This window comes from Sminthopsis crassicaudata, chromosome 2 (assembly GCF_048593235.1).
Source record: "Sminthopsis crassicaudata isolate SCR6 chromosome 2, ASM4859323v1, whole genome shotgun sequence".
NCBI lineage: Eukaryota > Metazoa > Chordata > Mammalia > Dasyuromorphia > Dasyuridae > Sminthopsis > Sminthopsis crassicaudata.
In genome coordinates, this window is record NC_133618.1 from 542,094,175 (window position 1) to 542,238,353 (window position 144,179).

At 38.1% G+C, this 144,179-nt stretch overlaps 4 protein-coding genes and 1 long non-coding RNA gene across 6 annotated transcripts in view; 2 read left to right on the top strand and 3 right to left on the bottom strand.

Moving 5' to 3' along the window:
- SNX22 (sorting nexin 22) overlaps positions 1–4,052 on the bottom strand; it is a 4,912-nt gene extending 860 nt beyond the window's left edge. The window contains exons 1-5 of one of the 2 annotated variants that reach the window (XM_074294857.1): positions 3,904–4,051; positions 3,050–3,133; positions 2,503–2,607; positions 1,956–2,050; positions 658–725 (exon numbers count right to left, since the gene is read on the bottom strand). In XM_074294857.1, the coding sequence (XP_074150958.1) occupies positions 658–725; positions 1,956–2,050; positions 2,503–2,607; positions 3,050–3,133; positions 3,904–3,978 (427 nt within the window). In that variant the 5' untranslated portion in view covers positions 3,979–4,051. Of the gene's footprint in view, positions 1–657; positions 726–1,955; positions 2,051–2,502; positions 2,608–3,049; positions 3,134–3,903 lie in introns of both variants that reach the window. The other variant, XM_074294858.1, reaches the window with a different exon arrangement.
- A 34,318-nt stretch (positions 4,053–38,370) lies between these two features.
- Positions 38,371–38,982, bottom strand: LOC141558125 (uncharacterized). Its single transcript, XR_012486967.1, has 2 exons — positions 38,920–38,982; positions 38,371–38,554 (listed from the first exon to the last, which is right to left on the bottom strand). It is a non-coding gene; the product is annotated as an uncharacterized LOC141558125 (long non-coding RNA).
- Positions 38,983–39,139: 157 nt separating this feature from the next.
- On the bottom strand, positions 39,140–92,980 carry SNX1 (sorting nexin 1). The gene is made up of 15 exons (XM_074294859.1): positions 92,643–92,980; positions 68,298–68,406; positions 62,639–62,772; positions 61,989–62,055; positions 58,639–58,682; positions 57,270–57,411; positions 56,455–56,533; positions 55,712–55,787; positions 54,141–54,254; positions 52,708–52,801; positions 51,130–51,335; positions 41,603–41,746; positions 40,713–40,793; positions 40,265–40,336; positions 39,140–39,581 (listed from the first exon to the last, which is right to left on the bottom strand). The coding sequence occupies exons 1-15, from the start codon at positions 92,808–92,810 to the stop codon at positions 39,531–39,533; spliced, it is 1,581 nt and encodes a 526-aa protein (XP_074150960.1). The 5' UTR covers positions 92,811–92,980; the 3' UTR covers positions 39,140–39,530.
- Positions 92,981–95,698: 2,718 nt separating this feature from the next.
- Positions 95,699–116,872, top strand: CIAO2A (cytosolic iron-sulfur assembly component 2A). Its single transcript, XM_074294860.1, has 5 exons — positions 95,699–96,033; positions 106,102–106,266; positions 113,643–113,692; positions 114,523–114,568; positions 116,385–116,872. Exons 1-5 carry the CDS (start codon positions 95,910–95,912, stop codon positions 116,480–116,482), a joined length of 483 nt encoding a protein of 160 aa, XP_074150961.1. The 5' UTR covers positions 95,699–95,909; the 3' UTR covers positions 116,483–116,872.
- Positions 116,873–130,599: 13,727 nt separating this feature from the next.
- DAPK2 (death associated protein kinase 2) overlaps positions 130,600–144,179 on the top strand; it is a 190,114-nt gene continuing 176,534 nt past the window's right edge. Inside the window, exon 1 of the mRNA XM_074294862.1 lies at positions 130,600–130,723. The gene's annotated coding sequence lies outside the window, so the exon portion shown is untranslated. The remainder of the gene's footprint in view (positions 130,724–144,179) is intronic.

Below are 144,179 nucleotides of genomic sequence, written 5' to 3' on the forward strand. Positions count from 1 at the left end.
AGGCTGAGTAGGAGACCGAAGATAGTTCTATTGTGTGAATGTGCTTACACCACTTATCTGTGTTGTCCTCCCAGAAGGTACTTTTGTTAGCTCTAAGTGAAAGGGTGCAAACAAGACTCATAAGCTGCCTTCTCCAGACACAGCTAACAAGGATCACCAGGAGGAAGTAAGTTAGACTTGGCTATCTATGTCCTGACCCTTAAACTAGTCCTCTTATTTACTACTCAAGCCTGTTCCTTTTTGGGGTGAGTGGAAAGGACAGCTTCTAAACCAGAGCGTGATCATTAGCCAGGCTCCTGATAACAGAAACCAAGTAGCAATGTGTCCTGCCAGGTGTGGGCAGCTACAACAGAACACCTTTTTTTTTTTTTCTCTCCTTAATGATGTTCTGCTATCCAGATACTGTCAACAGTTTAAGAATGGAAGTGAGACATGTGGCAACCCCAGCAACTTTGGGGAGTGGGACCAGACTACCCATCTGACACATTCACTTAAGATGAGCTTGGTTTAGGACTGCTCAGTGCTGCCAGAGCTTCCTCCATTTGGGCCAAATGCTAGAGAAGTTGCAGAGATGTCCCCCATCCCTGCTCAATGCCAACACAGACAGCACAGGCTTCCAAACTGCTGCATCTTGATAGCTCTCGACATTTTACTTACCTAGAGAAGGGCTTTGAACGTATGGATCCCGCTGGAAGTTCACGACTGGTCGGTGAGGGAGCTGAGTACTAGAGGAAAAAAAAAAAAAGGTTGGTCAGTTTTAACACAAAGCCCCGAATACCCGGGATTTGGGATCTCTCGAACAGAGTGCTGACTCATGCAAGTGGAATAAGATGAAGGGATCAGGGCCACCTAGCAAGGCGCTATAGGGACTTTGCATTCTTATACACAGTCACTCCAGAAACTATATGAGAGCCCTAGTGGCACATGGGAAAAATTGTTGGCTCTGTCCCCTTTGTCACTAGACAAATTACTTCCCTTTGGGTCTTGACCTAAAGAAGGTCCCTTCACAAGCTCTAAACCAGGGGTTCTCAAACTACTGACTGCAGGCCAGATGCTGCAGGCTGAGAACGTTTATGCAGCCCGCTAGGTTATGGCAAATGGGCTGAGGGGCAGAGACAGAGTGAGTTTTTGTTTTTACTATAGTCTGAACCTCCCACAGTCTGAGGGACAGTGAACTGGCCCCCTATTTAAAAAGTTTGAGGACCACTGCCCTAAATCTTATGCTAAGATAGAGGTTTCCATCTGTGCCATCCATGGATAGGCCACATTGACAGAAGTGACCATGAGGGGGCAGCATACGCTTCAGCCAGACCCAAGTCCCTGGCCAGAGAAGTAAAACAAGAGCTAAGAGGACTGGGCTGAGCACTTCACCTTGCCTGCTGTTGCTGGGCATGAGCTCACCCAGGGAGCTGAAAGGGAGAAGAGGCACATGAACGACTGCCGCCAGTCCCTCTGAGCGGCCCCTAAACCAGGAAAGCCCCAGCAGCCCTTCAGGGAAGAGGTAGCACAAAGCCTCTAGGGAGCTCTGCTTCTAATTAAAGCCTACCTATTTACTAGTTAGGCTGTTGACTAGCTTAAAAGAGTGAATAGGAGGAGGGCAGCTAGATGAAGCATTTAATAGAGCACTATCCCTGGAGTCAGGAGAACCTGAGGTCAAATCCAGCCTAGCTGTGCAAATCACAACTCCAATTGCCTCAAAAAAAAAAAAAAAAAAAGTGGACTGGGTAAGTTCCAAGGCAAAGAATCCATCTGAAAGAATACTAAGTTATGTGACAGAATATTATTTGATACGTATTAGAGGAAGAAGGGCAGCAAAAGCCATGCAAAAGAAACCCACAAATTTTTTTACCTGTCTTCTCAAGGCCAGTTCTCCACTGGTGTTCTTAAAGAGCTGGCTGAAGACAAACTAGAGGCCCCTTCTCAATTCCCACCCTTATGTTTCTAGTTCCACTCACTCCATGCTGCTGGTCTTAGAGTCTGAAGGGAAATGTCGAAGTTTTAGAAATTCCAGCATCTCCTTGGGGACTTCCTGATTGAGATACAGCACACCCTGAGGAACAAAATCAACAAACACATTAAATACTTCCATTTGCTGAACACTGTGATAGGAACTAAGAGTGAAACAATCCCTCACCTCAAGGACTCATGAAAGACAAAGGTATAAAATTTTACAAATAAAGAATAGTGATTATGTGAGAGCAGATATAACCAAGATGATAGGGTCAGGAAAGACTTCTTGTAGAAGGAGGCACTTGAAGTGAAAAATGAAAGAAACTTGGAATCTCAAGAGAAGTGGGCAAGGAATGGATTCTAGGCATGGTGTGGGCAGGAAGGGCAATGAAACATACACAGATCCACATGCAATCTTGTGCTACTAACATTACAAGTAGGAGCTCAACAGATACACATCCCTGCAGTGAAAGACACCTCCAAAAAAGATTTCCTATTGAGCCCTGAAGTTAGTGTCTAGGAAGAAAAGAAGCCCAGCTCTGCCCTTCTCACCTGAATATAAGCTTCTAACCCCTGTCGACGCTGCTCCAGAACCTTGGGCCTCCAGTTAGGCACTCGTTTGGGGGGAAAGTCAGGCACTTTGCAAGACTTCTTAATCTGTCCGAAACCGTAAGAAACCCGCTCAGAGGTCCCGATTCCCAGGAACTGGGGCCCCAAGTAGAACATTCTAGTTCCAAATTCCTATGCTTTATCCCCACCTCCGATACGGTCCCTCTTCTGGGTAGATCCCGATACCGGAGAGGTAAATTCAGACTTCGCCTTAAGCTAAGCACCCTGCATTCTGAAAGTCAGGCATCAAATCATCTCAAAAAGCCAACTCTTCCCATATTCTCCAGTACACTTGTCACTCCACTGGTGTTCTCTCATTGTTCTCCCCCTCCCTCCGTCCCCTTTTCAAGCCGCGGGAGGGACCAGTAATTTGAAGGAAAGATGGATCTCAAAGGAGGGCTGGCTTTTGCCCGGGGTAGAACAGAACTAGGTCTCCCGGGTCATTCAGTTCTCCGAAGCCCAAGGACCAGGCGCTCTCCCTGCTTCTCACCTGCTTGTGCAGGGCATGGAATTCGCTGTAGCGCCGGTGAATGGTGTGCCTTCTCCCATTGCAGAGGACTTCCACCCTGAACACCTAAAGGGAGGGGGAAGCAGGAGAGTATGAGCGAGCCCCTCCACCCCTCCCGGACCGGCAGAGTCAGGACAGAACTGAGAAGGGCCAGGTAGAACTCCAGTTCCCCTCTTCTCTTTCCACCCCAGAACAGCCAAGAGAAGACCGGGCACCAGCCCTCTCCTGCAGCCAGTTTCAGCGGCTGAGCATCCCTCCGCACAAAGGCCCTTTCAAAAGAGCCCCTGCTCCAGGGGACCTCCGGGCACACTAAGCCAGGACGGCTCACCTCTCCTTCCCCTCTACCCCCTCCCACTCCCCCAGCAATCTAGATCGACCGAAGGGGGATGGTGGTGAAGGAGGCAGGTCAATCCCCTCTGCCCTCCAGCGCAAAGTTTACCAATTACAAGGGTCGAAGACTTCCTCCCCTCCCCATTTCCCTCAGTCCGCTGGGATGTAGCTGAGTGCCACTAACCGCGCTGGGGGCGGGGAAAATCTCTGCTTTTTGACACCCCCCCCCACCTCCCCGCCTCCCAATTAACATGTAGGAGAAAGATGGGAGGGGATGAAGTCCTCAGGCTCTCGAGCAGGAGGGAGGAGAGTAACTCGGGGTGATTCGAAAGCCTCCCTACGGCTCCTGCCCAGGTCTCTCCTTCCCGTAGCAGCCCAAGCCCCCACCTAAGGTTTCCTCCCGTCCCGGGGCAGCGAACGCTGCCCGCCAGACGCTTTGAAATCCCCCGCTGGACGAACTCCAAGACCCGTTTGATTCCCAATGGGAGCACTGCCCGAACACTCACCATGTGTCCTCTCTCCAGGCTCCTTTCGGGCTGCGCAGCCTCCGGCCCCACGGAAGGAATGTGTACTTGGAGCATCCCCGACCCAAAGCCGCCTTCGGCCCCAGCAACTGGCGAACCCGGACTCCGGCCGAGACCCAGCGCCGCTCCCTCCCGAGCTGGCTCCGCCCCGCCAGGCCCCGCCCCCACCTGGGCTCCGCCCCCGCCCCTGCAGGGTCCGGAGGTCCCCCTCGCTCGCCCTCTCGGGATGAGAACAAAGTGGAGCTGGCCGAACCTAAGCTACCCCGGCCGGAGTCGGCTCCAGAGGAGCCCGGCGGCAGAGAGAAAGAAGTTTCAGTCTTTAGTCTGTTTGCTGGGAACCCAGGCAGGTGTACCCGCCCGCTTTCTCCAAGCTGCGTTCTCAGGGAGCGCCCAAACTAAAAGAGCAACCGGGATGGGACCGAGGGGACTCCCAGGGCGCTGACATTCAGAGGAGGATGACCCCTCAGTACCGAGAGAAGTAGCGGACGGAGGCTCCGGAGCCAGAGGCTCTGCCTTCAGATCCTCGGTAAGCCACTCGCTGTGACTGCGGGCGAATCACCTCACTTTAGTTTTAAAGTGGGCACCCTCCTGTCCAACCAAAGCCTACCCAGTCCCAAATCAACACGGGTAACGACAGGAAGGCACGACGCCTCGAGGGGCTTCAATTACCCCTGGGAGCATTGGCGCTCCGGGGTCTTTCGCTGCCCCACAAGCTGATTTGAGGGTATTTTTAGTGATGTTTATTCCAGGCAGGAAAAACGCTAGTCCTGGCTTTATCCGTGTTCCTGGAGAATCTTTTCTTTCCGCTCCTTCCCCTTGGTCTTAAATGTGAGTGTGTGTATGTGTAATTTATGTAAATCAGGTAATATTGATCCTACAGCAACTGAGAGATAGATAGCCTTTGTTTTTACATAATCTTTTATTTCCTAGAGCATTCCTCCCTCCATCCCCAAAAAAAGGATCTCTTAGAATAAAGTTTAAAGAAAAGAAAAATGTCCAGGAAACTTAACAGTGTATCAGAAAAGTATGACTTTATTTGTGGAATCCCTCACTTCTTCAAAGGGGAGGGATGTCTTATCATTTTCTTTATTCCATAACATTTAGTTTTTATTGTTTTTTGTTGTTTCCATTGAAGTCATTGTAGTTGTTTGACACATTCATTTTCTGGTTCTGCTTATTCATTGTTTCAGTTCCGATAAGTCTTTCACTCTTTTTCTGTGTTCATTTCTTTTGGCCCTGTAGAATTCTATTCATTCATGAGCCACAACTTCTTTAGCCCTTGCCCAATTCTCGGACATCTCCTTTTGTTTCCCACTTCTGTGTTAAACACAAAAGATGCTGCTATAAAATATTTTGTCGCTGACCTTTTTAGGGAATACGTTTCTCAAACTCTGCACTTCAGCATTCCCACGACCCCTGCCTGTTTCCTAAAATCTGCCTCAAAAGAATGTTCGACATTCCAACTTTGTTGTGTGCAGGTTGTGAGAAGGGAAAAGCCCACAGACACCTGCTTGTTCCAGGACTGGGGGTAAAAGGTAAGAAAGGAAACAAAAGAAAAGAAAGGCTAGGATTATGTCTGGAAATTTGCATTCCCACATATCCAGTGACTCACCAAATATAGTCCTTTCTCCCTCCACAGCATCTCTCACAATTTTTCCCTTACTCTCTTTTCTTACAGGGCCAACATCCTGATTCTATCCCATATCACCTCTCACCTAGAGCATTGAAGGAGCCTCCTAATTAGTCTCTCAGCCTCAAGTCTCTCCTGTTTCCGATTCATCCTCTATGAAGCTGTCAAGGTGATTTTCCTAAATAAAACATCTGTCACTGCCCTCCTCAAACCCCGAGGCTCTCTTTTACTCTAGGAATATAAACTCCTTTATTTGTCATTTAAAGCCTTAACCTGAATGCAATCAACCTTTTCAATCTATGACTGCCTTTTCCATATTCTGTGGTCCAACAAAACTGGCCTTCTTGTTCTTTCTCATACATGGCACTCGTTTCCCCTGATGTTTTTGTGAGAGAGGAGCTGTTAGATAATGGCGATACACCCCTGCCCCCTGTCCCTGCCCCTGGGAGACACGGAGGCAGTGGATTGTTTGAGCCCAGAAGCCCTACTCTGTGGCAGGGCCCAAATTGGTTGGAATCTGTACCAAACCTCGGGATCAGTCTGCATTAAGCATGCTTTTTGTGCCAGGCACTGAGCACTCGGGGTAGAATAGGAGGAAAAACCCAGTCCCTGCCCTCACAACCCGGTGGGGAAGAGTCTAGAGCCAGTTTGAAGAGGCCCTGGGAGACGGGCGCAGGGAGAAGTTACCCTGATGAGCTCAGGAATAGTCCTTTACTTCCATTCTGGGCAAGATAGAGAGACCAAGTCTCAAAAGTGCAGAAACGGGAGCAGCCGGGCGCTGCAGAGGACAAAGCACTGGCCCTGAGTCAGGAGGGCCCCGGGTTCAAATCCAGCCTCAGTTACTTATTAGCTATGTGACCCTGGGAGGCTCACTTAACGTTGCTTACCTCAAAGAGAGAGACAGAGACAGATACGAGAAATGCAGAGAGAGAGGGAGAGACAGAGGGAATGAATATGAATGTGATAACGTGCAGGATTTGGAGTCAAGGAAATTCTGCTGCATCCATTTTCTGTGATAGAGTCATGCCACCTTTCTGATCTTCAGTTCCCTCATCTTTCAGGAGAGTGTGCTTCACCTGTAATAAGCAGGTCACAGGGTTGTGGTGAGGCTCAAACTTGTATATACCTTGTTATAGCAGCATCAGCTTTTGATTATTGTTATCATTGTGTTGATTTTGGTGCTGATTGCGTCCCGTTCTGGCACAGTGTAGGCACAAGCCAGCTAGGCCCTGTCCAGAAATTTAAAAACTTGGGCCCTTGTGATCCGTGTTCCACAAATCTGGTCTCTTTTCCTACCTTTTCCCTATAACCCTAAATGCCTATTAATTTCCCTCTTCCTCTCTGATCTCTGCCCTTAACCTCCCAAAACCTGGCCCAGCAGCCCTTGGGCTCTGTTCTATGGAAGAAAATTACCCTGGAGCCTCTGTGTGCTCAGGACTCTGGGAGCAGCCTTTCTCCCCAACACCCTTAACAGAAACTTTTACTCAGACTGCTGGGAGAGAGCATCAATTCCAGAGCATTTCCGCCAACCCGAGGCATGGAACCAGTATACTGGGATGGGGGCTAACGGAGAGCAAAAATGGGCACGAGCCAGGGGTGGGGTCAGAGAAATGCACATGGAAGGGACACAGCGGAGGCCCCAGAGCCCAGAGCTGCGCGGTTTCCGTGTCTGCTGTAGTCTGGCTGGTAGATGGGTGTGGTGGCCATGAGGAGAAAGGAGCTGCTCTGTTCTGTGGGGCCAGCCCTCCTGGGGTGTGGGGAAGGGACCGCCAGGCTGGCCTGGGGCCAGGAGAGCTGGGGGCCCTACCCTGGCTCCTGCCCAGGGCTGCTCTGGCTGGGGGAGGCGGACAGTGGGGGTCACTGCCCCTGGGCGTCCACTTGACAACACGCTTGGGAGCATGCACACAGACAGACACATAGACACACACAGACACAAAGACAGAGACACAGACACACACATATACACACATAGACACACACATGCATGCACCCATTTCCAAACATGTAACAGAACCCAAAAATTGGATTTGTTGGGAAAATGGAGACTCAGTAGCTTTAAAAATATAGGATGAATTTTACATGTTACTTTTTTAAACTGTGCTGCCTGTCTAGCCACATTCTGAACTTCCTGCTGTTCTATACATTAAAAAACATTTCAGTGTCCTTTTAAGGCATCACTATAGCTAATGTCTCTCCCTTCCATCATCTGCCCTGAATTAAAAACTGAGAAAAAGAGAAGAAAAACCTTGAAACAAGTAAATATAGTTAGGCAAAGGAGTCATGTCTCTTTTAGTACCTTGAGACTGTTAGAAATACACTCTTGACACTGAAAATCAGATATCAAGGAAAATTTATTAAAGAAGAATCTTAAAGAATCCTCTTACTAAAGATCCAACTCACTTCCAGTTGATCAATGATGGACAGAAATAACTACACCCAGAGAAGGAACACTGGGAAGTGAATGTAAACTGTTAGCACTACTGTCTATCTACCCAGGCTACTTATACCTTCGGAATCTAATACTTAATGTGCAACAAGAAAATGGTATTTACACACATATATTGTATCTAGGTTTTATTGTAACACATGTAAAATGTATGGGATTTCCTGTCATTGGGGGGAGGGAGTGGAGGGAGGGGGGGATAATTTGGAAAAATGAATACAAGGGATAATGTTATAAAAAAAATTCTAAATAAATAAAAGTATATGTAAAAAAAAAAAAAAAAAAGAATCCTCTTACTGTTTCTGGCCAGAAGTGGGTCCCAGAAGTGGAGGAACCTTTATATTTGCTAGTGTGGCGCAGCCCCTCCCTCCATTTCATTCAGGTTACAGTCTTTCTGATCCATCCACTACATGTTTCCCCTTAATATATATATATATATATATATATATATATATATATATATATATATATATATATATATATAAAACATGTTCTCCCCTCCTCATACATCCCATGTTCAAAAATGGCAGGAAAACTCCTCCTAGGGGTGTGTTGTTTAATATTCAATTAGCCTATTATGCAGGCACAGTAGTGATTTGATCAAGTCCTGTCATTGACTAGTTTGGGCTGGATGGACTATTTTCTCAAAATCACAAGACTTTCTGTTTGGCTGAATCCACCTGTGCCTTCCTAGCCCCCCTTGTTTGCTCAAAGCTATTCTGTGAACCCTAACCTTCCTTAATGCTCTCACATTCTGAAAACTTCTTGGTCAGTGGTACCCACTATCCAACACTATCTCAAAGCTTGCAACACTGTGGAAATGCAACTTTTCAGCATTTCTCACAATTTCCCCATTTCCTTTTTAATAAGGATTTTGTTTCCACATTTTTTTTCTGTTGCCCCTTCTCCAAACCTTTTAACATCATTTTACATTCCTCATCTATATTTTGATCTTCCTTAAAGATCTCAAAGAACTTCCATTTAAATTTAACATTTCTCTTTAAACTAAAAACTTGTAGCCTGAAAGGAATAAGACTAACAAAGGAATACAACAAACTTGGCCCAAACAAGATAAAACAATAATATGTTCCACAATCCTTAAATAGGTACGTGGTTCTGAGTAGATTCTCAACTTGAACCCATCATCCCCCTTCTGTCTTTTGGGGTGATGGAATTCTGGGGACAAGGGATGGAGATCTCAGTCTAACACAGCAATCATGACTACTTCAATGGAAAGGAGCGTAGAGTTGAGAAATTTTATAGGGTAACCTTTAAGGAAACATGTTTTATACAGATTTATGCATCCATCAACAGATAGATTCACTAAGCCAAATAGTCATTTACCTACTTAGTTAGGATACAATGACTATATTTTTCAGATTGAAAACTGCAAGATCTTACATACTTGAATTGTACTCATAATTTCTATTGATCCCTTATTCTGATTAAAGAAGCTTGTCATAAGAGGAAAAAGCTGGGACATGATTAGTATTCTTCAGGCCTATCCTTCAGGCCTCAGTCTGAGAGCACATACAAGATAGGATAAAGCATCCTTTGTTTTATTGGTGATAACCAATTATGCAGTAACAAGTCCACCTCATAGCAGCTCAGGAATAATCAGGTGGGTTTTTATTGAATGGAACTCCCCTAGGAGACTGTCAGAAGGATCCCACCTAAGCAGAGGCCAAGGTTGTCTTCCCAACTTTTGCCCAGATATTAACATCCACCTATAACAATTCAAGATCACCTTCCTCAGAGTAGATAGTGGCACATTTCTCTCCTGGTGAATTACAGCCTTGATGACTTTGTTAGACAATTCAAAACTCTAAACAATATCAGCTCCAGTCCCAAGAGATTTTATCTCAAATAGCAAGCCTCATAAATCAAAGTTTCAGGTGAATTTAGTTCTCAAGGATCACATATCCGAAATAAGTATTGACTACAATCTTACATTAATAATAGTAAGTTCTTGAGTCAGAAGAGTTTTCTGTTTTAAATCTTCCTCCTTAGTTTTACCTGTAGAAGGTTTCCTGGTAGGAATTACCTCCCACTTAGAATTTGTTTGTTTGGCTTCCTCCATTTCTCCCGGTTCAGGAGCAGGTTCCTTAACAACATTTTTTTCCTGAGGCAGTTGGGGTTAAGTGACTTGCCCAGGATCACACAGCCAGGAAGTGTTAAGTGTCTGAGAGCAGATTTGAACTCTGGTCCTCCTGACTACAGTACTCGTGCTCTATCTAGGGGTTCTCAAACTACAGCCCGAGGGCCAGATGCTACCAGCCAGGTTATGGCAAATGGTTGAGGGGCGGAGACAGAGTTTTTGTTTTTACTATAGTCCGGCCCTCCCACAGTCTGAGGGACAGTGAACTGGCCCCCTATTTAAAAAGTCTGAGGACCACTGCCACTGTGCCACCGAGCTGCCCTTGTTCAGCAGTTCATACAGAAGTCTCAGTGATTAGCAGAATCCAGAATGGCCCATCCCAGTTAGAAAGTAACTTTTCTTCTTTTCAAGATTTATCAAACTACCTGGTTTGAATGGATATACAGTGAATTTAGATGGATGCACAGTGAATTCAATTCAAATTTTAAGATTTTTGATGGCAATAGTAAATTCGAGAGTCTGAGGGAGGAGTCCTTTCAATCCAAGTGCTGAAAGACAAGTAGATTCTGCCAGTATATAGTCTCATAACCTATCCTTCCGGTGAAAGGATGGGACCTCTCCTTCCCCACCTGCATAAGGCATTCCATACATTTCAGAGCATGATAATCAATATTCTGCCTAGGGGCATTCAGTGCTAGTGGCAAATTTTTTATCCAGGATAACCTTGATTAAAGATGGGGATCACTTTGGGATGATCTATTGGATGTATTAAAACTAACATGGGGTTTTCTCTGTCACTTAGCCCAGCTCGCCTTGCTTCCTCCTCTGCCAGCCCATTTCCCCTCACTTCTAGGGAGCTTCCCTTTTGGTGACCAAATCCTTTCCCTTACCATTTATGAGGTCCCCGTTCCTCCCAAATTTTTCCCAAAGTATGGACTACCCCACAGGCAGGAGTTCCTTCTTTCCCACTCAGCTTCTTAAGGGCCTGATTTAGAGCATAGGGTTTGCAAGTCTGTGCTGACCAATTCTTTGGCAGGGATCCGGACTCTTGGGCTAACCATTCCTTCTTTTTCCTTCAACACTCATGAAGACCCATCTATAAACAATCATCTCCTGTTTCTTAAGGAAGATCACTCAGATCCGATCTAACTGGCTTTGAAGTCTGTGGGAAGATGGCTGAACTGATACAGTTCTCAGTGCTTAAAAACCAACTCATCTTTTTCCAGCAATGATGATTCATTTTTTAAGATTCTTGAATCACTAAGCCAACGGCTTGCCCTTTGGTTTAAGATGGCCCTAACTTGATATGGGGAGGGGGGGAGGGCTTACTATCAATTCTCCCCAAAGGGAAAAGTTAGAACAAAAGGTTTGGCAATTGTCAATGTTGTAAAATTACCCATGCATATATCTGGTAAATAAAAACTATTAAAATATTAAAAAAATAAAAAATTCTCTCCAAAGTCAATTTTCTACTTTCTGTTATCAACAAGGCAGTTGCAGCTACTGCTTGCATACGCTCAGGCCCCCCTCAAGAGTGGATCAAGTACTTTGGGTAAGAAGGCCACTGGTTGTCTTTCTCCACCTACAACTGAGTTAAACCTTCAAGGCAGTTCCTTTATCTACAGTAACAAACAGATGGAAAGGTTTGTTAAGGGAAGGCAGGACTGGTACTGGGGCTGTAACCAGAGCAGAAATGTATGAGCTATGCTGTAACATTTTGTCAGCCCTGCTGGATATGTGGTATAAATTTTGTGAAATTTGGGCCAAAGTTATTTACAATATTAATCTGAAGGTTTGTTTTGCCTTCTCCCTTTAACAGAGAAATAAAAGCAAGAAAATTTGGCCATAGGGATATTTGTAATTGCAGAGCAAATTATATTAAGTATGTATTGGTAGAAACTAATAATTCTGATAATGAAACAACTATTTGTGTAGAAATAAACAAACTACTGTCACATTTTTATTTGTCCCAGAAGCAGGAATAAATCTGTTGGGAAGAAATTTAATTCTTAAATAGGCTCTAGAGATAAAAGAACTGTCTCTTTTCCTGGGAGTGTTCTCCCTATCCCTTGCCCTGAGGATTCTTCCCCTTTCCCTAGGCCTAGAACCCGTTCTTCCCATCTGCAAGTCCAGCAAGTTTTGGCACAGCCCAAAGCTGCCCACTTCGGCCTTCTACTAGAAAGGAACGCCCCAACTCTTACCTTTGTTTGATATATCCACTTTCATGGTCTGCTGGCTGGCTCCCAAAGAATGGCATTTGACCTCCAGGACCATTGAAATTTAAGGGGAGTGCTCTTCCCTCTAGGTCAGTGGTACCCACTATCCCACTTGCACCACTGTGGAAACACAGCTTTTCAGCATTTCTCACAAGACCATTGCCTCTCAGACGGCCTAGCCTTCCGTCTTCTGGAAACCTGTTGGCTGTTGCACTAATGATGAAAGCTAGAATACAGGTCCTGGAGTCAGGGAGACCTGAGTTCAAATATGGCTTCAGACACTTTCTAGCTGTGTAATCCTGGACGTGTCACTTAATCCTGTTTGCCTCAGTTTCCAAATCTGTAAAATAAGCTGGAGAAGGACCTGGCAAACCATTCCAAGAAAATTCCAAATGGGGTCATGAAGAGTTGGACACAATGCAGTGACTGAGCAGCAAGGACGTGAAGTGCTGTGTAGGTTTGCACTTCGCCTCATTTGATCATCACAATAACCTTTTGAAGTAGATCTATAATTATCTTCATTTTACAGATGAGGAAGTTAAGGCCTTGGTCAGAGTTCTAAAGTCTCTCCAAGTTGTTTTTTTTAAACAGTATTGTTGCCCACGTATAAACTGTTTTCCTGGTGATGTGGGTCGTGTAGGCAGCAGATAATAGCAGCCACTGTGATTGGGGTTTGGTCATGGGAAGAATTCCCACTGGCCATTCTCTTGCCAGAGGTAGATTTATTTAGGGGAACAGGTTGCAGACAAAACGAGGGATACAAGAGATACTGAGAATGGTAAATATGAAATAGAGTGGTAGAGCACAGGAAAGACAAGTTCCTCAGAGGAGCTCACAATGACCCAGTGGAAAGGGAGCCCCCCCATGAGGATGGGGCACTTCCTTATCTGGCAGGCTAAGTCCTGCAAGGGACTGAGCGCTCCAAAGGAGTTAGCTGTGAAGGGCAGAAGTGGGGTCAGGAGACAGCAAAGGAGGGCGGCCAGGGAGCTGGGGCCTGTAACTAGATTTTATAGAGAAAATTTAACCTCAGGGACTTGACTGGGATTTTTGACAGAATGTGGCAAGGTAAGTCTATTGAAGACCCCTTCAGAGGGTGGGTCTCAGAGGTTTGATACAGCTTGCATTTCTGACTGGATTACCTGTCCAGAGGATAGGACCTGGGAGCTAAACTGATCCCTATCCCTACTTGCCTCAAGGGTCAATTCTTTAGTTAGTTTCTGTCCAACTCACCACTCAGGACCTCAATACCAGGTTCTGCTCAGTTTACTCTGTATCAGTTCATAGTGTCCAGGATTCTCTGAAATTGTCTCTTATTTTGAATGGCAAAATAATATTTCACTATATTTATAATGAAATTTGTTCAGCTATTCCCCCAATTGTTTAGGAAACAATCTAAACCCACCCTTAGATTCTAGTTCTCCTTTTCCTTCTTTTTTCCCTTTCCCCCTTCTCTCCTTTCCTGTCTTTCCCTTTCCCCCATCTTTCCCTCCCTCTTATTTTTCTCTTCTTTCCTTCTCTTTTCCTTCCTTTTCACCCTCTTAACTCCCCCCCCCCCCCCACCTCATTCCATCTTTCAGTATCAGGAAATTTTCTTTGCTTGTGACTATTTAACTGTCCTATATTATCCTCCCTCTTACCCTCCTCCCTTCCACTTATCCCAATTTTCTACTTATCCCCATTTATTTCTATATCAAACTAATTGTATGTATATTTAATTCAACTTTATCCATTTAAGATAAAAATGAGATTCTTGTCTAAAGCTTTCTCCTTGTCTCCTTTTCCCTCTTTTCACTGTTTGTATATTATTTTCATGAATACCAGTTAAAAGAAAGAACAGATAGATTATATACTCCCTTCTTTCTCCTTATTATACAAATGTTTTTTCCTTTTTAATCCTCCCTTGAGGAGAACTTCAAGCTCTCAGGAAAAAAGCTGATCACTCTCCAGGATCTCTGATTTTTCTTTTTTCAATTCCCTCCATAGTCTTTTTAGACATTTAGGTTCTAAAAAGACATTTGTTTCTTCTTCCCCTCCTAGAATGTTAGCACTGCATCTTCATATATCTGTTTCTAATTGCTCAAATAATTTTATCCTTACAGATTTTTCTGGACCCTTGTGTTTTTATTCCTGTTTAGCTCTGTTCTTTTAATCAGAAATGTTTGAAAGACCTCTATTATATTAAAAAAAATTTTTACCCCTTTATAATGCTATTGAGCTTTGCAAGATAAATTATTCTTGGTTGCAAGCTTAAGATTTGTTTTTTGGAATAGTGTATTCCAAGATCTCTGGTTTTTAGTGGAGATTAACAGGTTTTGCATGAGTCCTTGTGTACTTGTGATTCCTTGGTACTTGAACTGTTTCTAAATGCTTGAAGAATTTTTTCTTTCATATGGGAGTTCTTGATCTTATCTAATAACTTGAATTAGTAAGACTTCTTTTTGGGATTTTTTTTCAGGAGGAAATCAGGGGATTCTTTTTATCTTTACTTCTTTCCTCTGTGTTTTACTAGATCTGGGCAATCGTCATTTATGATTTCTTGAAATACAAGATTTCTTGAAATACAGTTTTAAACTACTAAAGCTTAAAACTTGCACACCCAAACTATTGGAAAACCACTTATGTTATCCAGACTTTTTTATTGTTTAAAAAAAAAAAAGGTGGTTTTCAAGGACTCCATTGCTTTTTAAAGTATCTCTCCTTGACCTATTTTCAGTCATTTGTTTCTTATATCAAATATCTTACATTTTTTTCAGTCTTTTGATTTAATCCAATATTTCTTGTTGTCTAATGGAGTCACTGACTTTTCTTTATTCTAGTTTTCAGAGAGGCTGTTACATGGGTGAGGTTTTTGTCACTTTCTCTTCTAAGCTATTATCTTCTTTCTGATTATTTTTCTTAGATCCTTTATGTCATTTTTTACCATTTGCTTCATTTCTCCTAGGTATTCATGTAGTCCCTGTGGAAAATCCATCTTGTCCTTTAAGTCTGAACACTAAATAGCTTCTCTGTACAACTTGTAGCAAGTAAAGTGCCAAGCACTAAAGAAAGGCAAAAGACAAGGTCTCCCTTTGAGAAGCTTAAAATCTAATTAGTGAGCCAACCTGCCAATTTTGTACAGACAAGCTACATGGGGATAAATGGGAGATAATCAGAGGCTATTGCAACAGTCCGGGTTTGAGGTCCTGTACCACGTTGGCAACCGTGTCAGCAGAGAGAAGGGGAGTGTTTGAGAGAACACGAAAAGGTAGAAATGATGGAACCTCACCAGTTAGATTGGAGTGGGAAGAGGACAACTGGGTTGTAAGGGGGGGGGGGGGCCTTAAATGGTGTTGTCAGCAAAAATAGGGAAATTCTGAAGCCATGAGGAATTGGGGTGGAGGGTAGCATGTAAGTGTGGGGGAGATAACGAGTTCAGTTTTTAACATGTTGAGTTTAAAATGTCTACCAGAAATCCCATTGGAATTGTTTAATACCATGTGGAGGTCTGAGACTGGACTCTCAGCAGAGAGATGGGTGCTGATGAAATCCCCAAGTGAAATAGCCTAGAAGGGGACCCAGGGCTGAGCCCAGCATGGCAGCAGGAACCAGCAAAGGAACAGCAGAAGCAAGAGAGAATTCTGTCCTGAAAGCTGAGAAAAAAGAGAATTTCAAGAAGAAAATGACCAGCAGGGTCAGAGATTGCAGAGGTCACAAAAAGGCCATTACATATCCATATACATTACATTACTTCTTCAGGAACAGCTATTGGAAGAGTAAATGTGAATGACCGGCTGTTCTGAATATTTCGATCCACTTCTGAGGAGCCATGAAGAGAGATGTTATCTATCTCCAGAGAAAACTGACGTGTGGAGCTGTGCATTGCGTGGTTTCAGTCAGATAAACGCCTTGAGAAAGTCGGTAGAATAGGTACTTCCACTTTCTTATGACTTTCAACCTTATTTTCAATCCAAACAACTCTGCAAAGTTACTAATAATGACTTAATTGCCAAACCTAATGGCCTTTTCTATATCTATCTGTCTATCTTCTATGTGTCAAATGTTGACCTTTTCTCATGCAGGCTTGGAAAAGAGGGAGGGGAATAGCTTAGAATTAAATATAACAATTTTTTGTTTTAAAGAAAAGGACATTCCAAAGAAGACATAGAGTACATTATTGAACACAAAATGGATAATTTTGATTATATTAAGTTAAAAAAATTGTACAAACAAAACTAATGCAGACGAAGATTAGAAGGGAAGCAACAAACTGGGAAAAAAAAATTATATTCAAGGGTTCTGATAAAGACCTCATTTCTTAAATATATAGAGAACTGACTCAAATTTCTAAGAATTCCAGCCATTCTCCAATTGAAAAATGGTCAAAGGACATGAACAGACAATTTTCAGATGATGAAACTGAAACTATTTCTAGTCATATGAAAAGGGGCTGTAAATCATTATTGATCAGAGAATGCAAATTAAGACAACTGAGGTACCACTCCTAGATTGGCTTAGATGACAGGAAAAGATAAGGATGAATGTTGGAGGAATGTGGGAAAACTGGGACATTGATGCATTGTTGGTGGAGTTGTGAACAAACCCAACCATTCTGGAGAGCAATTTGGAACTATGCTCAAAAAGCTATCAAACTGTGCATGCCCTTTGACCCAGCAGTGCTGCTATTGGGCTTATCCCAAAGAGATCTTAAAGAAAGGAAAGGGACCTGTATGTGCAGGAATGTTTGTACCAACCCTTTTGTGGAGCTGGAAACTGAGTGGATGCCCATCAATTGGAGACTGGCTGAATAAATTGTGGTATATGAATATATGGAATATTATTGTTCTGTAAGAAATGACCAACAGGATGATTTCAGAGAGTCCTTGAGAGACTTACATGAACTGATGCTGAGTGAAATGAGCAGGACCAGAGATCATTATACCTGGCAACAACAATACTGTATGATGATCAATTCTGATGGACATGGCTCTCTTCAACAATGAGATGAACCAAATCAGTTCCAATGATCTTGTGATGGAGAGAGCCATCTACACTCAGAGAGGACTGTGGCAACTGAGTGTGGATCACAATATAACATTTTCTCTCTTTTTGTCATTGCATTTTGTCTTCTTTCTCATTTTTTTCCCTTTTGATCTCATTTTTCTTCTGCAGCATAATAATTGTAGAAATATGTATGAAGAACTGCACATATTTAACATATATTGTATTATTTGCCATCTAGGGGAGGGGGGTTGGGGGAGTAAAGAGAGAAAAAAATTTGGAACACAAGGTTTTGCAAGGGTGAATGTTGAAAATTACCCATGCATATGTTTTTAAAATAAAAAAAATAAATAAAATTTCCTAACCCAGGAGGGGTGATGTACCCAGGGGATGAATGGGAAGAAAGAACTGAAACCTGAGGGATTATTTTAGATCTCTTCTTAGACAACTGAGGCAATGAATATAAAGAAATGTTACTGTGATGCAAGAAATGATGAAAGAAATGATTTCAGAGAACCCTGGGGGTTGTGAATCGATGCAGGACCAAATTGTACAAAGATAACAACATTGTAAAGAAAAAAAACTTTGAAAGGGTTAAGAACTCTGATCAATGCCTTTGGAGGACCTGTGACAGGTATATAATTCACCTCTTAATAAAAAGATACAGGGGGGAAAACATATATGGCCACTGTGTGGTTTTGATTTGTTTTGATTTTCATTTGCTTATTTGTTCCGAGAGTGGGAGTCTTTTCCTGTCTTTTTTTTTCAGCTTATTCAAGAGAGGAGAGGAGAATAGCAAAAGTAATGTATTCCTCCCCCAATAAAAAAGAGTATTGTAACATTTTTAAAAATGTACAGAAGTCAATGAAAGACAAGTCAAAAGGAAGCACAGAGCAGTAGGGCAATTTTGAAAGTAATTTGTGATTTTTTTTTTTATTTTTAAAAATTGTTGGGTGAAATGGAGATTCAAGATTTCATATAGAATCCTCTTTTTGTTGTATATAGGGAAATGCTCTTTCTCAGTTTTGTATGTGTAAGTTCAGAATTGAGAAAATAAAATAAAATTTGGGGAAATCCTCTAACTTCCCAGGGCTTGTTTCTTTGTCTGTACAGCCAGGAATTGGTAACTTGTGACCTTGGTCACCATCTTGCTGGACTCAGTTTTTTCTGTAAAGTCTAGGATCCCTTCCTAGGCCTGGTTAGTCTCCTACGCTCAGCTACCGTCACAGATTAGATCTGAGATGATCCTCCCAGCCTCACCTCAGCTTCCTGCTCCAGAAGGTTCAGGGCTGGTACTGTGCCCTCCTGCCCCAGCTTGCCCAGGAGAAGGTGGAGGTGGGCAGTCAGCTTAGACTTAGTCTGTCTCTCTCCCTGCCCGGGCCTAAACCTCTGGCTGAGCAGAGAAAGCCTTCAGAGGAAGAAGAGGTTTAGGCTTGAAGCCATTCCACCCTTCTCTTGCCACCTCCTTTGCTCTGAGAGTGGGGGTGAGAGGCCCCTCTTGCCTGAGGCAGCCTGGGTTTCTGGGACAGCACTTGCTCAAGGCTTGGTCTGTCCCAGGATGAAGGCTCCTCTTCTTCCTCCTCCTCTCACTCCTCCCCTGCATACAAACCCCCCTTTCACTGCAAGGTTTATTTATAATAAATAAATAATTAATTAAATAATTAAAAAATAAGTTTTTTTAAGCACCACCCTTGTGTGCCTGGAACTGGGTTAACCCCCTTAAGAAAACAAACACAACCCTGGGCCCGGAGCCCCAGAGCTGCTGGACACAAAAGCTGTATTCTTCCTGCATTCAATGTTCCAGCTATGTTATCTGCCTCCCGGTCTGCACCTGCTGGGGTTTGGGGTGAGATGGTTCCACGGACCCTGTGACCATTCACAGCTGGAGGTTCCCCCAAAGCCAGCTCCTATCTCAGCTCTGCACTGGGTGGGTCTGGAGGAGATGCACATAAAATGAGCCGGAGGTTGTAACCCTGGATATGGGAGCCCCTGGGACAGCCTGTGGACTGGGTGAAAAGCATCATTCATTCATGATGGGTCTGTACTGGGCCCAGTATCCTTCTAATGGGAGGTCAGGATGTTACAGCATCTAGCACTTGAGGATAATCTCATTATTAATTACAGTACTACTCACATTTGTAGAGCACTTAGGTATTCACAGATGCTTTCATGTTCCTTTTCACATTTGATTCTCATCAGTATATCCTAGACAGATTTTTTTAAACTTCATTTTACATTTATCTTCTTTATATATTTGAAGGCTAAGGCCTGAGAAAATGACTTGTTCAAAAACATATAGCTACTAAGTGAAAGATTCAGGAACTGTCTTTTAAATCCCTGGATTTACACTTAGAATTCAGTGTTCTTTTCCCTATTTTCAGAGCCACTCCCCCTTTTTTCCCTCATGTCATTCATATATTTTATTTTTCAATTAACAACCTTTTTCTTTTCCCTCCAACCCCGGCCACTCTTTTTTTAATATTGAAGTTTATTTTTTAAAATAATAATAGCTTTTTATTTGTCAAAATACACACAAAGATAGTTTTCAACATCCACTCTTGCCAAAGTTTTCTCCCTCTCTCCCCCCGACCCCACTCCTCAAGACAGCAAGTAATCCAATATAGGTTAAACATGTGCAATTCTCCTAAACGTATTTCCACATTTATCATACTGCATAAAAGGGTAAAAAATGAGAAAGAAAAAAAAAGTAAGCAAGCAACAACAAAGTGAAAATACAATATTGTGATCCACAGTCTGTTCTCCCTCTATTGGAATTGCCTTGAATCATCTCATTGTTGAAAAGAGGAACATCACAGTTGATCATCACATAATCTTGTTGTTCCAGCCCACCCATTAAAAAACCAAAAACCCCCAAACCTCCTTGGTAAAAATTATGACTATTCAAGCAAAACAAATTCTACACTGTTCCATCCTCCTCAAGGTTCTTTCCCCCTCATTATGAAACTTCTCCCTGCCTCCCTAATGGCTCTTTCCATGTCCAAAAATGTAACATCTGCACTGAAGTCCATCATTACTCAGGCAGACAGAGGGTAGTATGGTTCATTATCAGTCCTCTGCAAGCATGGATAAGCTACTGCACTGATTGGATTTTGAACTTTTCCATTACTGTTGTTTTTACAATGTTTTTGTTATTGCATAAACTTTTCTCCGGGCTCTGCTCATTTCTTTTTGAAATCATTTCCTATAAGCCTTCTCAGATTTCCCCAAATTCATCCATTTCATCATTTGTTACGGCATAAAAGTACCTAGCTGCCTTTGAAAAGCTAAGGAACAATTCAAGAAAGTAGAACAGTTGCATAGTAAGTGCAGAGACACATATGACTCAGAGACAGGAGGGATTATAAGGCCCAAGGAGGGCTTCGTGGACCAGCTGGGACTTAATCTGAGCTTTAAAGATTGGTTGATTTGTATAGATGGGGAGAAGAGGGCAGGATGGGCAAAGAATGAGCAAGTACAGTTGGCACTGAGAAAATCATAAAGAGTTTGTGAACAGGAGAGGATGTAACATTATAGAATATTAAAGCTGAAAGAATCCAGTTCCTTCATTTTATAGATAAAAATAGTTTTTTTTAATTGATGTCTTTTTTTTTCTTACCTGATTATAGTGATTCTCCATCTCTCCCCCTTTTTCCATATAAAAATGGAATTTTTAAACAGAAAAAAAACCACAAAATGATAAATACATTTAAAAAGTCTGAAAACAAGATGGACCTCCTACCTCCACAAAGTTGGTGTGTTGTGGAGTGAGAGGTGGGATGGGTAAAATTTATAATTTTGTTACATTGTGATTTTTTTTGTTTGTGATTCTTTCCATTTACATTGTAGTTTCCATGTATATTGTTTTCTTGGCTCTGCTCACTTCGTTCTATATTAGTTCATGTATTTCTCTGTATTCATCACCCACATCACTTTTTATAGAACAGTAATATCTTATTACATTCAGGTGCCAAAATTTGTTTAACCATTGTACAATCAGTATCTACTTTGTTTCTAATTCACTGCTGTCATGAAGAGCGTTAGTATACATATTTTGGAATATATGTAGACTTTCTTCTCAATTGTTTCCTTGGATTAATAAGCCCAGTAATAGTCTCTGGTTCAAAGGTATGGACATTTTATTTGCATGATTTCAAATTGCTTTCCAAAATGGGCATGCAATTTCACAGCTCCACCAATGATGTGTTAATTTGTCTGTCATTCCACAATCCCTCCAATATTAACTATTGTGATTTTTTTGGTATTATTTTTGGTAATTTGCTGAATGTGAGGTGAAATCTCAGGGTTGTTTTGCTCTGCATTTCTCTTTATTATTTATTAGTGATTTGTAGCATTCTTTCATGCAATTGTTTGCAGTTCTTATGAGAACTGTTTGTTCATATCTCCTGACCATTCATGTACTGGGGAATAGTTATTAAATACATATACACACATGTATAGGATTTACATTATATATGTATGTGTATATAAAATATATAAATCTTGGATATCAAACTTTACCAAAGAAATTTGACAGGATTTTCCCCTCATTTGACCACTTCCTTTCTTATCCTAAGTACATTAATTTTGTAGATGCAGAAGCTTTTCAGTTTATGGAATCAAAATTATCTATTTTATTTTTATGACTGTCCTTATCTTGTTTGCTTATGAACATATCTCCTATAAATGGCTGAGAAATTATCTCTTAAATTTTTTTTATGATTTTTAATATTAAGAGTAAATATCCATCCGTTTAGAATATGCTGTAGAATATATTATAAAATTGATCTAAGCCCACTTTCTGCCAGATTGCTTCCTATCCTCACTGTTGTTTTTCTTAAAACTTATTTTAATCGTCATGCTAACATTTTTATTGATATGACATGTTTTTATATTTTCCAACATAGATTCCCCCCTTCTCCCTCCCAGAGAGCCATTATGTGTAACAAAGAAGAAAAAAAGAGAGGAAAAAACCCATGTCAGAAAAACAAACACTATCTAAAAAGTCCAATATTTTGTAGTGTCCCACATCCTTAGGATCCCACTCCGGCAAAGAACGGGAGAAGATATCTCTTAATATTTCTGTGTAGACACATCACACTTAATGACAAATTTAGGGTTGACTTCAGGAAAAACTGAAACCATTAGAGCTGTTCCAAAGTGAAGATGTTTCCTTCCGCAAGAGATTTTCAAGTAAAGGCTGGCTAAAAGGTATATTTTTTGCTTGTTTTTTAAAATTAATTTTATAATTATAAATTTTTTTGACAGTACATATGCATGGGTGATTTTTTACAACATTATCCCTTGCATTCCCTTCTGTTCCAAATTTTTCCCTCTAAAAGGTGGATTGTAACAGAGGAATTGATGTCTTTAGTTTTTATATCACATCCATTTCTGAACATGTTCTCTTCCATCCCAGTGCCTGCTGCCCAGAAAGCCTTATCTTATAACCGAGATTATGAAAAAGAAACAAAAATTTAGCGAAACCAAGACACCTATTTAGCAAGTCTGATGGTATACACAATACTTCCCACTCACTGTCTCCCACTTTTGCAGTGAAGACAATATTTTCTCAACTCTTCTCTAAGGCTTCATTCATCATTATAATTTCAGAGTTGTTGCTTTAATTTTATTGTTCTTTCAGATTACACTGATACATAAATGTTGATGTATATCTGTATGTAGATATTCAAGTTTCCTGGTTCTGTTAACTCCATTCTACTGGTTCATCTAAATCTTCTTTGAATTCTTTGTGCTTATCCTTTCTCATAGTGAAGTAATATATTCTAATGTATTACTGTTATAATTCATTTAGCCATTTCATGATCCCTGGGTTTGTTTTCAATTATTTGAAAATTACGCCAAAAAAACCAAACAACCCATGCTACATAAAATATTTTGTGGTATGTAGGACCATTGGGGCTCTTTGCCTATTAATGAGATCTCTAAAACAAAGTGTTTGGACAATGTTAGGTATTTTTAAATTTTTTATTCTGAATTTGAGATACCAGGTAAAATCGACATTTCCATAAACATAGAAGAATAGAAAAAGAGGACTATACATGAAATTATGTCTGAATTATATATAACTTAGTTCTGGTTTTCAAAGCTGCTCTGCTTATCCATCACTGTTTCTTTCTTTTTAAAACTGTTTTCTTTGCATTTTAAAAAATGTCTCAATGCCCCTTTCCTTGTATATGTCTTATCCTACATCTTGAGCTTAGGCACTTTTAAGGAGAATTCCAGAGTGTTTTGCAGAATGGGTGGATTAATTTACTGCTCCACTAATCGTGCCTTACAGTTCCTGTTTTCCTACTCTGACAAAGAGTTACAGTCCAATCCAGTCCAGGATGGACTAGGATAACCTCTGAGGTTTCCAACACCAAGATTATTCCCCGGCTCCTTCCATCTTTGCTGGTTTTGTCAGTTCCCGACTTCTCAAAGTGGGAGGTTCATTCAGAACTCCATAGCTTCAGGACTGGATGGGACCTTCCTGTGGCTGGGTGCTCCATCCTTTGCTTGCAGACCCTCATCAAGGAGGAACATACAGCCTACTTAGGTAGCCATTCCATTTCTGCAAGGATCTTGTAAAACCAAATTTTTCTGCCATCAACCCTCAATTTGGGTCTGGGTCTTCCACTTATAACTCCTAATTATTCCCTCTGGGGACAAATAAACCCTGTGCAAACTCTCTTCTTCAAATACTTGAACATAGCCGTCATTTCATCCCTTAATCTTCTCTTTTTCAGTCTGAAAATGCCCAATTTCTTTTACAAATTCTGGTGTACCAAGGGTCTTCCCCATTTTGGGGGGGCACTTGTCTGGATCTTCTTTAGCTTATCATGACCCATTCATCTATATGGTTACCCAAAATGAACACAAAGCTTCAGAAGTGTTCTGACCTTGAAACTATTGCATTCTTGTTCATGGAAACTCTCTTAATGGAACTCAAGATTATCTTTTTTTTTTTTTTTTGTAAGTCTGTCACATAGGGCTATGAACTCTTTTTTTCCCTTTTTTTTTATTAATTTGATAATTATAAAAAAATTTTTTTGACAGTACATATGCATGAGTAATTTTTTTTATAACATTATCCCCTGTATTCATTTTTCCAAATTTTCCCCTCCCTCCTTCTACTCCCTCTCCTGGATGACAGGCAATCCCATAATATTACATGTGTTACAGTATAAACTAGATACAATATATGTGTGTAAATCCAATTTTCTTGTTGCACTGTAAGAATTGGATTCCGAAGGTATAAGTAACCTGGGTAGAAAGACAGTAGTGCTAACAGTTTACATTCACTTCCCAGTGTTCCTTCTCTGGGTGTAGTTATTTCTGTCCATCATTGATCAACTGGAAGTGAGTTGGATTTTCTTTATGTTGAAGATTTCCACTTCCATCAGAATACATCTTCATACAGTATTGAAGTGTACAGCGACCTTCTGGTTCTATTCATTTCACTCAGCATCAGTTCATGTAAGTCTCTCCAAGCCTCTCTGTATTCCTCCTGTTGGTCATTTCTTACAGAGCAATAATATTCCATAACCTTCATATACCATAATTTACCCAACCATTCTCCAACTGATGGACATCCATTCATTTTCCAGTTTCTAGCTACTACAAAAAGGGCTGCCACAAACATTTTGGCACACACAGGTCCCTTTCCACTCTTTAGTATTTCCTTGGGATATAAGCCCAGTAGTAGCCCTGCGGGATCAAAGGGTATGCACAGTTTGATAACTTTTTGGGCATAGTTCCAAATTGCTCTCCAGAATGGTTGGATTCTTTCACAACTCCACCAACAATGCATCAGTGTCCCAGTTTTCCCACATCCCCTCCAACATTCATCATTATTTGTTCCTGTCATTTTAGCTAATCTGACAGGTGTGTAGTGGTATCTCAGAGTTGTCTTAATTTGCATTTCTCTGATCAGTAGTGATTTGGAACACTCTTTCATATGAGTGGATATAATTTCAATTTCATTATCTGAGAATTGTTTGTTCATATCCTTTGACCATTTATCAATTGGAGAATGGTTTGATTTCTTATAAATTAGGGTCAGTTCTCTATAGATTTTGGAAATGAGACCTTTATTAGAACCTTTAACTGTAAAAATATTTTCCCAATTTGTTACTTCCCTTCTAATCTTGTTTGCATTAGTTTGGTTTGTACAGAAGCTTTTTAGTTTGATGTAATCAAAATTTTCTATTTTGTGATCAATAATGATCTCTAGTTCTCCTCTGGTCATAAATTCCTTCCTCCTCCACAGGTCTGAGAGGTAGACTATCCTCTGTTTCTCTAATCTATTTATGATCTCATTCTTTATGCTTAAATCATGGACCCATTTTGATCTTATCTTGGTATATGGTGTTAAGTGTGGATCCATATCTAATTTCTGCCATACTAATTTCCAGTTTTCCCAACAGTTTCTTCCGAATAATGAATTTTTATCCCTAATGTTGGAATCTTTGGGTTTGTCAAAGATTAGATTACTATAGATGTATCCTTTTTTGTCCTTTGTAACTAATCTGTTCCACTGATCTACCGGTCTATTTCGTAGCCAATACCAAATGGTTTTGGTGACTGCTGCTATATAATATAGCTTTAGATCAGGTACACTTAGACCACCTTCCTCTGAGTTTTTTTTCATTAGTTCGCTTGCAATTCTCGACCTTTTGTGCAAGGGATAAAGAATTTAGGCATAAAGAATGAGATCATAAATAGATTAGAGGAACAGAGAATAGTCTACCTCTCAGACCTGTGGAGGAGGAAGGAATTTATGACCAGAGGAGAACTAGAGATCATTATCGATCACAAAATAGAAGATTTTGATTACATCAAACTAAAAAGTTTCTGTACAAACAATACTAATGCAAACAAGATTAGAAGGGAAGTAACAAATTGGGAAAATATTTTTACAGTTAAAGGTTCTAATAAAGGTCTCATTTCCAAAATCTATAGAGAACTGACCCTAATTTATAAAAAATCAAACCATTCTCCAATTGATAAATGGTCAAGGGATATGAACAGACAATTCTCAGATGATGAAATTGAAACTATATCCACTCATATGAAAGAGTGTTCCAAATCACTACTGATCAGAGAAATGCAAATTAAGACAACTCTGAGATACCACTACACACCTGTCAGATTGGCTAAAATGACAGGAACAAATAATGATGAATGTTGGAGGGGATGTGGGAAAACTGGGACACTGATACATTGTTGGTGGAGTTGTGAAAGAATCCAGCCATTCTGGAGAGCAATTTGGAACTATGCCCAAAAGGTTGTCAAACTGTGCATACCCTTTGACCCAGCATTGCTGTTATTGGGATTATATCCCAAAGAAATACTAAAGAGTGGAAAGGGACCTGTATGTGCCAAAATGTTTGTGGCAGCTCTTTTTGTTGTAGCTAGAAACTGGAAGTTGAATGGATGTCCATCAATTGGAGAATGGTTGGGTAAATTGTGGTATATGAAGGTTATGGAATATTATTGCTCTGTAAGAAATGACCAGCAGGAGGAATACAGAGAGGCTTGGAGAGAATTACATCAACTGTTGCTGAGTGAAATGAGCAGAACCAGAAGATCACTGTACATTTCAACAACAATACTGTGTGAGGATGTATTCTGATGGAAGTGGAAATCTTCAACATAAAGAAGATCCAACTCACTTCCAGTTGATCAATGATGGACAGAGGTAGCTACACCCAGAGAAGGAACACTGGGAAGTGAATGTAAATTGTTAGCACTACTGTCTTTCTACCCAGGTTACTTATACCTTCGGAAGCTAATAATTAATGTGAACAAGAAAATGGTATTTACACACATATATTGTATCTAGGTTATATTGTAACACATGTAAAATGTATGGGATTACCTGCCATCGGGGGGAGGGAGTGAAGGGAGGGAGGGGATAATTTGGAAAAATGAATAAAAAAATAAAATAAAATAAAATTAAATTAAAAAAAATTCTCGACCTTTTGTTCTTCCATATGAATTTTGTTGTTATTTTTTCTAGGTCATTAAAATAGTTTCTTGGGAGTTTGATTGGTATAGCACTAAATAGATTAAGTTTGGGGAGTATTGTCATCTTTATTATATTCGCTCAGCCTATCCACGAGCACTGAATGTCTTTCCAATCATTTAAATCTGACTTTATTTTTGTGGCAAGTGTTTTGTAATTTTGCTCATATAAATCCTGACTATTCTTTGGTAGATGGATTCCCAAATATTTTATACTCTCGACATTTGTTTTGAATGGAATTTCTCTTTGTATCTCTTGCTGTTTCATTTTGTTGGTGATGTATAAAAATGCTGAGGATTTATGTGGATTTATTTTGTATCCTGCAACTTTACTAAAATTCTGAATTATTTCTAATAGCTTTTTATTAGAATCTCTGGGGTTCTCTATACCATCATGTCATCTGCAAAGAGTGGGACTGTGGACTCTTATTAAGGTTGAAGTCCACTAAAATGCCTCCAATTTTTTCTGACAATATCCTCTCTAGCATGCTTCCTGTATCTTATACTTGTCAAGTCAGTTTTTGACCCATGTTTCAAGCTGCAGAAAAGGGAAGAGAGTGGAAATTTGCAAACTATAGACAAGTGAGATAAAAAATCTAGGAAATTATTAAAGAGATAGTTAATGAACATCTAGAAAAAGGAAATGGTGATCATGTTTTCCCTACTGAATCATCTTATTTGATTCAGCAGCTTTCTACTTGCTAAGTAAGACCTTTTTGATGCTTAGCTTTGTCAGCTGCAAATTTGATAAGCGTGTCACTTATATATGTATGAAAGTGACTGATAAAACCATTAAGAAGCAGGGGCTAGTACCAGCCCTTGGACTCCTCCATGAGCAATGTTCTTCCAGGCTGACATCAGACCAATGGAGATTCAATCTTTCAACCAGTTCCAAAACCATTTAATAGTATTACTGTATAATGTTCCTATTTCCATCTTTTCTACAGGACTAATATGAAATACTTTGCTAAAATCAAAGTAAGACAAAGTAGTATTCCCCCTCGCTGCTGGCCTAGTAACTGTCAAAAAAGAAATGAGATTAGGTCTTGCTTAACCTGTTTTTGATGAAGTCATACCGACCTTTGTGATCACCATTTGCTTTTCCAGATGTCCATTAACTATCTCTTTCATGAGTTATTTGCCAGGAATTGAAGTGTAAGTTTGCAGATTCCATTCTTTTACCTTTAAAATTTTTTTTTGAAAACCTAGATATTTGCCCTCCCTCAGTTCTTGTTGTCTACAGTCTTAAAAATTATTGACAGTGGCTCAGTGGCCATATTATTTATTCTTTCTATTTTTGGTGGGTTTTTTTGTTAGTATAATTTATTTAAAAAGTACAAAATATGAAAAGAAAAAAATTTATCCTGCATACAAGAAACCATGTGAGGATTTAATATAAAGCAATAAATTTCCATGTCAAGAAACCCTATGTAATAAATACTACATAGTTTTCATAGCTGTCCACCTTCTTTTCTTTGCTTCCTTGTAGGTTTTCTTTTGTCCTCTTCTGTGCACTTTTTATTGTATTTTCCCCACTTCTCCATCCCCAAAGAAGGTTGTAATTAGATGGATATTTATAGCTATGTACTCATAGATAACACATTATAAACATAAACATATATATCCACATACCCACTCATACTTGTATATGTAAGATTGCACTATGCTTGTTTCCACTTGTCATGTTTTCTCTCAAGATAGATAGCATCATCTTTCATTCATTCAAGTTGTACTGTGTTTTTCTAAATCAACCAGGCCATCATTTTTCCTAGACCACAACAATATTCCAACCCAACCACATTCTATCTGGGATATTGTCCATAAAAGCTTTCCTCCCTTATTTTCTGCATTCCTTTTATTCTTGACTGTATGGTTTTTTTTCTCATAAGAAAAATTTAAAATAAATAAAAATATCCATTTTATATTTCAACAAGACTTTCACCTTATGATATGGATTAAGGCCTGAATACTACTAAATCTACTTCTTTACACCCTTTTCTCCTGGTTTCTTTGAAGTTCTTTACTTTTTGTTCTTCTAATTGAACTTTGTTAATTTTTTTCTAACTCAAAATAATTTTTTAAAATTCAATTGGGATGATTTTATATACTTAGGTAAATTTTTCACTTTGAAAATTATACTGACTTTGCCTATCCATGAACAATAAATATTACTTCAATTGCTTAAATTTAATTTTATTTGTATAAAAAGTTTTATTTATATTTGTATTTTGGTAAATATCCCATTTGTATTCTAAGGTATAATAGCTTCTTATATGTTTACCTTATTTTTTCCTCTCTATCCTTCTTACTCTATTTCTGTCCTTTCTTATTCCTCGGTTTACTTCTATTCTCTACCTTGCCCTTATTCCTTAACCTACCTGCTCCTCCAAGAATCCCACCCTTATCCTCTTGACTTATTTCCTTCAGAATTTAGAAGATTTTTACACCCTTCTATATGTATAGGTTGTTCCCTCTTTAACTGATTCTTGATGAGTAAGGTTTCAACACTACTGGCCTTCCCCCTACTAATTTCTTTTGTATTTAATTTTCCTTCTTTTGGGACAGCTAGGTGGCGCAGTGGATAGAGCACCAGCCCTGAAGTCAGAAGAACCTGAGTTCAAATCCAGCCTCAGACACTTAATACTTCCTAGCTGTGCAGTCCTGGGCAAGTCACTAAACCCCAATTGCCTCAGCCAAAAAAAAAAAAAAAAAAAAAATCCTTTTGCCAAATTTTTTATGAGATAGTTTTTATCTCTTTGGACACATTTTCATTTTTTTGATCACCCCACCTTATTCAGCTCACTCAGCCCAAGCCTTTTCTTTCAAACTACCCAATAAAAATGTTGTAATAAAGGAAATGATATTTTCACATATAAAAAGTAAATGGTGTGACTTTTGAGTCCTGTTTAATTAATCCTTAATGTTTACCTTCATATTTCTTCTGGATGTTCTGTCAAATTTTCCCTTGTTATTTTTGTCTGAAAGCCCTGTCTTTTAAAAAATTCGTTTAGTACCCATTTCTTTTTCATTCTGGATCATACTTAATTTTGCTGGGTAACTTAACTTTGGTCCTAACCCTGGCTTTTTGAAAAACAGTATTTGAAAATCTACATAGTAGCTGCTAGTCTTCTTACTGAAGCTCCACAATATTTAAGTTTTGTTTTTTTCCTTGTTGCTTCCAAAATTTTCTCCTTAACATGGGAGCTTTAAAATTTGGCTGATATTTATTACTGTGTTTTCCTCTTGGAATCTCTTTCAGGTGAGGATTGGTGGATTTTTTTCCTTTCTTTTTCCCCCAATAGTATTTTATTTTCCAAGTACATTTTTTTTGGGGGGGGGTGAGGCAATTAGGGTTAAATGACTTGCCCAGGGTCACACAACCAGGAAGTGTTAAGTGTTTGAGACTGGATTTGAACTCAGATCCTCCTGACTTCAGGGCTGGTACTCTATCTGCTACATCAACTAGCTGCTCCCCCCCAAGTACATTTAAAGATAGTTTTCAACATTTATTTTTTTGTTACATTTTGTGTTCCAAATTTTTTCCCTTCTTCCCTTACCTCTCTCCTACTCAAGAGAGTAAGCAATCTGATATAGGTTAAATATGTGCAATTCTTTTATACTTATTTTCTTTTTTAAAATTTTTATTATTACAGCTTTTTATTTACAAGATATATGCATGGGTAATTTTACAACACTGATATTTGCCAAGCCTTTTGTTCCAATTTTTCCCCTCCTTCCCCCCACCTGCCTCCCCCAGATGGCAGATTGACCAATACAATATATGTATACATGTCCAAACAGTTATTTTGCTGTACAAAAAGAATCAGACTTTGAAATAGTGTACCATTAGTCTGTGAAGGAAATTAAAAATGGAGGCGAAAAAAATAGAGGGATTGGGAATTCTATGTAGTGGTTCATACTCATTTCCCAGAGCTCTTTCTCTGGATGTAGCTGGTTCAGTTCATTACTGCTCTATTGGAACTGATTTGGTTCATCTCATTGTTGAAAATGGCCACATCCATCAGAATCGATCATCATATAATCTTGTTGCTGTGTATAATGATGTCCTGGTTCTGCTCATTTCACTCAGTATCAGTTCATGTAAGTCACTCCAGGCCTTTCTGTAGTCATCCTGCTGGTCATTTCTTACAGAACAATAATATTCCATAACATTCATATACCACAATTTATTCTCCAATTGATGGGCTCAGTTTCCAGTATCTAGCCACTATGAAAAGGGCTGCCACAATCATTTTGGCACATGTAGGTCCCTTTCTCTTCTTTAAGCTCTCTTTGGGATATAAGCCCAGTACTAACACTGCTGGATCAAAGGGTATGCACAGTTTGATAACTTTTTGAGCATAGTTCCAAATTGCTCTCCAGAATGGCCGGATGCATTCACCACAGTCCCACCAACAATGTATCAGTGTCCCAGTTTTCCCACATCCTCTCCAACATTCTGCATTATCTTTCCCTGTCATTCTAGCCAATCTGACAGGTTTTTATACATATTTTCATACTTGTCATGTTGTGCAATAAGAATCAGACCATAAAGAAAAAAAATTAAATTAAATTTTAAAAAATGTGAAAATACTAAACTTTGATGCACATTCATTGTCCATAATTTTCTCTCTGGATATGGATGGCGTTTTCTTTCCTGAGTCTATTCAAATTGCCTTGAATCATCACATTGTTGAAATAAGCCAAGTCCATCGTAGTTGATTACATAGTCTTCTTGTTACCATGTGCAATGTTCTGTTGATTCAGCTTACTTCATTCAGCATCAGCTTATGTAAGTTTTTCGAAGATTTTCTGAAATCATCCTGCTCGTTATTTCTTATAGAATGACAGTATCAGTAGATTTTCCCCCCCCTATTTCTGTTTGACCTTGTTCTAGAACTTCAGGGCATTTTTCTTGTAATATGATTTCAATATTCTTTTTTTTAATCATAATTTCCAGGCAGTCTATTCTTATTTCTCCTAAACCTATTCTTCAGATCAGTTTTTTTTTCTGATGATTTGTTTCACATTCTCTATTTTTTCCATTAAAAAAAAATCATTTCTTTGTGTCTCAGAATGTCATTTATTTCCTTTTGCCCAATTCTAATTTTCAGGGAATTATTTTCTTCTGTAAGTTTTCACTTCCCTATCTGACTTTTAATAATTTTCTTGATCCCCCCTTAATTTTTCCTTGTTGTCTGTGATTTTAAAAAATTTTGCATTCTTCTAAGAAATCTTTTTATGCTTGGTACTATTTGACATTTTTCATCAAAAAAGGGGAGGTTTTTCTAGCTCAATTATCCTCCTGAGTTTCTCTATCACCATAGAAACTGTCTACAGTTGTTCTTTCTCCTTTGCAAGCTCTTCATTTTGCTGCCAGTCTCAGGTCCTTCTTACTGTTATTTTCTGAGGTCTATCCTGGGGCCCAACCTTGGGCTCTTTCCTCCACTCCCAGCCAGGCTGTCCCTTAACTGATCTTACTCCCAGGGTCCCTCTGGTGTTTGCAGACTACTGTTGTGCCCTCTTCCTTGGGACTGAAACCAGGGGTTCTGCTCAGCTGCAGGTGCCGGCAGACAGCTGGGGGGCAGTGCGGGGAAGGCTTGTCCCTCTACCTCTGAATCTCATCGCATGTAAGGAAGCCCCTTCTCCTTGGGGGCACCCTCACCAGAGAAGCCTCTCTGCACTGCTGTACTTGGTCCTACTCCATCCTTGAGATGAGATTTTTCTTTAAAAAATTTTTTTTTATTATTTTATTTGAAAAAACCGAATAAGAAAAAAAGAAAAATTAGGAAAGGAATATAAAACAAACAAAATAAAACAGAACAAAAGAGAACATGATCATGTGCCCAGCAGAACATTAGGGAGGACTCAAAATATATAACAAATTACCAGATCAAGAAAGTACATATATCAGTAGAAGAAATTATATTCATGAATTTCCATTTTTCTTTACTTCCTTGTAAATTGTTCTTTTGTTCTCTGCTATACCCCTTCACCCCAAGCAAGCTGTAGTTAAGACATATATTTATGTATACATATGTAGATATATACAGACATATACACACATCTCTCCTATCCCAATGACTCTTTGCTAATTCTGCTATTATTTTACCTTCTCCCTCCCAAAGGGGATATCCCTCCTTTGAGTTCTTCCCTCATCCTTTGCTTCCCCATCCTCCCATCCCTTCTCCTTATTCTTTATAGATTTTGGAGAATTTTCAGAACTATAATCCTTCTTGTCTCCTCTACTGCTTCTGTGTCTATTCTTCTACTGTACTTCATTTGTATAACATCATTACTATTTTTACCTTAACTCTGCCGGTCTTTCTTTTGAGCTGTCCTATTGTTTTGTTGTTGTTGTTTTGCTGAGGCAATTGGGGTTAAGTGACATGCCCAGGGTCACACAGCTGGAAGTGTTAAGCGTCTGAGACCAAATTTGAACTCAGGCCCTGCTGCCTTCAGGGCTGGTGCTCTATCCACTGCACCACCTAGCTGCTCCTGAGCTGCCCTATTGTTGATGTGAATCTTAAACATATAATGTACATTTTCCATGTAAAACAAAATAAACAACTTATCCATGTTTAAACAGTTTGCATATTGAGTTCCTTGAAAATGATCTTTGATATTGGCTGTTATATTTTGAACTTTCTGTTACACTCAGTTTGGTTGCAAGTTCTGAAAATCTGCAAGGCCATTGATGTCCATTTTTTTCTCATTCAATATCATAGATCATTTTGCAGGATATATTTTTGGCCATAGGCCTACTTTTTTTGATTGTCCATAGATATGATTCCAGGACCTGTGATCGTTTATTGTAGCTGCTGATAAGTACTGTACAATTCCAATTGTAGCTACAGAGTGTTTGCATTTTTTCCCCTTGTTTCTTGCAAACTTTTCTCTTTGATCTAGGGTTTTTGAAATTTAGTAATATCTGCATATGTTTTCCACAAAGAACTTTGTTGAAAAGGTGATAGATGGATTTTTTTTCTCTTTCTACTTTCCCCTCATGGACAATTTTCTTGCATTATTTTCTGCATTATTGTGTCAAGATTCTCTTTTTGGTCACACCTTTCAGGGAGTCCAATTAATTCTTATATTCTCTCTTCTTAATCTGTTTTCCAGATCTGTCATTTTTCTTCTAAAATGTTTCACATTCTATTTTCTTATTCTTTATCATCTGTTTTGTTTTCCTTGATCTCTCATAGCTTCAGAAGTTTCCCCTTATCCAATTCTAATTTTCAAATAATTATTTTCATCATCTTTGAAACTCTGTATCTCCTTTTCTAGTTAACTTATTTTTTTTCATAACCTGGTTTTTCTTGGATGATTTTTATTTTAGTCTTTTTTCAATATCTCTCATTTGACTTTTAGCCTGGCAGTTGAATTGTGGTCAGAATTTCAGTTTCGAGAGCCCCATCTTCCTGGGTTGATTTTCCTTTTTGAAGTATAGCCCACAGCACCCTGTCTTCCCCCAAAGTTCTGTCTTGTTAGCTTTCCTTGTTTTTCTACATTTTCTCCCTTAACTATTTCATTCACTCCTTTGGTTTCAATTAATACCTCTATGTGGATGACTCCCAAATCTGTATCTCTAGTTAAAATTGCATCTCTTTCTATAGGGCGTTTTTACCTGGATGTCTTAAACACAACAATGTTTGGAATTGAGCTTCCTTAACCTGTTTCTCTCTCCACCCTGACCCTTCTAATATTTGAAACCTTGGGATATACCCTCCTCTATATATCTCGCTTTTCAATATTTAGTAAATAGATTTTGTCAATGTCAATTGCTCCTATCAACTTAATCACTCAACAAGCTATTATTATTGTTAGACTCCAACCACATACCTCACACTCTGTTGCAAGGGATACAAAAACAGAAAATAAATGGCCCTTGTCCTTGAAGAGATTCCATCCATTTTGTCAAAGGAAACATGGTGGACATGTATTAGAAACAAACAAACAAATAAACATATAACACTTTGAAATTCGCAAAAAGCAAATATGAAAAATATACTAAGAAATTTGGTGGAGTAGAATGCTAAGCAGCTGGAAGTATCAGGGAAGGTATCATGTTTCATGTTGTATTTGACCTGGGCTTTAAATGTAAGATAGGGGTTCTATGAGGCAGGGGTGAGGAAATAATTTATTACAAGCATAAGGATAGTCTGGGCAAATGCTTAGAGACTGAACAAATTCTGTATGGATTTTCTTAAGAAGGAATGTTGGGCTGTGAGAATGGGCTAGTCCTGCCAAATTGAATGAAAAATAGCAAAGCAAAATGTTTGGAAAGGTGGGCTTCAGCCAGATGTGGAAGGTTTTAGTATTAGAAATAGTTACTATTAGTTATTTAAAACATGTCCAAAACTGAACTCATCCTTCTAGTCTAAGCCCTCCCCTCTAAGAACTTAGGGGTATCACCATCTTCCTAGTCATCTAGGATTACAACCTAGGAATCCTAGGGGTCATCCTTGATTTCTTACTCCATCCAATTAATTGCTTATCCCTGTTAATTCTACAAATCTAATCTCTCACACATACCCCCCTTTCTCCTGACAACTAATTGCTCTAGCTTGTGGTTGGTCTCCCTACCTCAAGTATTTACACACTCCACATGAATTTTCATTGGTCCCTCATGCTTGGGATTCTCTACCACATCTCCACCTCCTGGCTTCCCTTCTAAAATTCTACTTTCTCTGAGAAGTCTTTCCTATTTTCCTTAGTGCTTTATTTCCAATTTATGTGTTGTCCATATTGTCCAATTTATACTGAATATATTATTTGTACAAAGGTTTTTTTTTTAATTAGACTGATTTCCCTAAAAATGGGGACTAACTTTTGGCTGTCTGTGTCTCCATCTCTTTGTAAAGCACCAGAACTGGCTGTTAGGCGATTAATAAATCCAAGTTGATTGAGTGAGTGTTTTAGGAAAATGACCCAGCCCTGGGAGTTGCAAATCTACCTGCTTGCAAGTTAATGCAATTGGGAGCCTAGTTCTGGGCAGATGCTAACTCGGGTTCCAGGACCCACACCTCCAGTCCCTAAAGCTAATCTATCTTGATGATGTCCCAGGCAGCCCTACCCTCCAGCTACATATTTGGCTCCTCTGCAATCTGTATTTGACTCTGGAGCCAGAGATCTTTCCACTGTATCAAGAGATCACTTGCTCTAGCACAAACATGGATGTAAAAAGAACTCCAAACTAGGTTTTAGGAATATGATTCTAGTCTTAATTCCATCTTTAAACCACTGTGTTTCAGCTTGTCAATGCCCTTTCTAAAGTGTAGTGTCTAAAACTGATCCCCCAAATGTGGTCTGCTCAGGGAAGACTGGATCTTGGTCACCATGGTCTTTGTCAGTCTAGATACTGATTCTCAGGGTATATTAACTTTATTTTTCAGCTGCTATTGCATTATATTGGTGATTCATATTGAACTGTGTTCTCATGGTTTTCAGACTTCTATATGTCCATGTTATAAATTTGAAGTTAGGTCTTCTAACTCCAAGAACCATTAGCTCTCTGCTTTATTACCTAGCCTTCAAACTACATGAGGCTGCTGGCCTTTAGTTAACTCCTCCATAAAATGAGGTAGCTATAAAAATAAACAAGGGGATTGGAGTAAACCATTTTTAAGGGCCCCTTTCCTAAATCTAATATTTTGTGAACTGATATGTTATAGGCTCAACAAAGACACAAATGTGCCTTTATTATGTCAAGCAGTGGTCATTCTAGAGCATGAAAATATGGTTTTTGTTCAGTTTGGCAGCAAGACAGTCAATTTTGTTTTTATGTGGAAGAGAATTATAATTCCTCTGCTAAAGTCTCCTTGTCTTCCTTTTGCCATGGAAGTAACTGGGGAATTCCCAAAAGCCATGCCAAGAGAGTGCCTATCTTGGCAAGTCCTATTAAGCTGGAAAAGCTTTGAACTTGGGCCTGGTGAGAGATTTTGTGAAAGCTGCTCAAGGACCAGCCTAAGTTTGAGAGGTGTTTTCATCAGTGGCACCAGGAGAACAACTTTTTTAGTCAGCTTTTTTTTTTTAAACAGATGACATTTCATTTTTCTGATATATATGGAAACTGCTTGGGGCAGGATATTTATTGGTAAAAACATAGCATAATATATGGAATTTATTAGCAGCTAGCATCTAACTCATGTGCTTTTTGAAAAAATGCATTTTATTTTTTGTTTTTACATCACATATTTTCTGATGAATTCTTTTCCCCTCAAGAGCTATCCTTTATAATAAAGAATAAGAAAAAACACAGCTTAGGAAAAACTAATACAATGCAACCTAAAAAGTCTAATATTATTTTAGTGTTCACTATCCAGGCTTCCAAGTCTGAGAAGGGGGACAAAGGACATTGCTTTCTCTCCCTTCTTCCTTGAAGTTGTTTTCTCATTCTCCTCCCCCAAGTATTATTTGAGTTTGAGTTATTCTTTCCATTAATATTGCAATAGTCGTATATAGTTTTTGATTCTGTTTATCTCACTTTGCGTGGGTTCATATAAGTCTTCTTGATAATCATTATTATATTCATTGCTTTTCACAGCATAGTAATAATTTCCAATGAATATCTACTTTGTTTCTACTTCTTTGGTACATAAAAAGAACTGCACAAAAATTCTATTGTCATTGACCTTCTTAGCTTTTAAAAACTATCTACAAAGAGGGGACAGCATCAGTGAATGCCATGAGAATCATAGATTTATCAATTATGGGGAAAAAGTTAATTTTACTTTGAGATTTTTACAGAATCCCATGACCTACCTAAAGACACTCTGGAATATCATAAAACCAAAACTAGGAGTCACTGGGTAAGCAATGAGTAAATTCAGTTAAATGAATCCAGGCAAGTTTCCTGATATACTTAATTTGAAAAAAAGACACAGGCAGTTTCCTATCTGCCTCCAATTAAACAAAATATGGCAAGGAATACCATTTGGATGCAGTTACCAAATCCCTATGAGGAAATCCCTTCCAGACAATTCTGAGTTTACTACCTTGCTCCCTTGAAGGTGATCACTATGTATGGGAAGAAAAAAAAAAAAGAAAAGAAAGAAAATTAGAAAAAGACCATCTTTATTCCCCCTAAAACAATAGTTCAAATTTATGATTGAGGCAATAATTACTGCCCAAGTAACTCCTTTTCCAGCTTGATTCTATGAGCTTCTTCTCTCAACAGGCCAGCAGATCTTCCCTTCAAGGGTACAGTCATCATTTGATACAAATATTCTGAACCTATTTTCCTGTGATAATGTACAGAGCAAGTCAGTCATGAACCTACTCCCTTTAGGGGATAAGAAGGAATAGAGGGAACAAGCAATAAAACACAGAACAAACATGCTAACATCCACAAAATCTGTTTTATACGCAGGGTGGGGAGGACAGAGCACTTATTCTTTTATCTGGTTCACTCAAATCCTGGGAGGGAATTGGCTTGGTGGCTAGGTGAAAGGATAATTAAACCAAAGAACTATTTAGAAAGCACTCACATGCCTAGCAATTGGGAGGACAAAAACCTAGACCAGCCTCTTCCTGCTGAATGAAATGACTTTGACTTCATAAGGATGGGGAACTGACTCGGGAGAAAAACTGAATGCGGGCAACTTACCTTTAACTTGGTCTCAGAGTGCTGTTGAGGGACATGTGTCTGAGTCAGGACTTGTGTTACAGCCCTCTTGATTCCCTCCACTCTCTCTTTAATAAGGAAGGATTATTAAAATTCTTCTTTCCCAAACCAGGCTAATATCCACCCACACTTCACAGTACAGTGCTTGAAAATGGTTACCCCAGCCCAAAGCAAGAAGCACCACAAAGAGGAATCCACAGGACCAGATTTTAAAATATTTTATTACATAATCTTTTCATGGCACCATCAGGAGTAACAGAAAACGTTATTCCCAGTTTCTAAACCACATCCTGAAAAATATACATTTTATTTATATATTTATATTAATGATACCCCACCCCATAATCCCACCACCTAACTGTAGATCTTTCGCTTAAAGCAGGAAACTATTCTCTTCAGTAAGAAAATATATATGGAAGCTAAATGAAAAATACAGTTAGAAGAATTACTGGAGCAGCTTGGTCCTGGGAAGGGGTAAAGGAGTTAAGTCTCTAGGCTCAGCAGGATGTGCAACTGGGATCCATTAAAGGTGGAGAGGTATAATGTATAAAAAGGCAGCGTAAATTCAGGTGGGCTCTGGCTTTCTTGGTCCATTAGGAGATGGCCTTCGCCTCAGGGAGAAAGGCTTCCCAGTACTTCACCAGCTGCAAAGAAGCCAGGGGAGGGGAGAGTGAACAAGCACCCTAGCAGAGCTGTCTCCCTAGCATGTCCCAAGCAGGAAGGAGGATGACCACTGGAACCCGAGAGCTTCCCTTCTACCTGCAGTCTCTTAGTGACTGGTTCACTAAGAAAGGAAGCACAGCAAGAGGAAGGGTACAGAAAACAAGCTGGCCTGACCCTGCCCCAGACACCAAGGCCCCGGCAATCCTCCCGTCCGGGAAGGAGCCTGCTTTTCAGAGGGTTCAGTCCCAGCACCAGCCTGCCATCAGGCTCCCGAGCACCCAGTCTGGTCTTGGGACCCTTCTCCCTGCCTAAGGCAGGGGCCATCTTAGAGCTTCCACGTGACACTGGGCAATACGGATCAGAGAGCGGTGGGAATCAAGGAGCCTTTCAGCACCAATTTGACTAGAAATCTGTTCTCATGAGGAAACGTCCAAGAATGAACACCTTACACTGCAAGGAGCTAAGGGTGGTATAGGAAAGAACCTGGTAAGTGGGGCCTCCTGTCTAGTAAAGGTGTGAGGCTGACAACACAGCTTTTGTAGCTCCCCTCTCCAGGGTCTGAGACAAAACCTGCCCCTTGGGAAGGTCCTGGGAAGAGTCAAATTAAACTCTGAAATGAAGGTGGCAAAAGAACACAAGATACAAGACACAAACATTCACCCACCTGCTGCTGGGAAAACAGAAGGGCTTCAAGGTATTTGATCACATGGTTTCTGAAGTCCTTGGATTTTTCTTTCTGTATGAAACAAGACACTGCCCTGAGGCTCCAGAAGTTCCTCCTCTCCACATGGAAGAGGCTTCCAGAGACCCCAGCCTTAGAAAACAGAACCAGAATGTGGGTTGGTCACATGGTCAGCATGGGGGCTCCTGCGCTAAGTCTTCTAAGAACAGGAGAGCAGCAGGGTCCCCTGGAGAAGGAGGATGATGCTCTTGGGAGGGCCTGAGGAGTCTGGCAAAGAGAACCCCCTGATCACAGCCCTCAGAGTCCCCAAGCTCCCCCTGCACTAGGTTCTAAGGAGGTGAAAGAGGAACATCAGAGAGAAACAAATCAGAGAGGGCAGCAAATCGAACCAGAGAGCAGAAGCGAGAGAGAAGACGGAGTCACATCATACCTCAAACCTAATCACTTCTTTGCGCACCACTGTTGAAATTCGTTCAAAGTCTCTTTCATACTGAGTCACACGAGACTCCCACTGGGCAGAAAAAAGGGAAAAAGTTCCTCTCAGTGTGAGCTGGCCATCTCTCCCACCTCCTTTCTCCCTCCCATGTCATTGTCCATCAGTAAGGAAGCAGGGAAGTGGCTGGCATGGAGTTTACCAAGCGGCGCTGCTGGCCCATCCCCTTTGCCAATGCTTGACTATGGGGCATGACATGGGGCTGTTCAGATCCCACTTATAAAACCAGTCCCAGAGAATACGGGCCAAACTGTCAGGAGGAAAATCTACCCGGGGTGGAAATAACTCCAGTAGGGCCTAGGGAAGGGACTTCTTATTCTCGGGTGGTCCTGTCATTACTACGGAGCCAGACATCCGCTGAAAGAAGATTCAGAAAACAACACAATCATCTTGAGTTGGCAAGCTGTCATTTGGGAGAGACACGCCTTGGATGGTTAGTTTCTTACTTCTCTACCTTAAGCCTGCTTCAGGATAACAATGGAGGAGATTTGCTACAGATTGGATGGTGGTGGCTGGCTGTGACCCCACCTGACAAACACACTGGCCTGGCTTCTCATTCCCTCCACCAGCTCACTTTACAGATGAGATAACCAAGGCAGGCAGGGAGAAGTGACTTGCCTGGGGTCACAGAACAAGTGGGGAGGCTGGGCAACAACACTTCCCGTTAGAAGCTCAGAGAGCACTGACAGGAAACACTAACTCAAAAAACGGGCACTTCCAGCAGCCCTCAGTTGCCCCCATGTTAAAGCCTCAATGAGACCCCTTAGGCCCAAGAGCCCAGCCTGCTGCTGCAGGAATGGAGGACTCCCCTCCCTCCTAGAACTCACTTCTGCAATCTCGTCTTTGGCTTGCTGCAGCTTGTCAGGTTTATTGGCCCACAGCAGCCGGGCCTCGGTTTCCCGTTTCTTCTGTAACATGGTCTGGGCATCCTGCCAGCGCTGCCAGGTCTTCATTCGGTGGTCGAAGGCACCCTACCAACAACAGCGGAAACCAAACAGCCATCTTACCATGAAACACATCTGAAACTGAACTATATTTATGTTGAGAGCAACACCATATTTTCAGTTATTCAGGTTCCCAACTTCAGAGTAATCCTTCCACTTTTCATTGTCCTTCACCCACCATGTCCAATGATTGATCCAATGTCCTATTGATTGTATCACTGTACCTGCTCCTTTCTCTGTACACACAGCTACCATCCCTAGTTCAAACTGATAATACTTGGAAACATTTGCAATAGGAGAAAAGTTTGTGACCAAATATTAGAATGATGTGCTGGTTAATGTTTAAAAATCTACAGATCTTCAGGGGTATACGGAATGCACAATATTTAAATTTAATCTGCATCATCATTTTCTCTACCACTTATGTCTAGACAGTACACAAAACTACATCAAACCCTTATTTGTAGCACTTGTTGACTCTGCAGAATAAACACTCATAATAAAAATTTAACAATCAGTTCCTGCTAGCCAATTTAGAAAAGATAAAATGGAAAGTTTTGATAATTGAATGGGTTTTGCCCAAATAAATCCAATGAACACTAAAGTTAAAAGAACAATTAACTGGGAACAAAATCTTTGAGTCAAGTCTCTCTGATAAAAGATCTCCTTTCCCAAGATAAGGAAGTAATTTATAAGAGTCATTTCCTAAAAGATAAAAGGTATAAAGATATGAATTGGCAGTTCAAGGATAAAAAACCAGGCTACCTATATCCATATGAAAAAATACTCCAAATCACTTAATTAGGAAAACTCAAATTAAAGCAATTATGAAATTTCTCCCCACCCTTAAAGGTGTCAAAGATGACTAAAAAAAGGGAAATGCTAAGTACTGAAAAGACTGGGAAAACAGGCAAACCTAGGCACTATTGGTGGCTACACCACTCTGGAAAGCAATTTGGAATTATAAATAAAAGTGACTAAATAGTAGTATGCCCTTTGACCCAATTGTATAATTAGTAGGCTTATATTTAAAAGAGATAAAAAAAAAATAACAGAGGAAAAGCTCAAATGGCTAAGAATATTATGCTGTAAGAAATGACAATCAGGATTATTTCAGAAAAACCTAGAAAGATTTAGATGAACAGTGAAGTGAACAGAACCAGGAGAACACTGTGAACAGTAACGAGCAATACTGTTCAATGAAGAATTGTGAATGATTTTGCTATTCTCAGCCACAAAAATCTGTCTTAAGACAGAGACATGCTATTTTTCATTTTCTTTCTTTTGTTCAAGTCTTTACAAAATGGCTAACATATAAATGTTTTACATAACTAAATATGTATATCTGATTACTTATCTTCTCAGGGAGAAGGAAGAGAAAGAAGGAACAGATTTGGAGCTTAAAACTTGATTTTCATAGATTAATGAAGAATTAAGGAAAACCATGAGAACAATAATAATCCCACAAAAATAATAATTCGAAAACAGAAAGAATTATGATTATGCAATGACCTTTCATAGTTCCAACTGGTTCATACTCTCCAAGAGAAAGAAATAATGGATTTAAGATACAGGAGGGAAAAACACACACACACACACACACACACACACACACACACACACACACACACACACAGAGCTATTGAGGGAATTTTGCTTTCCTTAGCTATGCTTTTTTTTTTCTAATGAGGTGAGTGAGACTCTACAAGTCTGACTACATCTCCCTGCTCGCAGAGTCCCAGTAGCTCTCTCTTATCTTTGGGACATCATGTTGCTTTTTTTATCTGCCTTCAATTTACCTTTCCAAATGGATTTCACAATTCCCGTCCTTTTGTGCTCTCCTACTGTTCCATGTGTAAGACATTTCATCAGCCATCTTGCCATAGAACAGGCTGTCTTTCCTCCCTCTCTGCTTTTTAGAGTCTTTTATAAAGCCCTCCTAGGCTAGGTTTAAATGTCACTTCCAAAAGAAGTAAGGCTTTTTCTTGTTAAGTAAGGGCTTTTCCTCCCATCCCTTTGCAGCATCATTTAGCATTGTTATTTTCTCCTGATTTCTGGGTACCTTTCCTTCTAGCATAGGGATAGTTTCACTATTCTTTGTGCTTCCAGGGGCCTAGAATGTTTCTGAGGGTAAGAGAGCTCTTTGGGGAAGAAACAAGGCTGACTGACACCACTACAACTGTTCTGTAAGATAACTTAAGAGTTGCCTAGGCCCAGAGAAGGGATGCGATTTGCACAGGGTCAGAGTCAGCGGGAATCCAAGGCAAAACTCAAACTTCAGCCACCTGGACTCTCCATGCTGGCCCACAGTCTCCTGCCTGGCAGCCAGTAGGTACTTTATAACTGTTTGCTGAATGCAATGACTTATCCTCCCCGTGTTTGTATGTGGTCAGTAGTGGAATGAGGGTCTCCATCTCAGCATTTCCTTAGTTCTGGGAATGGCATCCTTGCAGATTTGTCAGCGTCCTATCACCATCTATCTAAGGGGAATGCTACCTCACCTTCGGGGCCTGTGGACAAGCTCTCTTGACATGGCCCACAGGGCTTACTACCCCCAGCCGAGTGTAACTAACTCACCCTCTTTTGTGCTCATTCATTTCGTCGGTAACATCCTTTATATGATTTCACTTCCATAATTCCTTGTTATTAGAGTCTTGCAGCCCATTCTTATCAACTTTCAAACTGTAGCATTCTAGACTCACAACTCTGCAATATCTGTGGAAGACACTGACAACAAAAAAAAACCAACCCTTTTTTCTGGGAGAAGTTTGGAGTCACTAAAAAACCTTACTGATTTCCCAAAAGTAATCTAGCCCTTTCTTCTTTTGTATAAGATTTTAAATCATCTTTTGCAATTTCAGTCCAAGGCACACAGCCTGACAGCCACAGGTTGTCCAGCCTAACAGTTTATCATGATATGGACAAATGAAACTCTTCAGCCAATTTTTTTTTCCTATGTGAAGAGCAGACCAAATTCCTGGGTGAATACAGCCTCTCTTTCAGAGTTCCAGGGCTTGATGCATGACAGCATTGGTAAAAAGGAGCAGCTGCAGGCCCCCACCAGTCATGGGCAATCCTTTTTATCTTCATGCTCTATGCTATATCTCCTCATCACTGATAGTACCTTCTGGAGAGTGTATTTTTCCCTGGTTAATGATTCATAGCATTAATGATCAGAGAGAGGGGCAATGAATAAAGTTTCTTCTCCATGCTTATAATCTGTGGAAGGGCAGAAAACAAACAACCGAATAGGAAACAATCTCTACCATGTACAGCTTGTTGGTTTTCTTGGGATTATATTTAAAACTGAACACCTTAATTCCAATACTATCATGGCAAAAAACTCACAAACTGCTAAGAGACCTTTGTGCTACCTTCTTGGAACAGCTTTTAAGATATGTGCTGAGACAGACAGGAAAAAAGAGAAAGAATAAAAGATTTAGCATTAGATGGGATCTTGGGGGCTATCAAGACCAACTCTTTCATTTTATAAATTATGAAACTCAGGCACAAAAAAAGACTTGCCTGGAAAGGGAAGGATTTTTGACACAGATATGAGGTAAATGGGTATAGACATATAGGTAGCACAAGAGAAAATGGAAAATATATGAAGAGAAGTAGTTAAGGTTGGAAAGACAGGCTGCAACCGGACTGTAGAAGAAACCAAGGAGGAGAGTACAGGATTGCTTATTTTTAAAAATCCAATAAATGATTCCAAGAGGGGCTCAAGGAAGTCAAGGAACTAAGGGTTTCTGAATTGGGGGGCGGGGGGGGAAGGAGTGTGGTTAAAAGACCAAATTGGTGTTGCAGGAATATTATTTGTACAGCAGTATTTAGAATATGTTTGGGAGAAAGATTAGATACTAGATTATTCCAGTTGTCCAGGAGAAATGTGATAAAAGCCTAAACTGAAATTGAATCAAAATTTGATAGGATTTGGCAACTGATGCTTTTCTTGTTTCTGATGTTTTGAATCTAGCTAGAAGGCTAGTAGTAGTTTTAACTAAGTAGGAAAATTAAAAGGGCAGGTTTCTAAATAAATACTTTACTTCCCCTTCCCCTACTTTCTACTTATTCATTGTGGTTTTTCAAATTTTATTTAATATTTTCCCCAGTTACATTTAAAACAATTTTTAACATTTGTTTTAAAAACAAAATGCATAAAATACTTATACTACACCAAGGCACATTTCAAAACACTTTAAAATAATGTATTATTGGAGGAACTGTGAATTGTTTCAATTATTTTGGAAAGTAATTTGGAACTATGAACAAAAAGCCCACTCCTATGGCACAGCAATATCCCAAAGAGATCAAAGAATTCCTGTATACTAAAATATTCTTTGCAATTCTTTTTTTGTAATGACAAAGAACTAGAAACTAAGGGGGTAATTATCAATTGGAGAATGGTAAATTAATCCTATTACTCCATAAGAAATGACCAAAGAGATGAGTTCAAAGAAACCTGGAGACTTGTTTGAATTGATGCAGGGTGAAGTAAACCAGGAAAATTACAACATTGTAAAGACAAAGAGCTTTGTAAAACTTGAGATTCCTAATCAATACAATTATCAACTATGAGTCCAGAAGACTGATGCCAAAGTATAATTTACCTTCTAACAAAGAGGTAAAAGACTTGGGGTATAGAATGAGACACATGTTTTTAAAACATATAGAAATTTGTTTTAATTGGTAATGCATATTTGTTAAAAAAAAAAAAAAATTTCCCAATTACCAGAGGAAAGAGGTAGAAAAGAGAAAAAACAGTTGTTAATTGAAAAAAAAAATTATAAGAATTAAGAATAAGTGAAGTAACTGAACAGATATCCATCATTCATGACTGAGCTGAGACAACATAATAACATACCATGTAAATTAAGTTTTACATTTAATGCCATACCAAACTACCAAAGGGTACTATATGGAATACAACAAAATAATAAAATTCATTAGTAAGAACCTGAGGTTTAGAATCTTAAGGGAGATGTTGAAAAAGATAGGAATAATATTACTAGACTTCAAATTACATTATAAACAGTAATATTAAAACTATTTAGAAATAGTTAAGAAAGATAACAAATCAGTGAAATTCATTAGATAAGGAAAAATTGGAAATAAATTGAACTCAGGAAAACTCAGTGTTTGATAAAACAAGAAAAGAAAAATTATTGGAAAGTAAACTAATAAAAAATTACAGTCAGACCAATACCTTACACTAAATTACCTTACACTACAATAAATTCCAAATGGATATGTGAACTGATATACTAAGGGACACATCAAAAAGTTATTAGAAGAGAAAACTATTAAGTGCTTTCCACAGCAGTGGCTAAGGAGAACAGGTTTTTTAAAAGATTCCCCTCCCCCCCAAATTTAACCCCAGTTGCTTCAGGAAAAAAAAAAAAACAAACAAACCAGAAAAGGAATACAAAGTAAAATGAAATAAAACAAGAGAGAACATTGTCATGTGCCCAGCAGAATATCACAAATATCAGTTCAAGAAAAAAAATATATATTAGAAATTATATTTATGAATGTCCATCTTTACTTTCTTGTAAATTGTTCTTTTGTTCTATGCTGTGCACCATTTTTATTTTATTCTTTTTTTCCCCTTTATCCCCTCCCACTCTCAAGTAGGCTAGACTTATTTATATATAATGTAGACACACACACACACACACACACACACACACACACACACACACACACACACCTCTCTTTCCTATCCCTGCTAAGCCCTGCTAAGAGAACAATTCTTAACTAACAAGGTGATCACAAAGATAAACAAGATAATTTCAAGTGTACTAAACTGAAAAGGTTTTGTAAGGATAAAAATCAATGACTAAGATAAAAAAATAGTCAACCAAGAAAAACATCTGCACCCAATACTTCTAATCTATACTTCAAAACATTTATTTATAGTATCATTTATTATAATAACAAAAATTTGAAACAGATGATTGGGAAACGGCTCAACAAATAATGGTTCAAGAATGTAATGAAATATTACTGTGCCATGACAAGCCATGACAAAAAATATAAATAATATAGAGACGCAGGAAAGACTCATATGACCTAATATAAGCTGAAGCAACAAAACCAGGAATATGCCACATATTCAATGGCTGCAAAACTGTGGAATGAATACTACTTCCAACAAATCAAAATGGAATTTTGTATAATTAAAATGACCACATTTGTCCCTGAAGCAGAAATGAGAATATTTCTGTCTCTCCCCCTGTCTCATTCTCCCTGTCCCCCTTCCCTTCATACTCAAGGAAAGTAAAAGGAGGGTAAAAGCACACCTGGTGACCCTTGATGAATTGTATCCTTTAATATGGAAAGACATGGAAGATGAAGGCAATGGTCCCAAAGAACCACTACGGCTTAATCAAGAACAGGTCATGCCAGAATAGTCTACTTTTTTATAAGAGGATTAAAAAGGAAGATAAAGAAAATGACAAAGACCTAGTTTAACTGCATTTCAGCAAAACAATTGACAAAAAGGCTCACACTGTTCCTGATGGAGAGATAATGACCTTACACTAATACAATTAGATGCATCTGGAACTGAGTAAATTTAGTGTTAACTAACATTTTCTATCAGTGACTTGGATAAAGGCATATTCATGTAGATGTGCAGATGACCTAAAACTGGGAAGGATAGCTAATTATCAATATGACTGCCTTGAGATCTAAAAAGATCTTGACAAGTTAGATCTATATGTAAGTTAATAAAATTCAATAGTAGTCAGTGTAAAGTCTTATACCCATGTTAAAAAAAAATTAACTTCTGGAATATTATATTTAGTTGTAGGTCCCACCATTAAAAGACATTGCTAAGCTAAAGTATCCAGAGAAGAGCAACCAAAACAGTGTCATGGGGAAGTGGAAGGCACTGGGGCTGCTTAGCCTGAATAAGAAAAACCTAAGAGGGGAAGGGCTAAGACTAGTCTTCAAATAGCTGAAGGACTCTGGTATTAAGAGAGATGGGACATCTCTTTGGTGGAACCAGAAGCACCAGGTGGAAGTTGAAAAGGGCTTAATATAAAGAAAACTTCCTAGTGATGGGAGCTATTCAAAAGGGATGTCTTGCCTGGCACAAAGTGACTACTTAATAAATGCCTGCTGAGGTTCCTTCCATCTCAAAGTCTGGGACATAATCTGGAAATGATACTTGAAGCCCAGGCAAAAATATTACAAAGGGAAGAAAATGCAGAGAAAGGAGAAAGGGTAAGGAACTTATCCTTTGGAAACTACAGAGATTTACTGGTTCTACAGCAGGGATGTCAGTCTCACATAGAAACAAATCCCAATCTCATAACCAACATTCAGTGGTCCTAGGGCTCTAAAGAACATGTACAAAAGTTATCATTATAAGCAAGTCCCCCCTCTTTTTTACAATTTTTTACAGACTTCAAACAGCTGCAAGAGATCTCAAGAAGCAGAAATTGGCCTTTTTTGTACCTTATAGGAACAGATCTTTCCTTAATTAATGACAGTCTAAGTCTCTAAGACAGTTCTCCTTATTTCCCAATTCAGAAGTTTGGGGTTTACTTTACTTTGCCTACATGTGGCTCTTGAGGAGATAGGAGGAGAATGGAATCTGCTTTAGTTCCCCTTCCCAAATAACATTATAACCCACCTATATATTTGTTCACATTACTAAGTAAGACAGGAAAAGGTGAATCTTTGGGGATAACTTTATATCCTACCTCATTATAATCAAATAACAAGTATTTATTCAACAGTCACATCCTAAGCAGTGTTCTCAGTCATGGAGATGTGAAGATAAAAAAAGAAACAGTCCTTGCATTAAAGGAAGGGAGGAGCATTCCTACACAACTACAGACTATCACACACAAAATAAGGTACTTGGGAGAGAACTAGAAGTTTGGGGGAGGACAATAAGGAAAAACTGCATATAAGAGGCAGAATTTGAACTGGGCTTCCAAGTAGGACTGCACTCTAGGCACAGGAGGCAACCTGAGCAAAGGCACAGATACGCAAGACAGATGCTCATGTTAGAAGCAGCAAGATAGCCACTTTGAAGGGACCACAGAATGTGCCTGGGTGGACACAGTATAATGAACCTGGGTGGGCTGAAAAGTAATAAAACCATTTCATTGGACATTATTTTTCCAATCATAGCTAGGGCCTAATCCAGTGTGTTTTAGTTGCTGTTATTCTAGGCTCAGAAAAGAAGAAGAAAAAACTACTCTCATTTTCCCAACACACCAACATTGAATGGTAATAGAGCTAGAACCAGAACAGTCTTGCAGGAGAATATCTGTCTAGGAGCAGCAGCAATGTGTTCATGAGACAGATCGTGCTACAGCCCCAGAAGTCATGCTGTGCTTAACTATACTTTGGGAAATATGGATGAGTCTCCTTGGCCAAACCACTAACAAATAAGACTTCCCAGGTTGTAATAGAGCCCAGAAAATGAGTACATAAGAGTATACAAAATGTCCTTTGTGGAGCTCTGCTCAGAAATAGTTCCATTTTCAGACAGCTCCAGGATCAGGACACAAATAGTTCTAGGAATCCACTGGAAGTTAGTTTTAAGCCTCCTAATTTTTATAATACCAGTTGTGGCCAAAAAAAAAAAAAAAAAAGGAATAAAATGTCATGGGGGATGTGAATGAGCACAACTTTAATAAAACAGCCTCACTGTTCTGAACAAAATGTAAACTGGTGACTGTCACTGTCAGCCATGACTTCCTTAGTGACTCTATCTATTGAGGCTTCCATGCATACATATGTCCCTGGCCAGAGGGGGAGATGAAGGCCTGTTCCAAGTCAGGGGTTCACTTCCTTTGACACTGGGCCTAGGCAGCAAATAACTCTAAGGCTACTTTTATGGGATGGACAGGAATGGAAACTTAGCTCAAAATAAATACTTGCTTTTCTGTTTGGAGACACTCTCACCACTTCTTTGTTACCTAGTTATGGGTTTGTACCTGACACGGGCCAGGAGAACGATGTACATTTGAGGGTGGGTACAGCTATTGCCATGGCAGCAGTGCCCCTCACCAGGCCCTTGGACCCCCACTTTCATTCCTCCCCATGATGCTAAGCCTGTTTCTGGGCAGCACTCACATTGGAACCAAAGAAGACAAGAGGAAGATTTTTCCCCACCTAATGATAGAAAAAAATCTACGGAGCAAGTTTCTCTGATAAAAATCTCCTTTTAAATATCTGTCTATTCAATTTATAGTAAGTGGTAATCCCAGCTAATCAAAAAGTAAATGAGGGCTGTTCTCAAGGTGACAGCCCAGCTGTTAATAAGCACCTAGGTCTTCCTGACTTCATGTCTACCACTCCAATCACCTGCATACTGGAGGAAGGAAAAGCAACTTCCTTGGTAAATCCCAGGCAGAGAGAGGGCAACACCAAGAGACACTCACTCTGACTATGGCCAGCAGGCGGATGTAGTCGCTCAGGAGCTCAGCCAAGAGGAAAAAGTCGTTGCTGGCCTGCTCTTGGTGCAGCTGCTCGATCTTCTCCTCCACCTCTGCCAGTTGGGACAGAGCCCGAGACAGGGCCGTGTTGTCCTCCGAGCTCCCAAGCATAGCCAGACTCTTTGCAAACTGGGCTGTGTTTAGTGCTAACTCTGAGAAAAGGAACAAAAAGAGAAACGTTTCTTTTTCTTTTTGCTGAAGCAATTGAGGTTAAGTGACTTGCCCAGGGTTACACAGCCAGGAAATATCTGAGACTAGATTTGAACTCAGGTCCTTCTGATTTAGGGGCTGAAAAAAGGGAAACATTTTTAAAAGAGTAAAAGAAAATCCTTTCCTAATCTTACACTCTTTAATGTTCTGAATCATCCAGGATTTCCCTATTTCCTTGGATAATATAGATTCCAGCTCTTGTGATGGAAGGGATTGCAGAGACCATCTACATCCAACTGGCTCATTTTGTCAATAGTAAAGTGAGTTCCAGGGAGATGGATGACTCCCAGAGTTCCACAGGTAATAAGTGACCATGCCAGACTTTGAACCCATGGTCTCTGACTCCAGAGGTTTTTCCCATTTTACCATACAACATCACTAGATTTTAAAGATGTGCATTTACTATCACAGCCAAAAACAAGATCAGAAAAGCCTTCACTCTCACCGTCTTTGTAGCCAACCTTCGGGTAATGAAGATCTCTTCAGACCAAAGGCTGAAAATTTAAATACATGATACAATTTCTGGAGATTAAAGGGGGAAAACTCCTTCCCCAATTCCTTCTAGAACATATAGCACTTAAGGGCTATGCAACCCAAATGGTAAACAAAACCAACATATATGCTGAAATATGAGAGAGTTGGGGTCGTGCTGTTCAGCAACAAGAGTCAAGCTAATAAATAAGCAAACAGGGCTACTGGTCACTCTAAAACTGATACCCAACAGGCTCAGCTTGGGCAAGCTTCACTAGGTTATTGTGATGATAACTACCATATAAACATGAGGGACCATTATCATCAAGTTTATAACTTCTTCTTGTTACACACTGTTTATTAATATTTTCAGTCAGCAAAGAGAAAAGGACGAGATTAAGTTAGACTAATTTAGCTGGTTCTTAGCCGGTTTTACCTTGAAAAGGTAACAGGATCTAAAGTAAAGTAAAACTAGGATATCTATACTTTCTCCTCCATCCTCTAACACATCTACATTGTAACATCATTAAAATGGCAGAGTAAATAATACTGTTTAAGAGAGAAACCAACAAAACATGTAGTTTATGAAAAAAATATATCCTAGCACAATGCTATGTTTGGGCTCCTTTCCTTAATGCCTTCTCAGTTAGAATATAGGCAACATTCCTATGACTAAAAAGTCATCCTTCTGCCAGGAAATATAGGAGATGTCCTTTAAGATCTAGATGGGATGAGCACTTTAACTTTGTTCTAGGGACCTTAACAACAGCAGCCCTTGTCTCTGGCTCACAGGTGCCAAGCATCAATCTGCTCCAGTTCCAAGTACATTCCAGAAATCATTACCTTTCCTATGGTTGACTAGAGTTTCTACAACAGTATGTAGTTTCCGTAAACGTTGCTCCTCACACTCCACCTCCTGGAGTTTCTCCTCAAACCACTGAAAAGAGAGACAAGCCAAAAACCATAGAGGGTTTTGTTGGGATTTTTTTTTCTTTTTGAAAAGGGAAGAATTTCGTTTTTTAGTTTCCTAGAAATTTATAAGGTAAATACCAAACATTTTCAAAGTTAGCAGTCTTGGATTTTCAGAAAGTCTAAGGACTACTGAGGAACCAACAGCTGAGAGCCTACAAGAAAGGCAGTGGGGTAGAATGCTGGGCCTGATAGCAGGATAAGTTAAGGGTTAAATCCTGCCTCTGACATTTACTAGTTGTATAACCACTGGTTAATCATTTTGCCTCCATATGCCTTAAGTTCCTTATCTGTAAAACATGGATAAAATCTGTTGTTCTTTCTTGATAGAGCTGTTGGAAAGATCCAGTGGAATGATGTATGTAAAAGGGTTGCACAAAATTTAAAGCATTCAAGATGACAGGAAAAGATAATGATGAATGTTGGAGGGGATATGGGAAAACTGGAGCATTGATGCATTGTTGGTGGAGTTTGAAAGAATCTAGCCATTCTGGAGAGCAATCTGGAATTATGCTCAAAAAGTTATCAAACTGTGCATACCCTTTGATCCAGCAGTATTACTACTGGGCTTATATCCCAAAGATATAAGGAGGGAAAGGGACCCACATGTGCAAAAATGTTTGTGGCAGCCCTTTTTGTAGTGGCAAGAAACTGGAAACTGAATGGATGCCCATCAGCTGGAGAATGGCTGAATAAATTGTGGTATATGAATGTTATGGAATATTATTGTTCTGTAAGAAATGACCAGCAGGAGGATTTCAGAGAGGCCTGGAGAGACTTACATGAGAGGGAAATGAGCAGAACCAGGAGGACATCATGGAGAGCAACAAGACAACTATGTGATGATCTACTGTGATGGACTTGGCTTTTTTCAACAATGAAGTGATACAAGATAATTCCAATAGACTTGTGATGGAAAGTGACATCCACATCCAAAGAGAGAACTAAGGAGACTGAATGTGGATCAAAACATAGTATTTTCACTTTTTTTTTGTTGTGCTGGTTTGTATGCTTGGTTTTTTTCCTTATGTTTTTCTCCCTTATGATCTGATTTTATTTATATAGTATGACAAATATGGAAATATGTTTAGAAGAATTGCATGTTTAACCTATGCATGTTGTCTTGAAGAAGGGGGAAGAGAGGGAGAAAAATTTGGAACACAACTCTGCAATGATGAATGTTGAAAATTATCTTTGTATGTATTTGGAAAAATAAAATACTATTAAAAAAATTTAAAGCATTATGTAAAAGCTATTTAGATTACAGACCTCAAAGAAGAGACCCAAAGGACCATGAGGCTACTCACAATGTCAGACTCATTCATCTTGATGGTCATTTTGCTCACTGCATCAGTAGCTTTGTTAAACATCTTGAGAAGACCAGCTCCACTCAATGTTTGTGTACCCACTGCTCGTGGCAACTGTAAGACCAAGTAGACAGAGATGTTAAGTCATACCTAAAAGATAGTAGCCATCAATTCTTATTAGTATAATTAAGTGTCAAACAGATGGCAAACACTCCAGCTCTCAAATGATGACAACTGCCCAAAACCCCTAATTCTCTTTCATAAGTGACCAACTTATGTTAGTTAATTTTATCTCACAGCAACAAAGATTTTCTTTTATAAGTGTTAATAACCTGTAACATACTTAATTCTCCAATGAAACTGTGAGGTAGGGTAAACTAATTACATCTAGTGGATATTTCAGCTTGGGAATGACAAAAAGACTAAGAATCTTAGAATTAGAAAAGGTTCATATCACAAAAAAAGGTGAAGTGCTTTTAAAATAAAAGCACTTAACAGAAAATAATGTGACACACCATGGGTGAATAATAAGCTAGTGATGACTGCCCTCCACTTTTCATCCCTTCAAAAAGGGTTTTAATTCTAGAGACCACTGCAAGAAATTTTTCCTGTATACAAACCATTGAACTCAAACAAAAATCACTACTTTTTTTTGTTTTTTAAGAACGATCAACTGTCAATACAGAGTCAGGATTAATAATTCAGGACCATATGAAATAAATAGAACTAATTCTCTAGCTATTATTATGTGCAGAAGGAAAGTCAATTGTATGTTAAGCAGTCAAGTGACCTTATGTTGAAGTCTCTTATGGTTTTGCTTGAAGTCAAAAGTTCTCTTAGACTAACATCATAAAAAATAGGACTTAACATGTCTTAGCTCTTTAAAAAGTATGCTGTATACTCAAAAAGGACAAAGAAGCAGGGAAGAAAAGCTATAAACAACCGTTAACCCCCGTTAACCTCATTCTGCTTTCATTCAAAGGAAAAATATCATAAGACTAATCTTTAAGGACATAGTTCAGCTTTAAAAGACTAAGACATTCGATATCTAGAACTATTTTAATTATCCTAGGAATTTCATCATTAATTTGCTCTCCAACCATGCTCCTTGATAGGACCAATGGGTGGAAAGCAACCACTTTCTAATGATTTTAAGGTTCTGATAGGAAGAAAGTTAGCTAGTCAGGAGAACACAAATTGCTTATAAAGATTTAACGTATAATTTGCCATCTCACTTATAATTTAGAAGAGTTCTGAAATGATTATCTAGTGTTTAATAAACTCCCCCACCTTTTAGCATACTGTCAAGTGTAGAAAGACAAATGCCTCAATGGATCACTGTCCAAAATCAAAACAGTTATTTTGCTTCTTTATTCAGAAGTAAAATCCTTGACATATGTTGGGATTAGAAGATATATTGGAGTTAGAACAAGACTAAGATATATAGCCTAATATAATGGTATATATGCATATACTAGATGCTCAAAAAAGAAATCTATTGAGTAAGTTAATGAATATGCTCCAGAGGCAGATATCCCACAGAAGTACAGTTTGATCTACCCAATACTTACCTCTTCTTTTTCTAAGAACTCTCTGACATCAGGATCCTGTAACATGGTGGGATGGTTCACAATTCTCTGAAGATACCTAGGAAAAGCAATACATTCCATTAATTTATGGGAATTAAAGGTTTTAGACTAGATATGTAACTTATACCATTCTGGTCCTTGCCACAACCTTTTCCTTCACTTAAAATGTATTCATTCTGATTAAATACTTGGACATGTCTGAGCTAGTAAACACATTCTAGATTACATTATTAACAACCAACTAGGTTAAATATCATTCAAAAAGCAGGATGTGAGTAAACTTTCTGAACTCAGGACAGGCAGAGCAAAACAGTACTTTCCCCTCTTTGATAGATGGAAGAAATGTTTAGAAAAGAACTAAAACAGAAGGGAAAAAAAATCTCATATACTTAGATTGATATATCTATCTCAAGTCATTTAGTTTCCACTTATCTAGGCAAAATGTCAGTGCTAAGAATAGATCTCAATTCTGATTGAAATTTATAAATCATTTCTTTTGAAAATCACAGTTCTTACACCAGGGGTTCTCAAACTATGGCCTGAGGGCCAGATGTGGCCTACCGGATTATGGCAAATGGGCTGACGATTGGAGACAGAGTGAGTTTTTGTTTTCACCATAGTCTGGCCCTCCCACAGTCTGAAGGATAGTGAACTGGCCCCTTATTTAAAAAGTTTGAGGACCACTGCCTTACACCAACCAGGAAGACATCTGCTCTTAATAGTACCTTTCTAGAGCAGCCCTTCTTTTTTCTAGAAATTCTGCAGAAGAAGAATCTTCTTTCCCAACTTTCACTTTAGTCATTCCTGGAGTAGAATGTGAAAAAAACAATAAACAAGCATGCAATAGGATAAGTTAGTGACAAAGCCAATTGGGCAGAACAATAAATAATAATAATAATAATGTAACACTTCAACAAGACATCCCAAAAGCATAACTATGCAATCAAGCATAATTAAAACACCAATTTTTCCTTTAAAGGTTGGATGTTAAAGTGACTCCTTTACTAGGCTGAATACATCAAGAACAAGGACTGACTTTTATGTTCCATAACCTGAACCTTTTAAAAGTAATATTAAGCTACACCAGCTTATCCCACAGGGCAAATGTTAAATATTATCTTTATCTACTTTACTTCAGTCTAGGAGTATGGCAAATTATGCAATTCCTGATCTCTAATGGTATCTAAAAAGCAAAATTCCTGGTTCTCTTCTAGCCTTTGATAATGTCATAGACAAATCCTGGAATTTGAGGTCAAAATCTTCAAACACTCCCAAATAAAAAGAACAAATACATGTTGAATACATTGTTCAAATGATTTCTAAGAAATCACTGAAGACGCCCTTTCACCTAGAAGGAAGCTGTGATGTTGCTAAAAGCAGTATCTGTATACATAAAGTAATTATTTCTTTAAAAATAAAAATAAAATTTCCTCTGAAAAAGGGAGATGATGATAGGCATTATATAAATCTTGTTGTTGAAGTTGTTATATGCATAGGAAAAAAACCAACAAAAGTAGAAGGTCACAGGCTACAAACTCACCTATTAAGCTCTTCTCTGGAGGAGGAGGAACAATAAATCCATTCTGTGAGTGTTTCTCTGAAAGTTTCTCATAGAGTCCCAAAAAATCACTAAATCTTCTTTTCACTGAAAATTGCTTACTTCTAAACATTGGCAAACTGGTCTTGGGGATAAAAACAAGATAAGATGAAAATGAGAAATTAATTATGCAAATTTCCAAATTGCTTATTTTAGAGAAAACCTTTGTCTAAGGAAACAAATGCCCAATTCCAACTTAGAGATCAAATTCAAAGGCCGTCTAATCATACTCATCCATTGTCTCTTGATTAAAAAGATATTAATTCCTAGTGTCAAAGAAGTAATACCAAAGGAAAGAGGGAAAGAGATGAAGAACTTAAAAATATCTAGAAAACGAACACACACACACACACACACACACACACACACACACACACACTCTCTCTCTCTCTCTCTCTCTCTCTCTCTCTCTCTCTCTCTCTCTCTCTCTGCTTCCTCTCTTCCCATCTTGTGGTCTCCCAAACATGCATGAAGTCAGTATGAAGTCAAATTTATATGAAAAGACTAGAGTCCATTGGGATACAAAAGGAAAGATGTCAGTTTCCTCTGTGACATTTGTGACATTAAAATGGGTTGCTGCATTAGTTTGGTAAGGTCCACCCAAAGTCTCAGAAATACTGACACTCTCAAAGAGGCAATTAGGTGGTACAATGGATAAAGTGCCAGGCCTAGATAAGGAAGACATCTTCCTGAACTTAAATCTATCCCCAAACACTTACTATCTGTATGACCCTGAGCAAGTCACTTAATCCTGTTTGCCTCAGTATTCTGATCAGTAAAATGAGTTGGAGAAATAAATGGCAAATAGCTTTAATATCAGCCAAGAAAACACAATATGGAGTCATAAAGAATTGGACACAACTGAAATTAAAGAACAATTCAATTTTTTTTTTTTTTTTTTGGCTGAGGCAATTGGGGTTAAGTGACTTGCCCAGGGTCATAGGAAGTGTTAAGTATCTGAGTTTAGATTTGAACTCAGGTCCTCCTGACTTCAGAGCTGGTGTTCTATCCACTTCGCCATCCAGCTGTTCCCCAGAACAATTCAATTCTAACATTCAAATAAACTTCATTTCAAACTTTGCATTAAGTTCCCAGATCTCAGAGAAAATTTGATAAGGAGTACCTAGGGGAGCTATTGGAGTATAAAAGTTGGCTCCATTTTGTATCAGGGAGAAGAAAAAAACAGTAAGGAAATTAAGGGGTTTCTAAGCAGCCAAATCAACATTTCCATATACAATGGAAATTTCCCAACCACATTTACTATGAGAACATATATCTACTAAAAGTATGAATCAGACTGTCTCAGACTCACCTGTGTTGTAACTTTGTAGGCCACATATGCATTCATCCCATCTCCTACAGAAGAACCACAGAGGAAACCAAAGTCAGTTTTGTGACCAGTCTAACATTTAAAGTGCTCTAGATCTATGTTATTTCAATTTGAAACTGGAAGCCATAGAAGCTTTGTTCTAACAAAGACCTTTGGGGGGAGAGAGAGAGGGAGGGAAATAATGCAGATCTGAAAATAAAAGAGAATTAAACAACAACAACAATAAAAGATACTTCCTATGCTATAAAGTTTAACAAAGCCTCCTAGAAACAGAATTCCATTTTGCCTTAGGACTTGTACACACATGTCATAGCGGATGCTGGGCCTGTTCCAGTTTGATGGAAGACAATAGATTCAGCTTTTTTGTTCTGAATCCAGGCCTTATTTATACTCCAAGATCTGCATTGGACTTTAACAATCAATTGGTTGTTGCCCTGCCAATATTTGGGCTGGTTACACACATCTGCCCAAAATGAAACAATTTGCCGCCTGTATCAAAAATAAGGAGAAGGAAGCAACGGAAGTAAAAGGAAACAAGTGGTTCTACCCTTAGTCCAACTTTATGGAAGGTCTTCTTTTTCAGATATTTGTCTCAGTTCTCTCCATTGATGCTATAATACACTGACCTCTCTGATTTATGAAGTTTGCCCAGAGCAAGAGAAGATTTTTCTGACAGACTAATGTCATACAAATCTCCCTTTAGTAGGGAGACTACTACAAGAAGGGTAGGGGGGAGGGTGTCATTTTTCTCAAAAAGCCTTTGACTGCTGAATGATTTGAGATTCAAGAGACTGGTATTCTCTGAAAAAGAGATCTGACCTGGTTCATTTGGACATATAAAGGAACCATTGACAATGTGAACACAGAAAAAACATATATTAGAATCTAGGCAGACACAGTTCCAGTCCTGAATTGGGTTCTATTTTTATTTATTTATTTATTTTGCCCACCAGAGGTTTTAGTTTCTCTCTCTCCATACCAAAAAGGAAAATCTAGTTAACAAAGAGATACAGTGATCTGAGCTCCTAAATCAATGATGAAAGGGGATGGAGAATGAAACACTTGTCCTAGATAAGAAAGAGGAATTGTCTCAGTTTGATCTCAAAGTAAATGACCAGATGTGACAATTTTTTGTCAAATATACTCAAAAATTAGTGAAGAAAAACAAGTTAGCTTTCTTTTCCCTTTTTTTAACCTTTATAATTCCTTAGAAATAATCTCTATTCCTCACTAATTTTTTCTTTAGGCTAACTGGACAAAGAATTAAGACAAAGTATTCTAATCCTACATCTGCTATCCACAATTTTTGCAGATTGTTATTGAAATCCTAGGCATTTCATTTTATGCATTTTGGAGATGTCGATAGGTTTCATGAAACTTCAAAAAGGGTCCATGCCACAAAAAAATTTAAGATCCCTTCATCTAGGACCCAAAACTAGGTTTTAACTGGTCTAAATCTATACTCCTGTCAAAATGACTACAGGCTATTCATATATATATCCCAAATGACCAAAAATTCTTAGTGTGTCTATACAAATTTCATGAAAACAAAATATTATAGATTATAAAGAGCTGAAGAGAAGTAAAGCTACTAACAGCTTTCTTTGAATTTTGTTTGCTTTATTAGTACACACATAACATGCGAGAAGAAACAGAACATCTCCCAAAAAGGAAGAGGGGGAAACTTTAGGAAATTGCACATCATAAATATTATTTACCTGTGTTGGTTCCCAAATATTTTACAATAATTAAAACAAGATGTCTACAAGGCTGCAGAAGATGAGAGAGGGAATTTTGGGGGAACAATTCTAATTTATTTAGTTATCAAATATGAGAAATGAGAAGCAAAAATTGGATAAACAAACAAAATAAACAGCCTAAGGTGTTCCAGTGAAGATTAGACCTCAGATTCTAAAAAAGTCTTGAGTAGCTGCTTTCTGAGAAATAATAGTACTAGAAATCAAAGACCCACTACATATGAGCTTAATTAGTTGCTAGAAGGAGAGTGATAAAAGGATAAGATCTATTGGATCCTATAGAGCAGTGGTCCTCAAACTTTTTAAATAGGGGGCTAGTTCACTGTCCCTCAGACTGTTGGAGGGCCGGACTATAGTAAAAACAAAACCTCACACTCAGCCCATTTGCCATAACCTGGCGGGCAACATAAACATCCTCAGCGGCTGTATCTGGCCCACAGGCCATAGTTTGAGAACCCATGATATAGAGTATAACACATAACATATCCTAGACTTCAGACTTCTTCCCTAACAGTGTTCTTCCTACTAAACATTTAAAAAAATGCCATTGCCTCTGCCTTTTTAATAATAGTTAATTCACAGTGACCTATAGAGATTGGAAATATGGGTATGCATGTGTCCTTTTTCTTTACAGCTCCCCTTAACTCCTTCAAAACCTGAGTCCAGTACCAATGAGTTCATCTAATTTTCAGTAGTATATATTTTATGTACTTGGGGTAATTTCATTTGAGGACAAAGTAGGATGCTGGACTATCTAACCAAGTGTTAGATTAGAAATGTTTACATGGTTCCATTAGAAATAGGGTTGGCTCAATATTTTTTGTCCACTAATGGTCAGTTTAGCATTTTGAAGAAAAAAAAAAAGCAGAGTGATAGTTAAAATGCTATATATGTGCCCTGTTCTGCTCCCCTGCCCTCAATTAACCCATATTTCTAATCTCTATAAATGTCTGCAGATGTTCAGAGAGGTTAAGTGAAAATTTCTAAAAATTTTAGCAATTGAATACTAGTTTTCTAGGTGTCATTTTATTTTCTCTCTGCCACTCTGTCTCTACCAGTTATTCTTTCAGAGGTTTTATGCTTCTCTGCTGATCACAAACTTAAAGCAATGTGAAAAAAAGAGAAGTATCTACTTTTCCAGTTATGAATGAGCCCTCAAATACTACACCATAGCCAGGGGGAACTTAATTCTGAACAAAATATTATATCTGGCTTTTTCTCCAGGGGACTGAGAAAATCTAACCTGATCACATATCCACCTTGATGCACCTGTTCCTTATTCATAAGATGAAGACATATCCATAGCACAGTAATGGGAGTAAATACTCTACAACAGAAGTGTAAAGCTCAAATAGAATGAGAAAAAGGAGAAGGAACACATTAAACCATGAGGAAAGGGGCCCTTTGAACTGCTCTTCTTAGTTTTAAGTCATCATATTATCTATTTTTTTTTAATTGCATTTTTTTATTTTATTAAATATTTCCCAATTACATTTTAATATGGTTGGGATGCAGTGTAGAGTATTATGGTCTCATGTTTGATACATTTGGTCTACAATATTTGGGGGTACTCACCTATCTTTTCTGGATCTGTTATGCAAATTGTGAGATCAAACTGGTCCTCCTGTTCTTCTTCCTCCAGCTTTTTTGGAAAAAAAAAATCATGAGGGTTAAAATGCAAAAGAATTTTACCTTGTATTTATATTGAGTGCTAAATAGGGGCAGCTAGGTGGTGCAGTGGATAGAGCACCAGCCCTGAAGTCAGGAGGACTTGAGTTCAAATCTGGTCTCAGATACTTTACACTTCCTAGCTGTGTGACCCTAGGCAAGTCACCTAACTTCAATTGTCTCAGCAAAAAAAAAAGAAAGTGCTAAATAGATTTCTCTCATATTATTAAACTGTATCCTTTTTCAAAAATACTTTGATGAAACCAAAAAAGGATTCAAAATAAAACAATTAAAGTGCCTAAATCCCACCTACCAATCCCAGGTGCTAATTATTACTGTGCAAAAAAAAAAAAAAAAAAAAAAAAAAAAAAAAAAAAGCCATTATATTGACACTTGGCAAATATACCTTCTTGCTGAAACTAGAACTTATACTGAACTCTCTTGCTGAACATTAACTATATGAGCCTTCATTAGAGTCACAGAAAATTTGTCAAAAAATCCTCTTGATCTAGATTAATAGCAGCTCATTCTATAATTCAACAAGTCCAAACTCTTACCTCCTCATAGTTCTTTGGCTGTGACTTGCATGAAGAATTTGTGACTTCTTGCGGAGAAAATGAAGGAGGTGCTTTGGCCAACTCATCCTTCTGGTGGTTATGCGTACTATCCAGAGACAGCTCTACCGTGGCATCTACAAATAGATCAATGCATCCAATCACTGCACCCCTCACTGCTAAAGTGACAGATCCAATTCTAAGAGAATTCTATAAGAAAGAATCGCCAGAGCTCTTTACTGCTAATGCTTAGGGATTCTATGTGCTCAAAAAGCTATAGTAGAAAGCAGAAAGTAGGGGTAATAGTCACTCTAGTTATGGCTTCCTGAAGCAATATCACAATATTACAACATTAAGTTGTCATGAAGCAAAAGCTGATCATCTTAGCCACTGAAGATGTCTAAGTCCACAACCATGCTCCAAATCTCATGTGTATATCTCATGTATATCCATAGTCAGGGCCTACACACAGACATACAAACACACTAAGTTAATTACTAGAAGCTTGGTTAAGTGGTCTCTAAACTCATATTTAGCTATTTACAAGCAGACAGATATTGGTAGTGAAACAGAAAAGTATAAAAATGAGATAAGAACTCAAAAAACATAGCAGCCTGGAGCCATTGTATAAAATGACAAATAGCTTCATCCACTTCACAGGTTTTGAGAATATCTTCATAATACTACTTCATAATTCAAAGTATAATCTATTTTAAGAGGCTAGAAATGTAATATATTTTAGGAATATTTCTACCCCAAAAAATAAAAATTAAAGAACTATGAGCTTCCCTTTGTGCTTCAAGGGAAAAAAGCCTTAACTATCAAAATTAATTTACCCACTAACTCTTTATTCCCAATCCCTTTTAATTCTAGTGGCTTCTCTCTGTTAATTCCTATTTATCCTACATATAGCTGTTCATATTTATATATTTTTGTAGCCATTTTACATACATACATACATATACATACATATACATACATATATATACACACATATATACATATATACATATATACATATATATATATATATATACATATATACATATACATATATATATATATATATATATATATATATATATATATATATATATATATATATATATATATATATATATATAAAATATATATATATGTATATATGTGTGTATATATATATGTGTATTTATATGGGGGGAGGCTCAGTGGATAGTGTCAGGTCTGGAGTTAAGATTCATCTTCCTGAAATCAAAATTGGTCTCAGACACTCACTAGCTGTGTGACCCTGCACAAGTCACTGTTTCCCTCAATTCTTCATCAGTAAAATAACCTGGAGAAGGAAACAACAAACCACTTCAGTTATCTTTGCCAAAAAAATCCCAAATGGAACTTGGAATTGAGTGGATGCCCATAAGTTGGGGAATGGCTAGGTAAGTTACAGTATATGAATGAAATGGAACATTATTGCTTTATAAAAATGACAAACAGGATAATTTCAGGAAAGCCTGGAAAGACTGACACAAACTGATGCTAAGTGAAATGAACAGAACCAGGAGAACATCATACACAACAAGATTATGTGATGATCAACTGTGATGGACTTGGTTCTTCTCAACAATGTGGTTATTCAAGGTAATTCCAATAAACTTGAAATGGAAAATGCCATCCACATGGAGACTGAATATGAATCAGAGCATAATATTTTCAACTTTTTTGTTTCTTTCTTTTTCATGTTTTTTCCCCTTTTGGTCTGATTGCATAACATGACAAATGTAGAAAGATATTTACAAGAATTTTGACATTTTTAATCTATATCAGATTGCTTGCTGTCTTAGGGAGAGGGGAAGGGAGGAGAGAAAAATTTGGAACATAAAGTCTTACAAAAATCAATGTTGAAAACTATCTTTACATATATTTTGAAAAAACAAAATTCTATTGGAAATTTAAAAATAGAAAAAAGAAAATTCCAAATTGGGTCATGAAGAATCAGATGCTACTGAAGTAACTAAACAAAAATAATATACTTGTTTGTTGTCTCCCCCCTTAAACTGCAAATTTCATGATGGCAGGGACTGTCTTGAGTCTCTTTTTGTTTCCCCAACACTTAGCACTGTTTCTGGCAAATAGCTGGCTTTTAATAATTTTTTTCCCATTTGATTAATTGATTCTGGATAGCTTAAATATGATATGGAGAGAATCAAATAGAACAAGTCTTGTTTAAGCCCTGCTTTTGATAAATAATGACTGTTATGCATACCCTTTGATCCAAGCAATACTATTACTAAGTCTATATCCTAAAAAAGATTTTAAAAAGAAAAAGAAAAAGGATACATATGTACAAAAAAATTTGCAGCAGTTCTTTTCTGGGGGCAAAGAATTGGAAACTGAGTAATAAACCATGGTTTTGTGTTTATGATGGAATACTGTTGTGCTATAATTAATGATGGGCAGGATGCTTTCAGAAGAACGTGGAAAGACTTCCATAAGCTGATGTAAAGTGAAATGTACTGTGTGCAAAGTAACAGCAATATTGTAAGATGATCAACTGTGAATGACTAACTTCTCTCAGCAATACAATGATCCAAGACAACTCTGAGAAAGAACCAATGGTATCTGAGTTCAGTACTGAAAAAGTACTTTTTTTTTTTTACTTTATTTTTCTTGAGTTTTTTGGGGGAGAGGGCTTATTTTCTTTCACAACATTATTATGGTAATGTTTTGCATGTTTTTGCATGCATGAGAATGCGTGCTTGCATTTTCAATGGGGTTGGGAATGAAGAGGATGGAAGGGAAAGAATCTGAAACTCAAAGTTTTAGAAATGAATGTTAAAAATTGTTTTTAAACATATAATTGGGGAACTAAAATACTAAATAAATAATGGTTGTATGCCATTTCACTTTTTAATGCCTCAAATATCTCTTTAAGATAAATTACAGAGCAATCAACAATCTGCAATAAGAGATCTCACTGGAAGCATTAATAAAATCAAAGATCGAGGATGTATGTGTACACAGACATATGAGAGTATGTATGTATAAATACACACTGTAGGCTCAAACTTAAAGGACTGAGAGTTTTAGGTAACTAAAATGAATCTATTTAGAACTAGAATAAAAGGACTAAAAAATCCAGAATCCAAACAAAGTAAATACTCTGTATATCAACATATCTAGATATTTCCATTAATGACTGTTTAGTCACTTACTTGAGTAGCTGCTATTCTCTTCCAGTCTTTATAAATAAATCAAAGAAAAAGTTCTCTTATGGCCTAGGACAGAACTGCTTTTCAATTGGTGCTAAAAAGAAAGCAGGGTCAGCTAAGTGATCTAGTAGTTAGAGCACCAGCCCTGAAATCAGGAGGATCTGAGTTCAAATCTGGTCTCAGACACTTAACACTTCCTAGCTGTGTGACCTTGGGCAAGTCATTAAACCCCATTGCAAGAGAGAGAGAGAGAGAGAGAGAGAGAGAGAGAGAGAGAGAGAGAGAGAGAGAGAGAGAGAGAGAGAGAGAGAGAGAAAGCACTAGGATACTGTAGTTTTAGTTTTAGCCAGTAGCTCAAATAATAAGATAATAAGCACACAGTATTTAGGCCATTTAATATGGATCATATTTACAAATAAGATTGTAATCTGTGGTGAAAGTTGTTAAAAAAACATCCTTCAGATTCACAAGAAACTAAATCTTATTTGTAAGGGAGGGAAGGAGAAAATATACAAAATAAGTCCCAACAGAATCAACTACTGAGGAAAGAAAAAAAAAAAATTACACAAAGACAGAATAATTTGGGCATTAAAGAATGCCAGGAACAAATAATCTACCTGTAACAAGTTTGGGTCTTTAGTATACTCTGCCTCAGCCTGTTTAAATTCTAACTCAACATATAAATATGAATTTGGAAATACTATTAATTCAACACTTTTAGCTTTTTAGTGCATTGCCCAGAAGCTTTATAATTTGCTATAAATTTCTAGTCTATTTGAAAAACTAGAAACCCAAGAATAATAATAGTTTTCCTTTTTATTAGTTTGAAAAAAAATGCTTATAAAAACCTTCAGAAATCTTTCAGAAATCCTGGCAACAAACACTAAGTGGAAAGAACAGTATCAAAGGATTCACTTACATTTCAAAATTACCATCATAAAATGCTACCTACATCCAAAGAAAAGACTATAGAGTCTGAATGCAGATTGTAGCATATGATGTTCACTCCCCCTCCCTTATGATTTTTTCACTTTTGTTCTGATTCTTCTTTCACAACATGACTAATGTGGAAATATGTTTAATATGATTAAACAATATAAACTAGATCAGACTGCTTGCCATACTGGAGAGGGTGGGGGGAAAAAAGGAAATCAAAATCTTATAAATGTTGAAAATGATCTTTATATGTAATTGGAAAAAATAAAATACTATTACTATTATGAGAAAAAAAACCATCATCATAGATGCTGAAAAAATTAGTAGACTTCTATACTTATATAAACTTTTAGGATTTTACTTTAGGTATTCCCTTTTTTGAGTTTTAAGAATTATTGTCTATTTTAATTTAGCTTATTATATCACAGTCAGTCAAAAGTGTATGTTTAATAAAGGTCTGTCTACACTTCCACACAGATGGAAGTTAATGAATAAAATCCAAAAAGATTCTATGTTTTCTTATACAATAATATCATATAAATAGCTTAGACTCAAAGCCAAGAAAGTTAAGCATTTTTTTCTCCACTGAGTTTCATAGGAAATAATAACAAAAGTTATTAACATTTTTCACTTCTCCCTCAAGAGCATTTTAAGTTCCATAAGGGAAATGATTTAGAGAATTCTTTAAAAATCCGGGTAGAGATTCTAATATAACTTTAAATCTCTGATGATTTTCTTTCCTTCTTCCTATTCATTAAATGTGGGTATTCCCTAAGATTTAGCTCATAGTATTCAGTTCTTTTCTCTCCATATGATCTCTTCCTTAAAGACTTAATAACTTTGCCTCTACTTGGAAGTGATAATACTCACATCAATATCACCTTTCCTGAACTTTTAAAAGTTTTGCTCCCATATTTTTATTGGCTGAACATTTTCTATTTTGATAATTAATCCATTCAATTTCAATTTCTCTCTAAATAGGTGATATACCTAACTCTTCTTCCCTAAATCAGCTTTACCTTCACATGCAATTTCTGGTAAGGGTTTCAGTTTCCCATCCAGGATAAAAATCTTGTTATTTTTCAATCTTTATTCCTCCTAGTCCTTAAGATGCCAGTCACCAAATCTTGTCAATTCTTTCTTATCATTTGTCTTTTTCTTTTATAATAAATATCACTTTCTAACTTAGTTTCATAGTTTACATTTAGACTAATGCAAAAGACTACTTATTAATCTTCCTGCCTTCTAGCCTTTTCCTATCCAATTTATCCTGTATTCCTATCATTTAGCATTTCATATTCTTACATATTGTCCTTATAACATTGTAAGCAATCTGAAAGTATGGAATTTTAAAGTTACTGAACTTACAAATTGCTATGCTCAACAAATAGTGAGGGTACCAAAATGCTTGGTTCAGTTCTGAGCTGATAAGACTTTAAGGACACCGTGTATTGTTTTAATGTAATTCAAGTCAGAAGTTTGTAAGGAAGACAAGGCCAAAATAGCTTTCAGTGTGGTAGCCTGAAAGAGTTCACACTTACCTGCAAAAAGGTCTTGCTGATCCTGGTCTAGCTCTTCATGGACTCCATTCTCTTTGGAGTTGCTAGTGATTGGTGGAGGGGATGCTTTCTTCACTGACAGGGATTTACTCTAAAAGCAAAGAAACAGTTTGAGTAAATATTTCCATTAGGAACAGAACTGATATACTGAGAAGGTAGGATACCCAAATGCTTAAAATAACTTTCCCTAATATCTCTAAGGCTTTTTAGGAGACCAGCTGCATCATCATTAAGATGGCCAAACTTTTTATCTCCAACAAAATAAGCAATTCTTATAAAACAGCCATCACTGTTGCTATATTTGTGGCTCCTAATTTCCTAACACACTCAACTTGAAACTTTCTAACTGTATATGCCAATACAATGGCTTTACCTAGAGATCCTTTTCACAAAAATATCCAGATATATTTCTCGAACTTGGCCTACTGACAGTCTATGAAAGAACACTGGCTCATCTGACTAAGTAGGAATGTTGTAGTTTTATATCCAGCACAGTTTCTATATCTTGGCTTCTCTTCCTAGTGGGCACATTTTTATCCATGGTCTTTATTCAAGAGACAAAGTGACTGGTACAACAAGGCTGTGGTGTATCCTTAAAATACTTTCAAAGTGAACAAAGCTGTATTGTTTAGATGATGAACAGAGAACTAGAAATTTTACTTCAAAAGCTGGCAATACTGTGTTACAAGGCTTTGAAGTTAAACAGTTTGAATCACTGACAAGACTTATTGGGTCATCCATTGTTCAAGAACTCTTTGAAAAAATCTGAGGGAATTTTGTTCTGAAAAGTTAGAATGGTCCACTTTTCAGAGAACAATCACTGGACTTTCTATATTTGGTTTAGAAACACCACATCTTTAATATCACCTAATAGGGACAGACAACTGCATTTATTTAACCTTGCACTACTTTTACATGTTCTATGATAATAAAAAAGGACATTCTAGTCACTTAACTGGTGACTGTGACCAACCAATACACACACAGAAATTTAAAAATTATTTGGCCCCTCCCCTCTAGGAGGGACTGTTGTCCAGAAGGACAATGATGCTAAGAGAGCAGTGTAATAAGGTAGAACACTGAACCTGAGATCAGGAGACTTGAACACCAATCCTTCTGTCACATGTAGCGCACAGATCCTGGGAAAAGTCACAATCTTTGATCCTTAGCTTTCTCAACCTGCCAAATACTGATAATACTTGAACTATTTACCTCACAAGGCGGCTATGAGAAAAGTTCTCTGGAAAATCTCAAAGTACTTTATAAATGTGGGTCACTATTATACAAAAAGATAAAAAAGTCACACAGCAGAACACAGGGAACAAAGCACACTTGGTAAATACTGTAATTAATGACATCTGGAATAAGTTGAGGACTAACTGTATTTTAAAGTAGCAACTGAGGAAGGAAAGATACAGGAAAGAACTAATAATGACATTTTTGGTCTTATTCAATGACAATGACTTCTCCATACATACGGTAAAAGGAGTAACTTTGGAAAAATATAGCCCAAGTAACAATTTTATGAGATCTGGTTAATATATAGTCCACTATTACTAGCTTCCATCTATATAACAAAAGGATAACACAAGATGCATGTTATTATTAAGGAATACAGCACAATAAAAACACCACAAAACAGCAATCTGAGAAAGATTTAGAGAAATAATGGAAGTTTTATGACCAACCTAAAACCTAATTCTTATGATCTCAAATTACTACTTGTTACATTAATAAAACCAGTTTTCCTAGATATATTATTTAAGGACTAAGGTAAATTTCCAAAGGACAGCTTTAGAATGTTTAAGCTTAAAAATAAAGAAAAAAATGCAATGTTTAAAGCCTTTCTTTGTATTACAGAGAGGGAAAAAAGGCACCAATGACTGAAGTAGGCCATGTCAGATGTGTTAGAAACTGTTCTTTTAGCTCTTTGGGGGGGCTTCTTTTCAGGATAGGGACTTTAAAATGTAAAACCAGAAGGGTCTGTGTTCACACTCAGGAAACCTGACAAATTACCTAAAGAAATAGTCTACTAAAACTGAATTCTTCAAAGACCATTCCTAAGTGTCTATCTGCAGAGCACTAAAAGAGATAGAAAAGGTCCCTGCCCTCATGGAGCTTACATTCTGGAAGTGGATACATAAATAATCAAGATCTAAATGCATCAGAAAAAAAAGTAAGTAAAAAACAACTGATGGGGTGGGGAGCATAACAGGAGAGGACATGCTTGCGGGTGATCCTCTGGGATATATGAATTTAAGAAAAGCAATTTTTCCTTTATGGAGTTATAACAAGGCTGGACAGATTGATATACTACAATTCCAATATTCTTCTGCCTTGATTTTGTCAATTCTGTAATTCTAACAGTTATTTCTTTTATGCTATATGTGGCCATTTTGGAATTTAGAACTAGAATGATTAAGGATTTAAAACTGGAAGATATATCATCTAGTCTAATTCACTTACTTTTACAAATTAGGAAACAGAATGGAAGAAATAGTGATTCACATTTACAAACTTAGTAAATACCAATGCCAGAATGTGAATCCAGATGTTCATGCCAAATGTAGTGCCCTACTGTACTGTTTCTCCTCTCCCTCATACTCCCATAACCCATTTACTAAATCAAATGGGCAAATACATGTAACCTTATGCAATTTGGGGTGGGAGCGAGAAGAAAGGTTGATTCTGGGTTGTATTTTCAACAATCTAACTCCCATTTGAAGACATCCCTCCCAGAAGAAATCCTTTTACAGAATACAAGTATTCTGTAGCTTACAGTATTGCCTGGGACACTGACAGGTAAAAGACAGTCCGGTGTAACAGATAACATATGCATCAGTAGGAGAACTTTAATTCAGGTGATCCATTATACTAGACTAACTTCCAATCTGGTCATTATACATTAAAATAGTAAATAAAATAATTCTCATTTCACTGAGAATTTCTCAATAAATAACTCTTGAATGTTTAAAGATAGTGCCAAGTCAGCAGAATTTCCTTCCATGGGAAGACTTTTCTGTTCAAGAAAGATGAACATTTATTATAAAAATGTTACTTTTTCGTGTGTGCAGATTAGCTGTTCTTAACTAAGGAGCAACAAGCAAGGGTTGACTGAATCACCTGGTAGTACAATAATATGCAATGGAAAGAATCATAACAACATAGACTTTTGAGGATATTAGAAACTTGAGAAGTCATTCTGTCCAATCCTTTAATTTTACATTTTTTTTTGGATGTTAGCTAAATCAGATTTTAATGAAACTGTACCACTATGGTAATTGGCATAAAATTGCCAAAGAATAGGAGAGAATAAAAATCAAATAAAAAGAGTCTAGTCAGCTGTCAGCCAACAAGAAATCATTAAGGATCTACTATATATCAGGTACTGTATTAAGTGCTGGGGATTCAAAGAGAGGCAAAAACAGGGTCCTTGCCATCAGGGAGCTCATATTCTTAGGGAAGAAGACAACAAGCAAACAATTAAGGACCTAAGATATATACAGAGTAAATTGAGGGAAACTTAAGAGGGAAGAAATTTATGTGGAAAGACAGGGAAAGATCTCCTGCATAAGGAGAATTTAACTGCGTCCTGAAAGAGGCTAAGGAAGCCAGGAGGTGGAATTAACAAAAGAACACTCCAGGAAAAGGGACAAGTAAAAAAGCAGGCATCCTAGAGATGAAATGCTGCATGCAAGGAATAACAAAAAGCTCAATGTATCTAGAATGTTAGTAGAAACAGCCAGATGGTGCAGTGCCTAGAGCCCCAGCCCTGGAGTCATGAGGACCAGTGTTCAAATCCGAACTCAGACACTTAACACTTTGGTCATGTGACCCTGGGTAAGTCACTTTACCTCGATTGCCTCAACAAAAACAAACAAAAAAGAAGAGTGGAAAGGTAAGGAGGGACACATTAAGGAAGGTTTTAAATACCAAATAGCATGGAGATCACTGATGAGGGGAAGTGAGGTTTGTGGCAGTTGAGATGGGCTGAAATAAGGAGACACTGAAGGCAGAGAGATGAACCAGAAGCCTTCTGAAACAGTTCAGATGATAGCTGTGAGAATGGAGAAAATAAGATATTTATGTTTCAAAAGTAGAGACAACAAGAGCTGGCAACAGAATGAATAAGTGGGGTATGTAAGGAGACTAGTAGCCTGGGTGAGGGTCCTGAAGAGGAAGAGAAGGGAGAGGATTTTTGGAGAAAAACTCTCTCTCTGCTTTAGATATGCTGCATTTTAGATACTTGCAATATCTACAGGCCAGCTGCAGACGTTCAAAAGGTAAATGGTGAAGGGAAAACAGAGCTCAGGACAGCGCTGGGGGCTTGTTACACAGATGAGAACCATCTAGGTAGCCATTACTGGACCAATAGAGTTGGTGAGTCACAAAGCAGACTGCACAGCAGGAGGGAGAGGCTGAGGACGATGGAGAAGACCCAGCAAAGAGACCCAGGGCAGTCACAACAGAGGGAGAGTCAGGAGAGCACTGCGCACAAACCTAGCAAAGAGAATCTGGAGGAAGAAATAGGGACTAAAAACTGGAAGAAAGATGACGACTGGGAAGGCCATTAGATTTGGCAATGAAGAGATCACAGGCAACTTTGGAGAAAGCAGTTTCAGTTGCAAGATGAGATCTGAAGCAAGATCATAGAAGAGTTAGAAGCAAAGGAAAGCAGAAAGAGATGCACCCCCATGAACATAGGCAGGAAGGGGAGGAAAGAGAGGATGGCAGGGTCAAGTGCAAACTTCCTAACATCGGGAGACTGGTTTGGAGAGAGTAGCTAGGAAGAGATTCAAGATTAAAGAGAAAGGAAAGATGAGAAAAGACAGTAGGGGATAGAATAAAGGGTGCAAGAATGTGAGAGGGAGGAAGAAAAAGATATGAGAGTGATGTAAGATAAGGAAGAGGAAAGGAGAGTTCTCTTGGTTAATGGCATCGATTTTGGGGGTAAAGAATAAGTTCCTCAGCTGAGAGAGTGGGAGGACTAAGAGGATGAAAAGGTTGGAAACAGTCTCTGTGGTAAACAAGATAATAAACTGATGAAGTATAAAAGGACTGAGCATCTATATCAAAGGACCCAATTGATGTAAATAAATTGTTAACCCAGTCAACAATTTTGTGATTTTCTCTAACTCCTCTTAGTAGCACATAAATGGGAAAGAGGAAGAGTAAAGAAGTTAAAGGGAATAATCAAGAGTTGGGGTTTATCAAGGTATGACTGACAATAGGTTATGGAAGGGCAAGGGATTAAAGCAGGATCTCTTAAAGTGGGCTCCACAGACTCATAAGGGATTTCAGGGGGTCTAAGAACTTGGATAGAAAAATTTACATTTCCACATAAGTAGTTTTCATTGTACTTTATGCACTTAAAAACATTTACCACATTACCAAAGGAGGCCATGACGCCAGTAAAGAGTTCCAGAATTAGAGTATAGAAGATATCATAGAGCTGAACTGATTCACCAAGAGGTTGAGACAGGGACAATAGCCTATAAAAGAAAGCAAAATTGGAGGGACTAGAGATAATCTAAGGATGAAGAACTGATTCAAAGGTCATAAGGAATAAAGATATAAATGGTAAAGGATTATGATCAGATCAAAGAATTTTAGAATTTAAGAAACACTTATGGATGATAGCAAAAAAAAAAAAAGTAGAGAGCATGGGAATTAAGTAGATGAGGAACTAGCAAATTGGACTACATATTGACATGTTGATGTAGCCCAATATGAAAGTAGGAGTTGCAATGAAGAGAAAGACTGTGAGCCAGGCAATGACCTCAATGAGGAAGAAAGAACATTCTCCTGTTACACTAAGAATGGAACCTGTAACGAATCACTCACAGTCCAAGTATTCACTTGAGCCTTACAGCATTACATTTTGGCTACAGAATGAATACTAATGTCTCCCAAACGATAAGCACCCCAAAGAAAAAGACCTACTCTATTGAGCCACTTTATAAGAATTTCAAGTTAACCCTTCTCTCATCTTTCCTCTCCTTTGGCTCCTCAGGTCACTGCAAACTAAAAGAAACAAAAAACAACAAAAAATACTCCCAAGCCTTTTTACTTTATTATCAGACTTCTTAAAATTTTTGGAAGTGGTTCACACCCTATGTCTTCACTTCTTCACCAACTGTTCTCTTTAAAGCCCTAGTAACTTGGCTTCTACTTAAGAACATTTCACTCACACTACTTTCTGAAAATCACTGAAACCCCTTCTAATCATCAAATCCAATGGCTTTATCTATTCTCAATCTCTAATTCCTTTGTAGGAGTTAACACATTTGAATTCTTCCATGTAAAGGATATTTATTCCCTTGGCTCCTGGAACAATAATTCTTTGGTTCTAACTGCAAGTGAAAGGTTCTGTTTTTGGACCTTCATTACTCTTTAAATTCTTTGTTGGTAATCTAATCCCCATGACTTCAACTATTACCTCTAATGACTTTGAATACATTCTTCAACAACAATATTATGAAGAAAAAGAACTCTGAAAAATTAGAATTCCAATCAATGCTATGGTAAATCATGAATACAGAGGAATGAACACACAATACCTCACTCACTTTCTGCCAGAAATGATGGAGTAATGAAATGCACAATACAGCAAAACTTTTTGGGCATGTCTAATATGAGAATGTTTTGCTGGAAAATGTGTGGTTTTATGAAGGTTTAATTTTTCATTAAGAAAAAAAAAAACACCCATTCAGGGGGCAGTAGAAATAGATAATTGCTTATATATAATAATACAGTAGTACAATACAATAGTATTATATCTAAAATAAAAGTGGATATACCTTCATTTAAAAAGTCTTTATTGCTAAAAATTGCTAATCATCTGAGCAATCAGTGAGTCATAATCTTTTTTGCAGATGGAGAGTCTTGCCTCCATGTTGATAGATGCTGATTGATCAGAGTGATGGTTGCTGAAGACTAGGTAGCTGGGGCAGTTTCCTAAAACAAGAGAACAGTTGCCACACTGATTGACTCTTCCTTTTATTTGAATACACAAAAGTGTCTCAGGGAATAGGGAAGCATAAGGAGAGGGAGAAAGATGGAGTAATAGCTGATAAGCAGAGCAGTTAGAATACCTATAACATTTATAGATTAAGTTCACTGTCTTACATGGTCACAGTTTGCGGTGCCCCAAAACCATCACAACAGTAACATTAAAGATCACTGATCACAGATCACCACAACAGATATAATAATGAAAAAGTCTGAAATATTGCATTACCATAATGTGACAGAGACATGATGTGAGCGCATGATGTTGGAAAAATGCTTACAGATTTGCACAATATAGGATTGCCACAATCAATTTAAGCAATATCTGTTTAGTACAATAAAATGAAACATGCCTGTATTGACTCTTCCTTTCCCCTCCCTTTTTAGTGACTAGAAGGTTGTGCCTAGAGTTAGGAAGACTAAATTCAAATCTGACCTTAGCCATTTCCTCAAAGGTAAAATGGGAATCATAAAAGCAGAATTGTTGTGAGGGTTGTATTCATAAAGCATTTTTCAAATCTTAAAATACTGATCAGCAGAGTAGTTAAAATACATATAACATTTATAGATTAAGTTCACTGACTTACATGGCCACAGTTTGTGGTGCTCCAAAACTATTACAATAGTAACATTAATGATCACTGATCATAGATCACCATAACAGATATTATAATATCCTGTCAGTTCAACCTCTACAACAGATCATATTCATCCCCTCCTTGCTTTTTATTACAATAACCCTAGCGTGAATTCAGGTAATCTCCAACATGGACAACTGTCAATAGCCTTCTAAAGGTTTTGGTTATTTCTTTCTTCTCCAATCCATCTGCTGTTTAGCTCATTTCTCCTTATGCATGTCTCTGATCACATCATTTCTACACTCAAAAATCTTCAGTGGTTTCTTAATGCCTTCTGAACGAAATTCAAATTTCTTTGTTTAGCATTATCATATTGCCTCCAGCTGTATCTTATATATATGATATATTGCTCTCCATAATATTCTATATTCAAGATAAACTGGCCTGCTCCATTCCTGGAACATTGTTTGTACTTTTTTACCCAAATGCCTTTGTTCTCAATGTTTCTTATGCGTGGAATTTACTCCCTTCTCACCTTTAATATATTTCTATCCATTTATTGAGACCCTCCCTTCACCAGTATCATTGCTTTTTTTCCTCTAGTCTCACATTAACATTTTGTTTTGTATTTTTCTACTAACTTTAGCATAAAATAATATCTTTATATTATATCTATTAATCGGTCATCAATTAGCATGGACTAAGGGTTGGGGATACAAAAAGAGGCAAAGAACAGCTCCAGTGCTTGAAGAGATCACAATCGAATGAGGGAGATAACATACAAAGCAAATATGTACAAACAGGTTATATACAAGATAAATAAGTAATAATAAACAGAAGGAAGGCACTAGAATTAAGAAAAAGCTTCCTACCAAAGGTGATAAACCATAAAAGCAAGTAGGGACTCTATCACATATAAACTTTGTATATCCCACAGCACCTAGCAAAATCTATTTTTTCCATTATTCCTAGTTTAAAAAGTAATGCCAAATAGAGTGGGAGGATACAATGTTTTTATTAATGATAATTCAAGCCTGTCAAAAGGAAGAATTCCCAAGTCTCAGGGCCTGTCTAGCTAAAAACAGGCCTGAATTATCACAGTAATGTACAAAAGTATTTTATATGATTAAGGCCATAATCAACACATAGTATCTAAGTGAAAACAATAATTAATAAAAGCAGCCTAGGGAGGATAAAGATGGATTAAAAAAGAAAAACTTGGTATAAAAATTAAGCAATAAATAGTATCAGTGTTATATTAATTTAATATTTATAATAATTATGTAGTGTTCATGGTGATTTTCTGGAGATCTTTGGGGAAGCCTTCTTTTCAGTTGAGTAATCACCACAAGAATAGCCAGGTGTTAAAGTCCAAAAGTCTTTATTGTCTCCTTCTCCAGGTGCTCTGCTAGCTTTCTCTTGACTTTCAGAGGGGACTTGGTTTCAGTGGAGAAGTGCAGCAGGAGGCCAGGCCAGCCCTGGTGCTGATGAAGATGGAATGAATCTCTCTCCTTAGTTCCCAGAACTTGAGCTCCCACCTCCAGTCCTCTGTCTTCTCTGGCTCTCACTCTGGCTGAGTTTGTCCCACTTTATATGCTCTCTTATAATTACATTATCATAGGTGTGAATATTGTAGAACTATATTAAGTACTGAACTAGAGAACAATTAATCACCATGCTAAACTAGATAACCATTGTCTTTATCAATTCCACTGACTTAACACCTTCTAAGAATCCTTGTTTCAGAGTTCTGGCCCATAACATAATTACATTAAAAGATAACTTGTCTCATGGTAACAGTATACTAATTATAAATTCATATTGTATTTGATTGTTTATACCTCTGTATAAGAGGTAAAATATGCTCAGAGTACCTTGCTTAAACAAATTCAAGTAATCAAATAAACAATTACCAATATTTTTTTAAAAGCAGTCAAATTTTCAGGAGGTGGCCCTGTGTGTACAAATCCACATCCACATCCAAATAGAATGAGAAATTCCTATTCCTAATACATGGAATGAGAAAATATATTCTGAATATGACAAAATAGTCAGAAGTATTTCTAAAAGTAAGTTCTGCTTTGAAGTCCAATATGCTTAAAATTTATCAGAATGTGAGCTTCAGGAAGGTTTTGAATCAATTGGTTTAAATTCTTTATCCTTAAACAAAACTTAAGCAGAATGAAAAGACACCAATTTAAACTATAGTTTTTTGATCCCCTACTTAAAAGGAAAAGTTTTTCTACTCCTTTAAAGAAGTGAGATTTCAGTCCAAAATAGTTCATCTTATTGCCTTTATGAGCCAGAGTTTATTTTTTCAATTTGTTTTTAAGTGAATAAAAATCTATTTTATCTGTAAACATCTATTGAGGGGAAAAAAAAAAGAAAGAAAACAAAACCCAAATCCTTTTTAACAAATATGCATAGTCAAAAACAAACAAACAAACAAACAAATGCCTGTACTGTGTGTCAATAATTACTTTTTTTTTTTTTTTTTTTTGAGGCTGAGGTTAAGTGACTTGCCCAGGGTCACACAGCTAGGAAGTCTTAAGTGTCTGAGACCAGATTTGAACTCAGGTCCTCCTGAATTCAAGGCTGGTGCTCTATCCACTGCGCCACCCAGCTGCCCCCTACTTTTTTTAGTCAATAAAAATCTGCTTTGTAAATTAGCCATGTCTAGGAGAAACAAAAATGCATTAGAATCTGTACTCTTGAATCTAACATCATCATTTCATCCTAAATCCTCTGGAATAATGGTTGGTCACTGTATCTATCAGTTAAGTCTTTCAAAGTTTATTATCTATAAAATATTGCTATTATTGTATCATCGATTATTCTGGTTTTGCTCAATTCACTTTGCATCAAGTCATTTAAATCTTTCCTGAAACATTCCCCTTCATCATTTCTTATAGCCCAATAGAATTCCATCATATTCATATGCCATAATTTGTTCAACTATTGCTCAATTTGTGGGCCCTTCTCTTTGTCCCTATGTAAAGAGATGCCATAAATATTTTTGTACATATGAGTTCTTTTCCTCTTGGATCTCTTTGGGTAATAAAACCTAATAGAAGTATTGACGGGTCAAAAGATATGCAAAGTTTTACAACTTTGCATGCACAATTTCAAATTGCTGCTGTGATTACCTGTTGACACTTTTCAGAACTGCTCGCCTAGTTCACAGTATCACCAAGGGAGTATTAGTGTACTTGTTCTGTGGGCCAATTATTTTAAAAAGTGGTTCTATTGATAATTCTGCTGGCAAGTTCAAGTACTTATTCTATAAATTAGAGAACAATCAAATCAAGCTATAAAGATAAGCATTCAGATTAGTTATAATAGATGATCGTGAATCTTTGCATAATATGTAGTCAGAATTACTTTAGATTGGGAAGAAGCCTGAGAGATATTATAATTCAACCTCTTTATAACTTTATAAATAAGGAAATTAAAGCCTGAAGGTTACATACTTAATTCTGGGGCAGTTGGTGATACACTAGATAAAAGCACTGGGCTGGAATCCACTCAGGCCTGAGATCTTTACTAGTTATATGAACATAGGCAGGTGACTTAATCTGTTTGCTTTAGTTTTCTCAACTATTTTCTTGGGCTGTGTAGTGAGAATCCAATGAGATAATATTTGCAAAGTCTGTCAGTATGATGCCTGCTAATTATTATCATTGTTATAATTATTATTACTTCACTTAAACTTACAAAGTCTATTTAGTTTCTTTAAAATGACTATAAGTGTTATGAAAATACTCTTTCCATTACATTATTCTAACTTTATTACTCAAAAGATTGAAACTGAATAGACACTCTGAGGGAGTTTTCTTTGCATATGGAAGCATGGATGCAAATTGCTGCCCACTGGAATACTCTTGAATCACTTAGGTCCAGAAAGACTTCAGAATAACATTCTTTTAACTTCTCAAACTCAATAATTCTGGCAATTCTGGCACTTATAGAGCCTTGGATATGACTCAAATGCCATTTGGTGGTTTGGACATTTTTTACTACATCCAAGATACTTTGAAAGGAAGGACACTTCAAAATTTTCATTTTATAGAATCACAGAATATTCCGGCTGAAAGGAATCTCAGATATAACCTATTCAACCCATATCGGAAAAGGATCCCAACTACAATAAATGGTCATTCAGCCATCAATGAGGGAAGCCCAGTGTCTGCCAGAACGCTCATTTACTCTTTAGAGAATTTTAACTATTAGGAATATTTGCATATTTGTAGCTATTCTCTAAGGAGAGGCTCCAGACATGCAAATCTGTAGACAGCAGGTCTGTCCCTGATCTGGTCCTCCCCACTGCTGTCAAGAGCTCTCTGGGAATCTGAAGTGTTTTCCAACAACAGCAACTCAAGCCCCAGCAATCTGTGGGTAGGCTGAGCCAATATAACAAAAATGACAATTCTGCCTAAATTAATCTATTTATTCAGCAAAAGGCCAATAAACTACCAAAAAAAATTTTATAGAGTTAGAAAAAAAATAATTTAGAAGTACAATAAGTAAAAAATATCAAGGGAATCAATGAAAAAAGGGCAGGTAGCCTAGCCATACCAGAACTCAAACTATTATGAAGTGATAATCATCAAAACTTATCTGGTACTGACTAAGAAATAGAGTGGTAATTAGATACATAAAACATGATAGTAAATGATTATGGTTTAGAATTTGATAAATCTAAGCTTTTGGGACAAAAACTCATTTTTTGACAAAAGCTATTGGGAAAACTAGAAAACACTGTGGCAAAAATTAGGTCTCATAACCACATTCCAAGATAAGGCTACATGATTTAGACATAAAAAAGTCATATCATAAGCAAATTGGCAGGGCATGGAAGTTTACCTGTCAAAATCTACTGATAAAAGAATATACAACTAAATAAAATCTATAGAGCATTATGAAATGTAAAATGGATAATTTTGATTATATAAAATTTAAGTTTTTCACAGATAAAACCAATTCAAATAAAATTAGAAGGAAAGCAAAAAACCAGGAGGGAATTTTTACAGGAAATACTTCTATTAAAGATTTTCTTAAATATATAGGGAACTGAGTCAAATTTATAAGAATGAGTCATTCTCCAAAAAATAAATGGTCAAAAGATATGAATAGACAGTTTTCAGATAAAGAAGTAATCTATAGTCATATGAAAAAAAATGTTGTAAATAAATCACTATGGATTGGAGAAATACAAATTAAAACAACTGTGAAGATAACTGTATAAATATGCATACATATATTGGACTACCTGACACCTAGGGGAGGAAGTGAGGGAAAAGAGGGGAAAATTTGGAATAAAAGGTTACATAAAGGTCAATGTTGGAAAAATTATCCATGCATATGCTTTGTAAATAAAAAGTTTTAATAATTTTTTTAAAAGTGTGTTACAGGGCAAATATAACTCTTGCTTTTGAACCTTGGGTAGGCCAATAGGAATATGAAAATTTTAAAAAAGCTGATATAAGAAATCAGAGCAAATATTAACCCAGTATCTTAGTTTGCCTTATAAAATTAAAAAAAAAAATGTTATGTGCAATGAAACAAATAATACAATAATCTCTTGCCCTGAGTCACTATATATTTTTGTTTATTTTCGTATCCTTAGGTTTTAACACCATGTGTGGTTCAATGTAAATGCTTATTAAATAATTTTTGACTAAAAGAAACAAAACAAACAACTGTGAGATCCCACTTTACACCCATCAGATTGGCTAATAAGGCTTGATGTAAAAGATAGGATTTTAGTTGAGACCTGAAAGAAGTTGGGACAACCAGAAATAGAGGGACATGGTGGAAATGATACGAGAAATAATAAAGTATCAAACTGAGCAGAGGTTGCAAGCCTGGGGCACTGGGAGGATGGTGGTACCCTACACAATAATAGGGAAATATGGAAGAAAGGAGAATTTAGCAGAGGGGGGGAAGGGGGAGAGGGACAGGACAATGAATTCAGTTTTGAAGATGTGTTACTTTAAAATGTCTGAGATGTGTAATAGCCAGCTGGAGATGCTGATCTGGGAGTTAGGAGAGTGGGTAAGGTTAGATAAGCAGCTCTTAGAATAAGTGAGAGGAAAAGAGGTAGAGGCACCAGCTGCCAATCTCAAGAAGTTCAGCTACAAAGGAAGAAGATGAGGAATAATGGCCAGTAAGGATGAATGGATCAATTTTTTTAAGGCAGTAGACATGAAGAGAATGAACTTTTGTGAGAAAGTGGGAATAATCAAGGGGGCAAGCTAGTTAGCTCGAGAAAAATGGGATGGAAAGCATCTCTTGTGTTTGTGGAGGAATTTGCCTAGGCAAGAAGGGTCTCAAGGAATGCCTATCTGTACTATAGCTTTCTCCAACATTCCCCTCCACACCGCCTCCTCCCAAGAGTCAGCAGACCCTATTACTGCAGAGTGCAAGGACAAGTTTTTAAATCAGTGAGTTGATCCTGTCAGAGCCCCAGAGGCTACCTCCCAAATGAGAAGAGGACAGTCACAGATTTTTAAAATGAAAACTGGTAGATTTTGGCAAGGGATACTCTTTTAACAAGTTTACTTTTGTTTTTTTGTAATAGTTTTTATTTACCAGATATATGCATGGGTAATTTTACAACATTGACAACTGCCAAACCTTTTTGTTCTAATTTTTTCCCTCCTTCCGCCCTCCCCCCCAAGATGGCAGGTTGACCAATACATGTTACATATGTTAAAGGATAAATTAAATACCATATATGTATACATGTCCAAATAGTTATTTTGTTGTACAAAAAAGAGTTGGGCTTTGAAATAGTGTGCAATTAGCCTGTGAAGGAATCAAAAATGCAGGTGGACAAAAATAGAGGGACTGGGAATTCTATGTAGTGGTTCATAGTCATCTCCCAGAGTTCTTTCGCTGAGTGTAGCTGGTTCAGTTCATTACTGCTCTATTAGAACTGATTTGGTTCATCTCATTATTGAACAAATTTACTCTTTAAGGTGGGGTAACAATCCCTTCATACATTATACTTCTTCAATAGTTACTGTGAAGAATAGATGACAAACATATTTGATTGCTTGCCATCTAGGGGAAGGGGTGGGGGGGGAAAAAGGGAAAATCTGAAACACAAAGCTATGCAAGGGTCAATGTTAAAAAATTATGCATGCATATGTTTTGAAAATAAAAAGCTTTAAAAAAAATAACATTAACTTAAAATTCAAAATCCCTAGAGATTGAGAATCATCAAGAACTGATGTTTATATACTTCATAGGTTCAGAAATCACTTTATATAAGCTCTCATTTGATCCTCAAAAGAATACTTTGAATAGGTAGGTAAGGAAACAACACCATTTTTATAGACAAGGGAAACCCAGGCTCAAGAAGGTAGTAAAGCAGCTTCTTCAAACCTATAACTAAAAAATAATAACACTGATAATTGAATTCAGGTATTCTGGATTGAAATCCAGTGTTCTTTCTCCTCAACTCCAGATGCCCTTCAATAAGATCTGGGTAGACTTATTATGAGTTTGTGAATGTGATTAAATAATCAAATGTTACCACCTTCTATATGTGATTAAAAGAACTTTGTATGTAGTAGGAAAAGGAGGAAGATTTGAATAAGAGGTAAATATTAATACTACCCAAACTCATCTGTTTCCCATGCTTTTGCAAGCCCTGTCTCCTATTCCTAGAATACACTACCTTTTCCCAACTTGTGCCTAATATAGTGCCTGGAAAATAGCAGCCACTTAATATGGTCTTGCCAAATGATGACAAATGGGTTAAGATGGGTCATTATGGTTTATTTTCTTTTGAAAATAATACCACTGAAACTCGTAGCTACAAGTAATTTAAAGAACTGAAGTAGAGCCTTTTCTAACTGTAAGATTGCAGGGTCTCAAATTAAATGACTATATAAAAATAACCCCAACCAGAGTTACAAGAAGGTTAAAATATTGTTGTGAGGAATACATATTCTCAATGAAATCAGAAAAAAAAAAAACTTGAACTCAATTAAAATCTGCAATGAAAACAGAATGCAGCCCTAATATGATTGTCTGCTTTACTAAGAAAAAAGTTTTTCCAGAAAAAAAAAAAAAATTAGTCTCTGAAAACGTGCTTCTGATCATAAGCCCAAATGTACAAACAGCTTCTCATACCTTATTTATGCCCAGATGACTTAAGCCTGGGAGAAAAACAATAATAACAATAACAGAGCACTCAAGAAGAAAAATGTTTTTTGAGTCTGGTGTCTTTTCTCAACATAACCACAATGGTAAAGTTATCTGAGATGCATTAAAATTGAACAACACAGGAACAGAGCAAGTCCTTATATAGTCACAGTAAATGTGCCACACCCTGACCTAGTCTCTGAAAATACATATCTATAATTTGTGTCCACTAGGCTACTATCATCACTCATCTTTACAGGGAGGCAGTGTAGGACCTTAGAACATTGAGTTGTGGGATCAGAAGACCTGGATTTACATTCTACCTCTAACACTCAGCATCTATACAACTGCAGGCAATTTACTTAAGGTCTTGGAGCCTCAGTTTCTTTATCTGTACAAAGGGTTGGTTCTTTCTAGCCCTACATCTGTGACCCTATGAACTATATACAAAGTGCTTTCTAATAAACCATTTGCATCTGTTCTGTAGTGAGCTCATTGTTCCTAGGTGAGAAGCAGGAAAAGATGAAATGAAGCAATTTGCTATAGTATGTAAGATAGTGGCAAAATCTCCCAAAGTGATGAACTTAAAAGAATAAGAGGTATATTTTTGGACAATGTCGATGTGGAAATTTGTTTTGCCTTACTATGCATATTGATTATACTTTTTTGCTTTTCTTCTTTTTTAATGTTCAATGGGAGGCAGGTGTGTGGGAAAAGGAGGAAGGTAAAATAAGCTTATTGGGAAAAACATCAAAATTAATTTTTAAAAGGATGGTGAAAGCAGAACCAAGATGGCAAAATAAAGTCAGGGCCTTGTCAGAACTCTCCTCCAAACTCTTCCAGAAAATCTTTAGATAATAACTAAACAAATTCTAGAGAGGAGTGAAACAATTTTCTAGCCCAGGGCAACATAGAAAAGGTCTGTTGCACTAGGATAGGAGTGCAGCATAGTCCCCACCCCAGCACAATCAGGCCTAGAGGTCTCAATCAATGGCAGCAGTGGCAGTTTCTAGCCCAAGGGGATTGGCCAACAGGTCACAGAGAGATTTATAGAGAGCCCAGTGACAGCCTAGGAGCCAAACCTCTTTTGCCCATACCTGGATCTGGGTTGCAGGTTGGGTCTAGCATAGCAGAGGTTTTTTTTTTTTGTTTGTTTGTTTTCTTTGGGTTTTTTTGGGGGGAATGCAAGAGATTTTGGTCACAGTTCATTGTTCCAGGGTTGAAAAAATTGATTGTAGGGTTTCTAAACCAGTTTATAGAACAGAAAAGTACACAGAGAACACACCTACTTCTCCCTAGATCAATCGATCTTTCTTTCTTTCTTTCTATCATAATGAATTAAAAAGTATTCATTCAGTTAAATCCAGTAGTTCTTAAACTCTCTCTCCTGAATTTTTTTAAGTCATTTTTTCCAATGAGATATTTCACTTATTCTCCTATTTTTTTCATTCTTGTGAGCCACACACAAAAATCTGAAGCTTGAGACTGTGTCCTCTCCACTTAGGAAGCAGTGCAACTTTAGTACAGTGTTAAAACAAGTAGTATGCTGGAAAATGAACAAAAAGAAAAAAAAGGTCTTGGCCCCAGAAAGTTACTATGGGGGAAAGAAGATCAAAACACAAAATAAGAAGACAACAGTCAAAATTCCTCTATCCAAAACCTCAAAGAAAAATCTCAGCCCATAGAAGAGTTCAAAAGGAATTTTAAAAATCAGTGAGAAAGGTAAAGGAAAAACTAGAAAGAGAAACAAGAGTCATGCAAAAGAACATCATGAAAAAAAAAAAAAAGAATCAATTACTTGGTAAAAGACACACACACACACACACACACACACACACACACACACACACACACACACACACACACACACACTTGAAGAAAATAAGACCTTAAAAAACAGAGTAGGCCAAATGGTAAAAGAGGCACAAAAATCCAATGAAGTGAATATCTTGAAAAGCAGAATTGGCCAAATGCAAAAAGTATGCAAAAATTCACTGAATAACTCCTTAAAAAATAGAATTGGCCAAATGGAAAAGGAGGTACAAAAGCTCACTGAAGAAAATAATTCCTTAAAAGTTAGAATTGACAAATGGAAGCTAATGAATTTCTGAGACCTCAAGAAACAAAGTCAAAAGAATGTAAAAATTGGAAGAATAAGTGAAATATCTCATTGGAAAAACAAATGATTTGGAAAAAAAAAAGATTCAGGAGAGATAGTTTAAGAATTACTGGATTTACCTGAATATCTTTGTATTCATTATGATAAAAAAGGAAAAGAAAATGGACGTCATCTTTCAAGAAGTAAGCAGGGAAAACTGTCCTGATATTCCAGAACCAGGTAGTAAAATAGAAATTGAAAAAAATCCATCAACCACCTTCTAAAAGAGATCCCCAAATGAAAATGCCCAGAAGTATTGTAGCTAAATTCCAGGACTATTACATCAAGGAGAAAATACCGCAAGCAGCCAAAAAGAAACAATTCAAGTATAGTGGAGCCACAGTCAGGATAACATAATATTTATCAGAACATTGTACATAGTGAGAACAATATTATATGATGATCTACTACAAATAATTTAGCAATTATCAGCAATATGATGATCCAAGACAATTCTATAGGATGAAAAGTGCTATCTCCAGAGAAAGAACTGATAGAGAGTTTGAGTGTAAATCAAAGATATTTTTTTCTTTACTAATTTTTCTTTTTTCTTTCTTGGCAAGGGGTGTTTGAGATCTTTTTATTTCATAGAACGATGTACAGAGAAATGTGTTTTGCATGACATTATGGTAGTGTTCTATCTAGAGAACAAGATAATGAGAAACAAAGGACATAGTTATTTGCTGATAGTCTTCATTAGATTTAAAATTCCTCAAGAGAAGGGACGATCTGTCACCTTTCTTTGTAATCCCAACATAATGTCTAGCACAAAGTACATTTAATAAATGTTCAAGACCCTGACTGCTTGGGTAATGAACGAGATGGAGTGAGATCTCTCAAGATAGTTGTGAAAACTGAGTAAAACTTCACCAACACCAGAGTTAGTGTAGGCCTGAACCAACACCCATTAGGACATACCTACTTCCTTTTCTTGCTATTCTTCCATGACATCATTCGTTTTCTACCTCAACCTAAACAAAATATGGGCAGCTATGCTCTTATTGGCCAAAGTTCAATTTCCTGGGTAGTTCCCCTTTTAGAATGTAAGATACTCAGCCAAGGAGGATGAGGATCAGTGGCTGGAAGGGTTGTTGCTTTAGGGACTATTTCATCTGCTGTTCTGTCTCTAAGGCACCTCTTCCCTTGGACTGCTTGCTCAGACTTGAGTGATGCCTGTTTCTTGGAGAATGTAGAATAAACCCTCATTTTGCTCCTAGAGATATCTCCAGCTTTTAAAAAAATTATATAGGGGCAGTTAGGTGGCGCAGTGGATAGAGCACTAGCCCTGAATTCAGGAGGACCCGAGTTCAAATATGATCTGACACTTAACACTTCCTAGCTGTGTGACCCTGGGCAAGTCACTTAACCCCAGCCTCAGGGGGGAAAAAAATTATATAGTGGTCACGCGCCTCTGTGAGCCACACAGTAAGGTACATGTATACCTTTTAGTATATATATACTTCTATAAAGATGGGAAGAAGGGGTTTTCTTATATAATTTTCTAATTTGGGATCAGGTTGGTCATAATTTCATAGCTTTCATTTGTTGTTCTTTCCATTTATACCATGGTAGTTCATATATACAGTATCCTGGATCTGTTTATTTCATTTTGTTATCAGTTTATCTAAGTCTTCCTCCTTTGTATTCATAATGGCCATCATTTCTTCAGCATAGTGATATTACATATACCACAAATTATTTAGTCATTATAATGATGGATACCTGCTTTGTTTCTAGTTCTTTGATACTACAAAAAAGGAAGCTATAAATATTTTGGTACAGATGGGACCCTTCTTTTTTAACATTAACCTTCATGGGATATTTCCAATACTGGAAATTTGCAGGTCAAAAGCTGTTGCATTTTTGTGACTCCCTTTAGTAACTATAAATTTCTTTCTAGAATGGATGGACTGACAACTAGTAGTGAATTAGCATGACCATATTTCCACAATCCCTCCAACCCCATTTCCTAGATGTGGTGATTAATACCAACAACTGTTGCATCAATGCAATGGAAATGACATATATGCTATTATTGACAGTATGAAAATTGTACAAGCTTGAGCTGCATTATCTTTTATCAACTCACCTTTGGCCTAACTGGGATATGCCTACTAACTAAAAACCTAACCAAACAAACTTAACACAAATTTGTTTAAGATGAATCCAATTCAACCAACACTTATTAAGCACCAATTATGAAATTAGAAAGAGGAAAGAAATATATATAAATAAATGGCAAAATGTAATAAATGAAAAAGAAAGGCAGGAATAAAATGATTTGAGAACTTTGAGAAGAGATCATTTTCAAATAGGGAGAGGATAAGTAGAAATTAAATCCAGGCCTGGAAGGAGGGAATTTTAATAGACTGGTGATAGCAGATTCATTCTAAGTGGGAGGGATAAATAACATAAATAAAAAGATGGGCGAAAAAGTCAAAAGAACAACAGAGAAGGAGAGAACAAATGGTAGTGGGTAGTCTAATTTATAGTTTCAAGTAAAGCTGGAATGCCAGACTGGAACCAAATCATGAAAGGTCTTTAATGCTATAATATTATGCTTTTGAGTAGACTATCAGAGAGCTTAATTAGAAATATTGCTGAAAGAGCAGTGTGAAGGATAGGTTATAAAGAGAAGCATGATAATTTATTAGATTATTATAATAATCCAGGTAAGGAGTTAACAAAAATTTAGGATGGTTGCAGTGAGAAGACTTTTTCTTTCTAGGTCTTGAAAATTCAAGAGGTATGGTCACTGACAGAAAATAGGATTGTTTAGGAAAAAGAAGAATCAAGAAAGAGTCTAAAGAACATAGTACATTGGAAAGAACACTGGATTTGGAGTTAGGGAATCTAGGACTAAATCCCAGTTTGGCTACATTCTCCCTTCATGATATCTTGGGGGTGGGTGTTTATTATACCCTCTCTAGGTTTTAATCCCTAATAGGAGAATCCTGGACTAGATGACTTTAAGGTCCTTTCCAACTCCTGACCTCGGATCCTAAACAGAAAAACAGAAGCAGCAGTAGAAGATAAAGCAGTTTGGTATGGAATAGCAAAGTGGTAGTTTCTAAACGCCTCCAGACAATAAAAGACTGAGGTAGAGATAAAAACAAGGAGATGCCTAAAGGCAATAATTGAAGGGCAGGTTGGAGGACATCAGCAAATACAGACTAGGAGTATACAGTAGAGGAGGCAGAAAAGAGAGAGGGGTAACCACAACAGTGTCCTAGGGAATTCCTGGGAGAACAGTATCAAGAAGAAAATGGTGAACGCCAGAGAGAGACCAAGCTTGAAGACAGAGGCCACTGGATTAAGTTTGGCTAAAGAGAGTAGTTTCAGAAGGATGGTAGAGAGAAACCAGACTGAAAGTGACTTAAGATTAGAAGTGGAAAGGAGGAAATGGGGAAACTACAGGAAGTAATGGCGAACAGAATGCTCTGGAATCAAGAGAATCTAGACTCAAATCCTATTTGGGACTCAGTTTCTTCATGGTTAACCTTTCTGGGGTAATGGACCTTTTTAGCATAGGGGGAAGTCTATCAACTACTTCATAGCATTTTAAATGAGCATAATAAAATAGGATTACAAAGGAAACTCATATCAAAATACAGTTATAAAAATTTATATATATTCAACTTCATGGTCCTCTGAAATCTATCTATAGACTCCTTAGGGAGTTTAAGAAAAAAAAAAAAAAAAAAAAAAAAAAAAGCTTCTGATTTAGAAGGCTTCTGAGGTCCCTTCCATTTCTATAACCCAGAAAAAATGTCTTAAGATAGAGGTGTCACACAAGCCCATTCCAGAATGTGGCTCAAACCATATTAAATTGTAATTGGAAATATTCGATAAAATAAATTAAAATTAATGTTAATTTGTGGTTTTCTAAGTCAATGTGTGGCCTGCAGGGCTCCATTTCCAATTGAGTTTGATACCACTGTCTTAAGAGAGTAGAGACAAAAGAGTAGGATTTTCTAAGGATAGAAAAGCTTAGTTAAATATTCTTAAATTTAGATAAGGAATACTAAACACGTGGATATACTTCCCCCCCCCCCCCAAAACACCAAAAGTTAATTTGGAGGCAAAAAAAAACTCCTCTTAAAACTAACCCTTAGTCATTTAGCCTGTTTTTTAGTTCTGTGTACTTCATATACAACATCAAAATTAGAGAGAATGAAAGTTAATCAATTCAGACAAGACATGCTGAATATGAGGAAGTGGTGAGAAGCCTGAATTAGCTAAGTCTGTGATGCCAGCATCATAGAACATTCAGAACACATAAGGTAGGTGAAATTTTCTACAGAATTCACCACTGTGCTGAAAAAAGTCTGGGAACTAACTAAACACAGAACACACAAGTTCCACAATCTCTTGCCTTCACGTGGGTACCATTTGTCCTTACAGGCTTTCCGTAGCTCAAGTAATTAGGATTAGCTACCATCAGTCACTAAAAGCGTATTAAATGCCTACTATGTGCCCACCAGGCACTGTGTTAAGTACATGCTGGGGATACAAAGAGGCAGAAGTTGCTGCTCCAAAGAAGTTCATAATCTTATGGAGGGGGCACTATCCAAACAAGCTGTGTACAAGTTAAACAGGTCATGCCTAGCAGTGAGAAGGCACTGGAATTAAGAGGGGCTGGGGAAGGCTTCTATAAAAGGCAGGCTTGTAGTTGGCACTTAAAGGAAGCCAGGAACAGATGAGGTGGTGGCTCCTACAAATTAAACTGAAGTAGAAAACTCTGAAAGTGACTGGTAGGTGGCATTTTAGTTACCTTAGCAACTCATTTCCCCTGAATCAAAGTTCTAAATAAATTTAGTTCCGCTCTCCGTGGTAGAATAAGGTCATCACAACGCCCCCAGCTCCAGTCTGAGATTAGCCCAAGGATTGTTAACCATCTGTCAAGAGACAGCTAACTGGCCCCTGGGCTCTGTTAAGTGGTCTGGTTTGGCCTGTGTACTCGACCTAGTTCAGAGGCCCAGACCAGAGGATTCCTCTAGATCTAGGGTGCTTCTGGACAAGAGGATGGAATATGATAACCAATTCCACTGGTGTGTCGCCAAACTGCCTCCATTTTTCAAGCATACAATGCTTCAAACCATTAATACGCTGCCGTTGGAAGATTTTCCTTTCCCACATGTCTCTGGGAGGATAAAAATAAATTTATCCTTAAAACTTGCATATAAGCCAAGTTTAAAAATCATAAATAAAAATATCATTGATGAGTATATGTGTTTCAGGAAACCTAACTTCCCAGTTATTAAATACTGGAAGGCTCCAAATATTATTAGGTATTTTTTGTAAGAGGAATTACACCGATTATAAGCGAAGACAGGATAGGGCTGAGAATTTGCCTAACACTTCAGTAATCTACCTTCATTCATCCAACACAAATGTGCTTATTAAGTACTTTCTGTGTAAAAGTGTCACAGATGCGGGTTTCAGAGGGCTGACGTCACACATCCCCACGTCCGAGCTCCATTCCGGCGGCACGTTTTCGCCACACATCGTGTTTCAGGTTTCCATGCCTGTGTCCCGACAGTGATACTGCAGGAGAGCCCGCCTGGTGGACAGAGGCTGGAGGCCTTGGGTTCCAGTCCTATTTGACAGAGGCTGTAGGAGCCCGGGCAAGTCACGGATCCCTCCCCATACTTGGCTACTGTGCCTCAGCTGCCCCCCTCCCTCCTCGGCTCTCCGGGGCCCCTCCCCCCTGTAGCGTTCCCAGGACCTCGGCTGGGGAAGGGCCCCGGCCATCCGTGGTTCTCCAGAGTTAGCCACCAAGTTCCCGCCGGAGCACCTCCCCGTCCCCACTTCTCGGCTCCCCTTTTGTGTGCTGTCTTTTCCCATTAGTAAACGTTTGCTGACTGTCAGACTTCACCTCTCAGAACTCTAAAGAGTGTTCAATGGCATCCAGCAAGCGCTTAATAAATGCTTGTTGACTAACTCTCAGACTTCACCTGACAGGGCTCATTCTCTAAATGGCACATCCAGGGATGGAGGGTGTCTCCACACGGGGAATCCCAAATAAGACCCAGATCCGGTTCCATCCCAAGTAAGAGCTCGGCTTCTCCATGCCCCTCCCCCACACATTTTAAGGAAGGGTTAAAAAAGGCCAGGCAGAAGGAGGGAGAGAAGTGGCCCAGCTGCTCCCGTGCTCGGCCCCCGCTAGCCTCTCCTCCGGCCTCGAACCGGAGACAACTTGGGACATCCCTTACAAAGTTGCGGCTCCTCCGAGGGTCCGGCGCCCGCCCCCACAGCCGGCAAGGCTCGTCCAAAGGGCTCTCGCATCCCGCTTCCGGGAAGGGCGGGGCCGGGCCTCCGGGGACCCCAGGGAGGCCTCAGGCTCCCTCCGCCCGACCCCGACCCCTCCCCTGCCCTGCCTCAGCCCGGGGACTACGGCCAGGCCCCGCAGGCCCCGAGACTCACGGCGGCGCCCAGGAAGATGTCCTCGCCCTCGGCGTCGCTGTCCCCGGCCTCGAGCTCCGAGCCGCCTCCGCCGGCCGCCCCCTCGGGCCCCGGGGGCTCCGGAATCGGGAAGGGTGGGGGTAGACGCTCCGAGGCACTACAGCCGCCGCCGCCGCCGCCCGACGCCATCTTCCTGCACCGGCGGCGGAAGCCACAACAACAACTTTATGGAGGAAGCCCCGGGAGCAGCAGCGAGTGCCCGCTCCGGAGTGGAGGGAGAGCGAGCCAAGGACCCCGGCACGAACCGCCGAGCCTGGCGGAGGGGCGGGCGGCCAGGGAGGAGCTCAGAGCCTGGGGGCGGGGCATGGTCCTGAGGGGCGGGTCCTAACCAAGGAGGCGGGGCCTGTGGTCTCTAGCTCCGGCCACTGAAACCAGAGTCGGGCGGGAGATTCCGGTCCTCTGGGTTGGGTGGGGAGGTCAGAGTCACGAATTAGGAAACTGAGTTTGTAGTAGAAGCGGTTTAGCGAGAGCTAGGATTCACTCGAGTCAATAAACCTTTATTAAGTCATACTATGTGCCAGGTACTGTGCTGAAGATACAAAAAGAGGCAGAAAACTATCCCTGCCTTTAAGGAGCTCAAAATCTAAGGGAGACAACATGCAAACAGATATGTACAAACAAGCTATATACAGAATAAATGGGGAATAATTCAGAGGGAAGGCACTCCAATGAAGATTGCGTCAATAAACATTTATTAAACGCTGTGCTCACTCCATGGTGGTGTCAAGTCCTGACGCGCTCTTCGGGATCCCATTTGGGATCTTCTTGGCAAAGATACTGGAGTGTTTGTCGTTTTCTGGTCCAGCTCATTTTACAGATGAGGAAACTGAGGCAAAGGGGTTAAGTGACTTGCCCGGGGTCACAGACCTAGGAAGCGTTTGAAGCAGGATCTGCATTCAGATGAGTCTCAGCATGCAAACAGAAATGTGCAAACAAATGTGCAGGGTATATGCAGGATAAATAGGACGGAATTAACGGAGGGAAGAAACTAGATTTAAGAACTGGGGAAAGCTTCCCATTTGCTGACTCTGTTAAGATTCTAGAGAAGGGCAGAGCTCCTTTGTATAACTGCAAGCAGAGTGGAGGGGAAGTGTGTGGGGGCGTGATGTCACTGAATCTTATCTCAAGGAAAAGGTGGGGGAAGCGGAAAAAGGAACCAAAACTGCTGAAAGCCGTTATCAAATCTAGTCAGCAAGCTCTGAGTTCCATGAGGGCTTATATTTTCAGAAATGGAAGGGATCTTGGAGAACATCTCACTGCATTATTTTGTAGACGAGGAAACTGAATCACAAAAGAATTAATGGGCACAAGTTTGTATTACTAGTTAGTGGTGGGAGCTAAGTGGAACAATGGTAGGCTTGGAATCAGGAAGACCTGAGTTCATATGAAATTTCAGACTAACTATGAGTGCGGGGTTTCCTGATCTGTAAAAAGAGTTTTTGTAATAGCCCCTACTGTGCTGGTGTGAGGGAGGGTCAAATAATATGTGTAATGCATTTGGCGGTGTCTGGCACATAGCAGGCATTTAATAAAGGTTCATTTTATTCTAACAGCTGCTCTGCCAAACTCCTGCTTTAGTGCTTTTTCACCTAACTTATCTACTAGTTAAAACAGGAATTAGAATTATGATTTCAGAGGGAAAGGGAATTCCCAGATGATGAAAAAGCTATTGATACAGGCCTATACCTTCTCTACAACTTAGTCTTAGCAAGTTATCTACAGCAGTAACTTTCCGGAATCACAAAACTATTATGTGTTAATGTCAGGACTTGATTCCAGAAAAGGCCAGTCTTTTAATTACTATTCTTTTTTTTTTTTAAAGTAGACTTTTAATATGTATTTAATAGTTCTCTATAAAATTAATAATCATCTCATTTCTGCTTAAAAGAACATATTAGAATAGCTTCATAAATAAATATATTTATCTTTGAACTTTTTTTCAAATGTAATTGGAATACCATGAATGGGAGTAAAGTTATTTATTTTTAATTTAATTTTAATTTGTAATTTTATTAAACTTAATCTATTCTTTGCATTCCCCATGTTAAAGATACTCCAGTATCCTCTTTGCATAATCTACTTGTGACATAATCTACTTGTGACTAAAATAAGCAAAATTAAGAGACAGATTGCAGCACCAAGATGGGAAATCCAGTAGAATTTGATACATAGCTCCAGCTGGCCTTGCCATTAAAGAAGCAAAAATAACAGGAAAATTGCAACATCATAGGGGAAAAATCCCGGAGAATGTCACATTCTTGAGGGCAGGAACTGTTTTCATTTTGGTTTTTGTCTCCCCAGCATCTTGACAAATTCTGACTGAAATGAATTTTTGAAATGCATATGTTCCAGTTGCAAAATCTTCTAGCACACCCTAACAATAGTTAAAATAGCTATTGAGACTACAGAAATTAAAATGTTGGGTTTGGGGGACTGGGGGTAGGAGGGGCATTTTGTTTATTTTTGCAATCCTGATAGATGAGGACGCCACTGAGTAGTGTGGCAGAGATCCTGAGAGTAGAGGAGGACAAAGACAATGAGATGCTCTCAAATCTTCCCCTTTCCGGTTGGCTAGCTTGGCTCCCAAAAGATTTAGTTAGCCTAGCAACGGAAACCCACTTCCGGCCCCGCCAGGAACTGAGTAAAAAGATTCCCGGAAATGGCTCTCAGAGATGGAGCAGCTGGCTTCCTCGAAGTTCCATAACGGATGCTTGTCTCCCATTGTTGGCGTGGCAGTGAGATTCCTAGGATCCATGAAGTAGAATGAGAGCAGCGTACATCCTTTTTTACAGTGCAGCCGGCCTTTGGTAATGGTGTGTAGGCACTTGCAATCCTGGAATTTGAGAGCTGATGACAGGAATAGAAAAAAGCTAGAGTTTATTCAGGGTGGAAACTACAAGTCCCAGAATACACCGCTTCAGCCGGCGTCTCCGGAAAAGCCTTGCGCTTCCCCCTCACGCTTCGCTCCTGATGGGAACCTTCCCTCTCCCACTTCCTTCCCTCCCCGGGTCCTTGCTGAATGAAGAAAAGCATGTTGGGATCTGTAGTCCCCCCGTAGAACTGTTCCCTATGTCCTTAGCGCGCCCGAACCTCCATACTCCCCTCCTCACGACCCTTAGGCTTCCGCGCTTCACTGCACTGGGACCAGGAAATTGAAAGATCTCGTCTGGGGTAGTGGGAAGACGGTGGCTCGGGGGGGACCGACGCCAGGGATGGCGGAGCGGGAGCATGGAGCAAGTGTCCGGGCTGCTTTCCTGGGCGCTGAGCAGAGTCCTGTGGCTCTCGGGTCGCTCTGAGCGGGGAGCTGCCCGGCAGCCCCGGATCATGGAAGAGAAAGCGCTAGAGGTTTACGGTAACTCCTCTCGGGCGGCGCTTGGCGGGATTGAGCTCTCCGGAGGGGAGGGACAGGGAAAGGGCAGGGTCGGGGCCCGGGTCTCCCAGCCTGGGGGTGGGGCAGGGTCCGGGGAATCCCGTCCCCCAGCTCTGCGTGTGTGCTGAGGGGAGTAGAACGTGTCCCCAAGCCCCAGACCCCCAGCCGCTTAGTCCACCATTCCCTTTCCAGCCTTTAGCCACGCTCTCTAATGAGACTGACCCGAAGACCCCCTCTGCACTTTAGAAAAAGAGTCAACAGCTGAGGGTCTTCTGTGGCCAGGGGCATTCTCCGGCTCTCTGTAGAAACAACCACATTTAAGCGCCTACTATGGGCAATGCACTCTGTCATTAGATTTGTAAGGGCCTGCTGGGTACCGAGCTAAGCGTCAAGGGGAACGAAGAAAAGCAAAAGATTCTTTGCCTTCTAGACGTTCACTTTGTAATGGGAGAGACAGCCAGAAAATAAAAAAAAAGTTATAGAGACCGGGTGCATTGAGATAATCGGCAGAGGGAAGGCGCTGTGGATGCTAGCTAGAAGCTTCTCTTGGAAAGTGGACTTCTAGCTGGGACTTGAAGGAAGGCACAAGGTGGAGATGGGAAGGAAGGAATTCAAGGCATGAGCCTTGTGAAAATGGGACGTCTGGAGGGAGTGTGGAGAGACGGGAGGTCTGATGGGGGAGGGAAAGTGGAAAAAAAGGAAAAGTGAAGAAAGGTGAGGAGGGAGCCCCTGGAATTTATTGAATGGTCAGATGTGCTTAAGGATAGATACCAAGCCAGATCCTGCGGGGGAATACAACCTGTAACTGTCACCATGGTAGTAGGGAACAGACTGAGGGAGGGGAAATGACTCTTGAAGGACGTTAAGGTTTCTAGAAGTTGGCCCTGAGGAGTCCATTCCAGGGATTCACACCAGCCTTTTCCAAAGGCATAAGAAATGTCGCCAATCTTCTGAGCAGAAGCTAGGCCATATTGACCAAACTGGGGATTTAAGTAGAAAGGTGGCTAGGCTTGGATGTCAGTGCTGGACACATAACCACCTAAGCTTTTTGAGCAGAGGAGAGTGCAGTGGGCCGTAGGAGTCGTGGAATTATGAACTGGGTTTAACTCCCAGCTCCTGCAGCTTGTTCTTCACCTTTCTGGGCTTCTGTTTCTTCACCTACAAAATGAAGTGACCAAACTAAATCACTCTGTGGCCCCTTCCAGGCCTGAGTCAGCGACCTGGCCCAACACCAGTGCTCTAAGAAAGTTATTTTAGCAAGTGAGAGAAGAGACTTGAAGCTAGGAGACCGGTGAGGAGGCATGTAGTCCAGTAAAAGAATCCAAATCCTAGTTTTGTTCCTTATTTTGAATGACCTTGGACACGTGAGTCCCTTAATTTCTCCAGACCTTCATTTCTTCATCTGTGAAATGAGAGGAATGGACTAGATTGTAGCTCTGAATCTGGGATCTAGGTGAGATATGATGTTATAGCCTATGGGAGTAGAGGAGTGAACCCAACAGGTTCCTTTTATCTTCAGTGAAAATGATATTGTTTTATCTCAGTTAAGAATTGTAAACTGCTAGGATGCGAATGCTGGAAGCACCACTGGAAGTTGAGGCAGGAGAGGACTTTATGTGAGAGTAGGACTTATTCAAATTCCTGTTTTAGATGATTGTCATTGAGAAATGATCTTAACACAGTCGTCTAAACAAATTATCCCAATGCCCAACACCAGGCAGAGGAAACCAGGCAGGAAGACAGGTGCTTTCTTGGATTTGGGAAAAATATAATGAAAAGTGACTAACTATAGGATCATAGATGTTAAGCTAGAAGGGACCTAGAGAGGAGTGAGGAGGTAAGAGAAGAGAGATTCATCTAGTCAAACCCCCACTGTTTTGTAATTTGGAATCCCTTAAAAGTAATAGCATTTTTCACTTTCAGAATCAATCTATCACATAAAGTGCTCTCTCCTTCCTTAAACTCTAATTTAACTTATCTAATATTAGGGCATATCATGCCTTCAATTGTTAATTTTCTATGTTTGTCTTATTTTCTAAATTAAATGATAAGTTCCATGAAAGCAGGCTCTATATCTAATTCTTCATTGTATTCTCTGCAGCACAAAACTCTTGGACACATAGGAGGCATCTAATACATAATAATTGATTAGTTGAAAAAATTATAAGACCCTCCCTTTGGGGAGAATATTGAAGTTAAGTGACTTGCTCTAAGTCATACAGCTAGACAGTATTAAAATTGAGATGAAATACATACTATCAGTCACATAAAAAAATCTATCCTATTTTTAATGGTGAGGAGATTTTCCTGATTCAATTCCCCACATCCCCTTGCTCCAAGTTCTGTTCTTTGGATTTGGTCCTGCTTCTATCCTGTGGGCCAAGGGAACAAATCTTTTCCTTCTTCCAAGTGACAGGCCCTTAGAAACTTGAAGAGTACTATCATGATAATGGTTTGTTGATGCAGCCTGATTGTATCAGTTTTTTGGGAGGTTGCTAGAAGACTGGATAGAATTGCAGCCCATTAAAATTCCTAGATGTTTTCTCATATCTGTTGTCTAGTCTAAATTCCTCTGATTTGTGATTTTCAATTCAATAAACATTTAGTAACCACATGGTATAAGGAAGGCACTGCTAGACATTGGGAATACAAAGACAAAAAAGAGAGTCCTGCCCTCAAGAAGATTATATTTTACTGGAAGGGATACCACATATACACAGAAAAGTAAGTTAAAGAGATTTTAGGAAGGAGAGAATTAGCAGCTGGTAGGATTTTGAATTCCTTCTATAGAAGATGACATCTTGGAAGGAAAGTAGAGATTCTTCAAGGTGGAAGAGAGGAAGGAAAGCATTCCAGCTAGAATATAACTACAGAGCAACCTGAGGCACAGAGACAGAAGATGGAATGTCAGGTACAGAGAACAAGGGGGAATGCCAGTTTGAAACCAAACATTTATTGAAGAAAGTGATAAGGAATTAGTTTGGAAAGGTAGGTGGGAGTTTTACCATGGAATGCCTTACATGCCAGGCTGAAGACTTTGTCCTGGAGGCAGTAGGGAGCCACTGAAGTAATATTTAAGTAGGGATTTACATGGTAAGATCTTTGCTTTATTCATTGTAATTTGGCAACCGAGGGGAAGATGAGTTGGAGAGAGGATGATGACTATGAGTCATCTGTATAGTCCAAGGGAGAAATATTAAGGGCCTGAGCTAGATAGGAGCTGCTATTTGAGTGAAGAGAAGGACATGAATTTTAGAGATATTGTGGAGGTTAAATAAAAAAATCTGGTAACTGATTGGATCTAGAGGCTAAGAGAAGAATCAGAATGTTTCCAAGGTATTAAACCTAAATAAAGGGAAGGATGGAGAAGGGACTTTTTGAGCAAAGATGGGATTCTTCTCTGGACATTTTAAATATAAAATGCTTTGGAAACATTTTGGTAGGAGGAGGGTTAGTGATGCAAAACTAGACTTGGGAGAAAGATTTGGTCTAGATACATAGATTTTGAAGTCACCTTTATGGAGAGGATGATTGAACCCATGTGAACTGATGAAATCACCAGAGAGAAGGTTATAGAGAGAGGAAAAAAAAGAAGGATAGATAGAATCTTGAAGAATACCCTTAGGAAAGAATTGAGATATGGCTAAAGACTTGGCAAAAGAACCTGAGAAAGATCATTCAAAAAAAGGCAAACCAAGCTATAGCAATATCATAGCAGCCGATGGGAAAGTTCTGTAACACAGGAAGAGGCAGTGGTCAGTAGCTCCAAGGAAGGGAGGAAGAAGATTGAGAACAGCTGTTGTGGAGAATATGATGGAGGATCATTCAAGAATGATGCAGCAATGATCACCCAGTTGAGATTAGTTTGCAACCTCTCAGTATTTGTAAGGTGAACTATTGATCTGTTGACGAATGAGGTTTATACATAGAGACTTGCCTATAGTAATGAAATCCCAGGTCCATACAAAACAAAATTGTAGTGAAGCCAGATGCATTGTTATATAATGTTCTTTAGCAGCATTGGGCAATAATTGATTAGGAATAGCAAAAAGGGATGGAATGGAAGGGTAATAAACCAGGGATGAGTGTTAGTAAGGTGAAATTTGTGATCTAATAAGGGGATCAAGAATAAATATAGTGTGTAGTGGTTTAGTCAGTCATAGGATCAATGGGAAGGAACTGAGGCTAAAGCAGGGACGTTGGGAAACAATGGTAAAGAATGGAGAGGGCCTAGAGATTGTGGTGAGGATGAAGACTAGATTTGGGAACAATTAAGTGGAAGGAGAGTAGAATTTATTAAGTGCCTTCTATGGTGTAAGCACTGTGTTAAGCGTTGGGGATACAACAAAAGGCAAAAAAAAACCCAACCATTCCCTACTGTGAAGGAGCTCACAGTTTCATGAAGAAGAAAACATACAAATCATATTTGGATTCAACAAGATAACAATGGATAGAACATGGGACCTGCAATTAGTTGACTAATCCATTAATGACTATTCTTTTGATTTATTTTTTCAATCATTTTAAATGCTCTTAATTGTATTGTCTTCTAACTTGCAGCTCTCTAGAGATCTTGTCCACAAAGACAGCATTAGATTCTTGCTAACATCTAAGTTTCTCTATCTATACCCATAAAGCTGCCATTCCTCTGATTTACCAATCTGGTGACTGTCAAAAACGGAAATGAGGTTGGTTGAAGTTTCCTTTTTAAATCTTCAAAAACTAACCTTCTAATAATACATTCTAGAATCTGGACAGGAAGCAAAGTCACACTCACTGTCCTATGGTTTGCATATTTCATTCTCTTCCCTTTTTTAAAAAACTAGGACATTTGTCCTTTTCCAGTCCTTGGATAGTTATGGAGCTCCATTTTCAACTAGTCCCTACTTACTTATCTTGTTTACCCTAAACTTTCCCATATTTTTTTTCCCATTTCCTCAAAATTGTCTCAAAGGCTTTTTTTGGATCATCCTTAGCTCTTAAGAAATTTTTTGATTCTAACTGATTCTTCCCCACTATGCTGTCATAACAAATAATTATATTTAAGAAAAATGAACCAACACGTTGATCCTGTCTGACCATTCCATACTTCCTTCCATACTTACAGTCTTCCAAAAGATAATGTTCTGTATGCACATCATTTCCTTTCAGCAGACTACAAGCTCCTTGAGGGCAGGAGCTATTTCATTTTCTTTTTGTCTTTGCATCTTCAGCCTCTAGCCCCATTACTTATCACATTGTAAGTGCTTGCCATATACTTGTTAAATTGAAGTTTGCTTTACCTCTGTAGTATTTATTCCCACATCTGGAAAAGAAGAGATTCAGATGAAATGATGTGATGAGTCATGTGTTTCTTTGTACATACATCTGTACATGTAAAGCATAAGGTGTTAGTTCATTTTATTAGAACCTGATCTAATGATCCTAAGGAACAATTAGATGACTGGTGGTTTCGCATTATGAATTAATATGATTATTACCAGTACTAAAATAGCAATCAGAGCTCATCCCAGGTTTCTCTGACCTCTTCATATTCTTTGATTCTTCTGGTGCAGTAATACACCCCTCCACTAACATGTCAAATTGTGCAGCTCTACTATGGTTGATGGACATCCACCTTTTCTCTATTTAAGTCTCTTTTAAGAGCTTTGGAATTGATTGGGAGACGTGGGAAACACTGGTACAAGACTGGCCAGCATGTCATGCTCTCATCAGAAGGCAGTGTGCTCAAAAGCTCAGAAGAAACATGGGCTCTTCAGGTTAAGAGGGGCTGCCCCAAGAGTTTCCATGGACTGTGCCCTATCTGTGGTGGAGCCTTCCAAGCTCATGTTGGTCTGGTCAGTCATGGTCATTTGGACTGTAACTCACTCTAATGAAGTGAGGTCATCTCAGTCCTCTTCGAGAAGGAAGGACAACAGCAACCAATCAGTAACCATTCCTCCACCCCCTCCACTCAATCTGAAGTATAGTGCTCCTGACACTATTCTGACACTGTTTATGGCACACTGTTGTCCTTATCCTTCATTGCCTCTCCTTGCTTTTCCTGTTCTATGCTTATTTTTTAAAGACCCAAGTTAGTTGCTGAGTTCCTTGTACATTGGTCTCGCTAAACATCTCAATTTTTCTTTCTCCCTTGAGTTATTTCTGTTTGCATCTTCAGAATTTCATTCCTGAGGGCTACTGGTTTTGAGGGATTGATTTCTGCAGGTTTTTACACTGGTGGTTTTAGCTGTCTTTCCTCTAAGTCCTTTGAAATCTTCTTTGCCAAAAGGTAATATATTTGTCAGGCAGTATATTGGCTTTCTTCCCCTCTGGGCAGCTAGATTGCATAATATATGCAGTGCTGAGCCTGTAGTCAGGAATACTCACCTTCCTGAGTTCAGATCTGGCTTCAGATACAGAGCTGTGTGACACTGGGCAGGCCACTTTGTTAAGGGATTGGTCAATTCTCCAAGAGCCTCCACAGCTGAAGGAGCTGCAGGGCAGCCTTTGCTGACACAGGTTACAGACTGGAAATGAGATAAATTGGAGGCAGAGGAAAGAGGAGAGAGGTCAGAGAACAGCAACTACCTCTGTCTCGTATTGTCCTCTCACATGAGGAGATCCATTCTGGGTTGGATCTCCAAGCAGCCACTGTTAGTGGCTCCTGTGTATTTCAGCAGCTCTCTAGCGTATTCCAACACCACATAACCCCATTTGCCTCAGTTTCCTCATCTGCAAAGTGAGTTGGAGAAATAAATGACAAACCACTCGAGTGTTTTTCCAAGAAAACTCTAAATGGGATCATAAGGAGTCTATGTGACTGAACAACAGTTCTTCTCATTGATAATGAATTCTATCATGGGTGGTAATTTTCCCTCAAGGTTCCTACTCTCTACACCAGCAACCACTTTCTCCTTATTTCTCAAAATGGGTTCCCCTTTTTTCTGAAGAATAAAATTATCATTTAAACAAGTAAAGAATGTATATTAAGTTCTCTAAGATTTTTAAGTTGCAGAACAGGAGCTGATTCACATTGATTTAAAAAAAAGAAAAAAAAAAAAAAAACTCCATACAGAGCTTCCTGAATTGTATCCCTGGACCTATTTCACTTTTGACAGAATGAGCTCCAGCAAATGTCTGAATAAATGAATCCCCTTATCACTACTGTTTCAGTTATCTGTGTCTGACTTATGGTCTATTTCCTGAATTCCTTCTCTCCTCCCACTCTGAGTCCTGGTGGTATATTTTCATGATGATAATGCTTCCCTTCCCCCTCCTCTGATCTTAACTTGAAGCCTTTCCACCATATTTCTCACATAAGCATACTTTTTCCTGTACAGTTCGTCCTCTCCAGCTTTTTATGTGTTTGATTTTTTTTGAATGAGGTAGATTGTTCCATAGCCATATTCTGCCAGGTCTCAGCAAGGTAAAATTTGTCTCCTTGCCTTATGAACTATAGTTCACCTTTGTAGCCCATAAATTTGGTGCATTTGTGCAGAGGCATTTGAAGCCATCTTCAACAATCCTTAGTCTCTTCCCCCCCCCCTTGCAGTTGGGGTTAAGTGACTTGCCCAGGGTCACACAGCTAGAAAGTTTAAGGCTTTGAGGTCACATTTGAACTCAGAGTACCAGCCAGGAAGTCAGGAGGACTGTACCAACTAGCTGCTCCCAATCTTCAGTCTTTTCAAATCTTTTATCTCTCTTTGATCCTGGTTCTTTTCTTACTGCTTTCAAACATAAGTCAAATCTAGATCCTTAAAAAACTTTTATGAGATTCTACCATCCCCTCAAGCTGTTTTCCAGTTGCTCTTCCCTTTCTTTGCCAAATTCTTTTTTTTTATTTAGAATTTTTTTTCACAGTATATATGCATGAGTAATTTTTTTTATAATATTATCCCTTGTATTCATTTTTCCAAATTATTCCCCCCTCCCTCCATTCCCTCCCCCCGATGACAGGCAATCCCATACATTTTACATGTGTTGCAATAAAACCTAGATACAATATATGTGTGTAAATACCACTTTCTTGTTGCACATTAAGCATTAGATTCCGAAGGTATAAGTAACCTGGGTAGATAGACAGTAGTGCTAACAATTTACATTCACTTCCCAGTGTTCCATCTCTGGGTGTAGTTATTTCTGTCCATCATTGATCAACTGGAAATGAGTTGGATCTTTATGTTGAAGATATCCACTTCCATCAGAATACATCCTCATACAGCGATCTTCTGGTTCTGTTCATTTCACTCAGCATCAGTTGATGTAAGTCTCTCCAAGCCTCTCTGTATTCCTCCTGCTGGTCATTTCTTACAGAATAATAGTATTCCATAACCTTCATATACCATAATTTACCTAACCATTCTCCAATTGATGGGCATCCATTCAACTTCCAGTTTCCAGCCACAACAAAAAGAGCTGCCACAAACATTTTGGCACATACAGGTCCCTTTCCCTTCTTTAGTATTTCTTTGGGATATAAGCCCAGTAGTAGTACGGCTGGGTCAAAGGGTATGCACAATTTGATAACTTTTTGTCTTTGCCAAATTCTTTGAAAAAAATTGTTAACGCTTTTTACCTGTTGCCACTAAGGTAAAATATAGATTCCTCTATCTTTTAAAACCCTACACAACTTGGCCCAAATCTATCTTTATAGCCTCAGCAGACATTAGTCTCCCTCCCATGCTCTGTAATCTACCCACAATGGCCTTCCCACTTTTCCTCATATATAATACTCTATTTCCCATGCCTTTGCATTGGCCAACTTCCATAATGTACTCCTTCCTTATCTCTGGCTCATGAAGTCCCTCTCTTCTTTTAAGAAACACCTCAAGCATTGTCTTCTACACAAAACCTTTCCTGATTCATCCCCAATTGTTGGTGCTTTCCCTCTCCAACTATCTTGTCTTTAACTATTTTGTTTGTGTTTGTATTTATTCATTTTATATTTATGTATGTATTATGTTCTCCTTTGTTAAGCTTCTTGCAAGTGGATATTATTATCATTCTAAGTAGTTGTATCCATAGTAGGTGCTCAGTATTTTTTGATTAGTTGTTTTGTTGGCATTGGCAGGAAAAGAAAGCATACCATATAACACTTTTCCTAGGACAAGGTAAAATTGTCTTTATTACAGATCCTGTCATTTTTACAAAGAAGAGAGCTCTCAAGGCACAGTTCCTTGATACACTTGTTTATTACACTGAGAACTTCATTCCTTGATTATGCAGCTGATAACAGTGTTATGTATAATAAAAATAATGTTTCAATAGACCACTAGATTGGGGGTCAGAGATCCTGTTTTTGAATTCTAGCCCTGCCACTTTTTTATTTATGTGACTATAGGCAAGCTATTTTTCTCTGAGCTTTATTATCTTTATTTATAAAATAAAGATCCTGAACTAAATGCTTTTTGAAAGGTCTTTTCTAGCTCTAAATCTGTGATCCCTATGAATTCTACACCTGAGTAGCAAATCTTAATTTTTCATCAGATACAAGTGATCTTTCCTTTAAATTGGAATTATCCGGTCATACTTAGCATTGCATATTTCCTTTTGAGCAGCTACTGGTAAAGTAGAGCTCTGGGCCTGGAGTCAGGAAGACTCATATTTGTGAGTTCAAATCCAGCCTCATATTCCTGGGCAAGTCACTTAACTCTGTTGGCCTCCTCTGTAAAATGAGCTGGAGAAAGAAATGACAAACTGCTCTTTTGCCAAGTACCTTTGCAAACCAAGACAATTTTGGCAATAACCATACTTCGCTTACCTGTGTATTTTGTTTCATTTCTAGCTTAAAAATGAAAGACCTTCTGAAATTTAAGGACCAAAAAATTTGGCATAATTTAACAGCCCAAGAAAACAATGTGACTTTTAGCAACAACAGCAAAACAAACAAACAAACAAAACCTTCTAAAAAGAAATTAGCAGTGAAAGTTCATGCCAGAAACCTGGTTAGTTATTACATTTGTTGCTTGAGAGAGCAGGGGAGAAGCCACTACAGAAACTAAAAAGCTGTTACTTGGTTTAGAGCATTTTTGTCAGTATGTGATATGCTTTCTTTGGTACATTTTTCAGATCTAATTCGAACCATCCGGGACCCAGAGAAGCCCAATACTTTAGAAGAACTGGAAGTGGTAACAGAAAGTTGTGTGGAAGTTAAGGAGATACATGAAGAAGATTATCTGGTTATTATCAGGTTCACCCCCACAGTACCTCATTGCTCACTGGCCACCCTTATTGGTAAGCTTACGGTCCTTCTCAGTCCATTAAAGCAACCGAACAGCCTTGCCAATACCCCTCCTACCCTCCTGGACTCAGGGGACCCAGTGACCTATAAATGGAGATGTCGTCTACCTTTCTTAGTTCTGAATGTTGGAGTGGAGACAAAAGTGTCTTTTTCTCTTCTAGAATCTATCACTATCCCTTCTTACCATCTCTTACTATGATTTAGATGTAAACTCTTATCACTGAAAAGTTACATTTTATAGCGTAGTCATGGACAGAAATGAGAAGGCAGATTGTATTATTGTGGTATGTTTTCTCCTCTCAAGGTTATATTTCCTTATTTAAGGTTAGTTATTAATAGGATTGTGTAGCAACTTTTATGATAATAGAACATCTCTTCTGAGTTCTTTGTTCACTGATGTTGAAATAGTTTTTCTGTTGTTCATTATGTCAGAACTGTCATTTATAATTTTAATTTTACAGATTTAGCTTCCAGGAGATCATTTATTTTTCAGATAACTGGCCATATATTTTAGGTATCCTGCTAACTAGAATATACTTTTCCTAAAACTCAGGTGGTGCCTGTTTGTTTGAGCTGCCACAGATTTATGACTATGTATTTCTGTGTTTTGTATTAAAAATAAATGTCTTGATTAATACAATTAAATGTAAATAAATGTCGTAGTGCATGTTTTCCAAACAAACTTTTAAATTAACCAAAATCCAAGACTCAATTCAGAGTTTTTCTCCATTATCTATTTAGTGATTATTTCTAGTTATTTTCTTTTATACCTGTTCCCATCTTAATAAATGCAGTTTTAGGCTCTTTTTAGTCACCAACTTTACTTTGAATCAAAAGCTTCTCTTGATTGGTATTTCTCCTTTATCTTGTGCTAAGGGTGTTTTGATTTAGGAATCATCTTTGTAACAGTATTGAAAAACCCTGGTATAGTGTTAAAAATATTGTATTTGAAATGCTAAAACCTGAGTATGAGATAATTTCTAAGCTACTTATTAACTGGTTGGGCTAGATGATTTCTGATCATCTTTCTGATCAGAATTTTATGGTTCTTTATGATTCTAAGTTTGTGATCCCATGACCAGAAATTTTGGGCAAGTAGATTTCAGAAAGTTCATAGAAAGGATAGACAGCATCCCATGAAATAAAGCCTACAGAGGAAGTTAGTCCAGATGAGATAGAAAACTCTTGAGAATGAAATTCTGAATATAAAAGGGGAAGCAATTCCATTGTGAAGGGAAAACAAAAAAATTTTTTTAAAAGATATTGCTAGTTATGCACAAGAAAGCCACTAACCAAATTGTATTTTTAAGATGTACAAAAGATGGATGCAAGGGCAGTTAACAGGGTTAATATAAATAAGCTTAGCACAATCCTGCAAAGATAGTCTCAGGAGTGCTAAAGCACAGAATGAGTTGAGAGGCTGCGAAGGAAACATAAGGTCAATAAAAAAATATTTTTTTAACAGCTATTTGGAGAGAAAAAGGATAAGACTTCTGCTTGAAACATAAGTGGGATAATGAAAATCAACAACAGAGAGATGACCACAGTGGTCATTTATTTCCATTTCAGTTTTCTGCCAAGAGAATGAACTTTGACTTGAAATAATAGAACAAAGATGGTTAATAGGGAGTTACGCTCAAGATAATTAAGGAAATAGCAATAGAGCATCTAATTACCTTTGATGAATCAAGTTACATGTCCCTGAAAGAACTAGTAGGTATAATAGCTGAATCACTGACAGTGATTTTTGGAAGGTGATGGAAATGGAAAGATATCTTACACTGGAGAAGAGCAAATAGTTTGAGTTTCTTTTTTAAATATATTTTTATTTTGTTAAATATTTTCAATTGTAAAACAGTTTTAATATTCATTTAAAAATATTTAGTTCTATAATCTCTCCTTTCTTATCCTTGAGAAGGCAACAATATATCAAATTTACATGTGAAGTCATATGTAGCATTTCCTATTAGCTTTTTTTTTGCAAAGGACAAGAAAAAGAAAGTTTTTAAAAATCTGCACTCAGAGTTCATTAGCCTTCTCTCATTCTCTTCTCTCATAATAATTTGATTTAAAAAAAAAAAAGGAAAAAGAAAGATAACAGAATTTATAGGATAAAAGCCAGTGACCTGGATTTTAATTCCTAGGAAAATTCTAATGAATCATTAAAAGGATGTGAATATCAAGATAAAGAAATTATGATTATAAAGACTTCATCAGGAAGACGTCATGAAAACTTGATCTTATTTCCTTTTTTGATAGGCTTGCTGAGCTTGTAGGTGTGTAATGCTGGAGAAATTATTTATAAAGCTTCTCATAATACAGCTTATGTTATTCTTGTGGAAAAGTTGAAGAGATGTGGAGGTAATTGTACAGTTAGATGAATAGAGAATGGCTGAATGGCTGAGTTCAGAATGGTTCTAAATGCTTCAGTGTCAGCTTGACAGGAATCTTGGACCCCTGCAGTTTAACATGTTAATATCTTGGCTAAAGTTATAGATGGTGGGCAGAGAACACAAAGCTGAGAGGCATGGCCAACCCTCTGAATGACAAAGTCAGTATCTTTAAAAATCTTGATCAGGGTTACAAGCTAGTTGGGAAGTGTTAAGTGTCTGAGGGCAGACTTGAACTCCGGTCCTCTTGACCCCAGGGCTGGTATCCTTTGTGCCATCTAGCTGCCCTTCCTATGAAACTTCAGAGAGAAATGTGAAGTCTTATGCTTGGAGTCCAAATAGAGATGTCGATGGTATGTTTTAATGGCAATTTTTCTGTCAAGTATCTGAATTGGGGGAAGCTCAAGCTGAGCCATTAGTGTATAATGTGGCAGCCAGAAAGGATAATGATGTGATTTCAGGATGTGAATGTAATAGGATATTACTGGTCTTCAAGAAATGATGACTTGGGAGAATATAGGGAATCACAAATACAGAGAATCACTGGAAGATGTCTATGGAGTGATTCAGAGTAAAGTGAGCAGAACCAAATGAATTGTGTTTTTTTTTTTTTTTTTTTTTTTTGTCTTTATTTTAAGGGAGGAGCTGAAAAGAATATATTGAAAAATAGAGGTGATAATCAGACTAAAGATAGCAAGATTAAACTTATTTCATTTCAAAATAAAACAAAAACTAATTCAATCTTGGATGCCATTAAAAGAGGCATAACTTGCAGAAGTAAGGAGGAATTCAAGCCTTCTATGGTTTGTTTCTTTCTAAAGAAATCCCTCCATAACAAAAATATTTTTAATTTTACTTACGTCTTTATTTATATCTCTCTTGCTTTCTTTTCCTCTGTCCCAGGAATGCTTTTTTCTTATCAAGGCTAGAGGATACTTCTAGGCTTTTGCTTTTTCTTTCTCACCCTTTTAAAGATACTCTCCTAACTTCAAGGGTCTTTAATTTCCATTGGTGTAAATGTTTCCTCTTTACACAAATTACAATCTCTTTATACATTAATAGAATTTCTTTGGAGTTTCTGTAACTAAAAAACAAAACAAAACAACTTATTATCTGGGATAGCCTTCTTTTTTTGGTAATGACTAACCCTCTTCATCCTTTAGCAAGACTGGTTATTGGGTAGCAGACTTACGAGACATCTCCAGGGCCTCCCCCCTGAGCCTTTTAGGGTTAATGGGACTTGTCAGAGCTTGTGCTCCTAGACCCAAAGGTCAGATTCTTGGCTTTTCCCTCCCCCTTGTTTATATCTTAACTCAGCATACAATGTAGATATTTACTTATCAACTCTGACTTACTGGTATTCCTTAGTGATAGCTCTTGGCACCTGTCATATTTATAAACTGCCACTGAAGCTTTAAAGAATTAAGCTATTGCTTAATTACTACTGTACACTTTAAATAGAATTTGAACAGAAAATTAAACAGATTTAGTAACACTGGGTGTTATATTTAGCTGTTCGAAATCAACTCTCTAAAGCATTCTTGCTTATTATTCTATAGAATGTTCTGTAGTTTAAAAAAGTTTTTTATTATGAACTTAACAAATAGTAACTAAAATGGGCATTTGTATATAAATAGTAATACTGGGAGTGAGGGTAATATATGAAATTGCTTATCTCTATTATGTACAACTTCCTTTTTTAAAAATTACATAATAAATCCTATGTGTTATTTAAAATACTGTCTTGCTTGTGGTTTCTTTTGGCTTTCTTTCTGTTCTCTTTTAAAGCATTGAAAAACATGTTTTCATAACCCTTTTTTTTCCTTTTTCTTTCTGATTTTGACAGTCTTATCTCTAACTCCCCTTTTTCTTCTCACTGAACCACCCCACCCTCTCTCCTGACAAAACCTTTGTAAAAAAAACATGCATAGTTAAGCAAAACAAACTCTCACATTGACTGGATTCAGAAATGTTTGTCTTTCTGCAACTTGAGTCTATCACCTCTTTTCATTAGAAAGGTTCTTAGAATGTGAAGCAGAGAAAGAAGAAAGAAATTTTGAGCTCTGCATTAGCCAGCTGCTCACCAGTGCTTCCCTTGTTATCTAACAGTCTCTGGTGTTAGTTATGTAAGTGCTTAAATAAGAAAGGGAGGCAATGTGATGAAAAAACTGCACAGTATGGAAGTGAATATAGATTGGTGGGGTGTAAGACTACCCTGGGAAGTCTCTAGCATGAGGGGGGCACTGGGGCTCATGGGGGAGGGAGCAATAGTAAAGTTCTGAACCCCATGGGGCTAGACGGGGCAAGGAGCACTGGATCAGAGACCCAAGGGTCACTTCTGTGGTCTTACTGAAGCTTAGTAGCCGTCACATGCCTTGGGCACCTTTCTTCCCTTCTCTGGGCTGCACTTTTCTGTGTACACTTGGGAAGATCTCAAAGATCCCTTCAAGTTCTAAATGTTTCTCTGTTCCTAAGTCACTTAGCCTTTCTGGGTCTTGTTTTCCCTTTTATAAGATGGAACTTAAACCAGATGACCTCAGAAGGCTTTTTCAACTCTAAATGTTAAGTTTTGAGTAGTGTCCATGGTAAGTCTTCAATTTGGAAAAGCTGTTGCCTCTGTTGGGGTATAATCAGGAGCCTCCCAGATTTATCCAGATGTATGAGTACATGTCAGGATATTAGAAGTGGTCAGTCTGAATTGTATGGATGGCTAGGTGATCACATAGATTTCCATTTCAATTTCAAATAGAAATTGACCCAGATGAGTGATCTCCGCTGCAGGCCATGTTGCAGGTTGTGAGATAGTTGAGTGGACCACAGGTGCCTTTGGGTCCAATTTTGGATCCACATAGTCTATACAAGCACTTTCCAAATTAATATTTTATTCTTGTTCCCCCTATAGTTATGGTTTCTTGACTGTCCTTTCACTTTTCCTTATCATCATTTATATCAGAATTCTTCAGCAGGAAGGGAAACTGAGGAAGGAGAAGAGAGAAAGGGAATAGTGAGAACCATCAGAAACCTTTCTGCAGGCCACTAAACCATAACTTGGATAAAGTCCCATATACACCAACCATTGGGAAAGAGATTCTATTTTGGCTTCTTACACTTCTTGGGCAAAGAGCAGTGCAGTTACTTTTGTTGGCACTTTCAACATGCCTTTAAATCCTGACTATATTTGTAAAGTCCTTGAACGTACTTCAAGGGTCTTAGTGTGAGGTAATATGGTTACTGGTGAAATTTGATGCTATGAATATTGTCTTTAAATGGCTGATGTTCTAGATTGGCCCTTTGGACTTGGAAGTGGATGTTAATGCCTTCCTGTAATCACTCTGAGTGAATGATCTTGAGAGAGGGAGCTGTCCAAGGAGACATCACCAGAGCAGGATTGATTTGAAACTGCCAAAGACAGGGACAGAGTCATTTGGATTGGAAGATAACTTCATCATATTCTGTACAAAAAAATACTACAGTTGAAATCAGGTGCTACTTATGATCGAAATATGTCATCTGAGGATAACTAATTTGGGAAAGGGCACATAGGAGAAGGAATAACTTGTATAGACATTTTTAAGACTAATCATGTACATCCTTCATAAAGTAATATTTTCCTGCTGAGTTGGTCTCTGCTCTCATCTTTCTCATTTCCCCATTTCATTTTAAATGATTCTGGTAGCATAGCTAATGGTAACTAAACCATATATACATCGATTTCATGATGCTATAAAGTAGCAGGCCTAGAATTAGGACAGTGTGGATTTATCATGGTTATTTATTGCTTGTTTGAATCCTGAAAATTTTCTTAGCAGGTTAACAATATCCTGACACTACTACCTGTTAAGTGCAAGAATGTATGAGAAACAAGACTGGGAAAGGGAACATATTATTGTTGATCCTTTGTTGGATCCATGATCTCCTCGTTGTGAGGACTCTGGTTACCACTCTTTTGTACCTGCTCATCTTGCGTGATTCTTATTTAAGAATGAAAAGAAAAAAATCCTCCATAAAGGATCTTTTTGATACCCTGGAGCTTTTTTTCTGGCTCCTTTAATATTTCACGAATACTCTATATTGCCCATCTCTGATCCACATTCTCATTCTTACAAATGCCTCATCTACTTCCTTTTCTAGTCCCTGTCCCATGATGGTATCCTTGACATCACTTTTCATTTACAAGTCATCTTTGCTAGTATAATAATCTCACATTTATGTAACACCTTATAATGTGCTTTATCTTATTTGATCACCACAGCAATCCTAGGCAATAATGGCTATAATTCCCCTATTTTATAGATAATGAAACTGAAATTGGTAGAGCTTAAGTGATTTGCTTAAGGTCACACAGCTAGTAAATGTCTGAGGGCAGATTGAACTCAGCTTTTCCTGACTAGAAGTTCAATGGTCTATCAGCTGTGCTATTCAGATACCTAATATGTGAGACCTTTTCATCCACAGTCTGTATTCATGTTACTGTATATGTGTCATTTACTTCAAATTTTTGCAATCTGAACTTCTCCATTCATGATTTAAGCAGTTTAGTTAAAGTTGTTTCATTGAGTAACCTTATGTGATTTAGAAAATTTTATTAGATTTACTAGATAAATGTTGGATTTTATTTTTAAACATTTGCTCTAAGAACATCCAGCGGAGAAGGCATTAATTCTGGATTTGTCCTGTGGCCACAGGAAACACCAGCTTTCATAGATTTCTTGTTATTTTCTGTAGCACATGGAAACTGTACTTGTTTGTCTCTAACTTATATGTACTTACTTTATCAAGCAGTTTGGGATTAGTCACTACCAATGGCTCCCACACAGCATGTCTCCTTTTAGTCCTTCAAGGGACAGCCCGCATCACATAAGGATAGTGGGACATGTAACAATAATTGCTGTCACAAAGTAATCACTAGCTGCTTTGTTAAAAGGTTATCAGTACAATTCACAAGGGCCATTCCTTTTTTTTTTTTTTTTTTTTGGCAGGGCTTTGCTTACGAGTAAAACTTCAGAGGTGTTTACCCTTCAAACACAAGGTAAGGAAGAACTTTTTTGACCAACCATTCTAAATGGCATCCTGGTTGTCAGGTCTTGTTTACTTCTCCATAACTGAGGAGAAAGAGCTCCTGTTGTGCAGTCATGTGAGTGACTTGTGAGCTAGTGTAGTATGAACTTTTATCAGCCATGTAGGGCAATGATTATGCATTTGGTGCACCATGCTCAAAGATGAGATAAGGCAAGTGTTATATCAATAAAGGCATTTAGATGCTTATAGCCCTTATAAAAAGAGAAGTTTGAGCCAGAGATTCATTCCCTATGGGTCCTCTTCAACACTAATATTCTTTGGTGATGTAGTTCTATCTCAGGTAAAAAGCATGTATTTATATAGTCCCTCACATTCTTTACCAAGAAGTAAATAATAGATTCTCAGATTTTCTGCATATTAGAAATTCCTTTTGTTTATCGTGTTCAGTTATTGTCTTATTTGCCAAAGAATTTGTATTATTTTAATGAATCATTCTTGATTGCTATGTGAAATCTGACTTTTTAAAAAAATTAATTTCCAGAAAAGAATTGTAGTACTAAAAATTTGAGTTTAACCTAAAACTACATAATTCTTTTTTTAAAATAATAGCTTTTTATTTTCAAAATATATGCAAAGATAGTTTTCAACATTCACCCCAGCAAAACTCTGTTTTCCAAATTTTTCTCCCTATCTTCTTCCCTCCCCCAGACAACAAGCAATCTAATATTGTATAATTCTTAATTGGCATAAATAGAATTCAAATCCCCAACTCACTTGCTCTATCTTACCATATTTTCTCTAAATGTTTTAATATTTGTGTTTTTTTTTTTTAATTTCTAGTTGGAAATCTACATTTCTGAAGGAACCCATTCCACAGAAGAAGATAGTAAGTGAACAAGTAAAACATTATGAAAATAGACATATTAGTCTTTTGAAACATACAGTTAACCAGCAAATATTTATTGGGTAGTTATATGCATGAAATAAAAGAGGCCTATAGTAGTTACTTTTTCATTGATGGAAAAACTTGTGGAATTGGGATTTTATCCATGGTAACTTAGAGACTAAGTCTGGTCTCAGATTGAATTGAATTTTGGGTAGTTCTATAGCAAAGAAGAGGTATGTGACATGAATGGAGAGCTGAATTGAAGGTCCTGGGGTTAATGAGTGGGAGGTCTACTATACATTGTGAGACCCTGAGAAAATCACTTAGTATCTCTGAATTTCAATTTTCTTACAGCATTGGTATGAAACTTAGTGGGACAGCTAGATGGTGCAGTGAATAGAACACTGGCCCCAAATTCAGGAGGACCTGTGTTCAAATCCAGCCTCATATATTTCATGCTTCCTAGCTGTATGATCCTGGGCAAGTCACTTAACCCCAATTGCCTCAAAAAAAAAAAAAAAGAGCATTGGTATGAAACTTATACATTTAATAATGGCATAGATAAATTGGGAGGCACCAATGCCAGGGTGAAGTGGTTCCTTTCCCTTTATTAGAGAAACTAAGGGGCCTTGTTAGAATTCAGGTTTTCCATTGTCCATTCAGACTGTTATGTGTTTTTTGTTTTTTGTTTTTTGTTTTAATTTAATCTTATAGCAAATCTGATAACAGAGTAGTAAAATGAATCCATGTGACTCAGGCCCAGAATACAATGGAATGTACCGTTTTTTTAATACCACATTTATTTTTTGTTTTTTTCTCTTTTTTTCTGAGGCTGGGGTTAAGTGACTTGCCCAGGGTCACACAGCTAGGAAGTATTAAGTGTCTGAGATCACATTTGAACTCGGGTCCTCCTGAATTCAGGGCTGGTGCTCTATCCACTGCTCCACCTAGCTGCCCCCTAAATACCACATTTGTGATAGTGAGAATAACTACCTACTGTATTCATATCATTTTTAAGGTTTGCAAATCATTTTCTTTACAATGGCCTTATGAAATAAATAGAATCAATTCTTTCTCCATTTTGTAAAAAAAAAAAAAAAAGAAAGAATTAGACTTAAAAAGGTTAAGGTTAAATGATTTTTCAGTGGTTTTTATAGCCACAATATGTTGGAGCCAGTATTTGAATCCAGGTCTGCTGTTCTTTCCATTTAATCTGCCTTTGGGGCTATGTGTGTATGATAATCATTTAGCTGTATGGGTTGGTTATACTTTGGTTTATTGCTGGGTTTTGGTTTTATTTATTTATTTATTTTTTTGCTGAGGTAATTGGGGTTAAGTGACTTGGCCAGGGTCACACAGCTAAGAGGGCAGATTTGAACTCTGGTCCTCCTGACTTCAAAGCTGGTGTGCTATCCACTGCAACCTAGCTGCTCTTACATTTTGTTTCATTTTTACCACAAATCCATAAAATCCAATCAATGATAGGAAAACTAGTGATTAAACTCCTGAACCAATGAAATTACATATGGCACATAATAGGTGTTTAATAAATGCCGGTGAATTGGTTGTCTAAAACAAACAAACAAAAAAAAAAAAAAGAAAAAAGAAAAGAAAAGGAGTAATCTACCTAGACTATCCCACCAAGAAGGCTTTCTATAACAGTTGCATAATATAGTAAAAACTGAAGTCAATGTTTAAATTATGAATGGCCAGATAGTTAAGATTCCTGATTCTCTGAGTATAAACAATGTTGATTGCCTCAACTTGTTGAGGTTATTATCTGTTAACTTTATTCTTTGTTTTTTGTTTTTTACAGTAAATAAACAGATCAATGACAAAGAGAGAGTAGCAGCTGCGATGGAGAACCCCAACTTACGGGAAATTGTTGAACAGTGCGTCATTGAGCCTGATTAGCAGCTTTTTCTGAAAGTTATCAAATTGTAATCATTTGATACATTTGTTTAACTTGTTGTTAAATAGAATGCCCTTTTGTTTATTACTTGGACAATTTGTACCTCCAATTACTTTTTAAAAAGACCATTTCCCCACACAAGACTTAATTATAAGGTGGCATCTATTATGTTAATGTATGTAACATTCTCAGGTTTTATCATATTTGCTGATCAAAAAGAAGAATATTTTCTAGTTACTGTGGAAAAGACACATGACTATTTTTCAGATGACCATTCTGACTCCACACTGTTCTTTGACAGATCAACTATCCCTACTATACACAAACAAATCAGGATTTAATCATTACTCTGTAAAAATAGAAATAAAATACAGATGATTCTTATAATAAAACTTGTATCATGTCTATGTTTATTTGATTTTTGAACAATAATTTTAATATTAACAATCAGAAGATATTTCTAAAATGTTGGCTCTGCTGATGTGTTTATTTATGATTCAGGAAGTTAGAATCCAGCAATCAGTTCCTCAAAGTAGCAGCAGTGATTGTAGTTAAAAACAAATGAGTCAATGTGATCTTCATTTGGCTTTAGCACATTTGATATCTCAGAGAAATGGAGAGCATCTTCAAAGTGACCGATTTCTCTCATAGTAGTATTCAGATTCTTCCTCTCTCACATCATCTTTCTCCATGTTTCCTATGTCTCATAATTCATCGCTTTGGAGGATAAAATCGCTCTTTTTATTCATAGTTTGGAGAATTCTTAATTATTGTAGCCTTAATCAGTCAATACTTAAATTAATTCAGACTATTCATTGGAAGGATAAATGCTGAAGCTGAAGCTTAAATACTTTGGCTACATAATGAGAAGGGTGAGACTCGTTAGAAAAGAGCCTGCTGCTGAGAAAGATTGAAGGCAAAAAATAGCAGAGGATGAAATAACATCATGGAAGCTATAAACATGGGCTTGGACAGACTTCAGGAGATAATGGAGGGTAGAAGGACTTATGGTCCATGAAGTGGAAAAGTCAAACCCAACTGAATAATCAAATGCTTGCTATTTTCCCTTTTCTCCACAAAATTTGAAGATGCCAAAATAACCATTTTCTCTCAGTACAGATTTCAGATCCTTCTTCCCATCACTCATCAATCTCCATATCCTCTATTCCTCCTAATCTACTACTTTCAGAACTTTCCATTGGGCCTTCCAGTTTTTTTCAGATCAAGTTTTCATCAAATACTGGCCCTTATGACTTTCTAAAAAGTATGTTCCCTATTCCTTCCATTGTCATTTACTTTCCTTCCAATTCACTTCTTTACTCTAGACAAAAATAGCTTCATTAGTCTCAAGAGTCACTTGCAGCATCATAGATTTAGTGTTAACCTTGAAAAGTCAGGAGACCAGGCTTCAAATGTGGCCCCAGTCACTAGCTATGTGTCCCTGGGCAAGTCACTAAACCTATTGGTTGCAGATTCTTCATCTGTAAAATGGAGATAATAGCACCCACCTTATAGGGTTATTGTGAGGATAAAATGAGAGACTACATATGCAGTCTTTAAAGTACTATTTAAATGTGCACTGTTATATTCATGTTCTCTTCTCCCACTCATGTTTCCTTAGCTTATTTCATGTTTTCTTTTATTTCTGGAACAGTTACCTCCTTGCCATCCAGCTCTCAAGAGTATAGTTCTCAAATTCCTTATGGGAGAATCTTTTATGGACAGCCCAAGTATTTTACTAAAAACACTGGATCAGGAGTCTTATTGGCAAAATACAATAAATAAATAAATACAAGATAAAAAAAAATTCAATAATACTTTACTTTCCGGTTATTCATCTTTTCATCCCTGTGTGTTTGTAATCTTTTTTCCTTCTGTATTATAAGTCCCTTTCCATTGACCGATATTTTGAGGACTTCTCACCGCTGTGGTTTCTCTCAGTGATCTGTAGATCCATGCCGGTAAGCCCAGCGTTCTAGGTCTGTTCACCCCCTCCACATGTATAGGAACATTCACTCCCACCAGCAGGGACAGTTTGGCTGGATCCCAGTTCTGCCTCAGGCTTCTTTTGTGTGACTTCTATCTACATTCCTAAATGTCTGCTGCTTCTGGAGCTGGAGCAGCCTGATAAGCCAGAAGGGCTGAATAAACAGGGCCTCTCTCCTTAATGAAATTTCAAAGCTTTCATTGGAAATTGAGGGGTTTGGGTTTCAGAAAGGTAAGAAAACAATAGTTAAGCTTTGATCCCAAAGTTAAGCTCTCAAAGCTCATCTATCATGAATAAATCTGAAATAAATTCTAGAAAAAAGGCCAAATGTGTTAGATATCCTATCAACCATCTGGGTTGGTACTGGTGCAAATAAGGGGATCCATAGTTGAGCTGCTCTTGAAAGAGGATATCAGATTTCTATAAAGTTTTATAAGGGCCCCAACTGTGACATCAAAATAATGTCTTATACCACAAAAGGGTAATTGTTCTTAAGACATACATGTTTCATTTGTATAACTACTAGTATATAACAATACGTGTCAGGAAATCGATTCTTTCTCAAGCCCAGTATTTATATTACAAGGCTATGTAGAAAGCTCTTTGTAGAAACTGTACAACATCTTTTTTTTTTAACAAAAATTTACAGAATATTCTTACTTCATGAGGGTCTCTTGTATCAAAGTAAAAGTCAAATAAGTTGAATAACACAGTGACTTCATCTGAATGTGTGATATTTCACATCTATAATATCATTCTGTAACTTCTTTATTTAAAAAAAGGTTTTTTTTTTTTTTCAGAAAAGACATCTATTTTCTTCCTCACTTCCTACTTCATTGTAAGAAAAGGAAGAGAAAAACAAATTCCTTGGTTAAAAAAAATGCATAGTCAGACAAAAATATATAAACAATATACAAAAATATATAAACCTCATTTGCCATCCAAAATCCATCACTTCTCTATCATGGATAGCACATTTCATTATTGGTCCTCTGGAATTTTGAATGGTTATCATATTAGTCATGATTTTCATATCTTTTGAAGTTTTTTTACATAAAACTATTTTTAAAAAACTATTATACGAAGTCTTCTGACCACTACTTATTTGGAACTTGTTAGGTTTCTTGGCTTTCTCTCCTAAAGGGGTCTCACCAGTCGATGTTATCGGGCCGGCGCTAGGGGGCAGTAAAAGACAAGATTCTGACTAGGATGACTCGAATGACTCCGCCAATTTGGTTCTCATCATTACGAAGCATTAGATGAAGCCGGACAGACCTTTAGGTTTCAGATAGAGAGGGGATCCAAGGAAAACGCTTGGCTCGTGGCGGGAAGTATCCATTCGTACTGATGGATTGATGGGATAACGGAAAGTTGAAAGTATTTTCTTATCGTCCCTCTGCAAATGACTCCAGACGGAGATCCGGCCTTCATCTGGGTCACAATCTCCTGGCACCTTCTCGCTGCTGCCAGACCCTGTAGATGTCCCCGCCTCCCGTGCAGGCCCGAAGTCACCGTCCCCCCCACCCCACCTGGCCCTCCCGCCCGCTGTTCCCCGCGCCGCGCCGCGTACCGGGCCTCCCGGCCGCCCTCACTTCCCACGTCCGGTTATTTGCCGCGTCCCACCCCAGAATCCGACTTTCTCCCGTTCTTTCCACCCCCCCACCCCAGGCCTCCGCCTCTCAGGCGAGGGCTGCTCACTCTCAGTTCTGGGCCCCTTTGCTCCGCAAGCCAGCCTCCGCACGGCTGCCAGTGTAACCCTGGGGCACGAGCCCCCTCGGGACCTCCCCCGCTCCCTCTGCAGGAGGCTTAAAGCGCTTCACCATCTGACTCCGATCCCCTCCCGTGGGGGGCTGTTACCCCCACTTTACGGCTGAGGACACTGAGGCTCGTTTAGGATTGCGCAGTGAGGTGCTGGAGCTCTAACCGCTGTGCCCCAACTGCCCCCAAGCCTTCCCCGTGTCCCTGAGGCTGCCCGGCCCCCTAACGTCCCCCAAACTTTGCTTCCAGCTCCCACTCCCGCTTCTTTGACTCTCCCTCTCACCCGTAGCTTGCTCACCCTCCCGACGTCAGGCTCTCAGAATCCTTAGCTTTCTCCCAAGACCCCCCAGTGAGAAGCCCCTCCTGGTCCCTCTGTTAGTCCTGTCTCCCCATAAAAGGACCACTTACATCCCGGCCTAGTCCCGGGAGAAGGCCGGCTCTGCCCGAACAGAGACTGGTTTTTATTTTGTCTTTGTGCCCAGTTCCTACAATAGTCCTTCATGATGGATGCTTCTTGGATCGGATGGGCTGGCTCAAGATCACAAGGGCAATTGGCATCAAAACTAATTTCCTAACTCCTAACCGGGTCATCTTTCTACCAAGGGGGGGGGGGGGGGCTGACCAATGAGGATTGTGTTCTTGGAATGTACAGACATTCTGCCCAACCCAATGCTAATCCAACCCATGGAACTTGCCTTGGACCACGATGACTAGAGTATAGAAGGACTAATGACTCCAGATACAGCAGAGCTATAAATAAGTTTGAATACAAAATAATAATAGTGTCTTATTTATATAGTATTTTATAGAGAGAGAGTATTTTAAAGTTCGGGGCAGCTAGGGGGCGCAGTGGAGAGAGCACCAGCCCTGAATTCAGGAGGACCCGAGTTCAAATTTGACTCAGACACTTAACACTTCCTAGCTGTGTGACCCTGGGCAAGTCACTTAACCCCAGCCTCAGAAAAAGGAAAAAAAAAATAAAGTTCAAAGTGCTTTACAAATATTATTACAAATATTACAAACAAATACAAATATTTACAAATATTATACAAGACAGGTGTAATTATTATCTCTACTTTAAATATGAGAAAACTGAGGTAGACAGTGATTTATCTATGATCCCACAGGTAGTGAATGTCTGAGACTCAGCTTAGATTCAATTCTTTCTGACTTTGAGTCTAGAGCTCTGTATAACCTATCTACCTCTAAACAACATTATACTACAAATGTTTCCAACACCTCCTTAGCCCCCTTTTCACTTTTCTTGCCCAGTTACCATCAAGGGAAGAACTGAATCACGTCTACACTTGTGGAGAATGGCAGCTGGTTATTTCCTCTACCTCCCACCCAACCATCTGGCCCCCTTGTGTCCTCAAGTGCATAGTTTTTGTTGCTTTTTGTTTATTCTTTCCTCATCTTAGGTGAATGAGCATCAGGAGACAAAATTGACCAGGTTACAATTTTACGGATGATTTGGAAGAACCATCAGAAGTTTCCTTAGAACCTGGATTGAGGAGCCGAGATGACCACTGGAGAGGACCAGGAGCAAGGCAGTGATTGATGCTATGTGTGGGATGGCGCTTGATGGGAACTTTTTGAAGGGGGAAAAGAACTCCCAGAATGAGAAGCCATAAGGTATCTCTCAGTTCCACCCATTACTAAGTGTGTCTCATCACTTTTGTCCTTTGAATATTCTCCCCAGGAACCTTGTGTATGTTACAGGAATGGGCAGCTCCAGTTTAGGGAGGTATTTTTGTAACTTCTGTCTTTGCCATACTTCAGTAATTATCCCTTTGTAAAAGCTAATTGTTATCATTGCCTGATTGAGAGTGGTGGGAGCAGACAAGATGGGGGCTAAACCCTTAGTAGCTGTTACACTCTAGGAACCTAACTTCTCAGTAAGTCAACAAATCTTAAGGATTTGTCAGAGACAAATGCCTCCAATGTTTTATGTCAATTTAGCCTGGTCTGGTATATACTATCAGTATGACCTTGGACAAGTCACTCATCTTTCTGGGCCTCAGTTTCCTTATCTGTCAAAGGAAGGGATTGGACTAAATGACATTAAATGTAGGATCTTATGATTTCAAAATGTAATGGGAATCTCCATTCATTCATATAGATTAATAGGATGTTGGAGTTAGAGATAACATCAAATATATTATCCTCATTTTACAGATGAAAAAACTTACCCAAAGAAGTAAAGTTACTTGCCCAAGACCACACAGTTCATCAGTGGCAGAGTGGGGAACAGAATCTGGATTTTCCGATTCCCAATCCAATGTTATTGTCGGGTTTTTTTATTCTACACTGTATTGCTGTCCAACCCTATCAAGAGGAGACAGTTTTTACAAATATAATTTGAGTAACACCAAAAGGCCCTCCTGCCCAAAAATGTGTCCTCTCTCTTTTATAAGGATTTCTTGGGCTGAAGGAAGTACAGAAAATCCTTGTTAAAGGCAAGTGAGTTAACTGGAAAGAAGGTAACATTAATCCATTTACACTTAAATGAATTGATTTTGTCATAGTGCTTTAAAATAGTTAACCAAAAAGCAAATATAGTTTTGATGTATAGAGAAGGAAATAAAAGCTCCATAACATGGACCATGAAAGCAATGCTGAGTGTCTGGGTAATAGGAAACAAACTCCTTATTTTTCAGTTTTGTAAAAGATTGTTCCTGTCTCCTCATGTGAGAAGATTGAGAGTTTTGAAAAAATCTTTGCCATAAATATTAATAAAAAACTGACAAACACAATCCACAAGGTTATAAGTTCATTCCCCAATAGATGATGAAGTAGTTCAAGAAAAAAGAAAATAAATTACCAGCTAAATTTGTTTAAATTTTCTAGTAAAAATTAGTACACTAACAAAAATATTCACTTCTCACTAAACAACTCCTTTTCCTTATAAACTACTGTTTTAGGGGCAGCTAAAAGACCCAGTAGATAGAGTACCAGTCTTGAAATCAGGAAAATCTGAGTTCAGTTCAAATCTGGCCTCAGACATATGAAACTTACTAGCTGTATTACTCTGGATAAGTCACTTAATCTCTAACTCACACACACACACACACACACACACACACACACACACACACACACACACACACACACACCCACCCCAAAAGAAAGAAAATCACTCTTTAAAAAAAAAATTCATTAATCATTTTTCATTAAGCACCTACAGTATGCTGGACACTGAGCTAGGCCCCATGAAGTCAAAGACTAAATTAAAAAAAAACAAAACAAAACAAAACAAACAAAAAAAAAACCAAAACAAAACCAACAACAGCCTTCAAGAAACAGCTTCTAATAAGCAAAGAAAACATGTACATATTAGATATGTACAACATAGATATTAAATCATTTTGGGGATGAGAGTATTCCCCTCAAAATTAATGACTGTCTCAGGGTCACACAGCCATATGTGTCAGAGGCTGAAGGCTAGTTATCTGTCCCTTTCACCTCCCTCTTAAAATCAGAAAAAAAATTAAACCTTTTGGGACTGTGTCTGTGGCCTGATGAGGCTGAATAAACTTCCTTAAGGCAGTTCATATCTGGGGAGCTTCACTGATTGTCATATTAATGCTTCCTAGCTTAGATTATTTTATCATTTTTAAATTCAAGTCTGTTAGGATGACTCAGAATAAGTAATAAGTATGTTAATAAGGTTTAAATTTTCCTTTGCTATATCTGTTTGACCTTCATAGAATCACCTAATTGTGTTCTATTTTTTCTTCCTTTTTTTTCTTTATTACCATCTTTATTTTCCTATTTGTTCAGATTGGAAGTTCAGGGTTCATGGCTCCAATCCTACTATTAATCCATACTGAGAGGTTTGACTATTCTGTTTTTGACTTAGGACAGTTTATTCTTCCTTAGGGAACCTTCTTCCTTGTTCTCAAATATATCAATGCTGAATTTAGTGTGGACTCCAGACTGAAAGAGACCATTATTGTAGCTCAGAACTCCTGAATTCAAGTGATCCACCATTGTCAGTCTCCCCAAGAGCTGGAATTATCTACATGTACCATTATCATACTACAAAATGTCGACAGACCTAGAATTTAAGCTCTGGAATGGCCTTGAGAGTACATCTACTATATGCACTTCATACCTTCAGTGTTCACACAGGTAAGCAGTAAGAATAATGAAGATTAGAAGTGAAGACAGTATGGTACAACAAAAGGTGTACTTCATTGGGTTCAGGATGGGACTGGAGAGGAGAGGTTTTCAGAGGTTTAGGTTTTACTTTTGGTTCCATAACCACTTCTCTACATGATACTGGGAAGGCTCAGTGTGCTAGGATTCTAACACAGCTGAATTTTGATTAGGTGACAACATTTATTAGCCAGAATTATTTCTGGAGAAATAGGCCAATGATTTTTAAAAATCCAGCTATTATGGGGGAATTTGATTAAAATATACACACATACACACACACTCTTTCAAATGACTAGAGTGATCAAGGAAAACTTTGTATAAGAAATGAGTTAGATCTTGAAGGAGAGGTAATAGATATGATTTGGAAAAAGGTAGAGAGGGGCTGCCCATCAATTGGGAATGGCTGATCAAATTGTGGCATATGGTTGCAATGGAATAGTACTACACTGTAAGAAATGATGAGATGGCCAATTTTTAGAAAACACACAAAAAGACATGTATGAACTTATGAAAAAGTGAAGTGAGCGGAACTAAGAGAACATTGTATTCAGTAACAGCAATATTGTTTGAAGAATGATTGTGAAGAACCTAGTTATTTTGAGTATTATAAATACTCAAATCAACTATAAAGGACCCATGAAGGAAGATGGTATCCACTTCCAGAGAAAGAACTGATAAATGGAAAGATATATAGAATGGTTTTGCATATATTTATAAATCTGTCAAATGGTGGTTTTCTCTAGTGTGGAGTGGGGAAAGAGGGATGAAAATAATTGGGAACTTAAAATGTAGAGAAGGAGGAGGAGGAGGAGAAGGAAGAGGAGGAGGAAGGAAAAGGAGAAGCAGAGAAGTTAAACTTTCCTGAATTTTTTACAAAGAACTGACAAGAACACTCTCTGCTGCTGCAGGAGGAGGAGGAGAAGCAGAAAAAGAAGAAAAAAGAAAGAAGAAGAAGGAGAAGAGGAAGAAGAAGGAGGAGGAAGAGAAAGAAGATAGAGAAGGAGAAGGAGAGGAGAGGAAAGAGTATCCCAAGTGGGTGAAGTGTCATGGATAGAAGATAGGCAAACACCTAAGCCAAGTTCAGGAGACAAATAAAGGGAACTAATCTGGCTTCATTGTGCAGGTCAAGTCTCACCTAGGGCTAAAATTCTTCTGCAGAGATTCCAGCCCACACTGACTCTCTTGATTTGGATGACTCCTATTAATTGTGCTCACCAAGAAAGCCTTAGTCACAAATTGCCTCCCCTGGAGACCTTCCTTGATCTCCACCAGGGCAGGGATCTCTTTGCCCTCTGAGCTCCTCCTTTGACATGATGGGCTCACTTGGCTTTCAGTTCCCACTTACGACAGTGGCCGAGGCCCATGGCTTGCCACTCTGTGCCGGCAATGTCACCGCACGACCATTTGTTGAATGAATGTATGATTAAATCTCGATGTGAAGAAAGCTCTTGTGCCTCTTGAGATAGCTCGGGTCCTTTCCCTTGGCTCTCCCTCATGCTGAGAATGCTCTTCCGTCCCCTCCAGCTTCTGGATTCTTGGCTAGCTCAAGGCTCAGCTGAAACCTCACTTTCTATACAAAGGCACCCTCGGGAATTTTTGCCTTTCTTCTGAGATTATCTCCAAGTTGCCCTGCATATATCTATCTTATTTGTATGTAGCTGCTTGTATGTTATCATCCCAATTGGAAAATGTAGCCCTTGAGGAGAGAGAGCTTATTTTTTCTTTCTCTCTATTCCCGGATGCTTAATAACACCTGGTAAGCTCTTAATAAATGCTTGTTGATTGACTCACTGATTGGCGGTTTCAAGCAGAAGCTGGAGAGCTCTCTTTGGGATTACTGAGTTGCTGATTCTTGCTTTTGTTGGGATAACAAGATGTTTCTGGGATCTCTGATCTGTCTAAAATTCTGTGATTATATTGGAGAGCATGCATACTTAGCTGAATTTCTGGCCCCCTCCCCACTCCCTTCCCCCTGGGCTTAGCCCCACTAACTGCTAACCAATTCTAGCCCCAAAAGTCTAGTAACCAACAAGGCCCAAGCTTGCTCTGGCCCCTCTCCTGCTTTTAGTGGCTGGGTGTTTGATGCTGTTACTCAGTTTCTTAATGCCTGAGGGACTACCCCTCCTGCCTCAGGCTTTTTCTCTGGGGTGCTTTCAGGTCTGAGGCTGTTTCATTCCAGATCTCTCCATCTGATCCTGCCCCATGTCATCCTACTCATCTAAGACTTGCGAATGCAAATTCCAACTTATCTGACCCCACAGTTTTCCTGCTCTATTTACTGTGGTCTGATGATAATCTAGAAACTCTTTTCTTATCTTTGTTTTCTGGTTATGGAGCATGTATATAACTTTTTCTTTTCCCTTTCCTTACTGAGACTTCTTATCTAAATTCCTTTCTGTATGTCCTTTCCTGTATTATTTTTAAAATATTTTAAAATTTACTATAATTTTATTAATTAACAAAAAATCTGTTTTCTCTTCCCATTCATACTCCACTTATATTGGATAGAACAAAAACTCTTTACTACCCTCCCCCCATTTAAAAACAAATATGGATAGTCAGTCAAACAAAAAAATTCCCTCATTGGTCATGACCCAGAAATCTAGATCTCACTCTGCAGTGAGTCTATCTGCCCTGTCAGGAGATGACTAACAAGTTTCATTATTAATATTCTGGAATTATAGCTGGTCATTGCACAGATCAGAGTCCTTAATTCTTTCAAAGTTATTTGATTTTTACAGTGTTGCTGTTGTTGTGTTAATTGTTTTTCTGATTCTGCTCACTAGACTGCTTCAGTTCATACAAATCTTTCAAGTTTCTCTTTAAAATCCTTTCTTGTTATTCCTTTAAAGCACAATAGTCTTTCATTATATTCATATACCGTAGTTATTCAGTCACTTTTCAATTGATAGGCACTCCCGTAAAAAACTACACTACAAAAAGAACTGCTCTAAATATTGTTTCTTTGATTTTCTTGAGGTAAAAGCCTCATAGTAGAATCACTGGATTAAAAGATATACACAGTTTAATAACTTCTGGAACATGGTATCAAATTGTTCTAAATATCTGAATCAGTTCACATTTTCACTCACTGTACCTTAATGTTCCTGTTTCCCCTTAGCCCTTTCAATATTAGATTTTTTTCCCCTTTTTTGTTAGCTTTGTCAATCTTTTATATATGAGTTATATATCAGAATTGCTTTAATGTACGTTTCTCTGATTTCTAGAGATTTGGAGTGTTTTTTCATGTTGCTATTGATGGCTTAGATTTCTTCCTTAGAAAATTGCCTCATACTTAACTATTCTCAGCAATATAATGATCCAAGACAACTCTGAAGGACTTAATGATGAAAAATACTATCCAGGGAAAGAACTGATGGTATCTGAATACAGATTGAAGCATATTTTTTTACTTTATTTTTCTTAAGGGTTTTGTTTCTTTGTTTTTTTCACAACATGACTATCATGGAAATGTTTTGCATGACTACACATGTATAGCCTATCTCAAATTGCTTGAATTCTACTAAAGGTGGGGAGAGAGAAATGGAGAGAATCTGGAAATCTAAGTTTTAAAAATGAATGTGAAAAGTCATTTTTAAGTATAACTGGGGAAAAACCAAAATATTAAATAAAAGAAAAAAATATCCCTTGGCCATTTATCAATTCCTTCTGGGTATTTTTGACACTATCCCTTATTTCCATAACTCTTTCATGAATACCAATGTCATCTTCATCAACAATTCTAAACAATAAACATCTATATTCAGAATTCACTAGCTAAATTTTTTATTTTAAAGTATTTTTTCAGTGACAATATTTGAAAGCCAAAAGTTGTTTCTTGGAAAATTCCATGAACTAGAATAGAATTCCTGGGCATTCCGGTGAAGGGAGACAGTATGGAAAGTATCCAAATTTAAATCCTGGCTTCATTAATTTTTTCTTATATAACTTTGGACAAGTCTGGGCCTCAGTTTCCAAATTTGTGGAATGTGAGATTGACTATATGACTTCTAATAGCACATCAAAGTTCTAACTATATGATCCTAATTGAGATTTTACTACAATGATTTACATATCCTTGAAATATTATCCAGAATATGATAATGCTTCCATTAAAGTCCTAAAGTGATACCTGATTGCCTCATGCAAGTGACCTTCAGTTTTTGAAGGCTATAACAGTAAAGCACAAACTCTGGTAGTTCCATTAACCTGAGAAAATAAGTTTAGCAGAGCCAAGTAAATAATTGTGATGGGACAATAATTTTATGTCTATGAAATCTAGAAGTTACTGACATTTATACTACTTCTAGATAGAAACAATTAAGTTTAACAGCTATTTAGCAAAAATAATTCTAATGCTCCTCTTCTCTGTAGCCATAGCCCACGTAGGCACCCCTAACCTATCCCCAACAGCAACAACTTCACATTGTTCCAACTCTTAGTACAGTGCCGGTACATAATAGGAACTTAATAAATGCTTGTATATTGATTGTCCCAGTGTTTCTGTCTTCTCCCCCTCAGGGTGATATTCTGGGTTCTTCTCTTCCTCTGTAGGGGCTTTATATACCACATTAGCTACTCTCTTGTTTTCAACAAAATTTTTCTTTCAGGAACTTTGTGCTAAGAACCAAAATTTATATTTCTGGTGATGAACTGTATGCTATCATCTGAGGATCAATTAACCTACGACAGTTTGGAATGGCTAGTCACCAATCAGCTACAGTCTGATTTTATATGTATATGCGTGTATGAGTACACATATATGTACTATATGACATACCTCAGAATGTTTTGTTTCCTTCAAAACACATCTGTAAACCCACTTTGGCTCTATGATCAATAGTAGCCCCTAGTGTTAGTCTCTATAGCTCATTGTTTAGGCTTTGATGTCTTAGAGTGAGTGGCCATCTTTTATCTCAATTCTTTCCTCATCCTTGGTCACTGAATCTGTTTTGCTTCAAACAGAGACTTAGGAAATATCTGATTTATAAAGGCTAAGGTCACTCACTGCATCCTGGATCATCTCCAGTCATTTTGACTTTTGCCTTGCATTTAACTTAAAAGATTGGAGGAAAGAATGAGGTTAATAACTTTGCTGCAATTTTGGCTCACTTAAATCCAACTTATGAGCAAGTTAAGACATCTTTGGGATGTCATTGGTCCTCTTCCAGAGTAAAAGATGAACAAAAGCTCAAATGCTGTCTTCTATTCTACATGGAATTTTTGGCCATAGAAATTCTTGAGAATGGTCAACTTATTAGTGGGATGGTGACTTGCATTGGTTGGTGCATGTAGAAGGAGGTAATAGCATATCTTCATACCCAGGGATATTGTGAGAATCAAATGAGATAATGGATGTAAAGCAATTTGTAAACTTCAAAATGTTGTATAAATGTCAGTTATTATTATTATTATTATTATTATTATTATTATTATTATTAGCCTCCAGTCATCAGTTCTCCAGTCTGTTGATGAATTCATTCCCTGCACCTTTTGCTGCATTCCTACTGCACTCAAAATATTTATAGAATGTGCTAATAAATGTTTAATTATTAGCCTCTTAGGGAAAAATTATAAGCACATAAAATTTTAAGTTTAATCTTTATTAGCATTTTCTTAAAACTAGACAGTCAACAAAACAACAAATCAAGACTTCATTTATAGTTTTTGTTGATTTCTAAAGTATAAATGCTCACATTGAAAATTGAGCTCTATTAAGCCAAGAAGAGCTGGCTCCAGCACACCCCTGACTTTACTTTTGAAGTATAAAGCTAAGGAAGTATAATATTCAACAATTCTGAGACATCAGGCAAAAAGCAGTACATAAAATCCAAGGAAGAAATTTATCACCACCATCATTCCTATATTCATTATATTGATTTCAAATGCCTTAGAGCTTAGTGAAATTCAACCCCTTAGCAAGAATGATGGAATTTAATAAGTGACTATCAAATGAAATTAAGATAAGCAAGTGTGAATGAGCATTTGTCAAATTTAATATGTATTAACATGGCTTAGCCAAGAGTTCATGAGTATTAATGGTCATTATTAATCATGACATTCAATAATAATCATCATGGTGATGGATAGAGCGTCATTTTTCTTCCAGGTAACTAGGAAAATTACACATATTACATGAGTAGGAATTCATTGAGATTCACAATCCAGGGTTTTCTTTTACTTTTTTTTTTTTTTTTTTTTTTTTTAAAGGAAGTGAGAGGGAGACGGATGTTACAGGGAAAAAAAAGGAAGAAAAAGAAAAGAGAAGAGAGTCATTGAAACATCTTTTAGAATGCACAGAAGAGAACAGAAGAAAGACCAGAATCGCAGACAAGTAAGACAATTTTGAAAATTACATTGCATTTATCAGTTACTAAAAAGAAAATAGATTCTTAGTTTCATATACTAAATTCTTTTTTTCTGATCTATTTACTATATAGAATATTTTAGATGTTTAAGATCAGAATAAGAAATTTAAAAAAATAGATTCACAAAGTTTCTAAAACATCTGCAGTATAACGTAGATTTAAAGTTGAAAGAACCTTTTAAGGCAGAAGTGTGCTGGCAAATGTTTAACAATTAATTCCCCAGGTGAAAAATGAATACATGATACACTCAAACTTACTATCATTATTCACCTTTTCTCCATCAGTTTCTTATGTCTAAACAATAAATAAACAATAGATCAAGCCTTCATTTATAGCATTTTCTGGTTTCTAAGATGTGAAAGCTGAATTTTCACTCTGAAAATTTAAGAATCAGCTCTCAGCAATATAACCTGACTCCAGCACCCTATTAGTTGAGTCCAATCTCTTCATTTTACATATGAGACAACTATCTAGAGGCCTAGAAATATAAAATTATTGTTTCCAAGATCACAAGGGATAGAATTAGGCTTTAAATCTTGATTTTTTTGTTAATCTAGAGGTTCTTCCTGCTAAGAAGAATGAGTTAGAGAAGTTAATGACTGGCCCTGGTTCACATATCATACATCACTGACTTATATTTCCCATCTGTTACTTAGCCACTGAGATGCCATGCTGTCTCCTAAAATTAGAATGTGATTATAAATAACTGGCTAGTTCAGCAGCAGATGCATCTATAAAATCTGCATTATTTGATGTTAAGAATTGAAGTTGAAATGGCATAGTGGTATATTAGAGAAGGTATATTGGGCAAATAGGTATATTAGGAAATCAACAGTGGTGAATGGGTATTTTGGGTATATGTCTATCAGAACTGGAATTGGGGCTAGATAATATAAGTTTTTGTCTAGAAACAATATTCAAAGGAAGCAAATCAGGAATTTTAATTTGATTTGGGATAGTCTGGTTCTATGATGTCCTAATTGTTACGACCTATTTATATTCAGTGTTCTCCAAACTCAGTTTGGCCAAACAATGGTAATCCTGACCAATTTTTGACCTTCCACTACACATATTTTTCCTCTTTTCTACATTTCTCTTTGGAAACTGTGTCAAATCAATACTACCACTGTTTCTACAAAGACTGAACAATTGATTGCCTTTTGGTTGCATTTGTCATCCCTCTGGCTTCCTAAATCAAAACATGACCAATACTCTTGTGTATGTGTTATCTTTCTTTATTAAAATGCAAGCCCCTTGAGGACAGAGATTGTCTTATTTTGAGGTTCCCTAGTACTAGTACTAGTGCCTAATACTTAAGAAATGATTTTAAAAATTGCATTATATGAGTTTTTATAAAAACACAAATTTTAATGCTAGAAAATTCTTCTTTCCACAGCTTGTACATACTTATTTTGAGATAGGTCAATTTGTTCATGTTACATTTAAAGTCAAAATCTCCAATGTACATTTATCATACAAGAGGCAGTACATTTTTAATTTTTAAAAATTTTATTATTTAAATTTTTTTTAATGAAAACTTTTTATTTTTCAAAATGTATGCATGGACAATTCTTCAACATTAGCCCTTGCAAGACCCTGTGTCCCAATTTTCTTCCCCTCTCCTAGATGGCAAGTAGTTCAATATATGTGAATGAGATGAGGTGAGATCTTTCAAGATAGTTGTGAAAATCGAGTAAGGCTTCATCTACTTCAGAGTTCGAGTAGGCCTGAAGGACTCTGAAGTTCAAGCAAAGGGCATTGCCTTCCCCTCCTATGATATCATCTCCCTATTTCAGCCAAATATGGGCAACTATGTACTTATTGGTCAAGTTCAATTTCATGGGTAGATCTCGCGTTTAGAATGTAAGACTCTCAGCCAATGAGGATGAGGGTCAGTGGTGGGAGGGGGCGTTTTGCGTTAGGGATTAAAGGTGCTGTCCTGCCCACAGGAGGCGCTTCCTCTCTTCGATAGTCTACTCGAAGAGTGGGACGCCCTTCTCGCGAGAAAGTACAATAAACTTTGCTTTTCTCTAGAGCTCTCTCCAGCTTTTTTTATTAAATGGTGACCCCTCACCATTTCCGTACCACACATATGTAAAACATAATAGAAATATATGTTAAATCCAATATATGCATACATATTTATACAATTATTGTGCCACACAAGAAAAAAAGGGGAGCAAAATAAAATGCAAGCAAAGAACAATAAAAAGTGTGAAAATGCTGTGTTGTGATCCACACTCAGTTCCCACAGTCCTCTCTCTGGGTGTAGATGGCTCTCCCCATCCCTGAACAATTAGAAGTGCTCTGAATCACCTCATTGTTGACGAGCCACTTCCATCAGAACTGACCTTCATATAATTTTGCTGTTGCTGTATACAATGTTCTGATTCTGCTCATTTCACTCAGCATCAGTTCATGTAAGTCTCTCCAAGTCTCTGAATTCCTCCGGCTGACTGTTTCTTACACAACAATAATATTCCATAACATTCATATACCATAATTTATTCAGCCATTCCCCATCTGATGGACATCCATTCAGTCTCCAGTTTCTTACTACTACAAAAAGGGCTGCTACAAACATTTTTGCAGATGTGGGTCCCTCCTTTAAGATCTCTTTGAGATATAAACCTAGTAGAAACACTGACAGCACATTTTTATTTATTTATTTGTTTATTTTTTTTGAGGCTGGCGTTAAGTGACTTGCCCAGGGTCACACAGCTAGGAAGTGTTAAGTGTCTGAGATCAGATTTGAACTCAGGTCTTCCTGAATTCAGGGCTGGTGCTCTATCCACTGCGCCACCTAGCTGCCCCAACAGCACATTTTTTAAAAATGCAGGGGTGATAGTGGAGAGAAAAAAAAAAAGGCAATTTTGAATCCTTATTTAGGGCATACAAATGCCTTCCCCAGGACCTCCTAGGGTTCACAGCATAGTCATTGTTCAGTTGATCAGTCACGTCTGACTCCATGACCCCTTGGATCAATGGTCCGTAGGGTTTTCTTGGCAGAGACACTGGGTGATTTGCCATTTCCTTCTCTAGTGGATACAGTGCACTCTTTGATCAGGCAATCCGAGTTTAAGCAGCTTGCCCAGGGCCAGAAACTGTCTGAGGCTGGATTTGTACTCAAGTCTCCCTAACTCAGGCCCTGGTGTTCTGTCCACTGAGCCACCAGCTATCTCCTATAATATTAGAAAGGATAACTTTTCTGTTTGTTCTTTGGAATGGAGGGACATAGAAGAGACGGATGAATCAATCTACAAGTATTTCTTGAATGCTTGTTATGTGGAGGGCTCCATGGGAGGTGATGTGGGAGGTAGAGGGGAAGACAAAGGTATGATCCCTTTCAGCGGGGACATTGTGGCCTAGATCCCAACATAAAGCAGCAGTTAAGAGGTAGATGATTAATAAACAAATAATGAGACAGACAATTAATGCCATGAGTACAGAGGAGAGGAGACTTTCTGTGGCTTAGAGTAGCCTGGAAAGGCTTCTGTGAGGACCTGAGCTAGAATATGAAGAAAGAGGAGGATGTATGTGGGTGGAAGAGGGGGGTAGTCAGGTCCCTTTGTCTGAATTGTCTCATCTATAATATGGATATAATGATACTTGAGGACAGGGCTGAGCCAGAGAGAATTATGATTCCACTAGTAGTATAAGAAGATGGTAGAACTATTTCAAAGTCTGATTCTTCTTATGCAGCAAAATAACTGTATGGACATGTATACATATATTGTATTTAACTTATACTTTAACATATTTAACATGTATTGGTCAACCTGCCGTCTGGGGGAGGGGGTTAGGGGGAAGAGGGGAAAAGTTGAAACAAAAGGTTTTGCAATTGTCAATGCTGAAAAATTACCCATGCATATATCTGGTAAATAAAAAGTTATAATAATAATAATACAAAAAAAGCAGATGGTAGAATGGGAAAGAAAGTGCAGGAGAACTCACAGTCGGGTGTGGGCCTGGGAGGGGCAGAGTCCTTGCCTGTTGCTAAATCAGCTCTTCTTGTCTCTCTTCCCCCTATCCAGGATGCATCTGCCGATGATCCTGGTCAGAGCCCATTATTTGGTGCCTGCCCTAACGTGTGAACCAAGGCCAGTTGGCACACCCTCAGGGCGGCCGAGGGGAGAGGAGGCTGAGCTGCCCAGGGTGGGCAGGAATGTGGTGTGGGGAGGGACTCTCGGACGCCTGTTCCCAGCAACGTGGGTGACTCCAGCAGCACCATCAGGCCCAAGTGCAGGCCATCTGGGGTGGTGGAGGGAGGAAGCAGGGGCAGACCCCCCGGAAGTCAGAGTCCTTCTAGGAGAGCAGGAGGGCCGCTAAGCAGTCCCCCTCCCTCTAGGGTGGTAGGACCCTGTGCTGGACAGAGCGTACACGTGGAGTCAAGATAGGCTGGTTTTTAATAATCAGCTCAGACGCTTTTGGCTGCAGCCAAGTCAATTCATATTTCTGAACTTCTTGTTGCTTTTTAATCTACAAAGTGAATAAAACCAAAGTGGGGCAGGAGAGTGCTTGACATTAACGTGTCAAATGGCCCGCACAGGGGCTAGAATAGGCTTAGGGATTAAGCACCCCCACAATGGGGTGAATTTGTTTATTGAAATATCTTCCTCTTCCTCCTCAGTATGAACCAGGTTCAAAACCTGTCTTAAATGCTTCTTAGGTATGTGGACCTGGTCAAGTCACTTAATCTAATTCAGGCTCAGTTTCCTTTCCTTAGTAAAATAGGGATCAGAATACTTCCCAGAATTCTCTGGAGGACTACAGAGATGATTTAGGTGTCCCAGAGTGCTGGACTTGGAGTCAGAAAAGTTTGAGTTTAAATTTGGTCCCTGACACTTGACAGCTGTCATTTAATCTCAGTGTTCTTTTTCCTCACCTGTAAAGTGGGCATAAAAATAGGGTTGTTGTAATGATCAAATGAGATATTGCATGTAAAGCTTTCAGCACATTGTGTGGCACACAGTAAGCTCTATCTAAATGTTAAATGTTGTTATTGTTATTGTCCAAAATTCTTGGTCAATGTTAAAGTGCTGTTAAAATCTCATTATTATCTTCTTTACCAGTTTGTAATGAACTTTAAAATGTCATATAAATGGGCGCTGTTATTAATAATCAATAAAAAACATATACTGAGCTTCATCCTTTATAACTGAATTAATACTGAAGAATGTAAGACATGATTTCTGCCTTCCTACAGTCTCTCTGGGTAGTCTAATACCCTTGAGAATATTAGGAAACAGGACAAGATAAAAGATAATCAAATTCTAGATCTCAATATCCAGACTGTAGGTACTGTGGGAGTTCAGAGCAACTGAAAAATCTTGAAGACGGAAAAAATCAGGCAGGTTTATACAAGAGATAACTGATCTTGGGAGAGATGGAGGAAGAAAAAGTGGAGGAGAAGGAAAAGAAGAAGGAAGAAGAGAAAAAGAAGAAGGAAGAGGAGAAATAAAAGATGAGGAAAAATAGAAGAGGAGGAAAAGAAAAAAGGGAGAAGACAAAAAAGGAAAGAAAGGAAAAGAAGAAGGAAAATGAAGAGAAGGAAAAGTAGGAAAACAAGGAGGTGGAGGAAGAGGAGGAGAAGGAAGAGGAAGAGGAGAAGGAGAAAGAGAAGGAGGAGGAGGAGGAAAAGAAGTTCTCCATTGTTGCGGTGGTTAATCCCTGTTACTGAGGAAGCTAGGGTCGATGGTAATTCAGCATCTGCACTAAATCTAACACTAAGTGGTGAGCTACTAGAATTAGGTAGCCATCAGCTGTTAAAGAGTGGTAAATTTTTGGAAAAACAAGGGCAGATTGGGGTTCCTATGCCTCAAAGTACTGGGATCTAGCTGCTATATTTCTAGCCGAGGCTAGATAGAAGAAAGGAAGGAAGTAAAGAAAGAAGAAAAGAAGGGAGAAAAACAGGAAGGAAGGAAGGAAGGAAAGAAGGAAGGAAGGAAGGAATGGAAAAGAAAGAAGGATAGAAGGAATGAAAAAAATTAAAAAGGAAGGAAAGAAGAAAGAAAAAGAAGGAACAAATAGGTGAGGGGGAAAGAAAGAAGAGAGAAAGAAAAAAAAGGAAGGGAGGAAGGGAGAAAGAAAGGAAAAGAAAAAAAGAATGCAAAAAGAAATTCAGAAGGGAACATAAACAGGACAATTTAGTCAGTATGTTATTAAATTTAATGTTCTTTTTTTTAAAGTTGTATATGATAAGTTTATAATAATATTATTAGATCACATATAGCTCTTAAAAATTTATAAATCACCTTACATATGTTATTTCATTTGATCCTCACAGCAATTTTTTGAAGTATGTGCTACTATTATTTCACAGATTAGGAAGCAGAATGAGAAAGTGACTTGACCGTGATCGCACAGTTATATAAGTGTATAGGATAGGATTCAAACCCCAATCTAAACTTCTTTCCAAGTCCAACATGTGGCGTAATGAGGGACTTTCCAACCAGGGTACCTTCTGTTCCCAGCGGTCTGGGTGACTCCTGCAATGCAATCGGGCCCAAGTGCAGGCTGTCTGGGGCCGGTGGAGGGAGGAAGCAGGGGCAGATCCCCCCAGAAGTCAGAGTCATTCTAGGAGGGTCCAAGTCCAACGCTGGGTTATATTTATACCTCCACTACACCAGTGACATCAAATTCAAATAGAAACAGGGGCCACTAAACTGTACATAAGGATCCCCCCACATATTGACTTAGAAAACTATGTATTAATATTATCCATGTTCTATTATATTTTTATTTATTTTGTTAAATATTTCCCCATTACATGCTAAATCAGGTAGGGCTGCACAAGCGGTGTTGTGGGTCTCATGTGTGACATTTGGCACTGTACCAAGTGTCAAGTAGCTTTTTCTACTTCATATATAATCCTCTTTTTTCTTTTTCTTTGTATATGAAAATATGTGTTTGTTAAGGATTAAGTTCATAATAAAAGGAAAATGTGAGAAAATTAAAAAGAAAGAAAATAGAGGGGAGGAGAGAGACATTTCCTGAGGCAGTGTGCTCACATGAACAAAAGTTTAGAGGTCAGAAATAACAAGGTCTGGATTTGGGTGGGTGAAGGTGACCAATTAGGAAGATGAGCATATTTCACTGAAGAGTCTATTTAGTGAAGAGGTAAATTCAGATCTAGCAGGACTATAACTGAAGGAAAGAGGTAGAAATATAATAGCTGGAATGTTACAGGGAGCTACAGTCATAGGGACACAAGTTTATCTTAAAAATATTTTTAAAAGTGTTTTAAGTCATAGGAATAAATGGAATCTTTCCTAAAATTAGTGTGACTATCTAAAACCAAGGACAAATATCTGTAATGGAAATAAGGTAAAAAATCTTCCCTATAAGATCAGGGTGAAGTAATTTTGTCCAATATCTCCACTATTTTTCAATATTATATTAGAAATATATATAGCAATTAAACAAGAAAAAGAAATTGGAGGAATAAACAAGGAAACAGAACTATCACTCTTTGTAAATGAAATATGGTATTCCTAAAGGTAAACTAGTTGAAGAAATTAACTACTTTAGCAAAGTTGTAGGATATAAAATAAACCCACATAAATGATTAGCATTTCTACTTATTATCAACAGAATTAAGGAGAAAGAACTATTCTATTCAAAATAACTTCTGACAATATAAATACTTGGGAGTCTACCTGCCAGAATAAGACATAATTTATAAAACACACAACTAAAGATAAACTAAACAACGAGAGAAATATTAAATGCTCATGGATAACTGAATTAATATAATAAAAATGATAATTCCACCTAAATTAGGTAGGTAGGTAAGTACTTATTCAGTGCCATACCAATCAAACTACTAAAAATTTATTTTATAGAGCTAGGAAAAATAATAACAAAATTTACCCAGAAGAACAAAAGGTTAAGAATATCAAAGGAATACGTGAAAAAAAAAAGTGAAGGAAGGCAGCCTAACAGTACCATATTTCAAACTACATTTCAAAGTGATAATCATCAAAACAATGACCTATTGGCTAAAGAATAGAGTGATGGATCAGTAGAACAAATTAGTTACATAACATATAGTAGTAAATAACCATAGTAATCTAATGTTTATTAAATTCAAAGACCTAAGCTTGGGGACGAGAATTCACCATTTGATAAAAAACTGGGAAAACTGAGAAGCAGTATAACAGAAACTAGATATAGAACAATATCTCACCCCATATTCCAAGATAAATTCAAATGAGATAAATGATTAGGACATAAAGGGTAATACAATGAAATTAAAAGAGCATAGAAAAAGTTATCTGTCAGATTTATGGATAAGGGAAGCACATATTACAAACAAGAGATAGAGATGATCATCAATAATTTTGATTACGTGAAGTTTAAAAGTATTTTTGTACAAACAAAACCAATGCAGTCATAATTAGAAGGAAAACAGGAAGCTGGGAGTAGTGGGAGATGGTGTGGTGTGTAAATGTGGTGTGTAATTTTATAGCAAGTTTCTCTGAGAAAGGTCTCATTTCTCAAATATATAGGGAACTGAACCAAAATAATAAAACATAAGAACCATTTCCCAATTGATAAATGATCAAAGGACATAAACTGGCTGGTTTGGGGAAGAAGAAATAAAAAAATGTCAATAGTTACATAAAAAATGCTCTAAATCACTATTGATCAGAAAAATAAAAAATAAAACAAGTCTGAGGTACCACCTCACACCTATTAGATTGGCTAATATGACAGAAAAGGGAAATGATAAATGCTAAGTGGGATGTAGAAAAATATGGAAACTAATGAACTATTGGTGGAGTTATGAACTAGTTCAACCATTCTGGAAAACAATTTGGAACTATATCCTAAAGTTTATGAAACTCTGCATGTCTTTTGACCCAATAATACCATTACTAGATCTGCATCTCAAAGAGATAAAAGAAAAAGGGAAAGGACCTATTTGTACAAAAATATTTGTAATAACTCTTTTTATGGTGGCAATGAACTGAAAATTGAGGGAATGCCCATCAACTGGGGCAGAGATGAACAAGTTGGGATATATGATTATAATGTAATATTACTTGCTATAAGAAATATAAGAAATAATGAAGAGGATGGCTTAGAAAAATCTGGGAAGACTTAATATGAACAAAAAGTATGAATATTGTTCATAGTAACACTAATATTGTAAAGATGTTTGACTGTGAAAGACTTAGGTACTTTGATCAATACAGTGATCTAAGACAATTTGAAAGGACCCATCATAAAATATGTTATCTAACTCCAGAGAAAATTGATGAACTCTTAGTGCAGACTGGAGCACACTTTTAAAACTTTCTTTATTTTTTCTTATTCTTCTTGTTGTTTTATATTGTTTGCCTTCTCAGTGAGTATGGGAGGGACAGGAAGAAAGAAGAGAATTTGGAACTTGAAACTTTTAAAAATGCTAAAAAAAAAAAAAGAAAAAAGAAAAAAATTTAAAAAATTTTAAAAGTCTTAAGGCAGGCACTTTGATTTTTATAAATCAGCATTCTCTTCCTAGTATACAAGATATTTTATTAAAAATAAACAAGAGTTAAAGTTAAAAATGAACAATAAAAAACTTAAAGAAAAACTGACCCCTGTTGATTACCACTGGTAAGACTATATAACATTTCATACAGTAAGATCCTTATATTTTTTCTTGAGAGAAAGACTGCAAGTTCCATTGTAACTCAATTGGAACCAAGATTAATCATTGCATTCAATTTGAGTTTTTTTGCTGTTTAGTATTAACTTCATTTATATTTTTGCAATCATTCTTTATATTGTTCTCTTTGTTTAAATTGTTTTCTCTTATTGGTTTATGCTCATTTTTCTTTTTTTAAACTTTTCTTATTTTCCCCATTAATAAGCATTAATTTTATTTTCTTCCACTCTTCTCCAATTGAAAAACCAAAATAAAAAAATGTATATGGTAGTTTTTCCATGTTTCTCTAAATTCTTCATATCTTTCATTCCTTATGGTAAGATAATATTCCATTGTTGTTGTTCACTTGTATGTCTGACTCTGCATTAGTACATTTAGGATTTTCTTGGCAAAGACACTAGAGTGGTTTGCCATTTCCTCCTCCAGCTCATTTCATAGATGGGGAAACTGAGGCAACCAAGGTTAAGTGACTTGCCCAAAGTCATGTAGCTAGGACGTATCTGAGGCTAGATTTGACCTTAGGAAGATGAGACTTCTTGACTCTAGGTCCAGTGCTCTCTGTACTGGGTCACCTAGATGCTCTCAAAAATCCCAGAGAGGAAAGAAACATGAGGCTGGGATTTGAACTCATGCATTGGATTAGGAATCCATTACCTTAATCAGTAAATGATTGTGTCTGAGGCCAGATTGGAACTCAGGAAGATGAGCCTTCTTGACTTCAAGACTGGCACCCCTATCCACTGCTCAATCTCCCTGCCCCTATAATTCCTTAGCATAATTATTCAGCTAGATACTGAATACTGGAGAGTTGGAGACTCTCCAACACCTAGTTGTGAGACCAGCTGGAGAATGAGCTAGCTTGGTCATCCCCAGCCTGTGAACTGGTTTAACCCTGCTCCCACCGGGAGTTTCTCTCTTAGGTTGGGCAGGTTGATGGGCCGATGTTTTGTGTGCAGTTTTTTTGATGTTACAAAAATTGCTATTATGAACATTTGGAAATTTGAGTGACCTTTCTGTCATCGACCTCCTTATATTACGTGCTTAGTAGACTTACTGAATTAAAGGGGGGCAGGATTTGTTTAGTTACTTTTCTCACACAATTTCAAATTGATTTCTGGAATGGTGGTACCATTTGCCAATTTACCAAAAGTGTGTGAGTCTTCCTTCCATATTTCCCTGCCATTAATGTTCTGAGTTAAATACAAGGTCATGATACCATAAGATGCATCTATTGTCTCCCAGAGTAGGAGCACTCTTATGTCATGACTTCTCACAGATGAGCTATCAGGGAAGGAAAGCATTCCTTGACTCTCAGGACTTTCCCATTCGGAACTCTGAGGTTCCCTGGGATCCATAGACAAGACAGAGTGACATGGATTGTTGAGAGAGTGCCTAGGAGATGTTCTGAATCTTCCCAGGAATGAATGGCCAGAGAGTCCACATCCTCTTGGACAGAAATAATGCTCGGTCAGCAGAGGAGGAGCCCCAGGCACTGACTACCGGGAGGAAGGAAATGAAAACTTCCAGGTCCTCCCCAGCCACACACACTAAAGCCTGAGCCAAACCGGTCATGAGGCTGAGCTGGAGTGAGCTTGGGTGTGAGAAAGCGGGAGAGAACATGGCAGATCTTGGCAGGAGCTGATCCCCCTAATCTAAGGAGAACTTTTTTGACGCCACCAGGGTCAGGGGCTAGAAATGCATGCTCCCAAAGGAAGAGGGAGGCTTCCTGAGACTCTCCAACACCTAGTTGTGAGACCAGCTGGAGAATGAGCTTGCTTGGTCATCCCAGCCTGTGAACTGGTTTAACCCTCCTCCCACCGGGAGTTTCTCTCTTGGGTTGGGCAATTCGAAAGGCCCGTGTGAATCATCAGACAGAGATGTGGTTCTGTCCACATGAATGGGAGCTCTTAGCCTTGGTGCTTTCTGGGAAGGCATCTGCCTTGGCAAAACTGTGATGGGGGCAAAGCCGGTCTTCTCATTACACCTCATTACCCCTGTCTAGGGCCTAGCTCCTCCTAAGGCCCTCATCTACCATGCTCAGCACCCTGCTGGAAACTCCTGAATAACCCTGCATTCAAGTGTGTACCCAAGGCCTTGTCAGTCCTTTCATGTGCCTCACCTGTGAAATAAGGGGCTTAGGCTCAAGGGGTCTTAACCTTTTTTTGTACACGTCATTGACCCTTTTGGCAGTCTGTTGAAACCTATAAGTCCCTTCAGAGAATAACATGTAAAATAACATATATACATATAAATATGCAAATCTACAAAAATATACATATAATATATAAATACATATGATGCCTATAAAATAAAATACAATTATATTGAAATAAAATGTCAACTTTTTCCTATCCAAGTTCTGAACTTTCCTGAAATCTTCATGGAAAGGGGCCCATGGATCCAAGGCTAAGAAATGTTTGGCTAGATGATCTCCCAAGTGCTTTTCAATTCTAATATGTTAAGAGTTTAGGAGTCTCCAGATGTATTTTCTGTTCCTCCCTACCTTCCTTGTTGTCTCTTGAGTTTGTGGAAGGAACTAGAGACCATGCTGAGTACTGAATCAATGAGATATTGCCCAAGTTAGGTTAGTTAGTAACTAGTCCTTCAAAGGTAGCCTTCAAATAGTCATAAAGAATGGCAGAATTTGAAAATAAGTCAGACAGCTCCTTTCTCCATAACCATCACTCCTCTGCTTATTATCCAGGCATCAAAATTTAATTCCTTTGGCATTATAAACTTTTTGCTTCCTGAGTCCCTTGTAAAAAATGGGAAGTGTTGAATTATATTAGCTACCAGTGAGTCAATCAATAAACATTAAAGTGTATAATACTATAGGCTAGGCACTGTGATAAGTACTAGGAATATAAAGAAGTGCCAAAAATAAACCATGCTTTCAAGAAACTCAGACTAATAGAGGAGATAACCTGAAAGTCATTCTGCATAAAAGAGATAAATTCAAGGTAAATTGGAGATAATTTCAGAAGAAAGGTAAGACCAAGAAAGGTTTCCTCATTATATCTTTTTTTTTCTTTTTCTTCCTTCTACCCATCCCCCTACCCTAAAGATGGCTACCATTAGACACAAATATGTAAAATCATTATATATACTTTTATTTTTCAGTTCTTTCTCTGAATGCAGTTAGCATCTTCCTTCATAGGTCATTTGTCCTTAATTTGGGTACTTATAATAGTCAAAATGATTCATTTGCTCTAAATTATTCTTAAAATAATATTGTCACAGTCCAGGTGTGAGGTGATGAAGGCCTACTTGGCTAGTGGCAATGTCAAAGGAAAAAAGTGGGTTTATATGAAAGATATTATAAAGCTGGATTGATAAGATTTAGCAACAGTTATCAACTAACACCTCAGTTGAATAGCCAATTGAGAACAAGGCTTGGAGAAGTAGGATAGTAATCCGAATATGTGTGGTGGAGGAAGTTTCAGGCCAGATACAAGGGCCAGTGAGAAACACAAAAACAAACTTTATTTATTTCACAATCTGGCTGAGAGTTGGCCCTATGAACTGCTGGGCCTGTGATTAGAACCACACCGTGTTAAAATTGGAAGTATTTCTTGGTAAGCAGCTTTGCCTCTTAGAAGTGCTCACCAAAATTTATCAAAAGAACTTTTTTCTGACTTCCTCTTTCCCACATCAAATACTCTCTCAGAACATTCTGCCCATCCCTCCTTCCTTGTGAATGAAGGCAAGCAGCTGGAATAAACTTGATGGGCTAAATGAGAACACAAGAGGCAAAGAGAGATGTTATG

Excerpts from the sequence above, each read along its gene's own strand:
- SNX1 (XM_074294859.1), bottom strand. The coding sequence starts at position 92,810 with ATGGCGTCGGGCGGCGGCGGCGGCGGCTGTAGTGCCTCGGAGCGTCTA. Across the intron at positions 40,794-41,602 it reads CCAAAGACGAGATTGCAGAA|TGGGAGTCTCGTGTGACTCA; the intron begins GTGAGTTCTAGG and ends TTTTCTGCCCAG. Across the intron at positions 40,337-40,712 it reads AAGAAGTGATTAGGTTTGAG|AAAGAAAAATCCAAGGACTT; the intron begins GTATGATGTGAC and ends TGTTTCATACAG.
- CIAO2A (XM_074294860.1), top strand. The coding sequence starts at position 95,910 with ATGGAGCAAGTGTCCGGGCTGCTTTCCTGGGCGCTGAGCAGAGTCCTG. Across the intron at positions 106,267-113,642 it reads CTCACTGGCCACCCTTATTG|GGCTTTGCTTACGAGTAAAA; the intron begins GTAAGCTTACGG and ends TTTTTTTGGCAG. Across the intron at positions 113,693-114,522 it reads GTTTACCCTTCAAACACAAG|TTGGAAATCTACATTTCTGA; the intron begins GTAAGGAAGAAC and ends TTTAATTTCTAG.